Source organism: Adiantum capillus-veneris, chromosome 25 (genome assembly GCF_014529385.1).
Source record: "Adiantum capillus-veneris isolate H3 chromosome 25, ASM1452938v2, whole genome shotgun sequence".
Lineage (NCBI taxonomy): Eukaryota > Viridiplantae > Streptophyta > Polypodiopsida > Polypodiales > Pteridaceae > Adiantum > Adiantum capillus-veneris.
The window spans coordinates 76,268,849-76,389,774 of NC_140955.1; the positions used below are offsets into that span (position 1 = coordinate 76,268,849).

At 44.8% G+C, this 120,926-nt stretch overlaps 1 protein-coding gene across 4 annotated transcripts; it reads right to left on the reverse strand.

Annotated features, from left to right (window-relative positions):
- Nucleotides 1-18,670: 18,670 nt before the first annotated feature.
- Nucleotides 18,671-94,922, reverse strand: LOC147425121 (uncharacterized). Of its 4 annotated transcripts, none has more exons than XR_015186454.1 (7): nt 94,625-94,922; nt 94,135-94,197; nt 42,338-42,597; nt 41,036-41,164; nt 20,236-20,313; nt 20,063-20,162; nt 18,671-18,862 (listed from the first exon to the last, which is right to left on the reverse strand). XR_015186454.1 is itself a non-coding variant. In XM_086500419.1 (6 exons), exons 1-6 carry the CDS (start codon nt 94,905-94,907, stop codon nt 20,139-20,141), a joined length of 837 nt encoding a protein of 278 aa, XP_086356545.1. In that variant the 5' UTR covers nt 94,908-94,922; the 3' UTR covers nt 19,815-20,138. The 4 variants fall into 4 exon arrangements, 1 of the variants encoding a protein (XP_086356545.1); XR_015186456.1 differs by lacking the exon at nt 18,671-18,862 and adding an exon at nt 19,148-19,437; XR_015186455.1 differs by lacking the exon at nt 18,671-18,862 and adding an exon at nt 19,577-19,785.
- Nucleotides 94,923-120,926: the final 26,004 nt, after the last annotated feature.

Consider the following 120,926-nt stretch of genomic DNA (forward strand, 5'->3'; position numbering starts at 1 on the left):
ACACTTATCCATTCACGACACTCACTAGTAGTTCATATTAGACGGTTGTATTAGTTCCCTTTTATTGTTGTTATGTTCCCTTATGTTATGTAGGTCTCTTATCTTGAGTTTGTGAAGAAGACGAAGTACATATTTCTTGCATCCATCTGTGTGTGTGTGTGTGTGCACGTGCGCTTGCAAGAGCTCAAGCTCTCTCTCTCCTTCTATCTTTAACATCACCTACAAAGGGCTGCAGAAAATATATCCGACCAACAGTGTCTCCACGACGTCCCCTAGTCCATTTTTTGGAACTCAAATTCCACACTCACTGCTGAGGGAAATCAATGTACAAAGTATCATTTGTATCAAGATTCTTTAAGCTGCATGTGAACCACTCTGTTAGGGTGCTCTTCTTTGTGCTCTCCCTTTGGAAGACATCATTGAGGTTGTCATTAGCTTGAAATGTCACCATTTGACCAGCCAAAACATGCATGCTCAATCTATGGACAATTGATTTATCACTGTGGAAAGAAAACTAAAAAATCCTCCAACACAGATGCAGATACATAGCGGCTTTCTAAGTACATATCTATCACATCAATGTTCTCCCTTACAGCAACTTGTATTGTCGTACAAAATCTTACAATTGTCCTATCATGCCCCTTGTGGATGTACTTGTAGACATACTTTATGATCAAAATTGTGGAACATACCCCAACGTTGATATGTGTATTAAATAGTGTTGACAATACAAGATTATATGGCACCACCCATCGATTATCAATAGTAGAACCCCTAGCCCTGGTAGTGGAGCCATTGTTACGGCACACAGAACTGGGGTAACCATTAGTATCCATGATTGTTTGCTCACAAAATCTTCATGGATATCTTCTGATACAGCACCCATCAACCATGCAAGGAGATGAAGTGTTAAACTCACAACATAGACCATGAATGTTATAGCTAACATGAATCTTGAACTGATGACATAGACCATGAATGTTACAGCTAACAGGGACATCATGTAGTAGTGAAAACCAATTTTTATCCAACAACTTTGCGCAAACCATCTTGTCATAATCAATATTGATTGAGGCTTACATCAAGGATCTAGAATCAGCAGCATGTGAGAATGTGGCATGCCTCTCTTTTGAAACTCCAAAATAGACATTAAGCCACCACTTTCTAAAAAATATATTCTTTCAATATGTGCTTCATCATGCTCGAATGTTTCTGGAAAAACACCATGATTGTTATGTTTGGTCAATCAACAAAATCCTATCCTGGTAGCAATGCCTCATTTATTTCTTTTTCCAATTAGGGTTACATGTGAATGTGATGAATAGGTCTGGTTTTCCCTTTGCATGCACAATTGAAATTGCATCTTGATACAATTGGTACATGTGCAAACGGCCACCTATGAAAGATGAGGATAAGACAATTCTTTGACTCACACATCGACCAAGGAGAACATCACTCTCAGACGAATGCACCATGCCAACCAAGCTTGCGTACAATTATGCCTTCAATATCTGCTAATTATTATCAACCCATGAAAGACAAAACTCCTCAATGGTAGAATATGCATTGACATAAACCGTTGAAGTAGATGACCTCTATGAAGCAAGCATAGTTTTGTATCAATACGAACCTATAGCCGATATGCATAGTACTCTCTTTGACTAACAAATTATTGATCATCCAAAGGGCCGTGCACATCAACATAAGTGAGCTTGATATGCCATCCATCTTCTCCTTGAGGAAGGAGAAGAGCTTACAATAGTGGCATGTACGACCTGTGTAGATTGGAAACCATATGCAACCTTCCATATCGACAAACTCTCTATTTCTTTCTTTCTCTCTCTCTCTCTCTCTCTCTCTCTCTCTCTCTCAAAAGGTGTGTGCCCCTCAAACGATTCACACACACACACACCAAGCATTTCCGCATCCATAATTCCTGCATGCACGGCTGCTCTCTGCACCCATTACGGGAAGTTCGTTGGATGAGCAAGTTAGCATAAGTTTAAACTGCATGCTAAGCCACAAAGACTTTAACCTTTTTCATGCAAGTTTAGTTCACACTACGAGCATACAATATAGAAAACAAAGTTCGAACCCAACCATATGTTGCAAGTGACTAATGTGAAAGTCATGAACATATAAGAGGAAACCTATATGAGAATGTCTCTCTACTCACATGGCACATACCTATGGAAGCTCATAAAGGATAACAAGCGTAGAGCCTCTCTACCACAAGATGTGGGAGCTCTACACAAGGCAAAGTTTTCTGTAAAAGAGGTGTGTTCTTATCTAGTCCATTGTGAGTAGTATGTTCCCACAATCCTTTTTTCATTTCTTTTCATAAGAATCAGCGAAGATGCTTTTCTAAAAGTTTGGATGAAAGCTAAAGTAAGTGGAAGGGGGGAAAGGGGGGGGGGGGGGGGGGGGGGGGGATTGTCACATGGACATGGCGCGTTGATGCATTTTTCGAGGGCAGTAGTGCTCGAGAAAAATGTGTCAGCTTAATATCATGTTGTTTTCAATTTTCAAAATATCGATCGATCGCAAGGGGGAAAGGAGAAAAATAGTGTGAAAATCCAAAAAGTAAGCTTGATTTTATAAAGGAAAAATTTACAAAATATCCCTCTAATATGCGAAAATTCCCAAAATATCCCTCAAATTTCAAAAATTCTTGTTGTTTTCTCATGAATTTCCAAAATTCCCTGGCTTGTGACATTAAATATTTTCACGAGAAGACTGATTGTCTATCAATAGAAAATGCTAGGGAAAATTACCAAAATACCCCTCAAATTTCAAAAATTCGCAAAATACCCTTCTATCTATTTTGGTTGGATTGTTCAAGATTTTTTACTCTTTATTCCTTTTTGATAACGGACATCCGTTTTTGCATGCTTAACATGTAATTTGCCACAAATTACCTCGCAAAAAAAGGCAATTATGTCTAAAGATAACGAAGCAATTCATCTCCAAAGCCTACATGATTGACTCAAGTTCTGGCTTTAGCATCTTATACTGATAAGCAATGAGTCTTCTTATGAAAAGCTACAAATTTTTTAAACTTTGGAAAAATTTAATTTCACAACAAGAGGTTTTTGGGAATTTTGGAAAATTCGAAGGGCATTTTGGGAATTTATTGAAGGTGTTTAGGAATTTTTGAAATTTGAAAGGTATTTTGGGAATTTCCACAAATTAGAGGGGTATTTTTCCCAAAATGCTAAAAGTAGAATTTCGGTTGGTTGTGTAGGCTTTGGAGATCTTCACAAATTCAAGGTGTGTGTGCAAAAATGAATTTTCCCAAATTGACAGCGACACATGGAGGAGGGAGAGAGCGCGAAGGGAGATATGTTTCGCAGAGTTGGGAAGCGCGCATTGACGCGGAGGCAGGGATTAGCAGGGTGCGGACAGGGCAAGAAGACAAGCAGCTGATGCGAATAGTGCAGGAGGAGGTAGGTCAGGGGGATGCTGTCTCTGTCTTTGTCTCTCTCTCTCTCTCTCTCTCTCTCTCTCAGGCGTGCGCTACTAGAGGTTCGGATCTCTCTCTCTCTCTCTCTCTCTCTCTCTCTCTCTCTCTCTCTCTCTCTCGCGTGCACGGACAGAGTCTCTCACTAGTGATGGTTCGCAAGGGAATCATTAGTGCTTCACTTTGCGCCAAGCTGCTAGTGCAAAGGCCATGAGGGAGAATGTGTATGATATGCAGTATGTGAGCCAGAATGCGCAGAGAGGCAGATATGGCAGGCGAAGAGAGAGGAAGGTAGATACTAGATATGGCGGCGAGGGGACGCTGGGGTGCAGAAGAAGAAATCAAGGTTTTGCTTTTGAATTGACAGACTCGAAGGGAAAGGGAATCTACTCATCTAATTAATTAATGTGGTTGCGAATCGAGCCAGTATGTAATTAATGAGGTGTGTTCTTATCTAGTCCATTGTGACTAGGGAGGTGACACTTGTTTAAATATATTGCAATTGACAATACACAATAAATAAACTGCCCTAGTCATTTTTTAATGCACAACGTGCAAAAACATTTTTGTACGAAAATGTTTTCTCACGTGGAGAAAACTTTTTGGTCACTTTGGGGTGGCCTAAGGGAAAATGGTGGCCCTAACCTTTAGGATGACAAGATAGGCCTAATGGAAAATGGTGGCCCTTACCTTTAGGATGACAAGATAGGCCTAATGGAAAATGGTGAAAAGATAAAACACCACCTCCTTGATTTTGATCATGAGTTAGTCATGGTATGAGAAAAGATCCTAGAATCATCCTTGAAGTACTTCAAATCAATAGAAGTACACATTTCTTGCATCCATCTTTGTGTGTGTGTGTGCACGCGTGCACGCACGTGTAGGTGCGCTTGCAAGAGCTCAAGGTCTCTCTCTTCTTCTATCTTTAACATCACCTACAAAGGGATGCAAAAAATATATTCGACCAATAGTGTCTCCACGACATCTCCTAGTCCATTTTTTGGAACTCAAATTCCACACCCACTTCTGAGGGAAATCAATGTACAAAGTATCGTTTGCATCAAGATTCTCTGAGTTGCACATGAACCACTCTATTAGGGTGCTCTTCTTTGTGCTCTCCCTTTGGAACACATTATTGAGAAAAGATCCTAGAATCATCCTTGAAGTACTTCAAATCATAGAAAAAAGCTTCTTGGAAATTTAGAGTGCCCGATCATCGCATATATGTCCTACCACCTTATCGATTGGCTACACCGATTACAAAATGCAAGGATTTTCTTATCATCAAAGAGCCCTTTAGGGTTAGAAGGAACCGAAAAGTCCAATTTCTAAGCAAGAAAAGGCCTATTTGGTAGAGGTTTAGACAAAGTTTGAGCCACTATTCATTCATGAAAAAACAGGTCTCCACGATGCAATCTACTCTATTGAACCTTTGCCACATACTATCCCTAGCTTTCTCTCCTTGTATCAACTTTCCTTTTTGTTATAATTAGAACCCAATTTACCATTTTTATGCCCTTGATTTTCTTTCTCTTGCTGGCCTTTAGTAAATGCATTTTTTCATTCAAATAGGCTACAAAATAGATCTAACTTTTGTCTACCCTTGCTTTATATGGTCGTATACAATAAAATCACCACCATCTTATGCAAAGAGTAAACAAAGAAGTGGTCCTAAATCATTTTCTAGAATAAATTAATGCCATCTAGCTAGATATAGCTAGGATTATCCATAGAGCCGTTCGCATGTTGTCTATAAACATGGCACATTATGTGCACGCGTGTGTACAAGACCTTGGGAGAGTATCCAATCTAGGTTAGAAAAGTTATGGTGGGCTTGCATAGCAAGTTCAACCTCCTTTGCAAAATAATTCAAAAAGTGAAGCATTTTTGGGGGCAATACGTTGTTATGATGGTACTCAAGCAAATACTAAATGAAAAGCATGATGTTAGTGTAGAGAATTCTATCAAAGTTTGTTGGTCACACGATGGAGACATGTCATCGCTAAGGAAGTGACTAAACCTATGTGTTCAATTGGGTCACGTAAAAGAGATGGGGTATCTGTAGATGGTACCACAATTATTAATTTTTGCCACTTTGCTTATAAACCAAGGCTTTCCCTTTACCTCCTTTTTATTTTCCCAAAACTCACAATTTGTGAGTGAATTGTATTAAGAACAACATAAAAATTACAGAACAGTCTCGAGCCACGGCTAGGTCTTGAGGTGTTGAAGATTACAAATTGGATGTCTACCGCTTCTCACCGAGGCTAATCATAACCAGCTTTACAAAGTAGGTCAAATATGGTTCTAAGCTTATCCTTTAGCCTAACCCTCTTTCACATTCCACCACTTTTTTTGAATGCTCTCCTAGATGCTTCTACATGTTCTCTCAAGCATACAAACAAAGTGGGCACATGGCTCAATGCAAGCCATATTCATCACATCATGGAGGAGCTCTTTCTTTTTATTCTAATATTGGAACCTATTTAAACAAAAGAAAAAAAAAGAGGTTCCAATCTTAGAGTCAAAAGATTGGAACCTCTTTAAATCACAAGGACAACAGTTTTTTGGTGTCAAGTTACCATAGCTTCCAATCTCAAGCCGAGGCCAGGTCTTAAGGTGTTGAAGATTACAAATTGGATGCCTATCGCTTCTCACTGAGGCTAATCATAACCAACTTTACAAAGTAGGTGAAATATAGTTCTAAGCTTATCCTTTAGCCTAATCCTCCTTCACACTCCACCACCTTTTTTGGATGCTCTCCTAGATGCTTCTCTATGTTCTCTCAGGCATACAAACAAAGTGGGCACATGGCTCAACGCAAGCCACATTCAACACATCATGGAGGAGTTCTTTCTTTTGATTCTAAGATTGGAACCTCTTTTTTCTTTTTTTTTAGGTTCCAATCTTTTTTTTTTTTAATAGCAAAACTCACAATTGTGAATGAATTATATTTATCAACCCAAATAATTACAAGGTCTTGTCATGCTCATGTTGAGCCATGACGTCATACAGGGACCATAATTACATCGGCTATCAAGACAGCCATCCCACCCAACTCGCCCAAAGGTTCCAATCTTAGAGTCAAAAGATTGGAACCTCTTTAAATCACAAGGATAACAGTTTTTTGGTGTCAAGTTACCATAGCTTCCAATAATTGGTGCCCTTTATGATAGGAAACAATCATGAGCGGTCCGACCCATCGTACATGAATAGACAAGAAAGTCTTGGAAAACAATATTATGCAGGCATTTTTGTCAAAAGTTGGGGAGATAAAATGCTTGATTTGATAGACAAACATCACTATAAACCCTTCTTAGACATCTTAATCTTAGATTAATAAAACATGTCTTGACAAGGAGAGGTTGTGCAGATCTTTCTTATAAGGATCTATAAAAAGATTGCCTAACTGGGCTTCTCATTGATATAAAGGTAGAGAAATATCGCAAGCTTTCTCAATCATGCAATTAGGTCTCCCCAATCTTGAAAAAATTAAAAGGTTTTCCTAATGGCTTCAAAAAAATTTAAAGGTATTCCTAGCATACTCAATTTAATTTAGAATATACAAATGTAAGTATACCATGAGAGTTCAAAAGGAGGGTTTTTTAATTTGATAAATTTATAAAATCATATAAGATTACATTTACAAAAGGGGTCTCTTATTGAGATTTATTAAAAACCCGTAAGTTTTCAAAAAATGAGTGGTTTTATCACCTCTTATCATATAATAAAGGGTTTTTTAATTAGCCTTTGAACGCATGATGTTGGAAATTCTCTTAGACGTGAACCCCCCAAGCTTGCCACTAATTTATCTTTTCTCTTTCAGCCATGGCTCTTAGAACCTACCATAATCACCAACCTGCCAAATAAACTATGGTTGGTATGACATTAACTTTCTTCTAAATCCATTTAGTTATTACTTGTCATATAGGTAAGAAGAGGGCGGCCTTTAGATACTATAGGTTCTTGTCATGCTTGATTTGAGTAGGTTCAAACACACACCACACCTAAATAGAGCAAAGATGATAAGTACATTAAAAAATAGAAAATATGCGGGTGGTTGATTAGTGAGACAACTGAATGTTAGTTGGGTTAGGGCTCCCTATAAAAGCCCCTGCTGGTTGTATTTGGATGGTTATACCTAAACTCCGTGTGTCATCCAGGTTGGGTTCAAGTAAGGAAGAGATGTTTATTCTATTTTGGTTTTAATATATTTCTCCACTCATTGTTGTGAGTTTGGGAAAAAAAAAAGGGCAAACTTGTTCTTGCAATGCAACAGTTAAACCAACCATGAGTAATGGAGTTGAGCCATTGGTGGGGGTGACTTTGATAATCTTTACATGACAAGCATAAATGTGAAGCAGCCACCTTGCGGGAACAATGCTTGTATTGTGTAGTTTAGTTTGAACTTTTCCCATTGGGTCACCTCTGAGATTGAGATGGAGGTTGTATGGTGGAGTTTCAAGTTGGATCTTTGCCCAAACTATGGCTAGTTTGAGCCGGCAATTAATATTAGTGTGTAAGGATCTTCAAAAGTTTAAAAAATAAATCTCAAGAGGGGAAAATAGATTTTGATTTAGGTTTGATATCTTGGAAGGAGAGATGTTATGGGGGTGTGTGATGTTGACCTGAAAGAGATAGGCGTGTGTCCAATGGACACCCATGGCATCACCACCAACCTCATAAGCTTAAGAATTACCACCCAAGGGTGAATGTTTGTACTTGCCCATTCCAAGGGAGAGAGGGTGAAACAAAGACACACAGACACACACACACACACACACACACACACACACACACACACACACACACACACACAAGGTTTGTTCAAGGAAGAAAAGGGAGAGGGTGTTTCTACCTTTAGTAAAGGGCTCACCATGATCAATTCCATAGGTTAACTTACCATTGGCTACATTATAAAGGCCTAAGAATATGTAGAATGAATAGACATGGTATGATTAGGGCCATCCTAATTCATCTATGGTTACTATAGAAGCTTCAACAAACCCAGAAAAAAAAGGAAATCTACTGCAAACTTATGTTCAAAATAGACTGTTTCTCCCCACTTAATAAACAATGGCAGAAACAATGGCCAAAACTCAGATGGGCATAAGTCACAAGCAACATACCCTTAGTGGCCCCCACTATGAAGATCTTCCTATGGAAGGTGTTATGGGGGCTATCCCTATTGTGGTTAAGATATTAACCAGAGAGATAGGCTCAGTTACATGCTCAAGGTGCAAAGCAACTAGTGAGGATCCCCTCCACTTGTTCCAGTACGAGAGGCCTAGCAAGAAAAACATGCAAGTGGATACAGAAGACTTGGAAGATCTTGTTCTTCAAGAACGGCCTACTTTTGGGAGGAAGGAATTTGAAGAACCAATCCATCCTAATATACACACACGTTGTCCGCTTTTGCTACTTCATGCAAGTTTTGAAGGCAAGGAACCGGTGTATCTTTGAAAATAACCACTCAAAGGCTAGCTTCAAAGAGGTTTCAAGAAAGCAGGGAAGCTATTATCTCCATTGGAAAACTCAAGTACTTGGAAGATTGGAATCAAGCAACCAAAGATACCACAATTTTGGTATCATAATCCAGGGACCAAAATGTAACTATTTAAGTAGCTCTCATTTGTCAGGGGTTGTGTAGCCTCTGTGTGTGCGTTAGGACCCCTCAAGGCACCAAATGTGCCTTAGGATCATTGTACATTTCATACTGGGATCAATATAACTCATTCACGGTGTTGTCAGAATTTCATTCTGAGGTCATCTCGGCCACCGTTCGGCTTCGACAAAGGTCTGCACAGGCCATTTTCGACTACGTGGTCTCAGCGGGTGCAGATCCGACTCTGCAAATTTGGGGTTTTCGGCCTACGACTGCAGGTGCTGAGGATATCGACACTCCCAGAGTGTTGATTTGTGGCTGTCTACACATCGAAGGACGGCTCACAGTTCTTGGAGGCGTGTCACATACGACACGGGTGCATCTACACACAGACTGTAGGCGACATCCACTAGTTCATCAGGTAGCTTGTGTTTGCTGCTTGATATTCCAGATTTCATCCTGACATTGCAGGTACTTCCACATGGGATGTATTGTCAGAGATGATGTATGTCTGTTGAGGGTTTGCTGGCTGTGAGTCACGCAGCAAACAACTGCCGCAGCGGTTACAGCATACAGTGGGAAATTTGTGGATGTATGACTTTGTGGGAAGTCTATGTACTGTCAAATTTACTGCAGCCTTTGTTGAGGGTCGAGTGAGGTTTTATTGAGCTGGGGGATTCTCGAATGTTGAGATCCTTTCGGTGATACAGGTCTTGGAGCGATCCCTCGAGCACCCTTAGATAGGCGGCTAGGATGTATTGACTGTGAGTTAGACAGTTGGGATTGCATCTTTGCTTTACTGCCGTTGAGGCATTGTCGCAGTCTATGCTTACAGGACAGTGACAGGACAGTCAGAGACAGTACAGGTGCAGGACAGGTTTACCCACAGCTTACAGTGTTAGAGAGACAGTGGTTTTTTGAGCTGTTTTTTGGGTCTGTTTTTAGTACACCAGAGCCATTTTACAAAGGAGACTCTGGCAAAATTTCTGCAGAATCTGTAGCTTTCTTGGTTCATTTGACAGGTTGATATTGGTTCAGAGGTCAGTTTACAGGGGAAACTCTGCCGAATTTTTCCCAGGAAAGTAAACTACTGTGAAGCGTAGCTATGGCTGGATCACAGGACACTGCTCTTTACAATATCAAGAAGCTGGATGGAACCAATTTCCCATTGTGGAAGAAGCAGATTTGGCACGTGTTGGTATAAAAGAAGTAGATAAAACCTATAAAGCTCAAGGGGATAAAACCAGAAGATATGGACGAAGATGAATGGAGCGAAATGGATGAATTGGCACTTTCTACCATTATGCTGACTTTGACAGAAAGCGTTTACTTCAATGTAGCAGACGAGATGTCGGCTTATCAAGCATGGTTAAAGCTGAGTGATCTTTATGAGAAGCAGAGTGCAGCTTCACAGGTATACTGGCTTAAGAAGCTTGTTGAGTTGAAGATGAAAGAAGGGACACCTATGTCCAATCATCTGAATGAATTCAACACAATCTATAGTCAGTTGTTAGCTCAAGGTGTCAAGTTTGATGAACCTGTTAGAGCTATGTTCCTGTTGATCACATTGCCGGAAAGTTGGGACACTTTTCGCACAGCTTTGAGTAATTCTGCACCTCCAGATGGTTTGAACATAGCAGGTGTGGAAGGAAGTCTGCTTACTGAAGAAACCAATAGAAAGACAATGGACAAAGGCAAAGGAACAGCCTTAGTTGTCAGGGGAAGGACCAAAGAAAAGTACAAAGGTGGAAAGAGGAATCAGTCTCGTAGCAAGTCCCACAGTGCTAAAGGCAAGAGTGACATAGAATGCTACCATTGTGGCAAGAAGGGTCACATGAAAAGAGACTGCAGAGAATGGAAAGCAGAAAAAGGCAAAGAGAAAGCTGAAGACCATGGTGAGAAGAACAAGTCCTCAGTGAAGATTCAAGAAATAAATGTGAAACACTGTTGCAGAGGATGACAGTCTAGTGTCAGGAGACATCTACTTCTTGAAGAATACAATGGACTCGGCTCTTCTTACAGCATCTGATGGAAATGCACTGAGTGATTGGATTATAGACTCAAGAGCATCACTTCATGTGTCTCCAAACAAGGAGTCGTTTACCTCTTATGTGACCACTAAAGATCATGTTCGGCTAGGCAATGGGCAGACATGTGAGATCTTAGGTGTTGGAGATGTTCAATTGAAGTTTCAGAATGGCTCTTCTTTCACGCTGAAGAATGTGAGACATGTTCCCGCAATTACCAAGAGCTTGATCAGCACAGGTTTACTTGATGATGCTGGCTACGTCACCACTTTTGGACAGAACATGTGGAATATATCCAAGGGTTCTATGACAGTAGCACATGGAGTAAAGTCTGGAGGACTTTACATGATTTATGTATCAAATGTCTCTAAAAATGTAATCAATGTAACCGAGCAGCCGAACGTTTCTTTGTGGCATAGCCGGTTAGGACATATGTCCAAGAAGGGAATGGAAATCTTGTCTCGTTCTGGTTATTTGCTTGGCTTTTCATTTAATGATTTTGAATTCTGTGAACATTGTCTGTATGGTAAGCAAACACAGTAGCCACATAAGCATAGAAGCAGTAGAAGAGATACACAATTGGCACTTGTTCATAGTGATTTGTGTGGACCTATGCCTAACCTATCTCTAGGGGGAGCTTCTTACTTTATGACATTTATAGATGATTACTCGAGGAAAGTATGGATTTACTTTCTCAAGCACAAGGATGAAGCATTTAGTGTTTTCAAAACGTTTGTGACACTTGTGGAGAATCAGAGTGGCAAGAAGCTTAAATGCTTACGCACTGACAATGGTGGAGAGTATGTTTCAAAGGCCTTTCAGGACTTTTGTGAGTCAAAAGGTATAAAACGTGAACTTACTGCTCCTTACAATCCTCCTCAAAATGGTGTTGCTGAGAGGATGAATAGGACCATACAAGAGAAGGTCAGAAGTATGTTGTCTAATGCACAGCTGCCAAATGGGTTTTGGGCTGAAGCTGTATCAACAGCTGTTCATCTTGTAAATAGATCTCCTAGCAAGGTTTTGCAGAAGGATTCAGTGCCAGAGATGGTATGGTCAGGCAAAATGCCCTCATACAAGCATCTCAGAGTCTTTGGCTGTGAGGCATATACTCACGTTCCAAAGGAATTTAGGAACAAACTTGAGCCAAAGAGTAGAAAGTGCATCTTTCTAGGCTATGGTAATTCTGGTGAGATGGGGTACAGACTTTGGGATCCCGAATCCAGAAAGGTTGTCCGCAGCAATGATGTTCACTTTAATGAATCCAAATATCATTCTAAACCAGAGAGGGTTGAGGAGATTAGAAGAGTTGTCTTCCAAGAAGATGGACCTGCACGTGCAAGACAAAATGTCAGGGCTCAAGAGGAGCAAGGACAGGATAGAGTGGAACCACAGGTTGTGGCTGAGCCTGAGCCACCTATTGTGCGTAGATCTGGACGTGTCACGCGACCTCCTAATAGGTTTGTTCCATCTATGAACTATGTCATGTTGACTGATTGCAATGAGCCTTCATGTTACAAGGAAGCAGTGCAAATGAAGGACTCCAGGAATTGGCAATTGGCCATGCAGTCAGAGATGACAGCTCTGCATAAAAACAAGACATGGAAGCTAGTTAAATTACCACAGGGCAAAAAGGCTCTACCTTGTAAATGGGTTTACAGGTATAAGATCACCGCTCATGATAGTCAGCCAAAGTACAAAGCAAGGCTTGTTGCCAAGGGCTTTAAGCAAGAACAAGGCATTGACTTTGATGAAGTCTTCTCTCCAGTGGTCAAGATGACTACATTGAGATGCTTTCTTGCATTGGTTGCCATATTAGATTTGGTGCTGCACCAAATGGATGTCAAGACAGCGTTCTTGCATGGTGATTTAGATGTGGAAATTTACATGCAGCAGCCAGAAGGGTTTGTTGAGAAAGGCAAGGAAGATTGGGTATGCCAGTTGTTAAAGAGTCTTTATGGCTTAAAACAATCACCGAGGGCATGGTACCATAAATTCCACAAGTTTATGCTTTCTCAAGGCTACAAACGTAGTGAGTTCGATCACTGTCTATATACAAAGAAGGCTAAGGATGGTAGTTGGCTGATCCTTATTTTGTATGTGGATGACATGTTGATTGTTGGCAAGCACTTGGAAGAAATTTCAGCTTTGAAGTCAAAGATGGAAAAATCGTTTGACACGAAAGACATGGGTGAGGCAAGTCATATACTTGGTATGCGCATTGAGAGAGACAGATCAAAGAAGTTGATTTGGTTATCTCAAACAGAGTATATTGACAAGGTTTTGCAACGTTTCAATATGGAGAAGGGAAAGGCACTGAGTGTTCCATTGCCACCATATGTGAAACTTAGCAAACAAGATTGTCCTGTGTCTGAGGAAGAACAGGCTAAAATGGATAAGATTCCATATGCGTCTGCAGTGGGTAGTTTGATGTATGCAATGATTTCTACTCGCCCAGACATTGCATTTGCAGTGGGAATAGTAAGTCGATACATGTCAAACCCAGGCAAGAAACATTGGGAGGCAGTGAAAGGAATATTGAGATACCTGAAAGCTACAAAGAGTATGCGTATATGCTATGGGAGTCAGGAGCTAAGTGTAAAGGGTTTTACAGACTCAGATTATGCAGGTGACTTAGACAACCGAAGGTCTACGTCGGGGTATGTCTTTACATTGGCTGGTGGAGCAATATCATGGCGTTCTAGATTACAAGATTGTGTTACTCAGTCTACTACAGAGGCTGAATATGTTGCAGCATTAGAGGCATGCAAAGAATCAATTTGGCTTAATCGACTAGTAACAGATCTGGGAATCAAAGAAGAGATGCCTGTGTTATTTTGTGATAGTCAAAGTGCTATACAATTGGCTCACAATCCAGTTTATCACTCAAAGACAAAGCATGTGGATGTGAAGTATCATTTCATCAGGGAAATGCTCGAGGATAAGCAACTTCAGCTTGTCAAAGTTCACACCACAGAAAATCCTGCTGATCTACTTACAAAAGGACTTCCCTTAGAGAGCTTTGCGCATTTTCGCAAGCAGTTAGGTGTAGGGTAGTACATCACTTCTCTACATCTCTTGTATATTAGCTTGTATAGTAGCTTCTCTCACACTTAAAGTACCACATTGGACTTTAAGTGGGAGGTTGTTGGGGTATAAAGCCCAATGTGGTCGCCCAGGTAAGTGGGCGGGCCGCCAGGTATGTACACATATTCTTTTGTAAAAACCTAATAAGAACTCACTATGCTCTACACATTACAGTAGAGCGAGTTCACCATATCGTCGTGCTCTTCTTCTCGCACTCTCTCTCGCGTCACACTTCCACTCGTACTCCTTCAGTACCAAGCATTGGAAAATAGCGAAAAGGATTGTTTGCTTCAACTTGGTCAAGTACTAGTTTAGAAGTGGTCCACTACTCACCCGAGTCTAGTGCTTAACCAAGCACGCAATTTGATCTAAAAGGTCTAATTGAACACAGGTAGCCCATTTGCTTAGCTAGTCTACTTCACCTCTGTAAGCCCTTGGTGCTCTATCCAAATACTCGTCCCAATTCTTTGGATGATGTTCAACAAGCTTAAACAACATTTTCATGAAGACTCCAATAAAGCTTTCATCAGGTGCATTACACTCAGGGCGATAAGGCGCTGCAAACTTGTGCTTGATTTTCAATGCTTCTGTACAATTCTCCACCACTTTAGCTCTAAACTCTCTTCCTTGATCAGTAACCACCTCTAAAGGGAATCTAAAATCTTGTCATAAATAAATTTAGACACCATCTTTGCCGTGGCATTTTTTGTAGCTCTTGCCTTTGGCCATCTCATCAAGTGGTCAATAGTGGTAACAATAGTATTTTTTGTTTCATGTTCCTTTAAAAAAATCTATATAATTTGGATCAACCTCCTTTTTTGAAAGTCTTGACAGTCATGACAAGGCTTACACCAGTGAGATATCTCTTTCGCAACATAACCTTGGAAATTAAGACCTTTCTTTTTGCAATATCTTTGCTGCATAGTGACCACTATCTTCTTCATGACATGCCTTCAAACATTTCTGAATCTCCTCATGGTTGAGAATGCTTTGCAAAAAAGCATCAGTGCCTTTATGGTAGCGAACATCACCAATAAGAACATACCCCAAAGCTTTCTTCACGGTAGCTTTCTTTGTTAATGAAGTTGAACCTCTTCTTGCAAAACCTATAAAGAGAACATATTCCTCGTCATAAAGAGACTTACTCCTTTGATACAAAGGGTCTTTGCCTTTTAAAGTAGGTGAGTCCATTGCAAAAACCTACTCAGCCAACTCGTGTGCTCGTTAATTTTCATCTCAAGAAACATGCCATATTTGATATGCTTAAAAATTTTGAAAGATAACTTAAAGATTGGCCCTTCATCTCCTCTTTGTTGACCTTCCATGTCCCTTGTACTTGCCTTACTACAAGCACATCATCATCATCTCGAATCCCTAATTTCTACATACTTCTAGACCCAAATATAAGTTACAAAAATTAGCTTATGGTTGCTTTTTGCTTCTATTTTGTACCATCTATTCCATAGCTCTGTTACTTGCTTATCCAAAAAGAGAAATATCAGCACACTTTTATTCATGCTCTTCTTGAATGCTCCATCAAAATGTTAAATACCTTTAACGCTTTGCAACTACTCATGCATGCTTGTATTCAAAACCACTTGCCTATCCACTTCTTTGATATACTTTGTCTTTGTCTTTGTCTCTCTCCCTTTGTATGTGAGCATGTCGGCCATATGAGCATGAACAATGTCCTCTTTGATGAAGTTTATAACAAACTCCAGAAGCTCCAAGATCCATTTTTGGACTATTAAGTTATTTCTTAGGTATCTTAAAACTTAAGGAAGCAAACCAGAGGTAATCCCAAAACAACAAAACAGCAATAAATCAAATAAGATTTGAGCCTTTTTTTTTTGCATAAACAATAGTCCACACAAGTAGCTCCACTTCATGCCATGATCGCTCTATTACTTCCATTGCCTTGCTTATGAAATAAACAGGCCACATGTAAAATTGCTTCGTACCTTTTTGCATCAAAACTACTCCAACTACATGCTTTCCAACAATTAAAATTAAATAGAGTACCTCGTTTCAATCTAAAGGCATCATGATGGAAAGTGTAGAAAGTAATTATTTATTTTCAAAAGTATTCCCTTCTTCTCGAGTCCATGCAAAAGGGTCACATTGAGTAGCTTTTTGCGAAGGGTGAGCATCCTCCACAAGCATAATAAAGATCTCAAAAGATAACAAAGCTTTTAAGGTTAGCTCATCGACTACTTGGTTGATTAGGGGCTCTCCATCAACAATAAACTCTAAACTTTAAAAAAATAAAGAGCAAGCATTTTCACTTATTTCATGTTCGAGAAGCACCACCTGTGGCATGGATATCTTACACTTGGATTTCCATGTCAAGAAATTTTCTTCTTCACTGCATGTAAAGGAAGCACTCCAATACTCCTTATACATGTCCTGCATAGTTGAAGTAGACACCTCTGTATCTTCCTCTTCCTCTTCAATCTTTAATACTTTGATTGTTTTCATTTCGTAGCAGTCTTTGATCTCTTGAGTGATCTACAAATAATCAATGTATCCTTTGTACTAAACTACCTTGATTGGGTAACAATTGGATAAGCTCTCAACCTTCCAAGGACCACATGCATATTTATAATAACTCTCTCCCTAAAACAGTCAAGTCTAAACCATGACTCACACCCAACATTTAACGTGCATGCTACTTGTCATTCTCACATTGAAATTGATTTAGCACATGTAAATTAGGTTGATACATTGTTTCTTCAATCATGACGCATACCTAGGCTCCTCCATTTGTATAAACTTTGCTCGCCTTTCTTCCATGGCAGATATTTTCTACCTTCTAAAGTTGAGCCATACAACCATCAACCCTTACTTTTTGCACACTTGCTTATGTCAAGTCGTTCGAATCCCAGAGTTCAACTATAAGAGCCGACCATGACCGAGTTCAAAATCGTCCAACCAATTGGACCTTCCTCCTTTGTCCCCTCACCTTTCCTTGCTTGCTTGCTGGAAGATATACCTTTATCTTCCCTCTTTGTCCCCTTAGCTCTTCCTACCATCTACCTCCCATCTTTGAGCTCTTGCCCTCCTCTTGTTAGCCATGATGTTCACTTCTATATCTTCTTCACCTTCTTGAGCGACTCCCAAGACTCCTAAAAAAGAATATCCTTGCTACAACCGAGCTTCACCTCCACCTCCATGGTTTTTTTCTAGATTATGACTTTCTCTTAGATTCAATGCATAGATTCCACTCTTGTTGCAAAAAAGAACATTTAGCACATATAAGACTCCTCTCCCCACAATTATAATGTTGAAGATGCTCCATGTAATTCCTATTTCGATATCCTCCTTACACTCATCAAACTTGTTGTTGAAAAGCTTGCATTATAAAATTCAAATTACCAACTTGTTCAGATAACCTTTGCACTTCTTAATAAAAACCATCATATCATATAGCTAGCTGAAGTCCTCTCAAAACCTCTCCATTCTCTCTCTCTCTCTCTCTCTCTCTCTCTCTCTCTCTCTCTCTCTCTCTCTCTTCACGCATGTCATGTAAAAGAGGTTGCACTTCATGACCATGTGTAACATGCTCTTATCAAGCATATGCATGCACTTCCCTTTTGCTCCTTACAAGATCTTACCTTCTTTCGTTGATAAAATACACGCTTCTTTTGCATCCCATTAAAAACAACGTTCTTCAACTCATGCATTACAAAATGAACACGTCCTTCTCGAAGGAGTTTGGAGCTTGATTCTTGCCCAAACGTTGCTTAAACCTTCACCGCCAAGCAAAAAACCTTCTAATATATTGTTCCATACCTTTACTTTCTTTTTACTTGATCTTACATACCTCTTTCCATAAATTTTAAAGAATGTCGACCGATCGAAATTCGTCGAGCATAACTATCTACAAATCTTTGTATCTGTCATCTCCCCTTTTTGCCAATCTCTTGTACGTCTTCCACGAGCAAGCTCACCATCCATTGTAAGCATCTTCATTTTGATTGCTTTGATGTGCAACAAGTTGAACTTTTTGCAGAAACTGATCCGCATCTTTGCCTACTTCTCCTCGAAATGGCTTAAATCTCCAACTTGTCATTGTCTTAAGTTGATTATCGAATGGTTTTCAAACTGATAATCAAAGCAAATTGCTCTAGGGACACTAGAAAATAAGATACTAGTAAATGATGGCCTCTATGACACCGCACAACAAGATCATAATGAAAACACCAAAAGTTAAGAGACAATCCAAAACCAAAGGTTGCTTTCTCTGAACCAAAACTCGCTTTAAAAGAAAATTGCTCATCTCCCCCGGGTTTACACCAGAACATTTTATATTTGTAGATGGTGACCTCTACCACACCGCACAACAGTACCATAATGAAAACATCAAAAGCTAGAGACAATCCAAAACCAAAGGTTGCTTTCTTTTAACAAAAAATCCCTTTCCATGCAACAAGAGGAAACAATTAAATGCAAATAGCCCATTGATTGCAATCCCAAGAAGAAACACCAGTCACACCCAAATATAGAAAACATTACCATACCCATATCCAATGATCACCGGCTATATGACGTACATATAGATAAGAAAGAAATACGAGGAAATAAATAACATGGCATTCAAACTTGTCTTAGAATGCAATGTGGTTGGTTTACAATTTCTAAGAGTTGTTAACAGCATCAAATAACACACCGAACCATAGACACCTGGAACAAGAAGCGGAAAAGAGATCAACATGGCCATCTAATACAAAATTGGATTGCTTTTTGCAATGAAATAGATTTAGAATGGTTTCTTATAGTTATATTATAAAGTTTAGCAGTTTTTAGATCTCCAACAGAGATCTTAGTCACACTGAACAGGAAATAGAAACAAGATTGGCAAGGCCGGCTAAGACGAAAACAGCTTGCTCTTTGCAATGGAACGGATTAAAAACGGCCTCTTGTAGTTAGATTTTGTAAGTGACTTTCAAAAATTCAACGAGAAACAGGTGACGTTGGAAACGGAGTTTCCATTTTGAAAGGCCCCGAAAAGAAAATTCCTTGTGACTATGATAGAGAAATTGAGCAGCCTACAAAACATTTTGTTTGTCTATAAACCCAAATTTGTATTAGCTAAGCACCTAGCCCAAGTCAAACGTATTCTCAAAAATTAACCTTGACCCGATTGCTGCAAATATCTTGAGCTCCCTTGGGACTGCTCAGCATGATCTGTATTCTGCATTTATTTTGCTACTGAGAAAGTCCGTTGCAAATACCGTTCATACATCCCATTCTAGCCCCTGATTAAACACGGTGAAAAGCCACAATGGCCTACATAAGAGGTTGAGAAAGAGTGTGTATGACGCACTACTCAATGCCCCTCGTTATAGAAATGGGAAAGCAAATAACTTTTATCTCTCAGAGTGGCCTACATATACAAAAAGACAATGCTTAGTTAGCGACTCCCTTAGAATTAAGAAGAAAAAAAGCTTGCCATCATTAACTTGCCATGTGGCACTAATCGGCAAGCTTCATCCAACGGTCTGAAATCGATCCCAAGAGTCCAATGCTTTACTAATGCTTTATGTGGGCCAATAATGCAATGAATGTGCAAAACCTTTTCACCTTTGCACCTGATTAATGAAGTCCTAAGCATATTCCTCATATCAGTAGTGAAGACAACAATGTAAGATATGACATAAACATACATCACAGACCGAAATGAAGGCTCCTCAAACATCAATACACAGCCAGAACCTCAAGCTCATGAATCCTTGAAACTTCAAAACAACAAATTGCCTTCCTGCAAAGAATGCGGAAACACCTCTAACAAAATACCTCCACACCCCAGATATTTTGACAACTTTGCACAGCAAGCCAGAAGTCCAGTTCATTTTCGTGAGACTGCTCGCAAATTGGTCATACCTTTTTCCATTCAGATGACTGGTCGTCCAGCAGGCACAAGTACCTTCAAAGCACATCTGTACGCCCCTCTGTCTCGCTAGCCATTTCCACTCTTTTTTGCCTGACACCCACAAGTATCAAACAAGAGAAAAGATACCAAGCATGTGATCAAGAAAGTAGCCTTAGCTTTCAACCTTCTTTTTTGTGCGCCTTCGCTGTCGCTGCCGACCCGAGGGTTTTTTCCTTTTCAGGGTATGCTTTGCAGCCTCTTTCTGTCCAAAGTTAATCAAATAACTCAAATTTGCACTAAATCAAGCAGTTGCTCAAAGGCACGAAAGCTTAGAGGAAACCTATACACACAGCATGCCAACAATTGAAAGGTTACCACCCTGTAGAAAAGCATGATTTTGTGGCCCAAGTACTTTGCAATTTGTATAAAGATTATGTGGATCCACAAGTTTGATCACATATTTATTATCTCAAAGCTTTACAAAAGATATGCAAATGCAAAAGCAACAAGTGAAGTTTGAGGAAACACATTGAGCCTGTACATACAGTTGAAAACCTTCAGCTCTTGACTGAACTTTAAAGGAAAATTAAGTGTCACAACAATGACACTTCTAATGCACTAACAATTGAACTGTATCTAGATTCTAAGGTAGAGGAGCCAGTACATGGACGGGCCCCTCTAGTAAGCCGGACCATACCCAACTATAGAAACACTTTCAGCCCATAAACTCGACGAGAATTCGGACGCCAAACGGCTAGCAAATTTGAAATAGGTTGGTCGCATCGCTCTGTCTGTAACCAATATAGTTTATTCAAAATATAGGAAAAGCGGTGTAGGCAACCCTCGCCCTAGATCTCAAAGAACATGGGGAGTGCAGACTTCGAGCAAGCAAGAACTGCGATGAGGGATCCAAGATAGATTCACAAAAGCTCGCTGCTGCTGCACGCTCCCCCCCCCTTGCGCCTTCGCTGCCCCTCACCCCCCCCCCACGCTGCTCCCCCTCGCCCTCGCGCTGCCTCCCCCTGCCCCCTCTCGCCCTCACGCTGTCTCCCTCACCCAGCCCAGCCCGCCACCTCTGCCCCCTGCTGCCCGCCACCCTCACCCCTAGCTGCCCCCTAGCCCGCCCCCCCCCCCCCCCCCCCCCCCCATTCCCTGGCTGTTTTCTCCCTCCCCCCCCCCCCCCCCCCGCAGCCTTTGTACCCTCGCTCGCCTCTTTATCCTTCCCTCCATCCCCCCCCCCCCCGTTCCTCTTTGTCCCCGAAGGTTTTCTGCACCTGGCTCTGCAACATTTTTTCTTCGGACAAGTGTTCGGCGTACTCGGTTGCAGTTTTTCTTCACCGTCCGCTTCTTCGACTCAGTAGTAGACACAGATGGAGGCTCCAGCTCCGCCACAGAGGGACTCGCCTGAAGCCCCCTCGCCCGACCCCGCTGAGCCCACCATTCGACTTGCTCTTTCGCCGACAGAGCAAGCGAGCCTTGCCGCAGAGGTAGAGCGCTTGCAGGCGACTTCTGTCATGTGCAAGGTTCTCGGCACCCGTCCTAGCAGAGGAGAGCTGCGAGACCTTCTCCAAGCCCGCCTTCTCGCAGAGGTGGGCAAGATTTTGGATGTCCAGATCCTCGGACGGGGGTACTACCAGATCGAGTTCGAGACTTCCGAGATGGCCTCCAAGGTCATAGCTATGAGTCCACTGGCCATCCGAGCATCACGCGCCTACTTTCGACAGTGGCGACATGGTTTCGACCTGACTTCGGATGTGCTAGTAGAGGAGGCAGACATCCCCATCTCAGTCTGCTTTCCGGGTTTACTGAGGGAGTACCTTCCACTTCTCTCCAGGATTGGCTCCGCCATCGGGACTGTCCTGGAGACACCTCGTACGGCAGCATCAGTAGCTGCCAAGGCGGCTGGCATCCCTTCAGTTCGAGTTTTGGTCAGAGATACCCACAAGCTCCCGAAGGTCATCCTTCTGCCTCGGGTGAGTTGGGGTTGGTTTAGACAGAGTGTGGAGTACTCGGGTCTCCAGAACCAGTGCTTCATTTGCAGAAAGATGGGCCACCTAGCGAAGGCCTGTCCACGGAGGAGGCCTCGACCTGCACCTCAGCCTCAACCCCAGCCTACCAAGGCTGGGCCGCAGCCACAGACAGCGGCACAGCGCACAGATTCTGAGCCACCCTCCGAGCCTGGGGCTCCAGCGGAGGAGGGGTGGCAGCAGGCCCGTGGCCGTCGACGCCAGGGGCCACAGCGACAGCCTGGCACTCAGAGTGGCCCTCAGGTGCCTACTCAGCAGCAGTGGGTTCCCACGAGGAACCGCTTTGGTCCACTTGAGCAGGAGGAGTCCCCTATGCCAGCCTCCACTTCCGCTTCACCCTCGCCAGCCACCCCACCTCCAGATTTGCCCTCTTCCTCCTCATCCCCTCCCCCGCCCTCTGCTCCCGCCCACTCCCCACCTTGCCCCCCTGTCTCTATCGCCCCACCCCGCTTCTCTTCTCCTCCGCCCCCCCTGCTCCTTCTCCCCCTCCTCCTGCTTCAGTACCACCGTCGACTCAGGAGACTGGTCCCTCGCAGGCGGCTAGGAGATCTCTTGGCAGCGCCTTTGCCACGAGTCGCCTAGCGAGAGAGGGTCAGCCATTCTTGCAGCCCCCTCTGCAGATTCAGACATCTTCCCTTGCAGCTATCCCTCGTGGTCTGACGAGCATTGACCTCCGACGCCGCTGGGATTTCTTCGATTACGGATTCACTCGCTTTCTCGGCGATTCCGCAGCAGACCACGAGGCAGTCTGCTTCAGGGTCCACGCTCTGTTTCTCGCCGCTAGGGGGATGGAGGCCCTGGACTCAGCAGTTGGTTTCTCCTTTCCCCTCTATGGTAGGATCGAGACAAAGTGGTCCCTCGACTTAGTGGTGGGATGGTTGCATACACAGGTTCTCGAGTTCTCTCACCACATGGGAGAACTTGGAGTTACAGATTTGCTGCAGACTTTGTGGCCACTGGCCAAGTTTGCGGTGACACCTCCAGACTCAGCAGGATGTAGGCACATTGTGGTGTACTTTTTTGCTGATACGCAATGTTTGCCTTGCTATGTATACATTCATGAGGACTCCTGGTCAGAGGAGGCTGCTTTACGCACGGCTCGCTCTGCTTGGGCTTGGGCCAGGCACTCACTACAGGCTCGCCTATCTAGAGGACGCTCGGATGCGGATTACTCCCCATCCAAGCCTGCCTCGAAGATAGCTCGAAGATAGCCCGTCTTGCTGTTGCGGCAGCATCTGTTCTCTCTCGCTCCCCATGAGGATCGTCTCGTGGAACGTGAAGGGATTAGGTGGGCCCCAGTTTCAGCGACAGCGGGGCCGATTGCTTCAGGAGCTTCAGCGTTGCCTTGTGGGAGGAGAGATTGATCTCCTTATGCTTCAGGAGCACCATTTGTCTGAGAGCCGCATTCGGCGATGTGGTCAGACTTTGCGTGGACGTTATGATACCTTTTGGTCAGCTGCTTTTGGACCTAGAGGCATCCAGGGTGGGGTATGTATCACTATTGCGGACTCATTGCAGCAGGCCATTGTGGGCAAAGGGATTATTGTGCCAGGCAGGGCTCAATGGATTACTTTGCAGGTTCAGGGTGGCCTTGTGGGCTTCCTGAACATCTATGCGCCCAATGTGGCCAGTGCTCGTGCAGAGTTTTGGTCACAGATTGTTGAGTCTTTGCCACAGGTTGACCATTGGTGTGTAGGAGGGGACTTCAACATGTTGGAGGACCCTTGTGACAGGATCGGAGGCAGCCATGCTACTGTGCATGGAGTCGAGTTAGCAACTTGGGAGAGGTTGTGTATGACTCTGAGGGTCTCGGATACAGGCAGCATTCTGGCTTTGTGAGGCCTCCAAAGAGTCTTGCCTTCTCTAGATCAGACCGCAGAGTGGGAGGAGTGAATCTATCGCGGATAGATCGCTTCTACACTAGTGACCACTTCAGTGACTTGGGGGGATCAGTGGGCATCCTGGCAGGGACATCCTTCTCGGACCATGCACCAATGATCCTCACAGTGGCAGACAGACAGAGGAGTGGGAGCACGATGCTTCGCATCCCAAAGCGGGTCTTGTTGGACTCAGCACTCAGAGAGAGGGTAGAGGCTCTCTGGACAGAGGGCATGGACAGCCAGGCTCTACCTGCAGACAGAGTGGCCTTAGGCCTAGCTCAACTTAGCCACTTTTTTCTCCAGGAGTCTCTGGCTCGACGGGCTGCAGCGAGAGAGGAGGAGCAGCGTCTCAGACGCGGCATTGCTTCACTACAGAGGATGCAAGAGTAGCATCCAGACAGTCCCTGGTTGGAGGAGCAGTTACAGCAGGCTCGACAGGAGCTTGCTTGCACAGAGGAGAGGTGCCATGAGTTTGCCTTTCACCGACAGGCATCTCAATGGACTCAGGTGGGTGACAGAGTGACAGGTGCCTTTTTTGAGGCAGTGGGACCTCGGCACTCGCATGCATAGGTCAATCAGCTGAGGAGACCCGATGGGTCAGTTGTTTGTGAGCCTGAGGATATGCGTGCAGTTGCTACTGACTTTTACCGTGAGCTATTGTCGGTTGAGCCCCAGTCAGAGAGACAAGATGCATGCAGGGAGCAGGTTTGGGCGCAGATGCCTTGTCTTGTGACTGAGGAGATGCGCCAAAGGCTAGAGATACCTCTTCAGCTTGAGGAGCTGCACACGGCTCTTAGGGCCCTCCCGCGTGGTAGCTGTCCAGGTGAGGATGGGCTGACTCCCAGCTTTTTCTTGGAGTACTGGGACCTGCTTGGCCCAGATCTGTGTAGTGCCTTTCAGTACATTCTACACACAGGAGTGATGCCGGATAGCATGAGTGAGGGTCTGATTTACCTCATCCCAAAGGAGAGTGGCTCCTTGGATGAGATTCGACAGTGGCATCCCATCACCATCCTCAACTCAACCTACAAAATTCTTGCCAAGGCTCTGAGTTTGAGGATTCAGCCACTTTTGGAGAGCCTTATACATGGGACTCAGACAGGTTTTGTCAAGGAACGCAGTATCCTTGACAACATCTTCACTTTCTGGGAGGCTTCTGCCCTGGCACGTCTCCGTGGGGAGGACCTTGTGATTCTTCTTCTCGATTTTGAGAAGGCATACGACAGAGTTGACTGGGACTTTCTAGAGGGCACGCTTCGCAGGATGGGCTTCTCAGATGCTTGGATCAGAGGGGTGTCAGCTTTGTACAGACAGCCTCACAGTCAGGTGCTTTTGGCAGGAGGTAGAGGTGAGCGCTTCATGCTCACACAATCGGTCAGACAGGGTTGTCCTCTTGCCCCCTTTCTCTTTCTGTTCTATGCGGAGGCGATGAGCAGATTTTTGGTGTCACAGCAGGTTGGTTTGACGGGCTTAGCACTCCCTATACAGGGAGATGAGCTTCTGGACGCTGAGTTTGCCGACGACTCAGCCTTGTACTTAGAGGGCCAGGAGGCCAATTTACACAGATATGGGCAGGCTTTGGAGACTTTCTGCTGTGCATCGGGCGCACTGATCAACTGGAGAAAGACAGTGGCTTTCTCGGTTGGCAGTGCTCCTGTGCCAGATTGGATGCCAGGAGAGGGTTTCAGGTGGATTCCTCCAGGGACTGCAGTTCGGTACTTGGGTTGTCAGGTTGGTTTGGATTTGTCCCCAGAGCAGCAGATTACTCCTCTTCTCCTGTCCATCAGGAGAAAGCTGTTACATTGGAGCAGCGAGCTCAGCACGACTTTCGCTGGCTGGTAGAGTAGTAGTTGCCAACCAGGTGTTGTTGGCGACTATGTGGTACATCACTTCTTGCTAGATCTTCTCGAGTTCTTGTATCATCCAGGTAGAGAGGCTGATCAGGAACTTCCTTTGGTCAGGTCGCGACACTCAGATTGACCGAGCCAAGGTGGCTTGGTCAATCATCACACTTCCTTGTTCTCAGGGAGGGCTTGGGATCATTGATCCAGCACAGCAGAGCAGAGCCCTTCTTGGGAAGTTCGTCGTCAGGGGACTTCTTCCAGGCGAGGAGCCCTGGAAGGAGTTCTTGCTGCAGAGGCTTCGTGCCAGGGTGCCTCAATCAGGGGGCCCTTGGCAACCTTCGACCAGATGGATCTTTACAGAGTTGCGCCAAGTTGGTTTGAGCAGGAGACTGGAGGACCGATTCGCTCTGAGTTTGCTTCGTTCTTGGGAGCTCTTACGGCGTGGCCTAGAGCAGAGACAGCCGACGTGCACGGAGGAGCGCCTACGGCAGCCCCTCGTCTGGAACCCCATGGTTAGCACTCAGAGAGGCCACTTGGTTGGGAGTAGGCCTCATGTTTCTTGGGGTCCCATGGCAGCAGGTCCAGCGCGCTCTCTAGGTGACTGACTAGAGTTCACAGGTTTGTCAGAGGAGGTGCAGGCTGTCCAGCTACAGGGCATGAGAGGGGTTCAGAGCATGTGTCACGACATCTCAGAGTAAGTTTCAGCTGAGTGGCTCACGCCTCTCGAGCCAGTAGCACCCCGGTGGATGGGATCCTTCACACGACTGGAGGTTCTCATTTCAGTCAGGGCTTGCTCAAAGACTGTCCCAGCCCTGTTCTTCGAGCCTCAGGGTGGGGGACGATTACAGCGAGTTGCAGTAGAGGCCCCGCAGGTAGCAGAGTGCTGTTTCCAGAGGATCCGAGTTGTGGGCATCTGTGGGAGGACTTGCGTCATAGACCTTGACCCAGCAGCTCTTGAGACAGGACACTGGAGGCTACGGGCTTGGGAGTACTGTCCATTGGCACGAGTACAGTGGGATCCTGGTGAGTGGCTATGGAGGGACCCCTTCTCTTCTGCAGACCACCCAGGAGTCCCTTTCTTTCAATACACTGTTCGGCTTGGACATCATATACTTGCAGCACAGAGAGAGGCCCGCCCCGCTGCAACACGTCATTGGCAGGAGGAGGGCCTCACAGTCGAGTTCTTGGCAGCTTTTTGGCAGAGGCTGTGGGACTCCAGACAGCCGAGGCGCGTCACTCTGTTCCAGTGGTTGGTTGCACACAGAGCCACAGCAGTAGGGAGCTGGCTTGTGCATAGTCTCTCGGCCGCATGTACAGCCTGTGACCGGTTGGTGGAGAGTCAACGTCACTGTCTTTGGGACTATCCCTCGGCCCAGCAGGTGTGGCTACGAGTTCTTCGGCTAATGCCTGCCCTCTCCACGGCTCGACAGTACACTTGGGGGGCAGCGGCTTGGTCCACCCTCACGGGCCCGGCACTTCAGTTTGAGCTATCTTCCACCAGCAGGATGATAGTGATACACGGGGGGCGACCTACACTCCAGCCTGCTACAGATCTTACTCCACAGGAGTGGTGCAGTGAGAGAGAGGAATGTTGGGAGTGTTGGGAGCTCATCAACGGCTTAGCTCTCTGGTTCATCTAGCGGGCCCGCTGTTTCCGCATCTTTGAGGCTCGCCCTGTGCCACCAGCAGAGACTGTTCGTGACTTTTGGCTAGAGCTGATCCATACTCTCAGAGGACAGCTTGAGGGACTACAGGGCAGCTCCGACCGCATGCGGGAGCGCCGCGAGGCTTTCCTTCGACTCTGGCGCCCTGGGCCTTTCTACACCATGGTCCAAGGGGTGCTCAGATGGCACTACTGTCCACCTGTGTGGCTCTTCCCTCCTCCCATCTCTTGATTTAGCCCCATTGTATATATGCTGTTTTTTCATTGGGAGAGTCTCCCCACCATGCTTGTTGTAGCCCTCTCCTGCAGAGGTGGATGTAGCCCTATGGGCAGTTTTCATTAACTAATAGAAGGATCTTTTTCTCGGAAAAAAAAAAAATATAGGAAAAGCCCAAATCGACAAGTAAATGGAAGTACTAGCTATACACACGTGCACTGATCAGAATGACATAAACAATTCCTCTTGGAGAACAAACTGCGATTTTTCAACCACCTACTATTCTTACTGGTGTTAACCAATTCAGCTTTTCAAATTAGTACACTACCAGAGCAAATATTTGTTGAACGTCTAGTGTTGGCATCGGCAACAGAATTGCCTCATCCCTTTGAGGAACAAGACTTTACCTTGGTATTGAAACTGAGTTCATGTTGAAGTTATGCATCTCATGTGAATGTGCCCCAATTTTTAGCCTATTTATTTAGTTATTTGTTTCATGGATTTGAAAAAAATTATTTGGGCTGGGTCGGGCAACTTCAGTATATACGGGCCCTTGGGGCTATCACTTTGTATCTGTCTCATAGTTACATGGGACGGCGAGTTGGGGTCGGGGACGGGGACGGGGACGGGGACGGGACAGCAAAAGTCAAGAAACAGGGACGAGGGTCGGAACGGCAAAAAAAAAGAGAGTTTTTTTGGCATTTTTTGACCTACACACATGCCACACACATAGAGCATCACTTTCACCACAAATTTACACTAAATAGACCAAAGAACACGAGTCATATAGGCGGAAATGTGCTAATAAAACATCGATGGATACAAAATGAAAAGTGCATGCCACAAGGGCTCAAGAGTCAAAAAGACTAAAGAACTTAGGACAAGCCTCAAGGATAACAAAAAGTACAAAGGGCTATGTAGTAGGTAGAGTCGTAGACTCAAGAGTCTAGACTCGAGAGTGATCAATGATCATCAAACTCAAGAAGTGCTCGCCTCTGCTGAATCTCCATATTGTCGTCATAGTCGAGGTCGTCAGTGACGTATGAGGCCTCGGCAAGCTCGCATTGAGCCTCGAAGTCCTCCTCTAGCTCCTCCAAAAGTGTATCGGCCATAGATGGATTCTCTTGTGCCATCTCCCACTCACTGAAGGGATCTGCCTTGTGTGTGACGCTCTTCGCAAGCATGCGCAACTTAGAGCTCACAAACACCAAATCATTGGCCCTCTCAACCCCAAGGCGATTCCTCTTCTTAGAGGCAATGTGGATGTACACACTCCATAGTTGCTCCAAGCAACTAGTGGTACATGCTTGGCTAAGCACACGAACAGCCAAGCACTGCAAATGCTAGTTGCTACATACTTGGCTAAGGACACGAACAACCGAGCACTGCAAATGTGGGCCATCTCCTCCATAGTCCTCCCACCACAAAACCGAGCCAATCTTGTTGCGATCAAGCTGTGCACCTACACATCCATAGGACCCTTTCTTTTGCCTGTAGTTGAGTAGCTAGTCTCTACTCTTGCGCCTAGTGTCACTGCTAGGCTCAAGGCGCTCCAATGCAAGCCGCCATCCTTTCCTCACCTCCTTGTCGATCTCTTGACGCCTTCCCTGAAACTAAGGGTCAAGCACATAAGCTGCCGCATGAAGTGGAGAGTAGTATCCATTCCACCTCGACTCACACAAGCCATGAATCTCCGCATACTGAACAGGGTCAGGCACAAGCTTCTCAAGTGCCTCTATCATCAGATCCATGGCTTCGTAGACTTTGCCAATGCATGGATGCAAGCCATCCACAACTCGAAGTAGGTGTAGAATATGCTTGACCATGGCGTCAAGAGTCTTCGCCTCCTCCCACCAAGCGGCGTCGTCGGCCCATTCTCGGCATTTCAATCCTATTGCTCATGTAGACTCCGGCATGGCCTAGAACTCATCAGTGAGAAAGAGGCCCCTTAAGGCTCCGCCACATGTAGACAAGCGGCCTAGCATAAGCCAATTGAATGCAAATCTTGTCTCTGAATATTTGAGCAAGGACAAGTGGCTCCTCTTTGAGAATTCATGGCGCACTTTTTGATGGTTGAGCACAAAGGAGACAATTCGAGAGGCGTTACCAATGGTGGGTGAAATCCATGACAAGTTCCCTATGTCCTTGAGGAGGTTATTGAAGCAATGCGCCATATAAAATGTGACATGGATGCTGGGATACATGCCCTCAATGATAGCCCCGGCTGCCCTATTTGACGCCTCTCCATCTGCAACCATACAAACGACATTCTCCGGGCCGGTGATCTCTATGGTGCTTGTCCACTCCGCAGCAAGCATCTCCGCGGCCTTGCCACTATCGGATGCATCATGTGACTCCACAAAGTACATCTCTCCCCGAGAGTAGGCCACCACTCCGTGGATGGACCGCTTGCGGGTGTCGCTCCATCCATCTACAAGGAGAGAGACGCCATTGGTCTCCCACATTGTTGCTTGGGCCGCTTGCTCCATGGCAAGCTTCTCTTTGTCAAGGAGGGTGGTGCGAAGCCTCTCCGATGAAGGTGGCACATAAGAGGAGCCATATTCCCCTATTTTCGTAACCATGGTTCGAAAGATGGAGACCTATCCACACAAAATAGAGCATGTTGTGTTAGTATGGAGAGTCGAGAGTCGAGAAGTTAGAACCCATAATGAATACAAAATGGAAGATTGCAATGTGCATATGCCAAGGGTCACCGCGAAGCATGGAAGGCAATGTGGTCGTGGAAGAAGAATCGGGCAACCGACCTATCCACCTCTTCCTTCAATTTAGGATTCCAATTTTCGATCAGGGTGCTTTGGCGATGCGCAACGGAAGAGGACGGTGTAGATGCATTTGTCTTAAAGGTTTAAGAGATGTCGTCAAGGTTGGCTTGCCTTTGCTCTCGCGGTGTCGCCGTGGCGGAGGGATCAACGGCAACAAAACGGACAAGCACCATAGAGATCACCGGCCCAGAGAATGTCCTTTGTATGGTTGCAAATGGAGAGGCGTCAAATAGGGCAGCCGGGGCTATCATTGAGAGCATGTATCCCAGTATCCATGTCACATTTTGCATGGCGCATTGCCTCAATAACCTCCTCAAGGACATAGGGAACTTGTCATGGATTTCACCCACCATTGGTAACGCCTCTCCAATTGTCTCCTTTGTGCTCAACCATCAAAAAGTGCGCCATGAATTCTCAAAGAGGAGCAACTTGTCCCTGCTCAAATATTCAAAGACAAGATTTCCATTCAATTGGCTTATGCTATGCTGCTTGTCTACATGTGGCGCAACCTTAAGGGGCCTCTTTCTCACTGATGAGTTCCAGGCCATGCCGGAGTCTACATCAACAAACAGGATTGAAATGTCGAGAATGGGCCGACGACGCCGCTTGGTGGGAGGAGGTGAGGACTCTTGACGCCATGGTCAAGCCTATTCTACACCTACTTCGAGTTGTGGATGGCTTGCAGCCATGCATTGGCAAAGTCTAGACTCTACGAAGCCATGGATCGGATGATAGAGGCACTTGAGAAGCTTGTGCCTGACCCTGTTCAGTATGCGGAGATTCATGGCTTGTGTGAGTCGAGGTGGAATGGATATTACTCTCCACTTCGTGCGGCAGCTTATGTGCTTGACCCTGAGTTTCAGGAAAGGCGTCAAGAGACCGACAAGGAGGTGAGCAAAGGATGGCGGCTTACAGTGGAGCGCCTTGAGCCTAGCAATGACACTAGGCGCAGATTAGACACGAGCTACTCAACTACAGGCAAAAGAAGGGCTCCTATGGATGTGTGGATGCACAGCTTGATCGCAACAAGATTGGCTCGGTTTTGTGGTGGGAGGACTATGGAGGAGATGGCCCACATTTGCAACCCTTAGCTGTTCGTGTCCTTAGCCAAGCATGTACCACTAGTTGCTTGGAGCAACTATGGAGTGTGTACAACCACATTGCCTCTAAGAAGAGGAATCGCCTTGGGGTCGAGAGGGCCAATGATTTGGTGTTTGTGTGCGCATGCTTGCCAAGAGCGTCACACACAAAGCAGATCCCTTCACTGAGTGGGAGATGGCACAAGAGAATCCATCTATGGTCGATACACTTTTGGAGGAGCTAGAGGAGGACTTCGAGCCTCAATGCGAGCCTCCCGAGACCTCATACGTCGCTGACAACCTCGACTACGACGACAATATGGAGATTTAGCAGAGGCGAGCACTTCTTGAGTTTGATGATCATTGATCACTCTCGAGTCTAGACTCTTGAGTCTACGACTCTACCTACTACATAGCCCTTTGTACTTTTTGTTATCCTTGAGTCTTGTCCTAAGTTCTTTAGGCTTTTTGACTCTTGAGCCCTTGTGGCATGCACTTTTCATTTTGTATCCATCGATGTTTTATTAGCACATTTTCGCCTATATGACTTGTGTTCTTTGGTTTATTTAATGTAAATTTGTGGTCAAAGTGATGCTCTATGTGTGCGGCATGTGTGTAGGTCAAAAAATGCCAAAAAAACTCTCTTTTTTTTTGTTGTTCCGACCCCGTCCCTGTTTCCTGACTTTTGCCGTCCCGGTCCCCTTCCCGTCCGCGTTCCCGACCCCAACCTGCTGTCCCATGTAACTATGATTTAAAGGCCTTCATGAAATGGCACCTGTGACATCATATCTTACTCCAGTCTCTTGAGATCTGTTTATACTCTCCTCCTTACAAGTGAGGGGATGTCCCCCATAAATGGACATAATTAATTAAAAACCAAGTGTCTTGGTTTAATGCCAAGCAACCAGATACACAGGACGCACAGGCTGATACCTCGACAGACCAATGATCAGACAGTTAACGGTTGGCGGCAGGTGCCTGGCCGCCGTCGACAGGGGCGGGCTCGCCCCACTGCTCCCCCTGGTGGCCGACCTTCTGTAGCTCAACACCACTGGGTTCCCACTGGGAACCGTTTTGACCCCCTTCAGCAGGACCCACCTGAGGAGGCCCCATCCACTTTGATGAGTCCGCGGCGGTGTGTGCAAGTGATAGAGCACGCGAGGAAGTGCAGGGTGTGTACCTTGCAGAGGAGGCACTCTTTTGCAGAAGGGGAGCGCTAGCAGAACGAAGAGGGAGAGAGAGGGAGCGCTACTCGTTAGCTGGGGGGAATAAGTAAGTGAGTTAAAAACTCACATTCCCTGTATAGGACCAATTTAAAGTTAGTGGCGAAGCTCAATGTGAACTTGGCCAAAGGTTAGTAACCTTTAAAACATACATTAAAGGGGACCATTTATGCCTTTAACCCAACAACCTCCCACTTAAAAGCATAAATGGCGCCTTTAAGCTACGTGACTCCCACCATCTCTATGCATAGATGATGTTGTGCTTTGGATAAGCACTTAGTGAGAGCATCTGCTGGATTTTGTGATGTATGGACCTTAACCAATGTAATAAGGCCATCCTCGAGCACTTCTCGTAGGAAGTGATACCGCACATCAATATGCTTTGTGCGTGCATGAAACATGGCATTCTTTGCCAGACATATGGCACTCTGGCTATCACAACCAAGCATAGGTGCCTTGGCAGGCAAACCAAACTCACTGCATAGGCGTGCTAACCAAATAGCTTCTTTGGAAGCCTCAGTTGCTGAAATACCTCTGTCGTAGACAATGCAACAATCTTTTGCAATCTAGAACACCATGAAACAGCACCTCCCGCAAGGGTAAACACATAGCCACTTGTGGATTTCCGTGTATCCACATCACCAACCATGTCAGAGTCACAAAATCCCTTCAACTCCATTGGTCCTTTACCATAGCAGAGGCATTTGTTTTTAGTCCCTTTCAAGTACCTCATAATGGACTTCACTGCATCTCAATGCAACCTGCCTGGATTAGCCATAAACCAGCTCACAACTCCCACTGTATGGGCTATGTCAGGCCTAGTAGCAGCCATAGCATACATAAGTGAAGCACAGTTGAAGCGTAAGGCACACTTTGCATGTCATTGGCTTCTTCCTTTGACTTAGGACAATCATCCTTGGAGATTTTGACATATGGTTGTGATGGCACACCAAGAGGCTTTGCTTCAGCCATGTTAAATCTGTCCAGCACCTTTTCAATGTACTTTTCTTGCGACAAATACAATAGGCGCTTGTCTCTTTGCCTTGTAACACGCACTCCAAATATATGTTCAGCTGCCCCATGGTCTTTCATTGAAAATGCAGATTTCAGTTGCCCTTTAAGAGCATCAACAATGCTTCTTTTCTTTGCAGCTATCAACATATCATCAACATAGAGCACAAGAATGATAGGGTTGCCATCCTCATCACGTTTGGTATACAAGGTGGTAAGGTACGGTACGTATTGTACGTAGTACCGAATGGATAGAGTTGTTAGGTACGTAAAATTCGTAGGTTTTTTTTTTTAATTCCAAAAACCTACAATACGGTCTATACTTGATAAAAAATTCATAAGTATCACTCCAAGGATGTTAGTTCACTATTCTATAAACCAAGACAAAGCTTTCATACGAGTTCCTGATCGTGCTTGCCCTCCTATATTCACCACCGCAATGACGCTCGTGTGTACTCTATAAATGCAATTTGTGTCGAAATGTCTACAAAACTAGGTGTTGGGATAAGGCTAAAGAAGGGCAAACCAAAAATTCCTGCCACAATAGGGTTTATTTCCACATATTACCCACAGCACTGTGGCCCAAAAAAACAGTACGAATCCGTACGGTACGGTACGTCCACGTACGTACGTACGGATCCTACCTTGGCGTAGACTATACAAACAATGGTCTGCATGGCTTCTTTTATAACCACGTTTAAGCATGAAGCGATCAAACTTCTTATACCACTGTCTACATGATTGTTTCAACCCATACAAGCTTCTATTGAGCATACATACCATATGTTCCTTGCCAGGAATAACAAAACCCTTGGGTTGCTTCATGTAAAGCTCTTCTTCCACATCACCATGCAAGAAAGCGGTATGTACATACATCCATTTGGTCCATTTCCAAATCAAGAGCAGCCACTATGGCAAACAATACACGCAAAGTGGCCATCTTCACAACAGGAGAGAACACTTCCTAAAAGTCTGTGCCCTTGGTTTGAACATATCCCTTTGCAACTAGCCTTGCCTTATACTTGGGTTTTGCATCAACTGTCTTGATTTTATACACCCATTTGTTAGAAATAGCCTTCCTTCCTTTGGGCAATTCCACCAAATCCCAAGTATGACATGCAAAGCTTTAATCTCTTCCTGCATAGCAAGCTCCCACTTGTCGCTTTGCTCACATGTCTTTGCCTCTTTATACATAAGAGGCTCTCCCTCATCTGTCAACATAATGTAATACAAAGAGGGATCATATCTGCTCACAGGCCGTCTTTGACGAGTAGACCGCCTCACCCAATGATCCACATTATCCAGCAATGGGTTTACATCAGGTGGCATGATAAAATCATCAACAATGGGCTACTGTACATCATTTTCAGCATTGTTTCGTGGCTGCAAATGCCCTTCAAGAGCCTCAATTTGTTGCCCAACATCATCTGGCTCAAACAAAACTGGATCATCTACATTTTCAGCCATATATGGTGCATCTTGAGGGTCAAAAATAGGTCCAACAGGTGGCTGGTCATGCTGAAATTTGACCCTTTTATGGTCATGCTTTGAGGCACAATTGTTTTGAAGCAACCTTGCCTCATTAAAAACAACATTCCGGCTGCGTACAACCCTTTTTAGCTGAGGTAACCAAATCCTGTAACCCATTTCGCCTTCTTCACCATATCCCATGAAAAGGCCTTTAATGGACTTGGCATCTAGTGTACTCCTCAACTCAGGTCTAACATGCACAAAAGCCTCGCAACCAAAAATGCGTAAGCGATCATATGAAGCAGGCTTGGCAGACCAAACCTCTTCAGGAATGTCACCTTTCAAAGACATGTGAGGGGATCGATTGCATATATGCACTGCAGTTTTCAAAGCTTCTCCCCAAAATCCATGAGAGAGATTAGCTGTGGACAGCATGCATCTCACCCTCTCACAAAATGTCCTATTGAATCTTTCAGCCACACCATTAGAAGAGGGGCTGTATGGCACAGTAAGCTCCCTCTTAATGACCAAATTTTCACAAAATTTGTTAAATTCAGCACTTGTGAACTCCCCCCATTGTCCGTACGCAAGCATTTTAGCTTTCTACCTGTTTGGGTGGTCACAAATGCATGAAATCTCTTAAACGCAGCAAAGGCTTCATCCTTAGATTTAAGGAAATAAACCCAAATTTTCCTAGAATGATCATCAACAAAGGAGACAAAATAGCATGCACCTCCCATAGACTTAGTAGACATGCTACATACATCAGAATGTACAAGATCAAGCACACAAGATTTACGAGAGACACCAGAGTAATAAGAACACTTTACTTGCTTGCCATATTGACATTCATTACAAAAGTCAAGCTTTGTGCCTTTAGCATCAAGCTTGTTCAAAGTACAAAGCTTAGAAAAGCCCTTTTGGCTCATATGGCCAAGCCTCTTGTGCCACAACTCCATATGAGAGTTAATTTCAGCCAATGCAAATAAACTTGCCTAACACGGCCTTTCCATACATGCAGTAAAGTGTCCCTTTCTTTGTGCCCTTCACAATCAGCCTTGAGCCTTTAGTCATTTTCCATGATCCTCTCTCAAACAAGATGCTGTAACCATGCATATCCATCTGACCAACAGAAAGCAGACTCTTCTTGATTCCCGGCACATATCTAACATCATGCAAGACAAGCTCATTTGTGCCATCTATGGAGAGATGCATAGTGCCAATACCCTCAATGGGACATGCATGATTGTTTCCAAGGTATAGATGGCCACGCTTGCCTGCATCAAAAGTAGAGAAACACTCCTTGATAGGAGTCACATGAAATGAAGCACCGGAATCAACAATCCAATTCTAGGATAATGCATCATTAACAGTCAACAAAGCATCAATAAGATCACTCTTGGTGATCTGCATGTCCTGTGAATGAACATTAAGAGAGGCATCAAAGTCATAGGCATCATCATTTGACAAAGTGGCACACAAGATGTCCTCTACATCTGATAGCTCCTCAATCACAACACTAGAAGCCACATTGGCCTTCTCTTTGTCCTTTGAGCTATCTTGTGCACCTGTCTTGACTTCCTTCTTGTCTTTCTTTTTGTCTCCGCCATTCTTTTTCCGTTCTAACTCAGCTTTATAGTAACTGCAATCGGGTTTCTTGTGACCTTTCCTGCCACACTGATAGCAAGTCACATCACCCTTGCCTTTGCTGGCATTTCCCCTTTCCTTACTCTTACTCTTACTCCTTTGTGCATAGACATTCTTCTTCTCTGTCCTGCCTCTAACCATGTTGGCAGAGCTGCCTCCCTCTCCACTTGCTTTCCTCCTGATTTCCTCATTCAAGATAGAACCCCTAACACCATCAAAGGTCAAATTGGGGTTATTAGACAATGAAACCACCAATGTTTCCCATGACTCAAGTAAGGTCATAAGCAAGAAGATAGCTTTCAGCTTATCATCAAAAGGGGGTAAGCCTAAATCCTGTAACTGCGACAAAGTACCTTCGAACAACAATAAGTGCTCTGCAACGCTCTTGGACTCATCTAGTTGCATGCCAACAAGTTTTCGCATCAAATGCACTTGATTGACAGACATTGTATTCTCATGCATTCCCTTTTAACTTCTCCCACACATCAAAAGCACTTGAGAGACCTTTCACATCAATGATTGTCTCATCAGTCATGGCCATTTTAATGTATGTAACAGCCTTTCTGTTCAGGCTAACCCATGCTTCATCCGTCATATTCTGTGGCTTTACCTGTTCAAGTGCCCCTTCACAATCCTTAAGAAATAGGATTCCCTGGATCCTGTCTTTCCAAAGGTCGAAACTTGTTTCATCAAACCTCCTAATCTCGAAGAGATTCTTCACATCCGAAGAAGATGAGGCCATAATTGCACGAATAAGAGGGCTAATACGCTGGATTTTTGGGCAAAATACACAAAAAACGGAGTATAGCCTCTCAGACGTGTGCACTACAGCTCCAAATGGTCACAGGAGCAATTTGGGGTAAAATAGGTCGATTTGGGCACAAAAATCAATTTCTGAAATTTATGCCGCGCAGAAAATTTCAGCGAGCGAATTTGTGCTCAAAAACAACAAATTTAGTTGTTTTTAACCTCACAGAACATACATAAGACTAATTGCACAGACTTTAGAAGCATGTAAGAGCAAAAGCCCCAATTTGTAGCATCAAATTGTACAAAATTGAACCACAAATGGTCATACATAGCCAAAATTTATCAAAAGTGCGTAGATTGCATCAATTTACACTTTCCCCAATGTAGTCGCATCATAAAAACACTTGCAAAAACCTGCGTAAATCTGAAATTTGCTGAAAACGCCTGTTTTGGGACCTGTTTTTCGGCAATTTCAATGTTTTCGGGTAGCGGGGACTTAGCAAAAGAGCTCCCACACCTTAATACATCATTTGCAAAACCTGTATTTTGCTGTCATAACCTGTAATTTGCTGATTTTGACCTAATTTTAGCCTGTTATAGGTCAATTTGACTGGCCGGGAGCTCTCTAGTGTCCGTGGATGAGTCCTTTGGCGATGAAATAACAAAATCTCGCGTGAAAGTTGACCTCCTTGGCTGAAAATCAGTGTTTGCAGGTTTGGGAGCAAACCCTAATTGGGCTCTCGTACCGATGAGCGTGCGACGGTGTGTGCAAGTGATAGAGCACGCGAGGAAGTGCAGGGTGTGTACCTTGCACAGGAGGCACTTTTTTGCAGAAGGGGAGCGCTAGCAGAACGAAGAGGGAGAGAGATGGAGTGCTACTCGTTTGCTGGAGGGAATAAGTAAGTGAGTTAAAAACTCACATTCCCTTTATTAATATGTATAGGACCAATTTAAAGTTAGTGGCCAAGTTCAATGTGAACTTGGCCAAAGGTTAGTAACCTTTAGAATATACATTAAAGGGGGCCATTTGGGCCTTTAACCCAACACACTTTAGTTCCTCCACCACCACCTCCTCCTCCCTCAGACGGTGCCGCCCCACCTCCACCTTCGCCTCCCGCCCCTCCTCTCTCCCCGATGGGGCCCACAGCCTCATCTCCCAACCCCTCCTCCTCAGACGCAGGGTACTCGACGCGTTTCTGCCGCGAGGCATTCTCTTGGTAGTGCTTTCACTCAACAAGCCATGTGGCTCGAGAGGGACAGCCCCACCTGAGGCCGCCTTTTTTGGTGCAGACTTCTCCCTTTGCAGCAGTCCCTAGAGGTTTGACTAGCTTCGACATTCGCAGACGCTGGGACTTCTTCGACTACAGCTTCACTCGGTTTCTGGGTGACTCTTCTCCTGACCTAGAGGAGGCTAGCTTTCGAGTCCACGTCCTCTTTCTTGCAGCTAGAGGCACTGTGGCTCTGGACACAGCGGTGGGTTTCTCCTTTCCATTATGTGGTAGGGATCTCACAGAGTGGACCCAGCACACAGTCCTTGACTGGCTCCAGATTCAAGCTACTGAGTTCTCACACCACACAGGGGACTTAGCGGTGACAGATCTGGTGCAAACACTTTGGCCTCTTGCCAAGTTCAGCGTGACACCTCCGGATGCAACGAGTTGCAGGCACATTGTGATGCATTTGTTTGCTAACACTCAGTGCCCTCCTTGTTATGTATTTGTGCATGAGGATTCTTGGACAGAGGATGTAGCCCTTCGCGCTGCACGCTCGGCTTTCGCCTGGGCGGGACAGTCACTTCTTTCATACTTGTCTAGAGGTCGTTCGGATGCTAATTACTTCCCATCCAAACCGGCCTCAAAGATAGCGAGGTTGGCTGTTGCGGCAGCATCTGTTTTCTCTCACTCACTCCATGAGGATCATCTCATGGAATGTGCAAGGATTAGGAGGGCACCAGTTTCAGCGTCAGAGGGGTCGGCCGAGTCAGGAGCTATAGACATGCCTTGTGGGTGGTGAGATTGGCATTCTTATGCTACAGGAGCATCATCTTTGTGAGAGCCGCATTCGACGATGTGGTCAGATTTTGCGTGGTCGTTATGAGACGTTTTAGTCAGCTGCATTTGGACCTGGAGGCATCCAGGGTGGGGTATGTATGACTATTGCGGACTCTTTGCAGCAGGCCATTGTGGGCAGAGGGATTATTGTGCCAGGCAGGGCTCAGTGGATTACTATGCAGGTTCAGGGTTGCCTCATGGGCTTCCTAAACATCTACGCGCCCAATGTGGCGAGTGTACGTGCACAGTTTTGGGCTCACATTGTAAAGTCTTTGCCGCAGGCAGAGCAATGGTGCATTGGGGGAGACTTCAACATGTTGGAGGACCCCACTGAGAGGATTGGAGGTAGCCATACTACTGTGCATGGAGTTGAGTTGGCAGCTTGGGAGAGGTTATGTATGACTGTGGGTTTCAGATGTGTGGCAGCATGCTAGCTTTGTGAGGCCACTTGACAGCCTGGCCTTCTCTCGTTCGGACCGTAGAGTGGGAGGAGTGAATCTATCTCGGATAGATCGCTTCTACACTAGTGACCACTTCTGTGACTTGGGTAGGTCAATTTGCATTCTGCCTAGGACTTCTTTTTCGGACCATGCACCAGTGATCCTCACAGTGACAGATACACAGAGGAGGGGGAGCATGATGCTTCGCATCCCTGAGAGGGTTTTGCTGGACTCTGCGCTCAGAGAGCGAGTGGTGTCTCTTTGGACAGAGGGCTTAGACTTGCAGGACTCTCCTGCTGACAGAGTGGCCTCTGGACTTGCTCAGCTTAGTCGACTATGGGAGAGTCTCCCCCCTTATGATTGTTGTAGCCCTCTCTAGAAGAGGTGGTTGTAGCCCTATGGCCAGTTTCATTGACTAATAGAAGGATCTTTTTCTTGGGAAAAAAAAAAACTCAAAGAAGACATTGGAAACAAACAACAAGCTACCTTGTCAGTTATTCCAGAAGACAAATTGTAGGCTAAAACATTCTCCGAGAACAATCCAAAGAAACCCATGCCATCTTAGGGACTTCTTGCCTTCTACCTCTGCATAATGCTAGCGAGCCTAACGTCCAGGCCCTCCTCACACCAAAGTAATTAGCATCACATAATGGTACCAGCTCACTTATTGCGAAGCCCAAAGTTCTTGTCTATATAGAAGACAATGCCGTCTACATTTGCTTAGTTAGAAATACACAATTGGCTACTTAGAAATTCATCCATTGGATATTTAGAAATACATAAAAACAAAAAGCCAAGATTTAACGAATAATATATTCACGGTACGGTGAATAGCACTCAATATATAACGAGACAAACAACAATCTGCATATGTCAAGATATCCTAATGTATGTTTCACCTCAAAAGATGCAAGAATCCTGGCGTGTCTTTCAGCATGCGTTTCTCCTTGTTCCTCCTCTTCTCCATCACTGTTCAGCATCACTTTTAGCCTTCCCTCACTCATAAGCTTCAAAGACCGAGCATGTTTCTGTTTTATTCAGAGCAGTAGCCTTATATAACCATGTCTTCGCATGTGAATATCAACTGAAATACTTAATAAATCATGTGATGAAACATTCAAAAGAGGAAAAACAAGGCCATCAAACCCGGAATTTTTATCAAGCAAAGAAATACCACAGGCATGCTACTGTACATAACAATCATAAAAGCTGTGTCCCTCCCACAGAGGAGACTATCAGAAAAGAAGCAACCAAGCGCTATCATCAGAGTGGCAAAACTAGACGTAGAATATATACAAAGAAATTATACTGCTATCACTGCTAACAAGGTAAAAACAGGACTACATTGCAGTGCTGCTTACAATAAGAACCACAGCTTATTACTAAAGCAACCACTGTCCTCTCCAAGGAGGGGACCCAGTCCTCATGACTCAAGCAAGACAAGAAACGCTTGACCTAATTAACTGAGGTATTCTAGTAAGTAAGCAAATGGTTACTAGACTCTAACCTCAAGCTTTGAAGAAGTATAAAAAATTGAGATTCCTGGCAGTAAGCCAGCCATTAAAGGAGTGCACTGTTTTTCTGAAAACTAAGTCTTGTAGTGAGAAACTAAACAGGCCATGTTGACAGTTGTTTGCGATTTATAGCCAATATCGCATACACTAAATGCCGATGGCTATGCATAAACGTATGTTAGGTTGGTATCAGGATATGTTGGCCTCTCTATCCTCCTGATTCTGAAACTCTAAATCTGCATAAATTTTCAGCCCTGCCAAGCCCATCGTCATATCCGTAACAATAAGCATAAACAAAATTACGAACTATCCTCATACGCATGTCAAGATTTTGTGAGTAAGCAAAAACATGTGACACATATACATAGGTACATGAAGAGCACTTTATGTTCTAAGAAGCTAGTTGATGCACAGTTATCTTATGAACAATAAATGAGCATTGGAACATTGTGTACTTCAGTAAGTAATATAATTCAAATCAGGGTTCCACGCTTGTCCCTGATTTTCCCTGGAAAAACCTTATCAGAATGCATGATTGTAGTCATCTGAAACTAATCCAGGCTTAAAGAGAGAACTATTACAATCCAACCTCTCTCATCAAACAAAACACAAACTCTGATGTGTTTCACTCCAGGTCAACTTCGCCTTAATTTTAAAATATTATCCTTAAAAACAGAACTATGTTACCTTGGACACTAGATGAGCTTGCATGCTATCCCTTGACAAACAAATTGTTTTTGGACACAACCTGCACTTCAAAACCTTTTTGCAGGACACCACACATTCATCGGCAAAGTCGGAAGCTTCCTCATTCAATGTCTCTGCCACCAAGTCTGCCCACTGATTGGATAGATCAGATTTTGGGCTTTTTTGCTTCTTTTTCTGCTTGGTTTTTGGATATACATCATCGTTGTTCTTATTGTCTAAATTTTGAAACACCGGTTCTCCTGCACACAAACATTGATGAGCCTCCTTAAAACTTTCTTCTGGGTCACACATGGATGCTAGGTAAGAAAAATACAGTAAAAAACAGATGCACCCAAAATGCTGAACTGCTACACATAAAAAAACATAAAGAGAAACCATAGAATCTTTTGTATGAACACTTAGAAAATACTGGAACCAACTCAGTAAATACTGGTGTTAAGTACATATTATGGCCTTTGGAAGACACTTGAAAAGCTAAATGAGACAAAACCGGGCTACTTGGGTTTTGTTTAAATTTGATACATGAGTTGTCAAACGATGGTTTGGAAACACACATCGGTACATATCATACAAAATGGTATGCATCAACCAGTCCAAGCAACCTTGGTCCTCAACAAATGCCAGTAAAATAACATTGCAGCCTTCCAGAATATCTACAGACTAGAAAGAACACTGAAGATTTCATTTTATTTTTGGCCAGTGGCAGATTTTCAGATGCACTCAATGTGTCTATAGCTAGCTTAACCCTTTACGCACACTGCCACCACAGCACATGAATGTAAGACTACTTATTCGCTTCCGGAATTAGATTTGGGGAAACATTGTGTAAAGATAGTGATCTATGTGCATCAATAGCTCTAGAATAGAAGAGATAACTAGTTTCATTGTTTTGTATTTGAGTGTTCAACGTGAACTATGCGAATGTAGATCCGACCTCCAATTCCAATGTGGATTATGATTCGTGTGCATACATGCTTTGTGAACGTATTGTCGTGTGGAGATGGTCATTGGCATCTCTCCATGAAATTTGACAAGGGATGTGAATATGATAGTAACGAGATTTAGTGAATCAAGACATCCGTGAAAGATCAGCACGGTTTAGATGTGCTTGCTCAAAAAGTTACAACGATCATGATTCATATTTGAGATCTCGACGAGGATAATGATGTGAATGTGATGTGATTGTTCAATGATTGGTGTCTTTGTGCAAGTACTAGATGTGTGTAGTCTAGTGCATGGGTAGTCAGTTTCTACTGAGCTAGTTTCTCTCATTTGTCAATTTTGCAAGCATAATCAAGGGCGATTACTCTTCTTTCAAGAGGGGGGAATGTCACAAATGTGATGACGTGGCATTTTCACTTAAAAGGGCCTACGTAAGTGCCCAAAAGTGGCCAAAGTCAATTGGAACTAATTTTCACATGAAAAATTGACGACGTGGCATGTTGTACGGACATCCCGAAAGTTGCAATGGATTTCTAGGGATTTGCCTTGTGGATGCCAACTTTTCATATCTAATGCTTTTTGGCCTTGGGCCTTTAAATATGAGCCTTGGGGGCCCTCTCTGGCAGCCTACAACGCGCAGATTGTAGAGGAGGTGCTCCCGGGTCGTTGTACTTTGCGAACCATCAATAAAGAAAGAAATATCAAAAGTGGCGCCAATTTTTGGGGCCAGTGCATCTAGAAGTAGAACTCCGCTCCTTCGTGTAACAGACTTGGACACTCCAAGCGAGAAATCAATAGCAACACACGAACAAAAACTTCAAAATCACTGAACTTTAATAGAGAGAGAGAGAGAGAGGCAGAGAGTCGACACGGCCCGATGTAGTTCCGTGCCCAGAGGTATTGGCCCAAGAGTCTGGCGCACCTTTCGGTATTTCTTTATCATTAATCATTGCCAAGTACAACTCCCGAGGGACCTCTGCTCTCAAACTCTGCATCCAGATGCTCTGCAGAGTGAGGCCCCAAGGGCTCTTTTATTCTTACAAGGACAACCTACCACCTGGCACAGCCATCGCAAAACGCGAAATTTCTGTACGTTATGCCACAACAGTTGTCAGCGCATTTTGCGGACAGTCCGTACAGCTCTGCCATGTCAGCATTGCTTGTGATTTTCTTTTCTCTTGGCAAATTTTTTAATTGCCTTGTGTCCCTTCGGCCCCGTCGGAAAGGACCCAAAAGTCGGAACAACTTATAAATTCATTTTCAACTACTTGTCCGGGTGGTCATGCCACGTCATCACTTTGTGACATACCCCCTCTCGATAGAATTGTAATCGTCCTCGATTACGCCTGCAAAAACAGACATAAGCCATAACCCAGTTCAGTAGACACTGACTCAAGTACCGACGCACTAGACGATACCAATCCAACACTTGCACAAAGACGAAAGTCACTGAACATTCACGTCACATTCAAATCAAATCACATCACATAGAATCCATGGAGATCTAGGAGACTAGGACCATGATTCCTCGCAATGTATTTAGCAATCGCATCTAGATCTACACAGGACCACACTGATGTTAGATTAACTAATCCTTATTGCGATCATGTCCATAGACTCTCAAGACAAAATGTTGCAATCATTTCGTCTCTCAAACCTGCACTCAAACACACTCACATGTTAAGAGTACTCATCAATCAGAATCATTTCGGGAATTCCCATGTCGAAGTACTTCTTTCATAAAGTCATCTAGCAGGATATTATCAGCCTATCAATATCCCTAAAATCCAAAGGAAAATCAAAGACTTTATTCCATCTGGGTAATCTGTGACAAAGGAGTGGAGTGACTCCCCTCTTGTGCAGCCCCGTCTGCACCAGATTAAACCCTGCTCATCCACGGGATCTCTCGGAATAGTCGAAGCTATACCAAAAACCTCAAGGCAAAGTTCCAATATCTGAGGAGTATCTGCTGTTAGAGTTACACCACCGTTGCTTCGCCGTTTTTGTTGCACCAGTTACACATTTTTGCCCTACCTCAACCTAAGATTCTATAAATAGAATGCTTAGGGTCTTGTAGTCATTAAGATTGTGTATTGAGGGCATCATTTGCAAAGCCCTTGTGTTCTCTCTCTCTCTCTCTCTCTCTCTCTCTCTCTCTCTCTCTCTCTCTCTCTCTCTCTCTCTCTCTCCAACGTTTTCGGCACGCGTGGCTCACACTCTTTCCGTTGCTCACTTCCACATGGTATCAGTCGCCAAGACGCGGAGAATCTGCATCGATCCCTCCTCTGAGGCTAACGCTAGCAGTTTTGCCAGTTTCCATCGCGGCAAACTTCCAAAACGATGATCAGCGTTTTTCAGCCCTAGTGTTTTTTGCAAGAACAGCCGGCGTGTTTGCATCCTCAGCTTGATCTGCAACCTCCCTCTCCAGCGCTCCCCTTCAACAGCAAAAATGCACCCAAATCGGTATCAAATCAAGCCTGCGTTTTTCAGACCAGGTTGCGTTTTCTGGACAGATCTGCGTTTTCAGATCTTGCTGGATTTTTTGTGCACTTGCTGCGTTTTCTGAGGTTGCTGCATTTTCTGCAAACGCTAAGCCTCTTGCACGATCGAGAGCAGCCAAGACTTGCACAGGAGACCCTTCTACCGACGGGCACTTGCAAATCTACACCTTGGACGGGTATCTACACCCGATCGGCACCATTTTGGTACTTATTACTTGCTGTTTTTTCTCTGTTTTCAGCCCCTCGACGGCTGAAAAGTGCAAGAACCCCCTCCTCTAACACTTTGCGACGCTCCCGTACAGATCGGTGGCGTACAGGCACGCTGAAATCTCTATTACAGCGGCGCTTTCATCACCCTCTGCAGCGTTTTTTAAGGCGGACAGCACGCTGAATTTTTACCCTTTGTGCGGCTGATCTGTCACAAACTGCTGACGTGTCAAAGCCCTAAAGAATGGAGCCAACTTACACATGCCGGCCGAGGGGCCTAAACCCTAAGAAGAACAAGCAACAGAAGAAGTCCTACCAACTTATGGGGACCCCATCCGATGAGGCCCCAGTGACATAAAAGAAGGAAAATAAAGCAGGACCCACACACACTCACGCAAAATTGATGACGTGGCAATTGTACGGACTGTCCTGATTTTTCGCTGGCTGATGACGTGGCAGACTGTACGGATTTCCGCGTTTTGCACTAATTGGTGACGTGGCAGTTGTACGAATTTCCGTGATTTACGCTAGCAGATTTTGGGCATTGCTTTTGGACTAGATGCTTTTGAGTTTGAAGGCTTTTCACTGTAAACTGCTTTTAGGGCCTAGGGCCTTAAAATATGAGGTCATGGGCTCATTCTTGGCCATGCTTCCTGGAGAAGGTGCAGAGTCTCGAGAGTACCAGCTTGTACTGTGTTGATGCAATATAAAGAAATACCGAAAGGGGCGCCAAGGTTTGGGGCCAATACTCTCTGGGGTGGAATTCCACCACTCCGTGTCGGGTGTCGTCTCTCTCTTTCAGTTCAGTTGTTATTGAAATGCTAAAAGTCTGTTCAGTCTGTTCTTTTCTATTGGCACGTGGTGCCCGTCTTATGACATGATCACCTCCTTGCTCGTCAGGACACCATACGATGGTTGTCTGAGCGGTTATTTGGACTGCTACAACATTGGAGATGGTACCTTCATCGGCGACTTGCGATCTTCTCGATCTACCTCTGGGACTACTCTTTTGAGCACGCGACATGTCAACTCCGAAGCAGAAGGGACAACAACAACAGTCCCAGAAGGGGACCACTACGTCTTCGGTGACTACGGCCACTTCCACTTCTGCGCGACTACGTCGGCATCTACCAACGCTACATCTAACAATTATGCCCTCACCCGGTTTGCTGCGGAGAAGAAGTTGGATTTACACAACTATTCTGTGTGGAGGACACGAGTCTGCACAGTCATTGCCTACCATCGACTCTGGGAATGGTTCAATGATTTCACCCATTGGCTACTCAGCCTTCCCTTCCCACCGCCACTCAAGCCCAAATCGACGAGTGGGTGGATGGAGACATACGAGTCTTCACCTTTCTTATGATGAACCTCTCGGACCGCATCACGAAGGACATTTTCAAAGAGGAGCATGCACATCCATTGTGGAGACGAATTCTTGACCAGTTTGAGGAGACCTCGTTTGCCAGACAAATCACACTTGTTGTACAACCTCCAGTTCAAGGATTTCAACTCACTCGATGGGTTGACCCGCCGCATGCGGGAACTCTCGGACAACCTTGTCTCAGCCGGAGGCGACATCACCTCGGCAGGCATGGTTGGCCTCTGTGACGCCCTCGTTCGGGGCGTCGCGGAAACGGGGCCGCGCCGGCTCACCTGCGATGCAAACGGGACCTGCAGGCAAGCAAACGCACGTACAAGAACTCAACTTGAAAACTGAACGCAAGAGGGACACGAGAATGAGGGACGCGAACGCATGATCAATTTCATAAGAAAGTGCCGAATACAAGGGAAGTATGTGCCACTTCCCCCAACTTTCCAGCCCCGTTTTCAAGTGATTACTTCTTACTATTCAAGCTTCCCCCACGCTTTGATCCCTACTTTCAGAGTTTGCTCAAATCTGGACGTACCTCTTTTCCCACTTGGGACGAGATTCTCCCTTCCCTGACACAGATTGAGGGGCTCCGCATTCCGAGCCCGAAGTGTTGTTGATGCAGAAGGAGCTTTGATAGCTCAAGTAAAGGTAAGAAGAAGAAGAACAACAAGGACATCGAATGTTACCATTGCCACAAGAAAGGGCAGAGAGAATCAGAATGCAGAAAGAGGAAGCGAGACGAGGCCAACAGGGAGAAGCAGACAGCCTCGACTGCAGTTGTAGCCTCTCACGAGATGGCGGGGACCGCTCTTGTCGCGACGATGGACCACGCTCATGCTACATCGCAGTCAGGTACTTGGGTTGTTGACAGTGGAGCCACCACTCACATACTCCCCAACAGTCTTGGTTTAGCTCTCTCAGGAAGACTCACGGGAAGACCATCACTATGGGTGACAACCATGAGATTCCAATGTCTGGCACAGGCCAAATTACGCTCTTTCGTTCTACCTCGGACCCGAAGTTCAGTTCAGTGGAGGCACTTTACATTCCCGACATGGCCTTCAACCTCCTCTCTGTATCGAGTTTGGACTCTCAAGGAGCTGACATACACTTTGGGAGTGGCACAGCCACCATTTCTGATTCTACGACAGGTATTATCCTTGCACGCGGTGAGCGCGATGGTTCCCTATACCGTCTCACTGCTCTTTTGTCTAGGACCACGGAATCTTCTTCTCTATGGCATGCACGATTTGGACATCTATGTTATCAGCAGCTTCAGTAGGCTGCTAGGACCTCTATGGTGGAGGGCTAATCAACAATACGCTCCTCATCACGCGTATGTCACAAATGGGTGACGTGGCAGTAGACCCCGGGACACGTTGTGACACGTGGCAGTACGGACCCGCAAAAAGCGCTGACAGACTGCCGTATGGAAATCCCTGAAGTTGCGCCGCAAAACCCGCTAATAGGCTGACGTGGCATCCGTACGGATTTTTCGCAAATTACGAAGCTACTTACGTGGCATAGCGTACGGAATCCCTGATTTTACGCAGGCTGAAAATCCCTGGAAGCTTTTGAGATAGTTGCTTTATTTTAAGAAGCTTTTAAACTTTTGATTTTGGGGCTCTGCTTTTGGGTATCCCTTGTAACCATAGTTTTTTTTGAATGCGTCTAATTGGGCAACCATACTTCCGGGCGCGTCCGCGTGAGATTGGAGTGAGATTGAGGATTTCGGACATGGGAAGGGCCGATTTGACAATGTGGCATTTTTTTCTCCCAAAGGTCACATTTGCCTGTAAACGCCTCTGTGCGAGTCTTCTGGAGTGTGCCGCGCTGCACTTTCTGCACAGCCATGACCTGATTGAGGCCATTGTGGGCTTGAGCCCGTGAGCCCTACCCACACACTCTCTCCCGCAGTTCTCCATCTTCACCTACGCTCTCCTTTTATCCGTGGGCTACTCCTGAGGCCTCCACTTTGTCAAGGTTTGAAGTTTGAACTTTGCACTATGCAAATGGGCCGAGTGAAGCGTCCCGAATGGCACTATGTAGAACAATTGAAGCCTCAAAAGAAAGGGCAATTTACATGTAAATGCAAGTATTGTGGGCATACTTGGGACGGAGGTTCCTCTCGTATTCGTGCACATTTATTGTCCATCTCTGGCCACGGTGTAGGCCCATGTGAGAGTGTATCAGAGGACGTCAAAGAGGTGGTCACAAGATTGGATGTAGCTGTAAAGAATGATGGGAAGGACCCAAATGCATATGTAGATGCCTTGGTGGATGATTTGGGAGGTAATGCCTCTCTATCTCAAGGAGGTGCCTCAAGCTCATTGAGTACACATGCATCAGGGAGTGCACATGTAAGTGCCACTGGAACTTCGGCTTCCAAATCAAATGTGGGGTCCTCAAGCAAGAAGAGGAACGTTGCACAAGGGCCTTTGGCAAGTGCATTTAGCTTGCAAGCACGCAAGCAAGCAGATCAAGCCTTGCGCGGGTTTTTTTATGCAAAGGACATTCCTGAATGGAAAGTGCGGAGTCCTTTCTTTTTGGAAATGGTCAAGGCAATTGGACAAGTTGGTCCATCTTATGTGCCTCCCACATACAATGCTTTGCGCACCACAGAGTTAAATGATGAGGTCAAATGCATTGGTGATGAGATCATGGGTGTGCGCGAGAAATGGAAGAAACATGGATGCACAATTGTATGTGATGGATGGTCTCACACTAGACGCAGGTGTAAGGATTCTAGTCGCTAATCTTTAATTAAGTACTTAAACTCATGATTAAGACTTAAGAAACTGAAACTGAACTTAGAACAAGACTTAGAAGACTCTGTGTTTGATTGATTGAAAGTGTGATACAAGGGTTCCTTTTATAGGAATTGAATAGTCATCAGTGAAGAGGCATGTCTCTTTGTGAAGAGGCATGTCTCTTTGTGAAGAGACATGTCTTTAGGCGAAAAGACACATCCTTTTGGCGAATAGCTGCAACCATTGGGTGAAGAGTCGCATCCGTAAGGTGAAGGGGTGTGACCAGTCGTCGAAGGAGTGTGGCTTTTGGCGAAGAGGTATGTCTTTTGGGCGAAGGGGTGTGACCATTCGAGAACAGGAGTCCTCCTGGGTTAGTCACACTTCGCATCTGCATCTGTAATGAATCAAGAAGAGTGTAACTAGTTACAATCGTGACATTCCCTCCCATTTACATTAAAACCCCGTGTTCAGATGAAAGTCTTCCGCTTTTCAAAGAATTCTTGAAGAAGGTTTGGGTACTGCTACATATCTTCATCCGTCTGCCAAGTTGAGTCTGACTCATCAAGATCCATCTACTTGACAAGAAATTCTGTTGTGATCTTTCGTCTTGTTTCTTTTTGTCTTACATCAAGAATCTTTTCTGGAACAAGAATTATGTGTTCATCTTCAATTTCTGGCACATAAGAAGATAAGTCTGGAATTGGCGAATCTCCTTGTATGTATTGTTTGAGCCAAGAAATGTGGAAAGTTGGATGAAGTTTTCCCCATGAGAGTGGAAGTTCCAACTTGTAACTGACAACTTAGTACTTCTTGATTATTTTGAAAGGTCCATAGAAGCAAGGGCGCAACTTTGGAAAGACCGATTTCACAGTTTTGTAGCGATGAGGTGCTACATATAATAAAACCAAATCTCCCTCTTGGAAATCTGCATGTCATCAATGCTTATTGGCTTGTTTCTGGTACTTTTGTTGGACATGAACCAACTTGTCACGTACTTGAATAAGTACATCTTGCATTTCTTGAACCAACTGATCTGCTAGAGCAACTTTGTGTTGAAGAACAAAGTTTGTCGGTATAAGAGGAGTATGCCCATAAGCTGCTTGGAATGGAGTCATGCCAGTTACTGAATGGATAGAGTTATTGTATGCGAACTCTACAAGTGGCAAATACTCTTCCCATGATCCCAATCGAATTTGTATGTAATGTCGAAGCATTTCTTCCAAAATTTGATTCACTCTTTTTGTTTGCCCATCAGTTTGAGGATGGTATGCTGAGCTGAATAACAAATTTGTACCAAGGGATTTGAAAAGGGATGTCCAAAAATGTCCTATGAATTTTGGATCTCTGTCTGAAACAATAGACTTTGGTAATCCATGTAATCTGAAAATGTGTTGCACAAATAATTGCGCAACGTCTGGTGCCGAGGCAGCTTTCTTGCAAGGAATAAAGTGTGCCATCTTTGAAAACCGATCCACCACTACGAGAATCTGTGCATTGCCTTTTTGAGAACGAGGCAATGTAGTGATAAAATCCATGCTGACACTTTCCCATCTTTCTTGAGGTACGGGTAAAGGATGAAGTAACCCTTGAGGAAGTTGTCGAGAGGCCTTCATTGTTTGACGGGAATGACAAGCTTTGACAAACTTGATAACATCTTGCTGCATTTGTGGCCAAAAATATGTTGCAGATAACAATCTGTATGTCTTGTTGATGCCTGGATGAGCAGCAAAAGGGACTTCATGATGTTCTTGGATCAAAATTTTCCGCAATGGTGTATTGCGTGGAACACAAATGCGATCAATGTAATACAGCAAGTCATTGACAATGGTGTAAGCTGCGAACATATTCATCTCTGCAGGAGTCGGAGTAGAGGATTTAAGGGCTTGAAATGCATCCCCAAAATCTCGATCTGTCAAATACTCATGCTTGAAACAAGCAGGTATTTCCATCTACACACCGGAAATGGCAAAGTTGATGGCTCGAGGAAGACGGCTTAAGGCATCTGCAACTGCATTTGCAAGGCCTAGCACGTATTGAATAATCATATGAAAATTTGCCAAGAACTCAACCCATCGTCCTTGACGAGGATTCATCACCGGTTGAGTAAAAATGTATGTCAATGATTGATGATCTGTCTGCACCACGGAATCTGCGCCAAGAAGATAATGTTTCCAAGTGCGGTAAGCATGAACAATGGCTAAAAATTACTTGTCATAAATTGGGTATCTCATTTGTATGGCTGAAAATTTGCAGCTGTCAAAAGAAATGACACGCTCATTCTGAATAAGAACACCTCCAGAAGCACGATCTGACGCATCGGTCATGACCTGAAAAGGTTGAGTAGGATCTGCAATAGCCAAAACTGGAGTTGTCGTCAAGGCATGTTTAAGGGCTTTGAACGACTATTCTGCTCCTTCAGTCCATTGAAGTTTATCCTGCTTGGTAAGCTCAGTCAAAGGAGCTACAATGTCGGAGAATTTGTGGACCTTGGTATGATAAAAGTTTGCAAGTCCCAAAAAGGAGTGCACATCTGAGATGGTGCGCGGTAAAGGCCAATCCACTATGACCTGTATTTTCTTGGGATCGACTGCAACGCCACTGGCAGAAATAATGTGACCAAGGTATTCCACCTGATTCTTGAAGAAATCACTTTTCTTCTTATTAATGTATAGCACATTGGTTCGCAAAACTTGGAAGACAAGCTTCAAATGTTCCTTGTGATCAGCCATCGTTCGACTGAAAACTAAAATGTCATCCAAATATACGATCACGAACTTGTCCAAGTATGGTCCGAATATTTCATTCATCAGCGTCATGAAAGAGGCCGGGGCATTGGTTAACCCGAATGGTAATACCAGAAATTCATAGTGACCATACTTTGTGCGAAAAGCTGTTTTGTACTCATCACCAATGCGAATGCAAATTTGGTGATACCCTGATTTTAGATCAATTTTGGAGTAGATCTTTGCTCCCAATAACTGATCAAATAACTCGTCAATGCGAGGCAAGGGAAACTTGTTTTTGATCGTCAACTTATTCAAAGCACCATAGTCGATGCAAAGACGCATAGATCCATCCTTCTTTTTGACCAACAGAACAGGAGCTCCAAAGGGACTTTTGCTTGGGCGAATATGACCTTTATCCAACAAATCTTCTAGCTGCCGCTGTATCTCTTGAGACTCTGAGTATGAAACTCGATAAGGGGCTCGAATTGGTGGAGGTTGGCCGGGGATCAAATCAATGGGATGATCCACGGGACGCCGAGGAGGCAAAGTTGTTGGTAGCTCGTCAGGAAACAAGTCCAAATGTGGTTGAAAGAAGGGTTGCTGCAAATAGGCAATATTTGAGGAGGATTTAACTTCTGCTTCTTCTGCACCGGGTTTAACATCTCTTAACATGATTAAGGCAGTAGCACGTTTTCGATCCAACCGTTTGACTTGTAAAGCAGAAACCAATATAATGGGTTTGGCACTGAAAAGACCACGAAGCTCTATTTCCTGTTGCTTGTGAAAGAGCCAAATTGAGTGATCTCTGAAACTGATTATTGGATCATACTGAAATAACCAAGATTGGCCAAGGATCAAGTCGTAATGTGACAAGGGCATAACTGAAAAACCAAGCTGATCTTGGTAATCCTGTATCTGAAAATCCAGCTTTTCAATCTTTTGTTGCACTCAAGGAAGGAACCATCAGCAAGTTCTACTTGGTAAGCTACCTAACTAGGTTGAGTTTGAAGGCGCAATTTAGTAATCAAAGATGTGCTGACGAAATTAGTAGAACAGCCACTGTCCACAAGAACGTTGATTGGCTGCTTGCCAACAAAGCCAAGGAGGCTGAGAACCTGATTCGAAAGATCCACTGAAACAGTAACGTGATTCCGAGCATTCATCATTAAGGCACTTACAACCTTGGAAACTCGAACACAACGTGCTGCTTGTTTGCCTTTGTCTGGGACAGGAGGTTGGCTGTGGATAGGTTCTGCAATTGTGGTCTCCATGTGAGAATTGTGGCGAGGATTTGAAGGATTTGGCTTCTTGGGGCATTCATACCATCTGTGATCTCCATGACAAATTGTACATAATCCTGAACGGTTGGAGTTGGAGGTTGAAGGAGCTGATGAAGAGGATTGTTGTCCAAAGGACGTATTCGGCCGAAAATCACGACGACCATTCCTTCTATGATTGGGACCATGGTTTCGTCGATTCTCATTATTTGCCGAAGAGGAGGCTCTGGAAATGGCTGCTTGTCCAGAAGATTGGGGTTGGAAAGAAGTTTGTCCAGCAGAGTATTGTCTCGAAGAGTGAGCTCCTGAGAAAGAACGCTGATTCTGACCACCTTGTCCTTGGTAATTACGTTGTGAAGAGCTTGCAGAATTGGAAACTCGATCACCAGGAAGGAAACTTCTGAGTGGGCGCCGATTGTCACCGAGACGCTCAACATAAGCGATTGCAGCATCCAGTGTGGCAGGGTTAAATTTATGGACATCATCTCGCAGGGAAGGCTCAAGTCCGTCAACAAAACTGTGGAGTTTGTCGGAAGGACCGAGTGTCTCTATCTCAAGAGTTAATTTCTGAAACTCTGAGATGTACGCGGCCAAGGAGTCAGTTTGGCTCAGGCGGCGAAGAGAAGACCGGGCGTGGAAATCGGCATTTGCAGGCTCAAAAGCCTTGCAAACAACGCGCCGGAATTTGTCCCACGTAGCGGTGATTTTTCAATCTTTGATGCGGCGTCACCACCAAAGGAATGCAGTATCCTTTAGTAGAGAGCTAGCCAAAGCAACTTTCTTGCTTTCAATGAGATCAGTATTTGAAAAGTAAACCTCCATTTTGAAAAGCCAATGGTCCAGCACGCGCTTATCGCGGCGACCGTTGTATGGCTCGGGCAACTTTGCATCTATCTTCTTTTTTTGTGCTGTGTTTATTATCTTCAAAAGATATTTCAATTCAGGATTGTCTACCTCTGGTTCCGGAGCGTCGACTTGCTCAGGAACTGACTCTGCTACCGCAGAAACTGAATGGGTAGCTGGTTGCGTCCTCGAAGAAGAAAAGGCCTGCAGGACATCCGAACGTGCGGTCATCGATGCAAGACTGGTGGAGAGGGCCTCCTGGAGGACGGACATCTGTTCTCTGAGAATGGCTATCGGATCGTCTGGTGCAGCACTGCCTGTCTCTGACATTCTGACAGCTCAGAGGGAATATCTCGGAGAAGCTGGAGAGGTGTGGTTGCCGTAAAAGGGTGAAGCTGCTGCTGATGCTGCATCCCACTCCTCTAAGAAATCTGATCCGAGATCCGAATCCTCGATATCTTCCACCTCGTCGATAGGAGGTGTGTCGTCTGGCGTCAAAGGCGTGTAGTCCGGAAGCTGTAACTCGCTGTGAACCCGAACTAAAGGCTGCTGGGAAATAATGTCGTTTACTGAATCCACGCGACACTCCGCCATAGAATAAGCCAAGCGGGGGTACCGGCTCAGTATGTGCTCGTAGTGTGGCAAATGAAGAGGCTCGCATGTAACGATGATATGCCACACCACCCAGCCCTGTGAGCGCGAGGCATGCCGATGAGTGACATAAACCAGGTAATTTTGGGGCAACACTGCTGGCTGTAATGCAGGTACAGGAGCAGGCTCGCGTGCCGGAATGAAGTCGGGAACCTGTCTTTCCTCTGGAACTGGAACTGGAGACGGGGAATCCGAAATGAGAATGACTTCCGGTTCGAATGCGGGTTCCGGTTCGGGTACAGGTTCTGCTTCGGGGGTATCTGGTATAATTATCACTTCGGGAGCCGGAGGAGGATTATCTGGCAATATTTCGTCGGGTACCTCGTCTATGTACGAGAGAAAATTGACGGGAACGTCGAAGGCATCGTCGTCCATGACTCTGAACAAGCCCGCATGCGCGTCTGTTGATGGCCAGAATTGGTGGCGTTGGCAATTAGCAGAAGAGGGTGCGCTGAATTTCTCTCACGCTGACGTTGATTTGTCATTGCGCTGGCTGCAGTTGGCTTCTTGTCTTTTTCTTTTTTTTTGGTTTAATTATGGGGTGCCCACTTAAAAGTGAGGTTGGGCGGCCGGCCAATAAACCTTTTAAAATGAAAAGGTGGCCCCAATTTAAATCAGCGCTAGGAATTAAAATGAAACGCTGCGTAGCTGCCTTTTTATGCAAACGCTGTTGCCTCTTCGAAAAACAGCCAGTGCTGCCACGTTTTGTTGCCTCCAGCGAAAAACAGCCTTTGCCAGCGTTTTGTTGCCTCTGCGAGGTACTTGGTGAAGGGAAGGCCTGGAAGCACTGCCTTGTGAAGGGATGGCCTGGATGCATGGGCTCGCGGCTCATGCGCAAGGGAGGTCTACGCGAAGAGGCACCTACTGCTGGAGAAACTTTCTCCAGGAGTGCAACTGGTATGCCGCAACCCCAAGCTTTCTACCATCTTCTACTTATCTTTGTGTATGTGTTTGAGAAAAAAAATTACCTCATGCTGACATGGGTCCTGGCCATCTTTCTTCTGCTTCCATACAACTCCGGGAAGGGGGAGAGTAGCGGCGAGGGTGAGAGGCTCACAACCTTCGGGTTCCGGGAAAAATTAGCTCTGATACAACTGTAAGGATTCTAGTCGCTAATCCTTAATTAAGTACTTAAACTCATGATTAAGACTTAAGAAAGTGAAACTGAACTTAGAACAAGACTTAGAAGACTCTGTGTTTGATTGATTGAAAGTGTGATACAAGGGTTCCTTTTATAGGAATTGAATAGTCATCAGTGAAGAGGCGTGTCTCTTTGTGAAGAGACATGTCTTAAGGGGAAAAGACACATCCTTTCGGCGAATAGCTGCAACCATTGGGTGAAGAGTCGCATCCGTAAGGTGAAGGGGTGTGACCAGTCATCGAAGGAGTGTGGCTTTTGGTCAAGAGGTATGTCTTTTGGGCGAAGGGGTGTGACCATTCGAGAACAGGAGTCCTCCTGGGTTAGTCACACTTCGCATCTGCATCTGTAATGAATCAAGAAGAGTGTAACTAGTCACAATCGTGACAGCAGGTCTATCATTAACTTTCTCGCATGCTCTATACATGGTTCTGTGTTTTTGAAATCTGTGGACACATTTTCGGAGACAAAGCTATCAGAATTTATTTTCAAGCAGCTTAAGGATGTGATTATTGGGGTAGGACCCTCCAATGTTGTGCAGGTATGCATGGACAATGCAACTATTGTGTTGGGGCCGGGCAAATAGTGGAAGAGAAATGGAAACACATTTTTTTCACGAGGTGTGCATGCCATTGCTTGGACCTCTTGTTTGAGGATATTGGGAAGCTTCCTTGGATTGCAAAAATTATTGAAGATGCAACAAAGTTTGTCACATTTGTCACAAGGAAGTCCACTCTCTTGGCATTGTTTCAAATGCTTAGCAAGAAGGATTTGTTGAAGCCATCGGCCACTCGATTTGCCTACTACTTCATCATGTTGGCTAGTCTTGTGGATGAGAGATGTATGCAAGGTGTGCGTAGGCTTATGATTGATGCAAAATTTGTGAAAATGAAGGCATCCAAGACTGCAAAGGCCATAGTGGTATCGGACATTGTGTTTAATGCATCCTTTTGGCAAGAGGCCAAGTTGATTTTGAAGATTTGTGCTCCCATCTTGAAGATACTTCGTTTGGCTGATAGGGAAGGAGCCACCATTGTCACAAAATAGTGACGTGGCTGCTCGCTATACACACACTCTCTGCAGAAATTCAGTATTGCCAACGTGGCAGGCTGGCGCTGACAATGCAGGCTGTGGCAGTGACGTGGCAGCTTGAGAATCACTACGGAAGATGTGGATAGTTTTGCACATGCTTTTTCGACACAGCCTCTGGATTTTTACGTAGCTTTTGGCCTTGCTTTGTTTACGTAAATTGAGAGAGAGAGAGAGAGAGAGAGAGAGAGAGAGAGAGAGAGAGAGAGAGAGAAGTTCTATTGCTTTATTTGACAAGCAAGAGAGAGAAGGCTTAAAATTTTAAGTGCTTTATTTTGAAAGCCTTTAGAGGCAGTTTTTATGGGCAGCTTTTAAAAAGAAGCTTTTGGGGCTCTGCTTTTGGCATCCCTTGTACTCTTTAAATACGTGAGCAAGCCTCTCACAACTCAGAGCATCTGGACGCAGAGTTTGAGTGTGAGCACGTGCCCGCACTCTTGTACTTTGAACTCAGATTAATACAAAAAGAAATACCGAAAGGGACGCCAGTCTTTGGGGCCAACAACTCTAGGCACGGAACTCCGCCGAGCCACTGTCGAATAAATTGTGAACTGTGAACTGTTTTGAAGTGGTTATTTGGTGCTGTCGCGGTAGATTCTTCACTTGGAGTGTCCAAGTCTCTTACAGTGGTATCAAAGCACGGCCGATTTCTCTTCTACGGGAAATTCGATCCCCTATTTTTTTTCCGTAGCACCTATGGCTTCAAGCAAAGATCGGTCCACTCCCTCTGCATCCGAAGATGCGGGGAGGAATCACAACGAAGATTTCGGCAAGGAGTATGGCCCGCCTCGGCCTACTCAAGCAGAGCGTCGAGAGATGGAGCGTCAATGATTGATCGGGGATGCAACAAAGATGATGCTTAATTTTGCTAAGGACCCGAAATGGCAAAATATATGAGCAAGACCTCTTTGGAGGAAGTGCACGAGTAGTGGCAGAAAACACACAACACCACCCCCAAAACCCACTCTCAAGAAATCTCCTGCTCCCAAGAAGTATACAAAGAAGGAATTAGAAGAGGTGGTTGATGCACAGATTACTCAGCTTTTTGAAGCGCAAAACAAAGCTGAAAAGCACGGCAAAAAGCAGAAGAAAGGTGCTGACTTCCCGGGTTATTTGGGTCGTCGGTCTACTTTGGAAAAGCAAGAAAGCGGACGAAGCGCGTTCGATTTGAAGGAGTACCCAATTCTTCTTCTTCTTCCAGTTCTTCTAGCTCATCTGACTAGAGCGAAGAAGACCGAAAAGGCAAAAAGCGAAGCAAAAAGCAACACTTCGGAAAGGAAAAGAAAAAGGCAAAGAAGTCTAAATCTCGCCCCGTGAGTGACAGTTCTACAGAGGACTCGTCTACAGACAGTTCAAACTCTGACAAAAGCAACTTGTATGCAAAGAAGAAGAATTTTTATAAAGCCAACCAGTATGACTTTCTGGAAGACAAAAGCAAGAAAGTCCGAGAGTTTAAGGAAGGTGGACAGTCAATTAAATTTGACACATTTTCTGGTTATAAAGATGCTTCGAAGGCTTTGTCTTTTGTACAGCAGTTTGACATCGCTTTCACGGGAGGGCGTTACTCAAAGCACTCTAAGATTCGTAGAGCTGTCTCTTATTTTAAGGGGAATGCTCGAACTTGGTGGTCCACGCTTCATTTAAGCAAGACTGCCTCAGTTAAATGGCTGAAATTCAAGAGGCTTTTTATCTCTTCTTGGCTGACTCGAGAGTATGAACGTGATATATGAACTGCTTGAAATCATCTTCGGATGACCAAGAAGGATACAGTGGACGCTTATCGCGAGAGATTCTGGAGCTCTTTTCTACCCGCCTCTTCATTTAAGAAGATCTCGTTCAAGGAACAGATTGAGCGGTTTACCTTGGGTCTACCTACAGAGATCCGAGATCACTGCTTGGAACAAAAGTCAGCTTCTATTTAGGAGTTGGATGAATCATGCGAAACGGGGTTTTGCCATTCACTCTGGCAGTTTGACCTACCTCACCGATGAGATCATGACACAAAGAGCCGAACAGACTTCGACAAATGAAAGTAGAAAGAGGAAGAGCAACCCAGAAAAGAAAGATGCACGACCCAAGCTTACTCCTCAGGAGCGGGCTCGCTACATCAGGGAAGGGAAGTGCTTTGGATGCGGGGAAACTCGACATTATCTCCGCGAAGTTCCCTAAAAAGGCACAGAAAGAACAGAACGACAAGGACAACGAAAGGCCTGAGAGTTCGAGAGCAGCTGAGGAACGTGGAAGAAAAGGCAAGATGAAAACAGGACTGGTTCCAGATTACGTGGGTATCGATCCCAGCACGTCGGACGAGAGTACAGAACTTTGCCGAGCTTGGGGCTTGGGGCAAAGTGAAAGATCAAGAAGCCCTGATTTTCTTTGATGGAGGAGCCAAGGCAAACTTCATTTCACCGGAATTGGCGGCACGGCTCGAGATCACTCCGGATCGGATGGGACTACTTGCGGAGGCAATTCTAGCGGCACCCGGCAGGGACGTAGCCATTACACCTGTCATTGGCAAACTTCGGTTGCATTGTCAGGGGTATTTGGGGCATGAGGACTTTTACATAATGCCTTTGGAAGGTTGTGATGTCCTCTTGGGAACTCCCTGGTACCACAAGAAGAACGTCGTGGTCGATCATCAGGCGAGGAAAGCGATATTGACTACAGAGAAGGGCAGAACCATTGTACTCGATATAAAACTTTATGCGAGTCAGTCCCTATTGTATCGGCTTCGGCCATTTCTAAATCCAGTCTGTTTGTTTACTCGATCTTTTTGAAAGGGTTGAGTAACGAGGATAGGACAAATATGTCTGAACTTGATAAAGAACGCCAACATTTTCTCCACTCTCATACCGATTGCTTCTCAGAGGGCCTGCCAAGCGAGTTACCACCCGCTCGTCCTGAAGATCATACCATTGATCTGATACCTGGAAGCACACCACCGAACCGGCCACCTTGAAAAACCTCTTGGAAAAGGGTCTTGTCCAGCCTAGTACTTCACCGTATTGCTCTTTAGTGTTGTTGGTTTTGAAGAAAGACGGATCTTGGAGAATGTGCATCGATTATAGAGCTCTCCACAAAATCACCATCAAGGACAGATTTCTGATTCCTAGGATCGATGATATACTCGACAGATTACAGGGATCCTCGTGCTTTAGCAGGATTGATTTGAAGAGTGGATATCGTCATATCCGAATCGCGCCGCCGGGAGACGTCTACAAGACAGCCTTTCGAACAACTTTTGGGTTATATAAGTTTTTGGTGATGCCTTTTGGCCTAACCAATGCTCCTGCGACATTTAACCGGATGATGGACAAGATTTTTCGCGAGTACAAGCTATTTGTTGGCACTTTCTTTGACAATATCATTGTTTTCTCAAAGAATGAGGCAGAACATAGAGATCATCTGCTTCAGGTCTTTCAGGCATTACGAGATCACAAGTTAGTGATTAATGTGAAGAAACGTGAAATTTTCCAACCGGAGATACACTTTTTGGGACACATTGTGTCAGCAAAAGGAGTGCAAATGGATCCGGCCAAGATAGAGACTATCAGTGATTGGCCCGATTTGAAGAATGTCCATGAAGTTAGAAGCTTCTTGGGACTGTGTTCGTACTACAGGCGGTTCATTCGAAAGTTTACAGAGGTTGCTTCCCCTTTGCATATCTTGACACAAAAAGGAGTCCCTTTCTCGTGAGGACCCACAAAGTTGACTCCCTTTCAGACTTTGAAAGAGAAATTGACTACGGAACCAATTTTGACTTTGCCGGAATTGCAGAAGTCATTTGAAGTATATTGTGATGCTTGTGGTCGTAGTCTAGGTGCGGTCTTAATGCAAGAAGGCCATGTCATTGCTTACGAGAGCCGATTGTTCTCAAGGCTGGAATTGACAGCACAGATTTATGAGAAAGAGCTTTTGGCGGTTATCCATGCTCTTACTCAGTGGCGGCACTACCTACTCGGAGCGGATTTTATTGTCTTTACAGACCATCAGAGTTTACGCTACTTCTTGTCACAGAAGCAACTATCAGAAAAGCAGATGCGTTGGGCGAACATCTTGTCACAGTTTCACTTCCAGATTGTCCATGTTCAGGGACAAAAGAATTTGGTGGCAGATGCTTTGTCTCAAAAGCTATTGGTTCTGGCTATTTCCGCAATACATCATAGGAGCTTCGAGGATATGGTCGACCAGTATGCCACAGATTCGGATTTTGCAGACGTTTTCACACGGATACAGGATGGGGAGACAATAGCGGGATATTCCATTCGGGATGGCTACTTAATGAGGAAAACCACGTTGTGCGTTACACAGCCATTGAGGGAAAAGGTTATGACTGAATGCCACTGTCCACCTTTTACAGGTCACCGCGACATTGCTACCACCATGAAAGGGATAGAGAGATACTTCTTTTGGCCGAGACTCAAGAAGGATGTGGAAGAGTTTGTGCATAGGTGCTTGGTATGCCAGAAGGTCAAGTTTGACAGGCATAAAGCACAAGGATTGTTACAGCCTTTGCCCATACCCACCCGCCCCTGGGAAAGTATTGCAATGGATTTCATTTTTTATCTCCCGAGAAGACAGAGTGGTCACGACGGTATCTGGACTGTTATTGACAGATTTAGCAAGCAGGCTCATTTCATTCTAGTAAAGAAAACAGTCAAGCCGGATCACTTAGCGACACTGTGTGTGGCCTAGATTTTCAGAATACATGGCATGCCTAAGACGATTGTCTCCGACAGGCACCCCAGATTTACGAGTTTGTTTTGGAAGGCAATTTGGGAGAACATTGGCACGCGGTTGCAGTTCTCGTCATCTTTCCACCCGCAGACTGACGGGCAATCTCGGATTGCCAATTCAGTGGTTTTAGATTTATTGAAGTCTTATATCTCGGATCAGAAGACTCGATGGGAAAAGTATCTACCTTTGGTGGAATTTGCCTACAATAAAACGATACACTCTTCAACGGGGAAGGCCCATTTGAGATTGTTGCAGGTGCTGCGAAGGTTCCACCCTTCCTAAGCACGAAAGATAAAATTTTTGAAGTTGATGAGTATACGCGCGACTTAGACACGGCTTTTGCCAAGGTCCGCGAGGCTTTGAAGAAATCTCAAGAACGACAAAAAAAGGCAACGGATCGCCATCATCACGATTTGAAATTGAAAGAGTGCTCTTACGTTTTGAGAAGGCACGCCTGAAAAAGAAAAAGGGAAACGAGAGGCTTTTTCCAAAGCTTAGTATGCGATACTACGGACCTTTCTAAATCTCTGAAAAGATCAATGATGTCTCCTTCCGACTGAAACTACCTGACACTTGGAGGATTCACAATGCATTTCATGTGAGTCTCTTGAAACCTTTTAAAGGTGATGTGCCCAAAGATGGGGAGCCCGATGAGCAACCCGAAGTGGAAGAAAACGAGGAGATCCTTGTTCCTGAACAGATTTTGGCACATAAGGACACAAAGCATAAGGGTAAAGTAAGAAGGCGGTTCTTGGCTAAATTCAAGAACTATCTTGCATTGGATGCGAAGTGGATGGAGGAGGAGGACCTAGCAAATACTCCTCAAATTGTCAACCTTACCTTGAAGCTTTTGGTTTAGCATAGTCTACTCCAAATGAAACCCAGAATTCAGCTTGGCCGCAGATCTCGTGCAATCGGATGCACAAGATGGGAGTTATTCCGCTCCTTTGTCAACAGATGCCTCGATTTTTAGAATACTAGAGTCACTGATGTCTCTTTGAGCTTCAGGGATACTAAGAGCTGACAGTATTCTGCTGTATGACTTTATGAAATGGAATTCCGGAATATGAAATTGATTTGTTCTTGACTTGTTTTTAAGTGCAGGAAATGATAGACAAAATGACTGCAGCATTTTGGTCTAAATGATCTCGAATAGACATGGTTGCAATATAAGTTAGTCAATCGGGCATCAATGAGGTCCTGAGTGGATCTAGATGCGATTGCTAGCTACATTACCGATAAATCATGGTCTAAGATCCGAATGAATGTTGAATGTCATGTGATGTCTAGTGATGTCCTGTGATGTGACTGTCGATTGGTACATGTGCTAGATGTATGTTCCTAGTGCGTAGGTACTACAACCAGTGTCTGCTAAGGCAGTTTATGGCTTCTGTCTGTTCTGCAGGCGTAATCGAGGGAGATTACAATGCTTTCAAGCACACCACCAAACTGGCCACCTTACCGTGTGAGCCGAGCCCAGAATGAAGAGATTATGAACCAAGTGAAAGACCTCTTGGAAAAGGGTCTTATCCAGCCGAGTACTTCACCATACTGCTCTCCGGTGTTGTTGGTTTTAAAGAAAGACGGACCTTGGAGAATGTGCATTGATTATAGAGCTCTCAACAAAATCAGCATCAAGAACAGATTTCCGATTCCAAGGATCAATGATATTCTTGACTGATTATAGGGATCCTCTTGTTTCAGTAGGATCGATTCGAAGAGCAGATATCATCAGATCCGAATCGCGCCAGGAGATGTCTACAAGACAGCTTTTCGGAGCTTCAGTTTATATGAATTTTTGGTGATGCCTTTTGGCCTTACCAATGCTCCAGCGACTTTTAAGCAAATGATGGACAGGATTTCCAAAGAGTACAGATCTTTTGTTGGCACTTTCTTTAAAGCCATTATAGTCTTCTCCAAGGATGAGGCAGAACATTGCTACAGGTCTTTCAAGCATTGCGAGATCATAGGTTGGCGATCAATGCCAAGAAGAGTGAAGTTTCTTATCAGAGATACACTGTTTGGGACACATCGTCTCAGCAGCAGGAGTGCAGATGCACCCGGCCAAGATTGAGACTTGGATCTCTTCTTCGACAGGTTCATTGCTTGGATCTACAGACTGGAGTGTGACTTCGGTGCTTTGGACTCTCTTGGAGAATTTACCCGCAAGATGCGGGAGATCAGGCATCCCGTGACTACATCCGGAGTCACCCAGAGCTTGGCTTGGATGGTAGTGCAGTTGCTCTTCTACACTCCTGATCATTTGGATTTGCTACCATCACAGTTGCTTACACTCAACCTCGGTAACCTAACAGCAGACTCATCCCCCGACTTGGGCAGTAGGACACTCCCAGCTCATTCACATTCAGAGCCACACCAAGATGCGGTTTGGTGGCGTTGTTGGCGCGAATTCTGATTTGGTTCACACCGGAGGATTGGAGACGAGAGATACAGGCCAGACGATGCAGATAGATTGGTCTCACCTTTCCTCTTCTCAGAGGACCTTCACAGCTCAGACTGCTCAGTCTGGCTTCCCTTCTTCATAGAGGATGATTACGATGCAGACAGTGTAACAGACTTGGACACTCCAAGTCAAGAACCAACCACGACAGCACCAAATAACCACTTCAAAACAATTCACAGATCACAATAGATTTGGACTGGCCCGGTGGAGTTCCGTGCCTAGAGATATTGGCCCCAAAGACTGGCGCCCCTTTCGAAATTTCTTTTTATATTAATCAGATCAAAGTACAAGAGTGTGGCTAGGGTTTCACTCTCAGACTCTGCGTCCAGATGCCCTGAGAAGTGAGGCCCTCACCACTAATTTAAAGGTTACAAGGGATGCTCAAAAGCAGAGCCCCAAAAGCTTGAAAGCAAAAGCAGATTCTCTCTCTCTCTCAATGAAAGTCAGTAATAAGCAAGTTCTCTTTTTCTCTTTCTTTCTCCCAAATCAAAGCGAAAAGCTGAGATTTACGTCGCTCAAAATTTCCCACAAAGAAAAAAAAAAAACAATCAATCAATCAATAATCTGCCTCCGTGATTTTCGGAAATTAGGGTTTCTGGCAGAAATTAGGGTTTGCAGGAATTTTAGGGTTTCTGGCAGAAATTAGGGTTTTTGTTGTCCACCACGTCATCACTTTGTGACATACCCACCTCTTGAAACCATTGTAATCGACCGCGATTACACCTACAAAACCGACAAAAGCCATAAACCGTCTTAGCAAACACTGACAGTTAGTACCTACGTACTAGGAACACACATCTAGCACATGTACAATATCGACAGTCACATCACACGACATCACAGGACATCACATGACATTCAACATTCATTCGGATCTTAGACCATGATTTATCGGCAATGTAACTAGCAATCACATCTAGGTCCAATCGAGACCTCATCGATGTCCGATTGACTAACCCCTATTGCAACCATGTCTATTCGAGATCAATCAGACCAAAATGCTGCAGTCATTTCGTCTGTCAGTTCCTGCACTCAAAAGAAGTCAAGAACAAATCAGTATCATTATCAGGAATTCCATTTCATAAAGTCATCCAGCAGAATACTGTCAGCTCTCAGTATCCCTGAAGCTCAAAGAGACATCAGTGACTTTAGTATCAAAATCGAGGCATCTGTTGACAAGGGAGCGGAGTGACTCCCCTCTTGTGCATCCCACTGCACCAAATCTTCGGCCAAGCTGAATTCTGGGTTCCGTTTGGAGTAGATTATGCTAAACCAAAACATCGAGGTAAAGTTTCACAATCCGAGGAGTATCTGCTAGGTCCTCCTCCTCCATCCACTTCGCATCAAATGCAAGAAAGTCCTTGAACTTAACCAAGAACCCGCCTTCGGACTTTACCTTTCTTCGTATCATTATGTGCCAAAATCTGTTCAGGAACAAGGATCTCCTCCTTTTCTTCCACTTCGGGTTGCTCATCAGGCTCCCCATCATCAGGCACATCACCCTTAACAGGTTTCAAGAGACTCACATGCAATGCATTGTGAATCCTCCAAGTATCTGGCAGTTTCAATCGGAAGGAGACATCATTTATCTTGTCAGTGATCTGGAAAGGTCCGTAGTATCGCATACTAAGCTTTGGAAAAAGCCTCTCCTTTCCCTTTTTCTTTCGTAGGCGTGCCTTCTCAAAACGTAAGAGCACCCAATCATCCTCCTTCAGTTTCAAGTCACGACGATGGCGATCCGCTGCCTTTTTTCTGTCGTTCTTGAGACTCCTGCAAAGTCTCGCGAACCTTGGCAAAAGCCGTATCCAAATCTCGCGAATATTCATCCGCTTCAAATATCTAATCTTTCGTGCTCAGGAAGGATGGAACCTTCGCAGCACTTTCAACAATCTCACATGGCGTCTTCCCCATCGAAGAGTGTATCGGGATACTGTAGGCAAATTCCACCAAAGGTAAGTTCTTCTCCCATTGAGTCTTCTGATCCGAGATACAAGACTCCAATAAATCTAAAACCACTGAATTGGCAATCTCAAATTGCCCGTCACTCTGCAAGTGGAACGATGACGAGAACTGCAACCGCGTGCCAATGTTCTCCCAAATTGCCTTCTAAAACAAACTCATAAATCTGGGGTCTCTGTCGGAGACGATCGTCTCAGACGTGCCATGTAATCGGAAAATCATCGTTATCTTTCTGTGTTCTCAGGAGATCAAAAATGAAATCCATTGCAATACTTTCCCAGTGGTGGGTGGGTATGGGTAAAGGCTGTAACAATCCCTGTGCCGTATGCCTGTCAAACTTGACCTTCTGGCATACCAAGCAACTGCGCACAAACTCTTCCACATCCTTTTTGAGTCTCGGCCCAAAGAAGTATCTCTCTACCTTCTTCATGGTGGTAGCAATGCCGCGGTGAACCGTAATAGGTGGACACTCGCATTCAGTCACAACCTTATCCCTCAACGGCTGTGTAACGCACAACATAGTCTTTTTCATCAAGTAGCCTTCCTGAAGGGAGTATCCAGCTACTGTCTCCCCATCCCGTATCCGTGTGAAAATATCTGCAAAATCTGTATCTGTGGCATACTGATAGACCATATCCTCGAAGCTCCTATGATGTATCGCGGAAATAGACAGAACCAACGGTTTCCGAGACAAAGCATCTGCCACCATATTCTTCTGTCCTTGCACATGGACAATCTGGAAGTGGAACTGTGACAAGATGTTCGCCTACCGCATCTGCTTTTCCGAAAGCTGCTTCTGTGACAAGAAGTAGCGTAAACTCTGATGGTCTGTAAAGACAGTGAAATCCGCTCCGAGTAGGTAATGCCGCCACTGAGTAAGAGCATGGATAACCGCCAAAAGCTCTTTCTCATAGATCTGTGCTGTCATCTCCGGCCTAGAGAACAAACGGCTCTCGTAAGCTATGACATGGCCTTCTTGCATCAAGACCGCACCAGACCACGACCACAAGCATCACAAAATACTTCAAATGACTTGTGCAAGTCCGACAAAGTCAAATCTGGTCCTGTAGTCAATTTCTCTTTCAATGTCCGAAAGGCAATCACCTCTGTGGGTCCCCACGAAAAAGGTACTCCTTTCTGTGTCAAGGTATGCAAAGGGGAAGCAACCTCTGCAAACTTTCGTATGAACCGCCTATAGTACGAACATAGTCCGAAGAAGCTTCTAACTTCATGGACATTCCTCAAATCGGGCCAATCACGGATAGTCTCCATCTTGGCCGGGTCCGTTTGCACTCCTGCTGCTGCTGACACAATGTGTCCCAAAAAGTGTATCTCTGGTAGGAAAAATTCACTTTTCTTTGCATTAATCACTAACGTGTGATCTCGTAATGCCTGAAAGACTTAAAGAAAGATGATCTCTGTGTTCTCCCTCATTCTTGGAGAAAACAATGATGTCCTCAAAGAAAGTGCCAACAAATAGCCTGTACTCTCGGAAAAAAAAAAATCATGTCCATCATCCGGTTAAATGTCGCAGGAGCATTGGTTAAGCCAAAAGGCATCACCAGAAACTCAAATAACCCAAAAGTCGTCCGAAAAGCTGTCTTGTAGACATCTCCTGGCGCTATCCTGATCTGATGATATTCCACTCTTCAAGTCAATCCTGCTAAAGCACGAGGATCCCTGTAACCTGTCGAGTATATCATCGATCCTAGGAATCGGAAATCTGTTCTTGATGGTGATTTCATTGAGAGTGCTATAATCGATGCACATTCTCCAAGATCCATCTTTCTTCAAAACCAACAACACTGGAGAGCAATACGGTGAAGTACTAGGCTGGACAAGACCCTTTTCCAAGAGGTCTTTCACTGGGCTCATAATCTTTTCATTCTGTACTCGGCTCACACGGTAAGGTGGCCGATTCGGTGGCGTGCTTCCAGATATCAGATCAATGGTTTGATCTTCAGGCCCTCTGAAAAGCAATCGGCATGAGTGTGGAGAAAAATCTTGGCGTTCTTTTGATCAGGTCAAAACATATTCAACCTTTATCCAGCGTTCAGTTCTCTTCCAAAAGAATGAGCAAGAAACTGAAGTTCATCAAGTACAATCTCTAAGCCCTTCATTTATCTTGGCGTTCTTTTGATCAGGTCAAAACATAATCAACCTTTATCCAGCGTTCAGTTCTCTTCCAAAAGAATGAGTAAGAAATTGAAGTTCATCAAGTACAATCTCTAAGCCCTTCATTTATCAAAGTCGCTTTCTCGGCCCGGTAGTCAACCACGGCGTAGTTCTTGTGGTACCAAGGGATCCTGAGTAGAACGTCACTCGCGTGCCCTGAACACCCCTGTCATTGCAAACAAAGTTTGCCAATGCTCGGTGTAATGGCAACATCCCATCCGGGTGCCAGTCGAACTACCTCCGCCTGTGGCGTCAGTCTGTCGGGCGTAATTCCAAATCGAGCCGCCAATTCCAAGTGAAAAGAAGTTGGCCTTGGCTCCTTCAAAAGAGCTTCTTGATCCCTCACTTTGCCCCAAAAGCGGCAAAGTTTGTACTTCCATTCATTAGATTCGGTACAGGTCCCACGCCATGTGGTACCAGTTTTGCTTTTCTATCTGCCTTTTCTGCCACATTTCTCAGCTGCTCTCGAACTCTCAGACCTGTCATCGTCTTTATCATTCTGTTCTTTCTGTGCCTTTTTAGGACACTTCGCGGAGATATGTCCATGTTCCCCGCATCCAAAGCACTTCCCCTCTCTGATGAAGCGAGCTCTCTGCTCAGGAGTAAGCTTGGGTCGTGCATTTTTTTTTTTCTCTAGGTTGCTCTTTTTCTTTCTACTTTCATTCCCATAAGTCTGTTCGGCTCATTGTGTCATGGCCTCATCTGTGGGGTAGGTCGGACTGCCATAGTGAATTGCAAAGCCCCGCTTCGCATGACTCATCAACTCCTGAATAGAAGCTGACTTCTATTCCAAGCAGTGGTCTCGGATCTCTGTAGGTAGACCCAAGGTAAACCGCTCAATCTGTTCTCTGAATGAGATCTTCTTGAATGAAGAGGCAGGTAGAAAAGAGCTCCAGAATCTTTCACAACAAGCATTGATTGTATCTTTCTTGGTCATCCGAAGATGGTTCCAAGCAGCTTGTACATCTCGTTCATATTCTTGCATCAACCAAGAAGAAATAAAAAGCTTCTTAAATTTCAACCATTTAACTGGCGCAGTCTTGTTTAAAAGAAGCGTGGACCACCAAGTACGAGCATTCCCCTTAAGGTAAGAGGTAGCTCTCCGAATCTTGGAGTGCTCTGAATAGCGTCCTCCCGCGAAAGCGATGTCAAACTACTGTATAAAAGACAAAGCCTTCGAAGCATCTGAGTATCCTGAAAAGTATCAAACTTGATCGAGTGGCCACCTTCCTTAAACTCTCGGACTTTCTTGCTTTTATCTTCGAGAAAGTCATTCTGGTTGGCTTTGTAAAAATTCTTCTTGTTCGCATAAAACTTTCCGTCATCGGAATCTGAGCTGTCTGTAGACAAGTCCTCAGTAGAACTGTCAGTCTCTGGGCGAGATGTAGCCTTCTTGTTGCCCTTTCCGAAGCTTTGTTTCTTGCTTCGCTTTTTACCTTTTCTGTCTTCTTCGCTCGAATCTGAAGAGCTAGAAGAACTGTCAGAAGAAGAAGAAGAAGAAGAACTGGGTACTCCTTCAAATCAAACACGCTTCTTCTGTTTCTTTGCCTTGTCAAATGTCGACCGACGACCCAAATATCCCGGGAAGTCAGTGCCTTTCTTTTGCTTTTTGCCGTGCTTTTTTGCCTTTCTTTTGCACGTCGAAAAGCTGAGCAATCCATGCATAAACCACATTCTCCAGTTCCTTCTCCGTATATTTCTTGGAGGCAGCAGATTTCTTGAGAGCGGGTTTCGGGAGTGGTGTTGTGGTTCTTTGCCACTCCATCTGTGCCTCTTCCAAAGAGGTCTGGTTCATATATTTTGCCATCTTCAGGTCCTTGGCAAAATTGAGCATCATCTTTGTTGCATCGCCAATCAATTGACGACGCTCCATCTCTCTTTGCTCCGCTTGAGTAGGCCGAGGCGCGCCATACTCTCTGCCAAAATCTTCGTTGTGATCCCAGCCCGCATCTCCAGATGCAGAGGGAGTCGACCGATCATTGCCTGAAGCCATAGGTGCCGCGGAAAAAAAAATTCGGGGATCGGATTTCCCGTAGAAGAGAAATCGGCCGTACTCTGATACCACTGTAACAGACTTGGACACTCCAAGTCAAGAACCAACCGCGACAGCACCAAATAACCACTTCAAAACAATTCACAGATCACAATACATTTGCACTGGCCCGACGGAGTTCCGTGCCTAGAGATATTGGCCCCAAAGACTGGCGCCCCTTTCGGTATTTCTTTTTATATTAATCAGATCAAAGTACAAGAGTGTGGCTAGGGTTTCGCTCTCAGACTCTGCGTCCAGATGCCCTGAGAAGTGAGGCCCTCACCACTAATTTAAAGGTTACAAGGGATGCCCAAAAGCAGAGCCCCAAAAGCTTGAAAGCAAAAGCAGATTCTCTCTCTCTGTCAATGAGAGTCAGTAAAACGCAAGTTCTCTTTTTCTCTTTCTTTCTCCCAAATCAAAGCGAAAAGCTGAGATTTGCGTCCCTCAAAATTTCCCCAAATATATATATATATATATAATAGTAATAATAATAATAATCCGCCTCCGCGATTTCCGGAAATTAGGGTTTCTGTTGTCCGCCGTGCCATCACTTTGTGACAAACAGCTTGGTCTGACCACACCTCTTCTCAGAGGCCCTTCACAGCACACAGTGTTGAGTATGGCTTTCCCCTCATCCTACCTACTGACAAGACACCATCCGGTGGTGGTCCGTGCGGTCTCCTGGTGACTGCTGCAGCTTACGGTAGCTTCTACAATGCAGACTGCTTATATGGCTTTCCTTGATTCGGAGAGAGTTTATGGTGCAGATTACTACATCTGGCCTTCCTAGAGTTTTACACAGCTTAGCCACTTGGCCACACTGAGTTGCAGGTTCATGCATTGACAGGCTTCGTGTCACGTGACACATCCAACCCTACGTGTCCGTGGACAAGCTACAGCATGATCAGGGTTCAGTTCAGTCAAGTCAGTCTAGAATAGGAAGTGATTTGGCACTTTTGTGAGTCTGTTCGCAGACCGTGCATGTCCAAGCACTTAGATTAGATGCATATCCTCCGGTTGCACACAGCATGATCATAAGCATTCCCATCAAAATCCTTCAGGGGAATTTTCCAGTGTATTTGACCTATTTTCCCTATTTTTGACATTTTTCACTTATTATTTTTAAGTGACTTTTGTTGGAAAGTAGGTAGGGCAAATTGAATAAGTTTGTATAAAAGCAAACCCAGACTAGCACTAATTGGCAGAAGAGGCAGTAGGAGCACCTTACTCAACAAGCAACTTCTCAGCGAGACCAACCCCCGCGACTACTCTGGCGTTTTCTCCATAGAAGACCTAGCGTTTTTGCATCAAATCAACCTTGGCGATTTGTGCACAGCAGATCAGCCCCGGCGTCGTCAAGACACAGCAGATCAGCCTAGTGTTTTGCTTTTGAAGAACAACCGGCGACAGCAGCAGATTTTCAGCCCTAGCGTTTTGCAGATTCACCGCGATGGTACATCAAGAAACCTCAGCGTTTTCAGTTTTCAGCCTTTAGACACCGCAGATCAAGTCCCGAACCTCGCAGATCTCACCTTCCCGCAGTAGTTCCTCGCCGCACGGTCAGTTTCCGCAAGGTTTACAGTTTCAGCCCAGCAAACGCAGATTTCAGCATCTGCGTTTTCAGCGCGTCGTCGTCGTACCATCGTCATCGACATAGAGTCAGAATTCAGCAGATACCAGATTTGCAGATTTCAGCCCTTAGAGTTTTCAGATTTCAGCTGGTCTCGTCGTCCTCATCGTCGTCAACATCGTCGGCAAGTCCAAGCATTGTAGAGATTTGTGCAATCATAAGTAGACCGCTCTCGCCATAGAGAGTGGGGCCTTTAAAGGAGGGTTTTACAACGTCTCTGGTGTCGTATTCTCTTCTCTATCTCTCAGTCTCATGCACTTCCATTCACTGTGTCCATTCACTTTGTTTGTGTTCATTGCACTCTCTCATTAAGAACGGAAGGCTCTCCCTTCCATAAGAACAAAAGGAACCTTGAGCACAGTTCGGAGCACTCATCTTGAGAAAAGTTCAAACACTCATTCCGCTGCACCTTACATTGGTATCAGAGCTTTGGCAGCGTTCCGTATCACTCAAGCAAAGAGCCACAAGAACCACACAAATTTTTTTTTTTGCTTGTTGAGGTCGCACGAACCCAAGTTCGCTTGGGCATGTCGATTCTTAATCGTGTTTTTGAAGAGTGACAAGAATCCCAGGAAAGAAGGGCTTGTCTAGCCTCCCCTTGTGCCTCTTTTCACTCACTGAGAGCGGACCGTGCACTTAGCTTCTGGCCAATCGATGTGAGGTGGGAAAAAGCAACCTTGGTGTGAGCGCAAGGCCGCCAAGGGGTGCGCCTGCGGAAAACAGCAGAACTCGGGTGAAGAGAAGATCCTTCTCGAACACAGATTGCAAGCAAAAGAAAACCCTCAAGAATCTCAAGACCCGCAAGAACCTCAAGAATTCAAGAACCCCAAGAACCAAGACCCCCAAGAACTCAAGTTCCTCGTGAACTTAAGAACCCAAGAACACAAGAACCCACGACTTCAGTGGATGGTCATCACTCAAAGCGGAATGGATACTTCGCTTGGAGGTGATGAGCATGAGAGAGGCGAAGAAGAATTTTCCCCACCAGGAGGTTTTTCCGACCCTCCCCCTTCCCCATCTACGTCAAGGATTGCACTAACTCCTATGGAGGCTTTCGACAAGATGGTGATGGACATGAAGTTGAACCGCAAAGCACGAAAAACAGAAAGAGAAGCAGGCAGAAAGGCCTACGAAGACGAGATGGCAGCCATACATCGTGACTACGAAGAAGAAGTGGCAGCCATAGAGCGTAAGTACGACTTGGAAGCCAAAGAAAGTCAAGCCAAATTTGATCGCGAGAACAACGAAAGAGAAGCAGAATTTGATCGCGAGAACAACGAAAGACAAGCAACATTTGATCACGAGAACAAAGCAAGACAATTTGGGATGGTCTCAAGGGCCCAATCACAAGGTTGGCCAATCAAGCCATTGTCGAAGGGTCGATGGAGATAAGTGTAAAGAGAGGGCTTATCAAACCCATCCCAAAGCAGATTTGTTGTTCTCAACTGAAACATTGGCGCCCTATAACGATGATGTCAGTGGCCTACAAAATTATTGCTAAAGCAGTAGCCCTCAGACTTGCCCCCTTACTAAACAAGATCATCTCTCCCCATCAACATGGATTCATCAAAGGAAGGTCCATTTACAATAACATGTTGGTAGCAATGGTGGGCATTGAATACGCAACTGTCACAAAGCAAGAGTGCATTCTGCTGCAATTGGACCTGGATAAGGCTTATGATAGAATAACATGGACATAAATAGAAGTTGTCATGGAAGCTCTGGGCTTTGGGCCTCGCCTATGTCGTCTGGTACGTGTACTGGGGGCTGGAAGCCAGTCCAGCTCCGGCTCTCGACGAAGTTGACGCATTGAAGGAGCCTCAAAGACTTTGTGTCGCTTTCGACGCGGCCCAAAGAAGCAAGCATTGCAGTCCTTTATGAAGTTCAAGTACCGCACAACCCACACCTCAAAGTGGGCCGGCGAAGAGTCCCTTCCAGGATTCCGGATGCTATTGGCGATCTCCCTCAACGCCATACAGTTCGGTACCAGTACCTCACTTTGAAAAGGAGGGGATGTCACGTGACACATCCAACCCTATGTGTCCGTGGACAAGCTATAGCATGATCAGGGTTCAGTTCAATCAAGTCAATCTAGAATAGGAAGTGATCTGGCACTTTTGTGAGTCTGTTCGCAGACCGTGCATGTCCAGGCACTTAGATTAGATGCATATCCTCCGATTGCACACAGCATGACTTTGAAAAGGAGGGGATGTCACGTGACACATCCAACCCTATGTGTCCGTGGACAAGCTACAACATGATCAGGGTTCAGTTCAGTCAAGTCAGTCTAGAATAAGAAGTGATCTGGCACTTTTGTGAGTCTGTTCGCAGACCGTGCATGTCCAGGCACTTAGATTAGATGCATATCCTCCGGTTGCACACAGCATGATCATAAGCATTCCCATCAGAATCCTTCAGGGGAATTTTCCAGTGTAGTTGACCTATTTTCCCTATTTTTGACATTTTTCACTTATTATTTTTATGTGACTTTTGTTGGAAATAGGTAGGGCAAATTGAACAAGTTTGTATATAAGCAAGCCTAGACTAGCACTAATTGGCAGAAGAGGCAATAGGAGCACCTTGCTCAACAGGCAACCTCTCAGCAAGACCAACCCCCGCGACTACTAAGGCATTTTCTCCACAGAAGACCTAGCGTTTTTGCATCAGATCAGCCTTGGCGATTTGTGCACAGCAGATCAGCCCCGACGTCGTCAAGACACAGCAGATCAGCCTAGTGTTTTGCTTTTGCAGAACAACCGGCGCGACAGCAACAGATTTTCAGCCCTAGCGTTTTTGCATCTACACCATAACCCAGTGTTTTGCAGATTCACCACGATGGAACATCAAGAAACCTCAGCGTTTTCAGTTTTCAGCCTTTAGACGCCGCAGATCAAGTCCCAAACCTCGCAGATCTCACCTTGCCGCAGCAGTTCCTCGCCACACGGTCAGTTTCCGCAAGACTTACAGTTTCAGCCCAGCAAACACAGATTTCAGCATCTGCGTTTTCAGCGCGTCGTTGTCGTGCCATCGTCATCGACATAGAGTCAGAATTCAGCAGATACCAGATTTGCAGATTTCAGCCCTTAGAGTTTTCAGATTTCAGCCCGTCTCGTCGTCGTCCTCATCGTCGGCAAGTCCAAGCATTGTAGAGATTTGTGCAATCATAAGTAGACCGCTCTAGCCATAGTGAGTGGGGCCTTCGGAGGAGGGTTTTACGTCTCTGGTTTCGTATTTTCTTCTCTATCTCTCAGTCTCATGCACTTCCATTCACTGTGTCCATTCACTTTGTTTGTGTTCATTGCACTCTCTCATTAAGAACGGAAGGCTCTCCCTTCCATAAGAACGGAAGGAACCTTGAGCACAGTTCGGAGCACTCATCTTGAGCAAAGTTCAAACACTCATTCCGCTGCACCTTACACTTCCATCCATTCTCATGACGGTTCTTGGGCTTCTCCATTTTCTCCAGACGGTTTGACTACAGAAACAACAGATCCTATTGGGCAGGACACTTGCAGGTCTATTGCCACTTATTTCACGACAGGAAGTTGTTTTCACACTCAATTCGAGACCTTCACGCAGTATCTTCACCCTGTATCGGCGGAGTACAGCAGTTTGCTACACTGCTCATGACAACACTTTACCAAAGAGATTTCTTGGCGGTTGGGACACCCCAGACTGTTGCTACACTCGCGGAGTTCACCGGAGTAATGTCCTTCAGTGAACATCGCAGCAGACATCTTCATCATTTGCCTCACATCTTCAGCTTCATGCAATTTGTTCAGCATCACGTGCTAAGAGGGGTTGTTAGATTTACATCACTCTGCTGCTTCACAAGCCTAGGGCATACTTGTACGGCTAGTATGTCTCCGGGCTGGCCACCCATAGTCTAGGTTGCTCCTGGTCCGGCAGCCCGAGTTTGGGGCCGACCGCCCACTTAGTCCGAGCGCCCACATAGATTTCCATATATCATTTTTTTGTTGGGTCGTGGGGATTTTTTATTAGGCCTTGCCCTACCTCCCCTTGGGCACCTATTTATAGAGCCATGGGGGTACCCACTTCCATCATCTATTGTATTGACGTTCTCTTGTTCTGGTAGTTAGTGGGGGACTGATCGCCCCCTTTCCTACACATAGCGTTTGTGGTCTCTCTCTCTCTCTCTCTCTCTCTCTCTCTCTCTCTCTCTCTCTCTCCTTCCTACAACGTTAAAACTCTCTTCATCTCAGGTGTATGTGTGTGTGCGCGTGCGCGTGCGCACGAATAAAAAGAGGAAAATGGTATAACCTTTCTATCACCTAAGTGTGGTAGATTGGTTATGCCATTTCCCCCTTGAATAATAGGTCTTGAGTTCAACTCCTCGTCAGCTAGATCTTTAAGGTCTCTTGGGATAGTTTCCTACGACGTTAAAACTCTCTTCTTCTTCTTCTTTTCTCTCTCTCTCTCTCTCTCTCTCTCTCTCTCTCTCTCTCTCTCTCTCTCTCTCTCTCTCTCTCTCTCTCTCTCTCTCTCTCTTCCACGCACACGCTCTCACAATGGGGCAGCATTAACAACCAGTGGGCACTTACAAATTTGATCCAAGCAGTACGGAAAACTTCATCTCTACGCAACTTGCTAAAGACCTCAATTTACAACCCAACCGCCTTGGTGTCTCTATTCAAGCATCATCTACTTTTTAAGGACAAAACTCCAATTCTACTCCTATTAAAGGAATTTCAAGATAGACAACTACAAAGATTAAGAATCTTTCTTGCTAGCTTCACTTGAGGGATGTGATGTAATCTTGGGAATGCCTTGGTACTACAAGATGCATCCCATCCCTGATTATATTCTAAAAACCCTATCCTTTGATCATTAAGGAAAGCATTATGTTGTAACTGTGGATGTAGGTGATTGGCGTATTCCCATTGCCAACCACATTACAATTAAGAAGGAAATGAAAAAGTGTGTTTCAACATACTTAATTTTTGCAAGAGAGAGAGATGTGTCTTCTTCACAACTTTCTTCCTCTTTAGAGCAAAAGAGAATTAAGTTGTTGAAGGTTTTGAAGATTGTTTTGCGGATGAACTTCCATCCTCTTGACCTGAGGATCATACAATTGATTTGATCCCAAGGAGTTCTCCTCCAAATCAGCCCCCTAAAAGAGTCAGTTTAATGCAGCAGGAGGAGATCCTCAAGCAGGTTAATGAACTTTTGAAGAAGGGTTTAATAAGGCCTAGCACTTCTGTCACAAAGTGATGACGTGGCGGACAGCAGAAACCCTAATTTCCAGAAATCGTGGTGGCTTTTTATTAAAAAAATAATTTATTTTTTTTTAGAAAGATGAGCAACGCAAATTTTGCTTTTTCTCTACCTAATGAGAAAGAGAGAGAGAGAATGCTTTTGCTTTCAAGTTTTGACTCTCTGTGAGAGAGAGAGAGAGAGCAGTTGCTTTTGATTTGAAGCTTTTGGGGCTCTGCTTTTGGGCATCCATTGTAACCTTTAAATTAGTGGTGAGGGCCTCACTTCTCAGAGCATCTGGACGCAAAGTCTGAGAGTGAAACCCTAGCCACTCTCTTGTACTTTGATCTGATTAATATAAAAAGAAATACCGAAAGGGACGCCAATCTTTGGCGCCAATATCTCTAGGCACGGAACTCCGTCGTGCCAGTGCAAATCTATTGTGATCTGTGAATCGTTTTGAAGTGGTTATTTCGTGCTGTCGCGGTTGATTCTTGACTTGGAGTGTCCAAGTCTGTTACAGTGGTATCAGAGCACGGCCGATTTCTCTTCTACAAGTCTGTTACAGTGGTATCAGAGCACGGCCGAAAAAAAAAAATCCGCGGCACCTATGGCTTTAGGCAATGATCAATCGACTCCCTCTGCATCTGGAGATGCGGGCTGGGATCACAACGAAGATTCAGACAGAGAGTATGGCCCGCCTCGCCCTACTCAGGCGGAGCAAAGAGAGATGGAGCGTCGTCAATTGATTGGCGATGCAACAAAGATGATGCTCAATTTTGCCAAGGACCCGAAGATGGCAAAATATATGAACCGGACCTCTTTGGAAGAGGTACAGACGGAGTGGCAGAGAACCACAACACCACTCCCGAAACCCGCTCTCAAGAAACCTTCTGCCTCCAAGAAATATACGGAGAAGGAACTAGAGAACGTGGTTGATGGACGGATTGCTCAGCTTTTTGACGTGCAAAAGAAAGGCCCAAAGCACGGAAAAACACAGAAGAAAGGCACTGACTTCCCGGGATATTTGGGTCGTCGGTCGACATTTGACAAGGCAAAGAAATTGAAGAAACGCGTCAAGTTTGAAGACCTACCCAGTTCTTCTTCTTCTTCTTCTTACAGTTCTTCTAGCTCTTCAAACTCGAGCGAAGGAAGACAGGCAAAGCAAAAAGCGAAGCAAGAAACAACGCTTCGGAAAGGGCAAGAAAAAGGCAAGGAAGTCTAAGTCCCGCCCAATGAGTGACACTTCTACGGAGGACTCGTCTACGGACAGTTCAGACTCTGACAACGGAAACTTTTATGCGAACAAGAAGAATTTTTACAAAGCCAACCAGTATGACTTTCTCGAAGATAAAAGCAAGAAAGTCCGAGAGTTTAAGGAAGGTGGCCACTCGATCAAATTTGATACTTTTTCACGATACTCGGATACTTCGAAGGCTTTGTCTTTTATACAGCAGTTTGACATCGCTTTCGCGGGAGGACGCTATTCAAAGCACTCCAAGATTCGAAGAGCTGCCTCTTACTTTAAGAGGAATGCTCGTACTTGGTGGTCCACGCTTATTTTAAACAAGACTGCGCCGATTAAATGGCTGAAATTTAAGAAGCTTTTTATTTCTTCTTGGTTGACTCAAGAGTTTGAACGAGATATACGAGCTGCTTGGAACCATCTGCGGATGACCAAGAGCGATACAGTGAATTCTCACTGTGAAAGATTCTGGAGCTCTTTTCTACCCACCTCTTCATTCAAGAAGATCTCATTCAGAGAACAGATTGAGCGGTTTTACCTTGGGTCTACCTACACAGATCCGAGATCACTGCTTGGAACAGAAGTCAGCTTCTATTCAGGAGTTGATGAGTCATGAGGGGCTTTGCCATTCACTCTGGCAGTCTGACCTACCCCACAGATGAGGCCATGACACAACGAGCCGAACAGACTTCTGAGAATGAAAGTAGAAAGAAAAAGAGCAACCCAGAGAAAAAGGATGCACGACCCAAGCTTACTCCTGAGGAGAGAGCTCGCTTCATCAGAGAGGGGAAGTGCTTTGGATGCGGGGAACATGGACATATCTCCGCGAAGTGCCCTAAAAATGCACAGAAAGAATAGAATGATAAAGACGACGACAGGCCTGAGAGTTCGAGAGCAGCTGAGGAATGTGGCAGAAAAGGCAGATAAAAAAGCAAAACTGGTACCACATGGCGTGGGACCTGCACCGAATCTAATGAATGAAAGTACAAACTTTGCCGCTTTTGGGGCAAAGTGAAGGATCAGAAAGCTCTTTTAAAGGAGCCAACGCCGACTTCTTTTCACTTGGAATTGGCGGCTCGATTTGGAATTACGCCCGACAGACTGATGCCACAGGCGGAGGTAGATCGACTGGCACCCGGATGGGATGTTGCCATTACACTTAGCATTGGCAAACTTCGTTTGCAATGACAGGGATGTTCAGGGCACGCGAGTGACGTTCTACTCAGGATCCCTTGGTACCACAAGAACTCCGCCGTGGTTGACTACCGGGCCAAGAAAGCGACTTTGATAAATGAAGGGCTTAGAGATTGTACTTGATGAACTTCAGTTTCTTACTCATTCTTTTGGGAGAGAACTGAACGATGGATAAAGGTTGAATATGTTTTGACCTGATCTAAAGAACGCCAAGATTTTTCTCCACACTCATGCCGATTGCTTTTCAGAGGGCCTGAAGGTCATACCATTGATCTGATACCTGGAAGCACATCACCGAACCGGCCACCCTACCGTGTGAGCCGAGCACAGAATGAAGAGATTATGAACCAAGTGAAAGACCACTTGGAAAAGGGTCTTGTCCAGCCTCGTACTTCACCGTATTGCTCTCCAGTGTTGTTGGTTTTGAAGAAAGACGGATCTTGGAGAATGTGCATCGACTATAGCACTCTCAACGAAATCACCATCAAGGTCAGATTTCCGATTCCTAGGATCGATGATATACTCGACAGGTAACAGGGATCCTCGTGCTTTGGCAGGATTGACTTGAAGAGTGGATATCATCAGATCAGGATAGCGCCGAGAGATGTCTACAAGACAGCTTTTCGAACGACTTTTGGGTTATTTGAGTTTTTGGTGATGCCTTTTGGCTCAACCAATGCTCCTGCGACATTTAACCGGATGATGGACAGGATTTTTCGAGAGTACAGGCTATTTGACGACATCATTGTTTTCTCCAAGAATGAGACAGAACACAGAGATCATCTGCTTCAAGTCTTTCAGGCATTACGAGATCACACAAGTGATTAATGCAAAGAAAAGTGAATTTTTCCTACCAGAGATACAATTTTTGGGACACATTGTGTCAGTAGCAGGAGTGCAAATGGACCCGGCCAAGATAGAAACTATCCGTGATTGGCCCGATTTGAGGAATGTCCATAAAGTTAGAAGCTTCTTGGGACTGTGTTCGTACTACGGGCGGTTCATACGAAAGTTTGCAGAGGTTGCTTCCCCTTTGCATACCGTGACACAGAAAGGAGTACCTTTTTCGTGGGGACCCACAGAGGTGACTGCCTTTCGGACATTGAAAGAGAAATTGACTACGAGAACTATTTGACTTTGCCGGACTTGCAGAAGTCATTTGAAGTATATTGTGATGCTTGTGGTCGTAGCCTGGGTGCGGTCTTGATGCAAGAAGGCCATGTCATAGCTTATGAGAGTCGATTGTTCTCTAGGCGGGAGATGACAGCACAGATTTATGAGAAAGAGCTTTTGGCGGTTATCCATGCTCTTACTCAGTGGCAGCATTACCTACTCGGAGCTGATTTTACTGTCTTTACAAACCATCAGAGTTTGCGCTACTTCTTGTCACAGAAGCAGCTTTTGGAAAAGCAGATGCGGTGGGCGAACATCTTGTCACAGTTCCACTTCTAGATTGTCCATGTGCAGGGACAGAAGAATGTGGTGGCAGATGCTTTGTCTCGGAAACCGTTGGTTCTGGCTATTTCCGCGATACATCATAGGAGCTTCGAGGATATGGTCGATCAGTATGCCACAGATACAGATTTTGCAGATATTTTTCACACGGATACGGGATGGGGAGACAATAGCTCAATACTCCCTTCGGGAAGGCTACTTGATGAGAAAGACTATGTTGTGCGTTACACAGCCGTTGAGGGAAAAGGTTATAATTAAATGCCACTGTCCACCTTTTATGGGTCACCGCGGCATTGCTACCACCATGAAGGGGGTAGAGAGATACTTCTTTTGGCCGAGACTGAAAAAGGATGTGGAAGAGTTGTCGCAATATGCCAAAAGGTCACGTTTGACGGGCATAGGGCACAGGGATTGTTACAGCCTTTACCCATACCCACCCGCCCCTGGAAAAGTATTGAAATGGATTTCATTTTTGATCTCTCGAGAACACAGAATGATCACGATGATTTTCCGATTACATGGCACATCTGAGACGATTGTCTCCGACACAGACCTCAGATTTATGAGTTTGTTTTGGAAGGCAATTTGGGAGAACATTGGCACGCGGTTGCAGTTCTCGTCATCGTTCCACTTGCAGATTGACGGGCAATCTGAGATTGACAATTCAGTGGTTTTAGATTTATTGAAGTCTTGTATCTCGGATCAGAAGACTCAATGGGAAAAGAACTTACCTTTGGTGGAATTTGCCTACAATAACACGCTACACTCTTCGACGGGGAAGACGCCATGTGAGATTGTTGAAAGTGCTGCGAAGGTTCCATCCTTCCTGAGCACGAAAGATTAGATATTTGAAGCGGATGAATATTCGCGAGATTTGGATACGGCTTTTGCCAAGGTTCGCGAGACTTTGCAGGAGTCTCAAGAACGACAGAAAAAAGGCAGCGGATCGCCATCGTCGTGACTTGAAACTGAAGGAGGATGATTGGGTGCTCTTACGTTTTGAGAAGGCACGCCTACGAAAGAAAAAGGGAAAGGAGAGGCTTTTTCCAAAGTTTAGTATGCGATACTACGGACCTTTCCAGATCACTGACAAGATAAATGATGTCTCCTTCCGATTGAAACTGCCAGATACTTGGAGGATTCACAATGCATTGCATGTGAGTCTCTTGAAACCTGTTAAGGGTGATGTGCCTGATGATGGGGAGCCTAATGAGCAACCCGAAGTGGAAGAAAAGGAGGAGATCCTTGTTCCTGAACAGATTTTGGCACATAATGATACGAAGAAAGGTAAAGTCCGAAGGCGGGTTCTTGGTTAAGTTCAAGGACTTTCTTGCATTTGATGCGAAGTGGATGGAGGAGGAGGACCTAGCAGATACTCCTCGGATTGTGAAACTTTACCTCGATGTTTTGGTTTAGCATAATCTACTCCAAACGGAACCCAGAATTCAGCTTGGCCGAAGATCTGGTGCAGTGGGATGCACAAGAGGGGAGTCACTCCGCTCCCTTGTCAACAGATGCCTCGATTTTGATACTAAAGTCACCGATGTCTCTTTGAGCTTCAGGGATACTGAGAGCTGACAGTATTCTGCTGGATGACTTTATGAAATGGAATTCCTAATAATGATACTGATTTGTTCTTGACTTCTTGTGAGTGCAGAAACTGATACCCAAAATGACTGCAGTATTTTGGTCTGATTGATCTCGAATAGACATGGTTGCAATAGGGGTTAGTCAATCGGACATCGAAGTCCCGATTGGACCTAGATGTGATTGCTAGCTACATTGCTGATAAATCATGGTCTAAGATCTGAATGAATGTTGAATGTCATGTGATGTCCTGTGATGTCTGGTGATGTCCTGTGATGTCGTGTGATGTGACTGTCGATTTTGTACATGTGCCAGATGTGTCTTCCTAGTACGTAGGTACTAACAGTCAGTGTCTGCTAAGACGGTTTATGGCTTTTGTCGGTTTTGCAGGCGTAATCGCGGTCGATTACAATGCTTTCAAGAGGGGGGTATGTCACAAAGTGATGACGTGGCGGACAATAGAAACCCTAATTTCTGCCAGAAACCCTAAAATTCCTGCAAACCCTAATTTCTGCCAGAAACCCTAATTTCCGAAAATCGCAGAGGCTTTTTAATTAATTAAAAAAAAAAAAAAGATGAGCGACGCAAATTTTGCTTTTCTCTACCTAATGAGAAAGAGAGAGAGAATGCTTTTGCTTTCAAGTTTTGACTTTCTGTGAGAGAGAGAGAGTAGTTGCTTTTGATTCGAAGCTTTTGGGGCTCTGTTTTTGGGCATCCCTTGTAACCTTTAAATTAGTGGTGAGGGCCTCACTTCTCAGAGCATGCGGACGCAGAGCTTGAGAGTGAAACCCTAGCCACTCTCTTGTACTTTGATCTGATTAATATAAAAAGAAATACAGAAAGGGGCGCCAGTCTTTGGGGCCAATATCTCTAGGCACGGAACTCCGCCGGGCCAATGCAAATCTATTGTGATCTGTGAATTGTTTTGAAGTGGTTATTTGGTGCTGTCGCGGTTGATTCTTGACTTGGAGTGTCCAAGTCTGTTACAACTTCTCCATAGTGTTCACATGTCTTGCTAGTACAGAAAAAGGATGGCACATTTCATATGTGAATAGATTATAGATCTTTAAACAAGATCACAGTCAAGAATCGATTCCCAATCCCTCGGATTGATGACTTTATTGACAAGTTACAAGGAGCAACTATTTTTAGTCGTATAGACTTGAAGAGCGGATATCATCAAATCCGCATTGCTCCTCAATGTGCATAAGACTTCATTTAGAACAACCTTTGAGTTGTATGAATTCTTAGTGATGCCTTTTGGACTCATCAATGCACCAGTAACTTTCAACAAAATAATGGATAGAACTTTCTATTCATATAGAAGATTTCTAGCAGTCTTCTTCAATGATGTCTTAAGAAGAACATCACAAACATCTCGCGACAGTGTTTGAAGAATTACGCAAACACGAGTTATTTGTGAATACTAAGAAAAGTCGGCCCTTTTTAAGATAAATTCACTATTTGGGCCATATGGTATCTCACAATCAGGTGAGAATGGATCCTGATAAGATTCAAGCAATCGTAGAATTGCCTGCGCCAAGTTCGAATTTTTCTTGGCCTTTGTTCCTATTACCGACAATTCATTCAAGCCTTTGTCATCATAGCTGGTCCTCTCCATGATTTGACTAAGAAGCACATTCCATTCCATTGGGGATCTGGACAAAAACAAGCTTTTGGAAAGTTTAAGTATTTACTCAGTCACGGACCTGTCCTCACCGTCCCTAATCTTCGCAAACCTTTTGAGGTGTATTGCGATGCATCTGGAGATTGTGTAGGAGCAGTCTTGAACTAAGAGGGTCACGCCATAGCTTATGAAAGCCAGCATCTTAGAGATGCAGAATTGCATGCTTCCATTTATGAGAAAGAGCTAATGGCAGTAATTCATGCTCTTTCTATATGGAAACATTATCTTTTAGGAGCTGATTTGTAATTACAACAGATCATTAGAGTCTTCCCTACTTTCTCACACAAAGAAAGTTATCAAAAAAGCATATGAGATGGGCCAACTTTCTTTCTATGTTTCATTTTCAGATTTTACATACTTCTGGAAACAAGAATGTCATTGCAGATGCCCTCTCCAAACGTCCTAAGGTTACTACCTTGACAACTATTTATCATGAGGAACTAGAATCTCTTAGTGAGATGTATCCTCAAGATCAAGATTTTGCTAGGATCTCGGCCGATCTTCAAGTAGGACACTCAAGGTCACCTTATTCCATCAAAGATAATACATTATATCATCAACAAGCTATACATATAGCTCAGCCCTTACGACAGAAAGTTATAGAAGAAGCACATGATTCGCCCTATGCAGGACATTGAGGGATTTTTGCAACTACTAATGCTATAGAAAGGTTTTTCTTTTGGCCAACACTCCGGGCGGACATTGGAAAATATGTCCGTGAGTGTTTAGTATGTCAAAAAGTGAGACATAAAGTTTATGGCAAGCTTCAGCAGCTCCCTGTGCCTAACACACCACGGGAAAGTCTTGCCGTGGATTTTATCACAAACCTTCCTAAATCGACGAATGGAAATGATGCAATCTAGACTATTATAGACAGATTCAGTGTCACGTGCACATGGCTCTGTGTGCCACGTGGACATGCTTCATCAACTTCCAAAGCCAATTTTCCCCTTCTTCCTAGATAGGAGGATTAGCACCAGCAATTTTGTGATGGACTCTTCACAGGACCTGCATGTCCAAACAAGTCCATTAGATTAGGTTTTCCAGTTTTGGAACCCTCTTGCATAAATGGTTTGTACACACGTTTTGACAGATGTTATCACACTAAGGTGGGCATCAGGCATGACGAGCATGTAGTTTCAGGTTAGAGGAACCCAACGTGCCAGTCCGTGCTTCAATCGGATTCCCGAGAGGGCAGATGTGCGACAGTTTCACTCGAGACTAGACCCCCTCGCTCAAGTCTAATAAATCAATTTATTGATTATTGTTGGGTAAGTTGGTGGTGTGGACACTTGCCCTACCTAAGCCTTAATAAGTTTATCCCTGAAGATATAGCCTATATGGGGACCTCATGTGCTAGCCTTGTTTTCAGCAGAGAAAAACTCAGCGTTTCAGCCTGTTTTCAGTTTGGCGCTTTTTGGAAACAGCTGATCAGGCAACGTTTTTGTCCTCAGCCCTAGCGCCAATACAGCAGATTAGGCCAGCGCTTCCAGTTTTCAGCCAGTCCTTTCTGGAGGGAACTTCTCGAAAGCGGCCTACACGCGTTCCCTGTTGCGGTCCGATACTTCGGCAGCCCATCGAGCCTCCCCTCGGCCATTCCCTCGCCAGCATCGAGTGCTCCATTGCTGTTTATCACGTCGGCATCGTCGAGATCTGCATTTTCAGCCCTTCATTCCTCTCACATCGGGAGTGCAAATCAGCCCCTTGGTGACCATCCGCAATCCCACATCGAGAAGGATCCAAGGTGCATCAAATCAGCCCCGGAGGTGCCTCTTTCTGAGAAGTTACCGTAGTGATTTGTCGTCATCGAGTCTGTATAGTCTGCATTGAGGTATCGCATTCTGTATACATTCCATTTACGCAATCTAAAGCAAAGACCACATCGGTAACAGTGTGGGGGGCCCTTGAGAGGGTTGGTTGGGACCCCATCGCGTGTCGCTCGCTTCTTCTCTCTCTTTCTCCCTCCCTTTACACCTCTCTACTGCATTATCTCAACCCCTCTCTTCAGGGGAAAGTAAAAGGAACCATCACTGAAGCTAAAAGGAATCACTAACACAAGGAAAGAAAGAAAGGATCTGACATTCAGTAAGCAAGCACATTTCCTTCCAATTAAGAAAACAATCAAAGTCGATCACATGGCTAGAGTATTTCTAGCTCAGATTTTTACACATCATGGATTGCCAAAAACTGTTGTCAACGATAGAGATCCTCGCATGACTGGTTTATTTTGGCAATCACTATTTGAGAATTTGGAAACTAAGCTTGATTTTTTTTCATCAGCTTATCATCCACAAACAGATAGTCAAAGCGAAAGCTCTAATGCCACTGGTTTAGACCTTCTCAAGTGCTATGCTTCGGAAAGACAATCCAAATGGAAATAGTACTTACCATTAGTTGAGTTTGCGTATAATAATACCATACATTCCTCAACTGGTAAAGCTCCCTTCGAGATTATCTATGGGAAGTGACTTTTACTTCCTATTTTAGTTACCAAAGAAAACATCTTTGCCGCAGACAAATTTGTGCATGATATTGATACCGCCTATCAACAAGTAAAACGAGCAATTCTTCGCTCTCAAGAGAAGCAAAAGAGAAAAGCAAACAAGCACAAAAGGAATCTCAATCTTTAAAAAGGACAATATGTCCTACTTAAGTTTGAGAAAGCTAGATTGAAAAAGTAGGTCGGAAAAGGAAAAGTTGTTAAACTTTCCCATAGATTTTACGGCCCTTTCAAAATCACAGATAAAGTCGATAATGTAACTTTCAGCTTGGATTTGCCTTCTCATTGGCGCATCCATAATGCTTTTCATGTAAGTCTCCTTCGACTATATGTTGGTCCTCCTCCCGTGGTTCAAATACAAGAAGATCCTCCAGAAGTCGATGAGACTGAGGAAATTCTTCAGCCAGAACAAATGATATACCACTCAGAGAGACATCAAAAGTATTTAGTCACGTTTAAAAATTACACCCCTTAATGTGCAAAGCGGATGACTGAGTCAAATCTCAAGGATCACCCAGACATCTTGCATAGTTATGTTGACGCTCTACAGTTGAGGTCAATTGTTTAGAACCAAGAGGGATGTAGCAATATCAATCTTGTAAATAATTGATTTATTTACCAGAAATCTGATTAGTTGTGTGCACGTCAGAATAGAACTAGTAGATTGTAGTCCTGGGGCCTCAAGCGTGCCTAAATGCGGGCTAGAACACCTCAGGGAGACCCTAGCAAAAAATACCCTAAAGCCTTAGTGATTGGAAAATCGAGCCTTCATAAGGGGTAGACAGTAGCCTCACATTTTAGGCTCAAAAAAATGTGAGCACAGGAATGAGATGGGGTCCTTAGTATAAAAATCATTCTCAAGCAGTAGCTAAGCAGATGGGTAGAGAGACAAGGTATACGAGCAATAGGATAGGCAGGCTTCACGAGGGGTTTCTCTACTCTTGATCACATCCTGACTCTACGAGCCATTATTGAGGAGGGCGGGTCACATGGGAAGCGGATATATTGTGGCTTTGTGGACTTCCGCAAAGCTTTTGATACAGTACCTAGAGCTAGACTTATGTAGCGACTGCAGGTCATGGGGGTACCCATAGAGCTCATTTGGGAGATTATGCCTTTATACAAATCAGTTGCAGGGCAGATACGCACTCCCGAGGGGATTTCTACCCTGGTTCACTCCACCATTGGAGCGAAGCAAGAATACCCGCTATCTCCTACTTTGTTTGGTATGTATGTAAATGAGGCCTCTGATTATATTACGAGACTAGGGAACAAAGCAGCACAGCTAGCAGGGATATGGATCCCACTTTTGTTATATGCTGATGATACTCTGCTGATTTCTGACTCCCCAGAGGGAATGCAACGCCATTTGGATGCCTCACATGTCTCTCTTCGCTCCACACTAGAAGCGATAGAAAAGGAGAGCCAATGCTCTTTCCCACTCCCTCTCTATCTTATGCTTCGCACAAAGAGGATACAGAGAGATTTTAAGAGGTATTGTATGCGGAATTTAGTCTAAAATCAGTAAATTAACAAGTAAATTTCTGATTTTCATTGAAAATCAGTAAAATCGATCAAAAGGCTTTTGATCCCACCTGTAAAATTGCTGTTTTTTACCAAAAATCAGCAAAAGAACGTTAATTTTAGCCTGCACACATGCTTACGAGAAGAAAATCAAACAATTTCAACAATCAGTCATAAAATTAGACAAAATCAAAGATAACCGACTCATACCAATCCATAGGTGTGCACACGGTCCTTCCTGCAGCCAAGCCGGCTCTGATACCATGAAACGAATTGAGGGAGAGGATCTCCCAGCTACACAGACCGCTTATAGACACACATCGGACGAACCGCCCGGCCATAGCCACCATCCGGTAGGACGTAGGATTGCACCTGTAAGACCGAGCGTCCCATACCACCCAGCCTCACCTCCTCGAGGTGACCTCGCGCACTCCTAGCCTCACAAGCTAACCACTGGCACTCTGCCAATGGGAGTGGATAACTACAAATGAGGCCTTTGCCTCCCTTTTATAATAGTGGTTGGCCACATTGGCCGGGTTCACAGTACGTCCACCCGGACCCCGGACCTTAGCCCCCCATCCCGACGGTGTCTAAGACCGGATCACCTCTCCTGTGAGTGGGACATAACAAAAGGACAGTGGGTTTCAAGGCAACATGAAAGGAGGTCAACAAAAGAAAAAATAGGCAAAGAAGCCCGTTGCGAAAGTGACTATTGAAGCGTCTCAGGGGTCAGAAAAGACAGGAAAAGCCAAGGACTCATCTGTTGGGGACAAGCAAAGAAACAAAAAAGGAAGCCTTTTGTGTGCAAGTCGTTTGAGGAAAAGAAGGCTTTAATGGCTGAGAACAAATGCTTTATATGCGAGCAGCCTGGTCATTTTGTTGTCCCCAGAGGAGGAGGCTAGCTGACTCAAAGGACAAAGAGGACAAGAAAGGGAAGAAGCATAGTTACAGGGGACGGGGGAAACGGGCCCTAGGGTTGGGGGACGGCCGTAACCGGGCCAGGGACGGCCAGGGACGCCTTGGGACGATCGGAATTCTGGCCGGACGGACGGGTCGCAGGCTGCCGGACCAAGGACGGTCGGGGACGGACCGAACGGACCGGGGATGGACCGAACGACCGAGAACGGGCAGCTTCCAACGGGTAAAAAATGGCAATTTTTGACCATTTTAAACGGCTAGTTGCAGCTCAACGTTCATATTTTGGGGGGGTTTGGCCCTTGCGAGGATATAAAAGCCCCCTTGGGCCTCTTATTCCCTCAAGCTCTCCTCTCTACTCATAGCCTCATTGCTCAAGGCTCAAGCATGACTACGCACCGTGGCCCGTACGCTCTACACTTTACCCTTGAGTCTCCACTCTCTCCCTCTTCTATCCACTTTGAAGCTCTCCTCTACTCTCTCCACACAAGCTCTCCTAACTCCTCTAACTTCTAAGCTCTACTCTCTCGAGTCTCTCCACCATCATGTCATCTCAAGCCAACTCCATTTCTCAAGCCGGTTCTTCTCGAAGGAGGCCCGCCGTGCAAACGTGGTCGTGGTGGGATGAAGTCGACTTTAGCACGCATGGCAAAGGTGGCGGTGCAAGACCATGGACATGCAAGCTATGCCCATACAAGAGAACGGGTGGTTCAAACAAAGTGCGAGCCCATCTTCTTCATGAACCCGGTCACGAGGTGAAGTTTTACCCTCGAGTAACTCCCGAGAAGAGGTTGGATCTTCTTGAGAAGCTCACGGCGTATGAGGTCGCGGAAGCGGCCAAGAGGGGCCGTTTTGTTGCCGTTGATCCCTCCGCCACGGCGACACTGCGAGAGCAAAGGGAAGCCAACCTTGACGACATCTCTCGAGGCTTCAAGAGCCATGCATCTACACCGTCCTCTTCCGTTCCGCATCACCAAAGCACTCTCAACGAAAATTGGAATCCTAAATTGAAGGAAGAGGTGGATAGGTCGGTTGCCCGATTCTTCTTCCACGACCACATTGCCTTCCATGCTTCGCGGTGAGTTTCCCTTGGCATATGTATTATGCACATTGCAATCTTCCATTTTGTATTCATAATGGGTTCTAACTTCTCGACTCTCGACTCTCCATTTTAACACAACATGCTATATTTTGTGTGGATAGATCTCCATACTTTCGAACCATGGTTACGAAAATAGGGGAATATGGCTCCTCTTATGTGCCACCTTCATCGGAGAGGCTTCGCACCACCCTCCTTGACAAAGAGAAGCTTGCCATGGAGCAAGTGGCCCAAGCAACAAAGGATTTCTGGGAGACCAATGGCGTCTCTCTCCTTGTAGATGGATGGAGCGACACCCGCAAGCGGTCCATCCACGGGGTGGTGGCCTACTCTCGGGGGGAGATGTACTTTGTGGAGTCACATGATGCATCCGATAGTGGCAAGGCCGCCGAGATGCTTGCTGCAGAGTGGACAAGCACCATAGAGATCACCGACCCGGAGAATGTCCTTTGTATGGTTGCAGATGGAGAGGCGTCAAATAGGGCAGCCGAGGCTATCATTGAGGGCATGTATCCCAGCATCCATGTCACATTTTGCATGGCGCATTGCCTCAATAACCTCCTCAAGGACATAGGGAACTTGTCATGGATTTCACCCACCATTGGTGACGCCTCTCGAATTGTCTCCTTTGTGCTCAACCATCAAAAAGTGCGCCATGAATTCTCATAGAGGAGCCACTTGTCCTTGCTCAAATTTTCAGAGACAAGATTTGCATTCAATTGGCTTATGCTAGGCCGCTTGTCTACATGTGGCGGAGCCTTAAGGGGCCTCTTTCTCAGTGATGAGTTTCAAGCCATGCCGGAGTCTACATCAGCAACAGGATTGAAATGCCGAGAATGGGCCGACGACGCCGCTTGGTGGGAGGAGGTGAAGACCTTTGACGCCATGGTCAAGCCTATTCTACACCTACTTCGAGTGGTGGATGGCTTGCAGCCATGCATTGGCAAAGTCTACGAAGCCATGGATCGGATGATAGAGGCACTTGAGAAGCTTGTGCCTGACCCTATTCAGTATGCGGAGATTCATGGCTTGTGTGAGTCGAGGTGGAATGGATACTACTCTCCACTTCATGCGGCAGCTTATGTGCTTGACCCTGAGTTTCAAGGAAGGCGTCAAGAGACCGACAAGGAGGTGAGCAAAGGATGGCGGCTTGCATTGGAGCGCCTTGAGCCTAGCAGTGACATTAGGCGCAAGATTAGAGACGAGCTACTCAACTACAGGCAAAAGAAGGGCTCCTATGGATGTGTAGATGCACAGCTTGATCACAACAAGATTGGCTCGGTTTTGTGGTGGAAGGACTATGGAGGAGATGGCCCACATTTGCAGCGCTTGGCTGTTCGTGTCCTTAGCCAAGCATGTACCACTAGTTGCTTGGAGCAACTATGCAGTGTGTCCAGCCACATTGCCTCAAGAAGAGGAATCGCCTTGGGGTCCAGAGGGCCAATGATTTGGTGTTTGTGAGCGCTAACTTGCGCATGCTTGCCAAGAGCGTCACACACAAGGCAGATCCCTTCACTGAGTGGGAGATGGCACAAGAGAATCCATCTATGGCCGATACTCTTTTGGAGGAGCTAGAGGAGGACTTTGAGCCTCAATGCGAGCCTCCCGAGCCCTCATACGTCACTAACGACCTCGACTACGACGACGATATGGAGATTCAGCAGGCGAGCACTTCTTGAGGTTGATGATCATTGATCACTCGACTCTCGAGTCTAGACTCTTGAGTCTACGACTCTATCTACTACATAGCCCTTTGTACTTTTTGTTATCCTTGAGGCCTCACGCTTGTCCTAAGTCCTTTAGGCTTTTTGACTCTTGAGCCCTTGTGGCATGCACTTCTCATTTTGTATCCATCGATTATCGATGTTTTATTAGCACATTTCCGCCTATATGACTCGTGTTCTTTGGTCTATTTAGTGTAAAGTTGTGGTCAAAGTGATGCTCTATGTGTGTGGCATGTGTGTAGGTCAAAAAATGCCAAAAAAACTCTCTTTTTTTTTTGCCGTTCCAACCCCGTCCTCGTTTCCTGACTTTTGTCGTCCTGTCCCCGTTCCCGACCCCGACCCGCCGTCCCATGTAACTATGGGAAGAAGCCCAAACCCACGAGCGGGTTAGTGCCAGATCTTGTGCTCTGCACAATTCTTATTAGTCATGGACAGATACACCATAAAATTCGGGTACAAGTCCTAAACAAGGTTGAGGTTTCCTAGTAAGGGGTTTCTCAGATGCCGAGTCTTCTGAGCGTAAAGGACATCGGGGTAAGTTATGCCCAATCTGGAAGCATCCAAGCGTCTGCTTTATCACTGTAAGGTTTCTCTTTGTTATGGAGTGAGTCGGCTCCTGAAAGGTATTTTGAGTTCACTTGGAGTATATATGGGTCAAGCCAATAATTCCACTGTCAGAAGCTTCAGCCTTTTCTGGTTCAAAGGTGAGCTTTCCTTTCATCATTAGATGTCCAACTGCTACATATATCAGGATAAATAAGCAAAAATCCCACATTCACATGTTTAGGAAAGGACGACCTATTTGAGCCAAGGAATTTTAATTTTTTTTGTATAACCAAAGTTTTTACATCTAACAGTATCATTCACATACCAGTGACCACACACACACACCAACCATCCTCTCTATTCAACCGCCATGTAGATACTACAGATCTTCCATCCTCTTTAACCATAGATGGGTGCCAACTACATGTATGGGACCCATATATACAAAACGTTGAAACATTACAATGTGCTCAATGAAAATGGCACTCCATGCCCTCCGGTGCAAATTATACTCAAAACTTGGGCATTCAAGCACAAAGATGCAAAGAAATAGCTAAAAGACCCTCCAATATATATATGAAAATATGCACACCTGTGGCCAGATCATGATTGCTAGTTTTGTTCCGGTCCCTATCTTCATCAGCAGCTGAGATTACTACAGATCACGACATCAATTTTCATCAATATGCCTTCCATCCATCATAACTATACCTGAACAGGACATAGTCATGATAACCAAGAATAACTTTGCCAAAACTTCCAAACGCACGGAGAAAACAACTTGAAGACTCATCAAAAAACATTCTTGCAGCTCATATTTGTGTGCATGCCAAATATTGTCTATTGGGATAGTTTCCTACGATGTTAAAATACTCTCCTCCTCCTCCTCCTCTCTCTCTCTCTCTCTCTCTCTCTCTCTCTCTCTCTCTCTCTCTCTCTCTCTCTCTCTCTGTGTGTGTGTGTGTGTGTGTGTGTGTGTGTGTGTGTGTGTCCAAAATTAGAAGCTTTGGAAGTGTGCAAAATTAGAAGCTTTGGACGAAGTCGTCCTCACTCTAATGCAGAAGTGAAAAGAAAACTCTTACCCGGAGAGGAAACCTCGTCTTCTTGCTGCTCAAGGGCAGGTGAGGTTGGCTCATCTTCGGCAGAAGAGGAAGCAGCACCGTCATGAGCAGAGGAGGAAGATGTTGAAGACCCAGACGAAGCTCCATTGTCGCGGGAGCGATGCTCCAACGAGTAGAATTGTCTCTTGATCATAGTTCGACCTTCTTCAGTTGTTTTCAAAGACCTGGTTTGGGCAGTTAAGTTCTTCCCTAGTAGAAGAGCACATAAGTGCTTCAAAGCTGGAATACAAGGGTGAGGAAACATGTTTTAGAACCAAAGGAGGAGTGGAAGAGTCAATGAAGAGAAAGCTTAACAAGAAGTGGAAGGCTTTAGTGGTGTTCTAAGCAATGGACTTACAGGTTTAAGTGTCTGTAGCCTTTATAGTGGTTAATTATTCACCAAGGTCTATGGAGTGGTGACAAGGCACTCAAAATTGGAATTAGTGATGGCAAATGCTCAATATGTCAAGTTTGTGTAGACGATGTCTCCCACCATTTCTTCAATGGCAAGGACAACCCAGAGTCATTTCCCACATCCAAAAAGGATGTAATCAGGTCTGGCTCAAGAAAGTGGAAGCACAAGATCTATTACTAGGTACTATAAGGGATTGGACACCCCACTATAGAACATATGGAGAGGCTTGATATTATGGTTTTTGTGGGTGCACAAGAACTCTATTTTGCTCTCACATAGCTCACAAAGCTCCGATATGATGATTTATTAGGATCTATTCAAAGCAGCTAATAATCATGTAAAGAAATGGTGATTACCCCTGATCCTAACTCCTCCCAAATTGATTTACAAAAGATGGAGAAGTGGCAACATTGGAGAGTGAAGATTCCCAAAATTTATTATTCTTTGATGTTAGGATGCGAGCCTCAATTTGATTTGTTTCTGTTTTGAGGCTATCCCACCCCCTTCCTATGGGATTCATGTATCTTCTTCTCTTCCTGTGGGATCTCGAGATGCATGGCAAAAAACTGCAGAATGACCCCCAAATCAGACAAAGGAGGAAAAATATGTTGCAAGGGGCACCTATGTTTTCTTTTTCCCCACCATCAAACCCCATGAGTAATCTCATACAATGTGAACTTGAAGATGATGAACAAAGGAGGAATTTTTTGTTGTAGGGGCTCTCCTGGATAAAGTCTCTAAACCTGAGGAAGCTTACACTGACCCTTTCATCCCACACCGATGGCTAGAACCCATGTTGTAAGACACCCATCAAAAGGTTTGGGGCTTTGCTTTACCATCTCCCATTAATGAGAAGTTTCTTCTAGCCGAGATCCTAGGTACACCACACAGATGTGGAATATCCACAGACCTTTTATCAAATGTGGCTGCAAGTTATTGGCGAAGGTGACCAATGTCGTGATGGCAATGTACTATGCTTTGATCATGCTTGATGGCTAATGATTTTTAAAGTCAAATCAGCTAAGAAGAAGAGCACCCTCAAATTTTTGAAGTGGGTTTCAACTGAAGGGCAAGAAGGAATAAAAGCGCTTCTCATTCACTTTATATACCAAGAGAGGCTAAAGAAATTTATCAAACAAGCTATCCTATTCCAGCAATTTCCCTTGGATGTTCAAAATATTCTATTACCCACCAAAGAGTCTAGCTCGGAGTCTTGGCATGGAAAAAGAGGTCGAGTAGACCAGGGTAGAGGAAAGCAAAAGAAAAGTCAAAACCCACAGTATTTGACTCAACCTCCTACTACACCTACGTGGAACCCTGTATTTCCCCCTTCTGAGTCTTCATCTAGTCATTCCACTATCAACCGGTCTGTTGCACAAGCTACAAGACAATCACCCTCTACCCCTTGCTTCAATCATAATCATACATCTACTTCTAGAACCCGCTTGTAGCAGGGCTATAGTGTCACTGGCATGGGACAAGCAGTTAGTTGCAGTTGAGCTTGAGTTCACACTGGGCAGACTCTCACCTTGGCACTGACACGTGGCAAGTGTTACGGATAGTGGTCCAGTGGACGCCGTGGTAGATCACCACCACCTCAGTCAGGAGATAGGCTTAGCTGGATTGGGATATCTGCCAGCAGTTGGTGGCTCTTTAGGAGATACATATGAGTGGATGGTTCCAGTGGTGGGTACGCATCATCATCTACTTTTGTGTGTTCAATCATCTAGAGTCTCTCATCTGGAGTTGTACACAGGATGTCTGCACCATCCCTGCACAGTTGAGCCTCGACACGCCCACTGTACCTATGAGATCTGGGCTGGAGCTGAGTGTGCTGCCATGCCAGAGTCTGTATCGGTTTCTTTGAGTTTGTCCATGTTCATGTTGTTCATGTTCAGGTTCTGCTGAGTCGTACTGTTGTTGCTCTGTTGTTCTTTGTCTTCAGTGTTTGCATGATGTGGAGTGAGATATCACGCACATTGCACTGAGGAGCACCCACTATAGAGGGCACGGCACATTATCTCTGCTCTACAGGTGCTCTCATTTTTGGCACTCCCGATGGGACCTCAATTGAAGTTTCACTCCATTGTGTCTACAGGTCGAGAAGCTAGCTCATTTAAGCTCTCACCTGTGTGGGTCTAGACTAGAGTATTCCAGCTTGGTCTAGTCACTCGTCTTGATCTCAGTCTCTCGTCCTGATCTAGTAGTCTCTAGGTTGGGTCTAGTCCTCTCTCATCCAGGTCTAGCCAGGAGGTCTAGTCAATCGTCCTGGTCTAGTGGAGTGTGGACCAGTGTCAGGAAGTAAAGGTCTTTGTGCTCAAAGCTTGGGGGGCTTTTGGTTGCTGCATGACACATATAAGGCAATCAAAAGAGCGACAAAACCCACTATTAAGTCCTTTGAAGTACTAGCACAGGAATTGTCAACCCTTCGTGCCAAGCAGAAGTCCATCAGCCCCATTACCCCTACCTTCCCCCTCAAACAGTTCTACACCTCCCCCGTCACCCCCATCAATAAACTTCTCATCCCATGTGTTACAACAAGCTCCATTGCAAATAGCTCCTGCACATACAGCCATATAGGCGCTCTCAAGTGTTCTAGCTAAGGTGAATATTAAGTTTCCTACTTTCAATCCACAGAGGATGCTAACGACCATGCCCGAAGGTTTGTTTCTCTCTGCAGAGGTCGTGGTCTCAACAGAGAAGATGCCTACTTAGTACTCTTTCCATCCACCTTGGATGGCTTAGCCAACAAATGGTACAATCAATTTGCAGAGAACCAATTTACAACTTGAGCCACGTTACGACGACAGTTTTGTGAAGCTTTGAGGCCAGGGGACTTCCAAGAGAAGGTTCTGGATGTGGAGGAGTTTGTTGCGGCTGCTACTAGGATAGAAGGAGCTAGGAAGCTTTTCACCGACTCCCCTCAAGTAGAGACCCCCTCAGTGTTTTTGGAAAGTCCTTCTGATCCATTAACTTCTTTACACAGGGAACTGGAATCCCTAAGTTACAGCGAGCTCTTCAAGAGGAGAGGTCCTTCTCTCTTAGACAGGAGAAGCCTCCAAATCACGAGGCATTGGAATAGATCAAGCGCGAGCTAGAAGAGCTCAAGTCTCAGCAGGAGACTAAGGCTATGGTTTGGTGTAGCTCATGCTGCTCTCCAGGGCACCCTCCACATGAACGCCCCCTTCGGGTTTACTGCCACTTCTGTGGAAAGTCTGGACATGAGGACAAGGATTGCTACTACCTCAAGGGATTGCAAAACAAATACAACTAAGTCTTGGTCCTTCTCTCCAACAAGGGCTCACACCAACATCCAACATGGTTTCCCCCTATGGCCATCCAAATGCAAGGTATGCAGAGCACTTTTCCCTCTCCGAGCTTTTATCATACCCATGCTTCCTCATCACCTCAAAGCTTCTATGCCTCCACCTCCAACTCCATGCACCAGGAGCAAGGGGACCACCTCGTCCTTCAACTTGCCCATTGAATCGGCCCATTTTGTGCTACAGATGCAGGTTATATGGTCATTACCAAAGTAAATGTCCCCTTGCCCGAAGGGTCCCCTGCCTGTTGTCATTGCCTTGAAACAAAGGATCGCTCTAGTAAGGATTGCCCTAAACTTTTGCATCCACGGCTTCAAACCCAAGTCAAAGCCAGAATGAGTTTACCTTTCCCAAGCTCAATCTGATAGCAATTAGCACCATTCCTCAGCCACCCATTTCTACCCATGTGGTTACCCCTCAAAATAAGCTGCAGTTGGTAGAGGAGCCAACGAGCGTCCTCACTCGGGCCCAGAGAGTCGCTTTGGGTCTTAGCATTCCAGCAAGTTCAACTCCTCCACACATTCTCACCACAGTGGATACCCTGCCTTCAGTTGTTGACAAGCCATCACGTAGTGACAAGCAAGAATCCAAACCTTTGCTCTTTGATATTGATGAATCCTTCTTGGAAGCGGTTTTCAATCTACAAAAGATCAAAGGTACCAGAGAAACCACTGGTAGAAAAAGATAAGCTTACAGCAGAGACAATCTTGAAGAACACCTTCCAACAAGTGTCCGTCTATGACATGATGAGGCTAGATGCGAGTTTTAGGAGTGACACCCTTGCAGTTATTCAATCACTTTATCCCGGAGCAGGACCTAGTGGCGAGCACCTCCTAGTAAAACCATCAAAGTTCTATATGATGTCCCATCCCGCTGCCCCCTCACTGATTATAGAAGCCCTCATCTCACCGTGTCCGTCTTGGGGTGGCACTTCTCAGGAGTGATAGTGGATGGTGGATCTGGCATCAATCTAATGCCTGCGCTCACTATGTTAGCTCTAGGTCTACAGCCTACTCACCCTACTCCCTGAACATTTACATTGGCCGACCAACAGACAGTCTACCCAATGGGCATAGTGGACAAAGTGCCTGTGCAGGTACAGGACTTTACGTTTAACTTGGATTTTATTGTGGTTTGTTTTCCCCAGGTTGAGGGCGGATTTCCCTTGCTCATTGGTAGACCATGGCTACGACACACTAAAGCACTTCATGATTGGGGAAACGACGCCATGTGGATACATACTCCTAGCTCTCTAATGCAACCCATTCGCCTAGAAGGAGGCATGGATCCCTTTGTGCAACAAGTTTCTTTGGCAATGGAAACCAACCCTAAACAAGAATAGCCTACTACATCTGAAGGGTCAAACAAAGATCTGTTAGAGTGGTTGGAAGCTACCAAGTCTAAGCCTTGTTATGGACTATCTATTGACCCTTCGCCTGAGGTCCCACCCTTTTCCTGTGTTCCTACCGTAACTAAGCCCAACTAACCACTTGAGCCATCAACTAGTGTAGAAGTCACAGGGGTTGATTGCTTAGTTAGCCCTTTACTAAAAGCATTTACATTTGGTAACCTCGCAAAGGAGCGCAATAGGAGGAAGCTCGTTGTCGCTATCAGTGTTGCCACTATAACAACTCAAGTCATGGTATCTGCTATGTTCTCATTGTGTATGTCTCTCTTGCTCTTGTTTGTTGTTTCTTATGTTGTTTCCTATCCAGCCCCTCTCCACATCCCTTCGCCCCGCTCCACACCCCCTCGCCCCTATCCACCTCTCCCTTGCCCTGGCCCCTATATAGACACACTCGCCCCTCCAAACACCCCCTCGCCCTTATCCACCACCTCTAAATTGCCCTCGCCCCTACCCACCCCCTCCCTCCCACCTCGCCCCCTACCTACCTGGTCTCACCCCTACCTACTACCCTCACCCCTTTCTACTCCTACTCGTCCCTACCTACTCCTACTCGCCCCTCTCTACTCCTACTCGCCCCTACCTACTTGGCCTTGCCCCTCTCTACTCCTACTCCCCCTACCTACTACCCCTCTCCCTTTCTACTCTACTCGCCCCTACCTACTGCCTCTTGGCCCTACCCCCTCCCCTCGCCCCTATCTAGACCCCTCTCGCCCCCCTATCCCCTCTCCTCTCACCCCTATCTACCCCAACCCCTCACCCCTACCCACCCTTCCCCTCTTCCCTAGCCCTCACCCACCTCCGCATTCAAGTTAGATTTTGACCATTGCCTTAAAAAAATCAAGAGATTTTCATAGGTTGAATGGCTACTGCAGCCCCTCAAACCAATGGATTTCAAGATTGGCTGCATTTACACTAGCTATGTGGGATTTGTTCATCTTGGCAATTTTTAGTTTCTACTTTCTGGTCAGCTTACCTCATTGAGCCAGGGTCATTACTTCTTCAACATATCTTGCAAATATCGGCATTGCTTCATTGGTACTTCCTCATAGGAACTCAAAATCTTCTCCAAACATCACCTTCTTCAGTCAGAGTGTACTGCGTTTTCTTGGTGTTCCACTATTCTCTCTAGTTTCATTGTTCTATCTCACCGGGATGGTGAGTGGTCTTTAGCAAGGCTACGGTGTCACTGGCATGGGACAAGCAGTTAGTTGCAACTGAGCTTGAATTCACACTGGGCAGACTCTTGCCTGGGCACTAACACGTGGCAAGTGTTACGGATAGTGGTTCAATGGACGCCGTAGCAGATCGCCACCACCTCAGTTAGGAGATATGCTTAGCTAGATTGGGATATCTGTCAGCTATTCGTGGCTCTTTAGGAGATACATATGAGTCGTTGGTTCCAATGGTGGGTACGCATCATCATCTACTTTTGTGTGGTCAGTCATCTAGAGTCTCTCATCTGGAGTTGTACACAGCACATCTGCACCATCCTTGCATAGTTGTGCCTCGACACCCCCATTGTACCTATGAAATCTGAGCTAGAGCTGAGTGTGATGCCATGCTAAAGTCTGTATCGATTTCTTTTGAGTTTGTCGATGTTTGTGCTGTTCATGTTTGGGTTCTACTAAATCGTACTGTTGTTGCTTTGTTGTTCTTGCTCTGTTTTTCTTTGGCTTCAGTGTTTACATTCTACGGAGTGAGATACCACGCACATTGCATTGAGGAGCACCCACTTTAGAGGGCACGACACATTATCTCTGCTACACCGCTCTGCAATTACACCTAGTTGTACCCCTAGTGCTAAAAATATATTGTACTTTTGAATGGTTGATGGATATCGTCAAGGATGAAATTGGTCAAAGATTACTCTCCCAAACTCAACCACCTAGGAGCCGCATTATCTTTCATCTAACTTATCAAAATGCTTTCATGGACTTGAGGTCTATTCAAACCTTTTATGCGTTATTTTTGTATGGACTTAACATCAAAACTAATGAAATATGGGACAACCTATGTTTTGCTTGGTCTTTTTTGGACCCCTTCAAGCTTATGGTATGCAATGCTAAGGATGTTTTAACTTGCCCTATTGTACCTATATGTCATTGTATTGAATCAATACCCAGTTATCACCCATACTTTAAACATGTTTAGTTTTTTTATCTCATGCTTCTTGACAATAATCTTATAAGAGCCACACTTATGAAGGGACTCAATCATATTCCCACTCAAACCTTATGTAGACATATTGCCACCAATGAACTATGGTTTTGTCTTTTAAAAATCATAAGGGAAGGCTGCCTGATCTTGCCACCTCATTTGCATGAGAATCAAGTAAGAAGTCACTTTTGGGAGTATTGTGATACTTTTCTCCCAACAAAAGTCTCCACCAATATGATAACCCCCATTGAGCCTCACATTGATAAACTAAAAAGCAAACATTTTATTACTTTCTTAGACAAAGCAACTAACAACCTTGTATTCATTTGCCCTTCCTTTATGATTCAAGAGGCCTGGAAGAGGTTAGAACAAAATGATTTCCTCTCTAGTGATAAATCTACCCCCGCCACTCTATAGGAGATTCAATCCTTCTTGATTAAGTTTCAAGCTAAAAACCATTTTCCTCTCCCTTATTTCATGGCTATTTACAAGGCTCACAAAAAAACTTTAGATGGATCACATGTGGGTCTTATTGCTATTTTAGTGAAGCTTCACTCCTATAAGGATGCATACTAAAAACTTGTATCTCATATCGAAAACATAGAGCTCATCTACTAAATCAAAAAGCTCTTTTGTGTTTCAATATAAAGCTACAGTCCTGGTGAGTAGTAGGTTCCCTATATGAGGTTATCCTCAACCTACTTGATCAAGTTACCTCAGTCTTCTTGGCTGATATAAAGAAATGGTAGGAAAATAGTCCACATCATGGATGCATAGGCCTAAGCACCATTATCAACAATTTACTTAGATATGCCTTTGACCAACAAGGACCTTCCATATATTTTAAAAGATTCCCCAATAGATGTATGTGTAGAACCTGGTCACATGAGTCATACAAGAACAACCTCTCTTTAAGTAAATTTTAAGCTATGGAGCTTAATTCTTGGTCGATAGATTATATGTACATTCAATGCAATGCAAGACTATATCGGTAAGTCAATGGCATCCCTATGGGACTTGCATGTTCCCCGATTTGGTGTAATCTTTACCTTCATGCATTAGAATACAACTACATCGACTCTTGCCTAAAAGATCCCCAGCTCCAACTTCACCTACAACAACTCAGGTTCCCCTTTCGGTACTTTGATGACATCCTCTCGTTAAACAATGAAACCCCCAAGCATTTTACCACCACTCACCCAATTTAGCCCTCATGTTTCCATAGATGAAAGTGCTACCACTTTTGAAGGCACACTTGGTGTAAGCACACCATTCTTGAGCATAAAGTTGGTAGTTCACATCAACCAGCTACAAAGAACTAGGATAAGTAAGGAGTTAATGGGTATGATAAAAGTGCTCAAATTTATTCACACAAGCAACAACAAACCTTCAGGTTGGACTCATAAAGTCATCCTCTCCCAAATCAAACCCATCATTTCCAAAAATCATTAGAGTGATTGTCGGAAATGACGTGCCAGGTGGAGTGGCCTCTACGCCACACATAGCCTGAAATCCCCAAGCATCATCTCGGGGGGAGGGGGGTAGCACCTAAGGTGTGCTATCCTATAACAAGCATAAGTGCGACTAGGACGCGTATCATAGCCTCGAATTTGTCACTCTAGCACACCACACCCAAACCACATTCTTCTAAATCCTGACTATGGGAGAGAGAGTGTGTGTGTGGAGAGAGAGAGAGAGAGAGAGATTGCCCTTTTCTTATCATTCCCTACTATGAGAAACCCCAAATGGATGCACAACCATACCACCCACACCTAGGAGTCGCCTTGAATCGTGACCGTTGGATTTTTGGACCATCGTCATGGAAGGTTAGATATGAAAACCAGACCCAAGAGCTTCCCTAGAGAAGAAGTTGTCACCCAGGGGGGCGAATGCTTACACCCGACTTCTACCACACGACGAAACATCAATACACAGGTCTTGATGGCGAAGAGGTCCTTTCTATTGATGTAGTTCCGCAGCAAGATTACAAGCTACTTGAGCTTCAAGATGCGGCTTGGGCTAATTAAGAGATTTCTCATGAGCTAGATGTGTGCCTAAACCCATATTCCATGGTGCTAGCATCAAGTTCTCCTAACTCCATATGCTTAGAGTGCCAACCTTCCCAAATATACCACTTTCTATCATGCTTGTGTAGTGTGTGCATAATGGCTATGGTGATGTTGTGCTTCTCTGTATTGGTATTCTCCCCTCTCCCTTGAGTGGAGAGCTCACCCTCCTTATATAGGATTTTGGGGTGGTGACCTCTCTTACAAGTGGGATGAGAGAGAGTGTGAGTGTGCCATGTGATTGCGGGATGTGCTCTAGTGGAGCCTCTTCTTATTTTATTGAGTAGGAGAGAGAAGGTGAAGAGAGTAGAGAGAGGGAATGAGACATAGGGAGTGGGGTAGGGGTAGGTGAATTTACAAGTGTTAGCCATAGCTAGACTTAGGGTAACTTAGTTAGGGCTTTTATACAAGGGTGTTGCTGATGGGGGAAAGTAGTAGAAGAGGGATGGAGTATGCTTCTGCCGTCTCACCGGTGTTTTGCCAATGCCCAAGATGCACACATCCGTCACTTTCAAGGCCGGCCTGGGCATGCCTTCGACGTCAATCTTTGATTTGTTGTTGCTTTCACGTGCTTTTGGTTGTCTTTCTCCTTTTGTCGATGGTGTGGCGTTAGTTTTTTTCATTGCTTTACATTTGTGCGTATGTGCTTATGTGTGCATGTATGTACGTGTTGTGTGTGCACAAAGCATGTGGGTGTGTGTGTTTATAGTATATGGGTGAGAGAGACCCAGGGAGTGTGTGTGGGTATGTATATGGGGTTGTATGTGTGTCTCTGTGTGTGTGTCGGGAAGTATGTGTGTGGGAACGAGAGTGAATGAGAGATTTTATTTTTTTTATTTGCTGGCTCGGCTACACAGAGAACGAGAGAGAGAGAGAGAGAGAGAGAGAGAGAGAGAGAGAGAGAGAGAGAGAGGGGGGGGGGGGGGGGGGGAGGGAGAGGGGGAGAGAGAGAGAGTGTGTGTGTGTGTGTGAGTAAATAATGAACGAGAGAGAGACTTGTTCTTTGTATCCTGGGTGGGCTGAACGAGAGAGAGAGAGAGAGAGAGAGAGAGAGAGAGAGAGAGAGAGAGAGAGAGAGAGAGAGAGATGGAGAGAGAGCGGGTGATGGGGAGAAAGGGAGGGAGACAATGAGCGAGATATTGTGGGTGTGTGTGGGTGTGGATGAGTGTGTGAAAACGAGAGAGAGATATTTGCGCCCTACTGCCAATACAGAGATAGGGAGACGGAGAGCGGGCATGAGTGAGAGGGAGTGTGTATGGGTGTGGAGAGAGAGAGAGAGAGAGAGAGAGAGAGAGAGAGAGAGAGAGAGAGAGAGAGAGAGAGAGAGAGAGAGAGAGAGAGAGAGAGAGAGAGAGAGAGAGAGAGAGAGAGAGATTCCGGCTACTCATGACGGCCCCTCTATTGATGGGTGACGAATAAGAGAGAGAAGGAAATCTGCCACTTGTGGTAATGGATGAGAGAGAGAGACTGAGCGCCATGTTGGGGAAGAGAGAGCGACAGGGAGAAGGAGATAATGGAGGAGAGGGGGGGAAGGGTGGTGCCAGGGGAGAGGGGAGGGGGGGGGGGGGGGGGACGGTCCACTGCACGTGCCTGAGGAGGGGAGATGGGTTGGCGGCAATTTTAATTGAAAAAACATTTTTTATAAAAAAAATTATTGATTTGAAGCTTCCCGAATGGGGTTCGTTCCCACGGCCACGGCGGCTTGTCAAAGTCAGCCATCATTAGTCTCCGGGTGAGCTAGAGGGCAGTGCGGCTAACCCCGTGTCATTAGCCCTCCCCCTAAAGGTTAGGGGCATTTATGACTCTAACTCATTCGTTAGGTGGAGCTTGATCAAATCGTAGAAAATAGGGTTTAAGCCTCCATCCATTGACTCTCGCTTCCATGAGTTGGTAACTCCCATTGGCATCTTTCTTCCTGATGATGAAAGGACCTTCCCATTGGAGTAGGAACTTCTTATCTTTGCATGTGTTGAAGCGATTGTCATAGCGGAGCACCAACATGCCCTTCTTTAAATCTTTGTGCGCCGAAGATGTTGATTGAAACTAAGGCGCCTGTGTTCTGCCTGTGTCGTATAATGGTTGATTGCTTCTTCTCTATCCAGCTATAGTCGTTCCAAGTCGAGGGTTTGATCTTTCAAATGCATGTTGGGTCGTTGAAATTGGCTTGCCATTATTCTGAGACTTGCTAGTTGCACCTCAATAGGTAAGACTGCCTCCTTATCAGATACCAAATGATATGGGGTGAACCACAAAGATGTTCGGTATGAGGTACGATAGGCCCACAAAGCTGGGAGTAGATACTTATCCTAATCCCCAGGATGATTGTTAACCTGCTTGGTGATGATTTTACAAATCATTTCATTCACTTTTTCAATTAGGCCATTACATTGAGGGTCATATGGTGTGGAGTGCCTCCTTGTAATGCCTAGTTTTTGCATTAATTCTCCTACAAAGTCTGTTCTGAAACCTGACCCTCTATCAGAGATGATTTCTAATGGTGTGCCAAACATGCAATAGATGCGTTTATAGAAAAACTTGGCTACCTCCATATCTGCGATCCTAGTTGTGGTTGTAGCTTTTGCCTATCTAGTCATATAGTCGACTCCCATGATGATATAGAACTTTCCGGAGTTGGCCCTAGGAAATGGTCCTATGGCATCTATACCCCATTTTTCAAATGGCCCATATGAAAGGATAGGTGTCTGTGATTCAGGCATGAGTGACCTGGTGCCGGCTCGTTGACACAACTTACATGTCTTACACGTAGATCACGATTGAGGCTAGGCCATACAAAACTAGCCTGCAAGATTTTCTTGCTTGTTATGTCTAGGGAAAAATGACCGCCACAAACACCATCATGACAACTGGAAATTATTTTAGTAATTTCATGAGAGAGAGGGACCTTTCCTGAGTACTTGGTCCTTACCCTTACAATACAGACTGTCATTGATAAGTCGATACCTTGTGGCCTTCCTGGTGAGCCATTGCTTTTGCCCTTTTATCAGATCTGGTGGACATTCCCCAGTTTTCAAGAAATGCATTATGTCGGGTAAGGCGTCACTACCTTGAAATAGAGGGAGCTTTAGCTTTATAGCCCCAACTACCATTTCCTACAGTCTTTTGCTTGCTAAGGCGTCGGCTTCATGGTTTTGAGCCCTTGGGATGTGGTGTAGTTGAACTGCTTCAAACTTTCCCAACAAAGTTTTTACACAGCTTAAGTGAGTCCTCAAGCTAGGATTCTTACACGTCCAGGCTCCATTTCCTTGCCTTACCAAAAGTAGAGCATCCCCAAATACATTAAGGTGCTTTACCCCTTGTGAGACGCACCATTGTAACCCCTTGGCTAGTGCTGCATACTCAGCTTCATTATTAGAATGTGATTCTAACAAATGGCCAAGCGAAAATACCTCAATATCTTTGTAATCAAAGACCACTATGTCTGTAGCTACTTTGTCAGATGCTCACTTGTAGGCTCCATCAAAGTAGATAGAGTGTGCTCTTTCTATCACCGTTGGCTCTGGAAGTGGTTGAGTTCCCTCCCGTTTAGATTGCTTTACCTTTTTCTCAAAGTGTTGGTAGGTCATGAGTCCCCCCAAGCTTGCCCTTGTCGTGCTTTCCACCTGTACTGTGTAGTCAAATTCTTGCAAACGAATTAGCCATTTAGTAATCCTATCAGAAACATCCTTGTGTTGTACCATATAGGGGAACATTTCATCCATGGTTAAGATTACAAATTTCCTAGGCAACAAATATGATCGAAACTTTGTAGTTGCAAATCTAAGAGCAAGGACTAGGTGTTCCACATGGGTGAAATCTTTCTCTGCCGCTGTCATCATGCGACTGGAGAAGCAGATTGGCCTCATGAAAGATGTCGTTGCATCCTTCTGGAGTATCACTGCCCCCAAGGAGTCATCCCCCACACTTGAGGTGACATAGAACTTTTCGCCCCACTTATGCGGTGAGATAGTTGGTAGGGTGGCTAAGACCTCCTTTACCTTGTTGTAGTGATGCTCTCTCTCCTCGTCCCATGTAAAAGTCGATCCTTGTGTGAGCTATTACAGTGGTGGAACAAGTTGTGATAGTAGATATATGAATCTACTCAAGTACCTCATCTTTTGTAGAAAAGAGACTAGTTGACGTGTGGTTGTTGGTGAAGGTAGTGCAATGAGTGCGGATACATTACTTGGATTGGCATTGATACCTTCAGTTGAAATTTCATGGCCTAAGAGAATGACTCTACTTCAATGTGGCACTTGTCTACATTTAACTGCCCTCCTAGGCTTTGCAGCCTTGCTAAACCCTCAACCACTTTTTCTAAGTGTGAGATGCGAGGGCTATATATACAAAAATCACCAATGAACTCTTATGGATGTTCCAAAGAACACTTGAAAGACATATGTGACATATCTCTGGAATGTGGCAGGTGCATTTGTGACATCAAATGGCATAACTCTATAAGCAAAACAAACTCATGGTGTAATGAAAGTGGTTTTTAGTTGATCTTTAAAGGCTATGTGTATTTGAAAATAGCCAAAACACCCGTCACACACTGTGTAGCATTCAAAACCAGTTACTTTATTTAGAATTTCATCCAAGAAAGTGAGAGGGAAATGGTACTTCTTTGTCGTTGCATTTAGTGGTTTGTAGGCGACTCAGACCCTCCACTTACCATTCTTCTTAGGCGTTACCACTACGGGTGACACCCACTTTGAGTTATCCACAGGATAAATGAACCCTGCTTCCAATAGCTTCCTTACCTCGGTAAGGAGTGCCTTTTCTTGTATGACCCCCAGCAGTCGTAGTTTCTGCACGACTGGCCAGCTTTACCCCTTCCTTCAACTTAATGTGATGCTTCACTGCTGTAATACCTGTGATTCTTTCATAGTTGTCAATGAAAAGGCCAAGGAATCCCATCAACATTTGCAAAAAATTATCCTTCTCTTCACTTGTTAATTCCATAGACAACATACTTTTCAACCTACCCTCTCCTAGGCCAGGTGATTTATTTTCCTCTCTATTGCTTCGACCTTCTAGTGACGGGTCGCCAGTCGTGCTTGATCCCTCATGATAATGCCCATCATATCGATGAAACTGCTGCTATCATTGGTGGAAGTGGTCTCCTCCTCAGAAGTGGAAGACTCACTAGTGGTTCCATCTGCTAATGTCTCTAGGTCCATTTGTCTCTGCTTGCCGGTCCTCATGTCGTAGTAGATTGTTTCCCCCTTCTTGCCAGTCATGCGTAGAAGACCAGTGCCCCAGTCGTGCTTTGCCTTCATGGCCATCAACCATGGTCTTCCCAAGATCAATGGATAGCCCTCCCCCTTAGATGGCATCACAAAAATATCTATGTCTACCTCAGTGTTGAAGGCTTTTACCTTCACGGCACTTACAACACCCGCACATTTTACTTTTGTGTTGTTTGCCATCTTTGCCTTGCATGGAGAAGGCCGGCCAACCTCAAGCGCTAGCCGAAGCATCATAGATTCACTCATCACACAGATTTGTGCGCCACCATCAATGTAGGTGTTTCCAACCCTCTTACCCTTTATGTTGACGTCAATGACTAGAAGGATGTCAACCATGTTGCAACCTGAAATTGCTCCTGTCACCTTTGCTTTGGAGCACCTTGTACTTACCATTTCAGACCATTTTCGCCTTAACTTTGGTGCGAGATGTAGCAGTTGTGGCCATGTAATATTTGGTCCTTGCTCTGCCACATCCAATGTTAGATCATAGGGCCTCGAACTCTCCCCTAATTGAAAGTCGGTGATGCCTATTTTTTATCGTGGCCTTGACGGCCTTTTGCTAGTCTCTCCCTTCATGCTTCTCTCATTATCAGCTTGTGCAGTTTTCTCTTTCCTAGCTCTCTTTATAGTCATGGTTTCAAATGGTTCTACAAAGGTCGCTTTTCACCTTACCCTTGTCTTTCTCCTTTGCTCTGGGTGGATCCACTACTACAGCCTTTCCTTTCTCCTCTAAGCTTATGATGCTTACAATGCGATCAGGTGGTGGTGCCACAGGAAGAGGTGACGATCAGGTGGTGGTGCTAGTGGAAGAGGTGGAATGGGTGCTTGTGGTGGTACATGGGGTGGACGTATAATTTGTGTTGGTGGGGTTGGTGCTCGGGGTGGAGGTGCTCTCTCTCTAGTGGGTGACAGTTGGTTCCTCCGACCTTCTCTATTATAGGGTTATCGCGGTTGGGGGCAGTAATACATACCATGACCATCTTCTCCACTATTGTAGTGATACTCCCAATTTTGTCATCATGCTCTTCCCCGGTCTTGTTCTCTCTCCTGATTCCTTCCTTGCTGTATCAAGTGGACATACAAATTCTGTAGTTGATTAGTAATGTGGGCCAACATATCTTGTTGGTCAATTCTTATCCTAGGAGCCAGTGGTGGTGGAGGTGGAGTGGTTGTTGTCATGGTTGGCGATTGACGTGATGTTCCTGCTTCTGTTGACTCGTTTTCTTTGGCTTTCATCCACAGCTTCTTGTCCTTAAGATGAGCAATCTCCACGACTAGCTCATACGTAGCCGGGAATCTACCTTTCACCTTCTCCTTGAGCGATGGCCATAAGCCATGCGTGAACCGATCTTTTTTGAAGAAATCGGGTGCAGCTTCTCGTCTTGCCAGTGACTCAACTCACCGTTCCCACAAATCCACAAACTTGGACTCATAGGTGGCATACTCTAAAAGACCCTCGTGCTTCAAGTCTCTCAGCTTGTCCCACAGCTTCTCTAGCTTCATGAGATGCTTAAAGATTGTAACCCAGGACTCATATGTGTCTTTGTTGCTTACTACACATGATACTTCAAAGTCATCTAAGAAATCTGCTACCAAATCCTCCCCCTTCTTTCCTTTAAATGTTGGAAATGCTACACTTGCCATGATTACTAAGAGAGAGAGCTAGAAAGATACACTGCTAAGCTTACAACCAAAATATTTTTAATTTCTTTTTTCTTACAAGAAGGCGTGTATACCCTTTCTATACTAGAGCATAGATTAAAATCTCAAAAGGTACATTGCCTTGTACCAAAGGTAGGACAAATGGATGATCTGATGCTAGAACCTCAAAGAAGCACTCCCCTCCCAGCATAGTGTCGATGATGTACTGGTAGTGAGCCTTCCAATCCAGTATTACCTTGATTGATCGTACTCATATTGGAATGTGTGATCTACCTTGAGGTTGTTGTACTGACTCATGTGAAGCTTAGAGGTACTTAGTCGTTGTCAAAACTTGGGGGAGAGAGTGGTGTCCTTTCCTGAAACATACTTAGTATATCCCTATTCTCTCTAGTGAGAGTGTGAGCATGTGCTTCCGTTATCTGTGCTAGAAAATCAAGTGCGACTTGGAAACTGACTGTGATAATTACCTCGGTGTCTTGAGTTACCCAATTCTTGAAGTAGAATAGTGTTGACTCTCTACTGTGCTGAGCTCCCTCCATCTTGTTGTTGTGGGTTGGTCATAGGTTGCGGACATGGCCTCGACTTCCTCCTTCTTCTCCTTGGCACACTGGCTATGTATATCCACGGAGTCTGACATGCTGCTTGTCTTTCCCATTGCAAATCTATCACCGTTACGCCTGGCACTCGAGCCTCGATGGAGATGCCAAGTTCGTCCAACTGTGCTTAGAGCTCTTCATCTTCTTTTGTCCAATTAGCAAACCTTGCTAACCATTCATCCATCCACAAAAGGTTAGGGTTTTCAGTCTTGTAAATTGAAGGGTTTCATGAAAGGATCCTCCGTGGGGGGCACCAAGAAAATGATTGTCGAAAATGACGTGCCAATTGGGGTGGCCTCTACACCACACATAGCTTGAAATCCCCAAGCATCATCTCGGGGGGGGGGTAGCACCTAAGGTGTGCTATCCTATAGCTCTAAGGGGCACCACTTAGCATAAGCGTGGCTAGGACGCATATCATAGCCTCGGATTTGTCACTCTAGCACAACACACCCAAACCACATTCTTCTGAATCCTGACTATGAGAGAGAGAGAGAGAGAGAGAGAGAGAGAGAGAGAGAGAGAGAGAGAGAGAGAGAGAGAGCCCCTTTTCTTATCATTCCCTACAATGAGAAATCCCAAATGGATGTTCAACCATACCACCCACACCTAGGAGTCGCCTTAAATCATGACCGTTGGATTTTTGGACCATTGTCATGGAAGGTTAGATATGAAAACCAGACCCAAGAGCTTCCCTAGAGAAGAAATTGTCACCCAGGGGGGTGAATGGTTACACCCGACTTCTACCACACGATGCAACACCAATACACAGGTCTTGATGGCGAAGAGGTCCTTTCTATTGATGTAGTTCCGTAGCAAGATTACAAGCTACTTGACCTTCAAGATGCGGCTTGGGCTAATCAATAGATTTCTCATGAGCTAGATGTGTGCCTAAACCCATATTCCATGGTGCTAGCATCAAGTGCTGCTAATTCCATATGCTTAGAGTGCCAACCTTCCCAAAACTACCACTTGTTTATCATGCTTGTGTAGTGTGAGCATAATGGCTATGGTGATGTTTGTGCTTCTCTGTATTGGTGTTCTCCCCGCTCCCTTGAGTGGAGAGCTCACCCTCCTTATATAGGATTTTGGGGTGGTGACCTCTCTTACAAGTGGGGTGAGAGAGAGTGTGAGTGTGCCATGTGATTGCGGGATGTGATCTAGTGGAGCCTCTTCTTATTTTATTGAGTAGGAGAGAGAAGGTGAAGAGAGTAGAGAGAGGTAATGAGACATAGGGAGTGGGGTAGGGGTAGGTGAATTTACAAGTGTTAGCCATAGCTAGACTTAGGGTAACTTAGTTTAGGGATTTTTTACAAGGGTGTTGCTGATGGGGGAAAGTCGTAGAACAGGGATGGAGTATACTTCTGCCGTCACCGGTGTTTTGTCGATGCCGAGATGCCACACGTTCATCACTTTCAAGGCCGGCCGAGGCATGCCTTCGGTGTCAATCTTTGATTTGTTTTTGCTTTCGCGTGCTTTTGGTCGTCTTTCTCCTTTTTTTGATGGTGTGGCGTTCGTTTTCTTCTTCGCTTTACGTGTTTGTGCATATGTGCTTATGCGTGCGTATATGTACGTGTTGTGTGTACACAAAACGTGTGGCTGTGGGTGTAATAGTATATGGGTGAGAGAGACCATGGGAGTGTGTGTGGGTATGTATATCGGGTTGTGTGTGTGTGTGTGTCGACAAGTATGTGTGTGGGAACGAGAGTGAATGAGAGACTTTATTTATTTTTTATTTGCTGGCTCGGCTACACAGAGATGAGAGAGGGAGAGAGAGCGTGAGTGAGCGAAGGTGAGAGAGAGAGAGAGAGAGAGAGAGAGAGAGAGAGAGAGAGAGAGAGAAGAGAGAGAGAGAGAGAGAGAGAGAGAGAGAGGTAGTGTGTGTGTGTGTGTGAGAGTAAATAATGAAGAGAGAGAGAGAGAGAGAGAGAGAGAGAGAGAGAGAGAGAGAGAGAGAGAGCGTGAGTGGGAGATGGAGAGAGAGCGGGTGATGGGGAGAGAGGGAGGGAGACAGTGAGCGAGATAGGGTGGGTGTGGATGAGTGTGTGGAAACGAGGGAGAGAGATATGTGCATCCTGCTGGCCGATACAGAGACGAGGAGAGGGAGAGTGGGCATGAGTGAGAGGGAGTGTGTATGTGTGGCAAGAGAGAGAGAGAGATTCCCGCTGCTCATGGCGGTCCCTCTATGGATGGGTGACGAACAAGAGAGAGAGAAGGAAATCTAGCCACTTGTAGTTATGGATGTGTGTTAGAGAGAGAGACTGAGAGCCGTGCTAGGGAAGAGAGAGAGAGAGAGAGAGAGAGAGAGAGAGAGAGAGAGAGAGAGAGAGAGACAGAGGAGATAATGGAGGAGAGGGAGGGAAGGATGGTGCCGGGGGGGGGGGGGGGTTCCACTGCGCGTGCGTGAGGTGGGGAAATGGGATGGCGGCAGCCACAAAAAAAAATGTTTTTTTTTTAAATTCTTGATTCGAAGCTCCCAAAATGGGGTTTGTTCCCGCGGCCGTGGCGGCTTGTCAAAGCCGGCCATCATCAGTCTCCGGGTGAGCTAGAGGGCAGTGCGGCTAACCCCGAGCAAGAAAGCAAAGATATCAAGGACCTTGTAAAAGCTTTCTGCATCAATGATTTTGAACAAATAAAACTTTGATGAGTCATCTAAGTACTTAGATTCTTTAGAAGAACTACAATCTTGAAGGAGTTCAAAAATGTCAACTCAAGGCTTAAAAGGTTGGGCACTAGGTCCACTAATGGGGGGCCTAGTGCCCCCATTGGTGGACTCTCCAAATCAAAATCTTACTCTGACCTACTGCAGGTGTGGAAGGAGGGTTATACACACCAACTTGTGCTTCATTTGAGAATATCGTAGGAACCTCCCCTTATGTTCTATTTTTCAAAGTTACCTATCATTAAGGATTTTTGGCAAACCTAAAAGGGTATACTATGACATGGACTATTATCATACAATTACATAAGGGGATATAATCAAGGTACCGCCTTACACAAATCCACTACCCCACTATCTGGGTTGAACCCCTCCATGACGGGAGATACCAAAAAAAACCCCTTGCAGGTCCACCACATTCCTTACTTCCTCCACCACTTCCACACCCTCACCACCCCACTTTGAGAACTAAATTCCATAATCCCGCATATATACTCTTTTATGGAGCACCTTCAAATCTATATGAAGGTAGTGGTTTTTCATCCTGAGTCATTCAACTTACAAGACTTCCTCATTGGGCCATACTACGATAACTAATTCTACACGGACCTTCCTACTCAGGTTATGGACAATACGCGTGCTTTTTTCTTTAATTATTTATAGCATATAGTGGACATCGATGAATGGTCCCCCACTTATAAGACACCTACATTCTATGAGTTTAAGTGCTAACTTGTTCTTGTCTCATAATGGATGCAAGTATCATTTGTGGAGCTTGTTATATTCTACACACATGTTCTCCTAAAAGTACTCTGTTGTATTTACCAACCTTATTGGAAGTTCCTATATTCTTAAGAATTTGTCTTATTATGCTTATTATAATTTGATGTCACCTACTCACTATATTGAAAGCTACCTACACCGACACACACACACACACACACACACACACACACAAACACACACACACACACACACACTTGACAATACTATTCTTATTTTTGGGCAAGCCATCTTATATTCTTTAACACTTTTTATGCTTTTTTTTGTTTAAATTCAAGATAGGATTCTTTTGATATAATTTTGGTTCTTTTCTTTCGTTTCTTTATGAAAAATCATGACATCATGATATGATGTTTTTTGAAATTCTACACTTCGCTCAAATTAATGATCAGGTTTAGAAGTTGTATAAGAGTTCTTATCTTCGGGAAAGAAAGTGACATTTTTTCTTAGGTCTTGTGAGATTAAGTTTTCTATGTTACCATATACGTGTGGTAGTGACGTGTGTGAACACACTTAGGATTGCCGAGGCATTTTTCCCCTCACTTGGAGGTTTTTTCCCCCGTGCATTGTATATACGCCCATCATTCTAGGGCTATCTATCTTTCCATTGCACACTAAGTAATACACTCTCTGTTGTGTACCTTGAGCTTCCTTCGTCTTCTCCAAGCTGTTTGTGTTTTCTTGCAACCCTAATTCAAACAATTGGTATCAAAGCAGGTTGAGTCCTCCCAGGCTTAGTCGTCAGCCGCTCCAGCACACGCTTGCTCACTTTCTCCAATTTCTGTGAGTTTTGGTGAGGGTTTGCAGGTCGACAAATATTCGAGGTTAGCTCAAAGAGCTTAGTCTGCTTAGATTTCTGATTCGGGCTCATTTCGGCATCCGTTTTCACCACAAGCAGTACTGTGCAAGCTATTTTGTTATTTTGTACAAACATTATGTTACTATGTTTTTTGCAAAACAGGTCCTTAACAATCTTCTACGGTTTGTTCTATATAGCACGTGTTGTTCCTGCTTTCTTTCTCCTCTTTTCAGGCAGTTTTCACATGAGGTGCAACATCTATGATGGCTGACAACAACACAGATGTGTTCAAGATGTTTGCTGCTGAGGATAGATTGGATGGGGAAAATTACCCTATGTGGGCTTATATGATGCAACATGTTTTTTGGAACATTGTGCAGGGCAATGATGTACGTCCTGATTCTGAGGATACATGTGATGTTGAGGATGTTGCAGGTCTTGCTGCAAGGATTGCTGCTGTTAGAGTTGTTTTGCAATGTCCTAAGTTGAAGGCCAAAGAGGCTAAGAAGAAAGAGGATGGTTCCACTGCAAATGGTGGTTCCACTACAAATGCAGTTATTGTTGAGTCTTCTGTGACAGGAGACTGTGATGCTGATGTTGATGCAGAATGGGCTTTTAGTGCATATTGTACCTATAATCCTTTTGTCCATGATGCATACATGTCAATTGCTGCAGATTCACATGTGTGGTATTTTGATAGTGGTGCTACAAAGCACATTACTTCACATCGTGATTTGTTCACCTGTCTTGCGTTTGTCCCTCATGGGAATTCAGTTACTTGTGCCAACAATGCCTCTTATCCGGTTCAGGGAGTTGGAAAGATTGTGCTTACTGCTCCAAATGGCAGTACTTTCACACTTGTTGATGCACTGTATGTACCTGGGACCAAGAAGAATCTTTTGTCTATATATGCACTTGCTAGACTTGAACTTGTAGTCAAATTTGTGGATGACAAATGTACAATACATGATCTCAGTTTCGTTGATGAAATTGTTGCATCTGGCATTCTATGTCGTGGGATGTATAAGCTCACTTTGTATGACAAGTGTGGGCATAATTTTGCAAATGTAGTTGTGGACTCAAAGGCTATTTCAGATGCAAAACTTTGGCATGTACATTTTGAACATCTGAGTTTTGCCACTTTGCTGCATTTATAGAAATTTGATATGGTTGCTTCTTTGCCGCCTCTTGAAGCACCTGCCAAACAATTTTGTGAAGGTTGTATTTTGGGTAAGACGCAGCATTCTAAGTTTCCAAAGGATGGTTCACTTATTAGGGCCACATGCAGGTTGCAGCGTGTGCATACTGATGTTTGTGGCCTCATGCAAACTCCGCCCTTGGGCAATTACCTTTACTTCGTGACTTTTATTCATGATTACTCCATGCATACATGGGTGTATCGGCTTAAGGCAAAGTCCGAAGTATTTACGTGCTTCAAACAATATCTAGCTATGGCTGAAAATGTCTCGAAATGTACTATGGACACCCTCCATTCCGATCAAGGGGGGGAGTATATGTCTCATGAATTTAATGCATTTCTGGCTAGTCATTGGATAAAATACCAATGTACAATGCCTTATATGCCTCAGTAAAACGGTGTTAATGAGAGAAAAAATAGGTCACTTACGAAAATGGCACGATGTATGGTCAAGAGTCAAGCTTTTGCCGTTCGCTTGAGGCCATCATGTGTGCCACTTATGTGCTTAACATGTGTCCTACGAAAGCTTTCTAGTCTATTACTCCATATGAAGCATGGAGCCTTCTATTAAGCACATGCATGTTTTTGGATGTTTGGCATATGCTTTGGTGCCACAAACACATCGCAAGAAATTGGATGATAAGGCTTTCAAATGTAAATTTTTGTTGGTTAAAGTGTTGAAAGCAAAGGTTACAGGTTATATCATCCGCAAACGAAGCGTATCTTGGTCTCAAATGTTGTGTTTGTGGAAGATTCCGTTCAGCCCTTGTTGTCATGTACTAGAGACAATAACATAAGCTCCCATGACATTTATGACACTTTGTTGCCTCTTTTCAATGGTGGAAGTTCGAATGTGAATTCCAATGAGGCAAATGTACAACCTATGGGGGTTTCTCAAAATGTTATAGATTAGTATATTACTGATGCAGATGTACATGATGTACTTGATGAGGAAAGGGTTGAGAATGAGCAGGCCAGAGGTATGCCTAAATGGCAGGTGCATACTTTGTGTGATAGTAAATTGGATGCACCTTTGTCTAGTCATACTCGTTTAGGTTCTTGCCATGCATCTTATGCATCAGATTGTTATGCTTTGGCTGTGTTTAGCTTACATGATGTTGAGGAACCTCTGTCTTTTGATGAAGCACAAAATTTAGAAAATTGGATGGCTGCCATGCAATCAGAATATGATGCACTTCTAGAAAATGACACGTGGTCTTTTTATGGTTTGCCTCCTTGCAAAAAGGCCATTAGTATGAGTGGGGTTACAAGTTGAAACGCAAGCCAGATGGTGAGATAAATCATTGTAAGGCTCGGCTTGTTGCAAAGGGTTATGCACAACAAAAAGACATAGATTATGAAAGAGACTTTTTCTCCCACTTATCGTATGACTACTATGCATTTTCTTTGTGCATTGGCAGCTCATTTTGGTTGGGATGTACATTAATCAGACATTGTTACTGCTTTCTTGAATGGTGACATATTTGAGGAAGTTTATGTAACGCAGCCTCATGGTTTTGTCAAGAAAGGATGAGAGGATAAAGTGTGCAAATATAAGAAAGCAATCTCCTCGTGCTTGGTATGAGAAGGCTGACACTCATTTGATCAAACAAGGCTTTCGAAACAGTCCAACAGAAAGCACATTGTATGTAAAGCATGAGGGTGATGTACTTCTCATTGTGGTTCTTTATATGGATGATTTGCTGATCACTGGACCAAATGAGAGACATATTGCTGAGTTTAAGGCTGATTTGAATGCTACTTTCAAGATGAAATATTTGGGGTTGTTGCATGATAACTTGGGTATACAGTTTAAGCAGTGTGATGGTGGTATTGCCTTGAGACATTGCTATGTAAGTTTGGATTTGAGGATTGCAAACCTATTACCACTCCCATAGAAACAGGTTTGAAGTTGAGCCTTCATGATGTTGGTGATTCACTCTTTATCAAACTGTTGTTGGCTACCTCATTTATGTATGCAACACGAGGCCGTATATTCAGTTTGCAGTCTCACAGGTGTGCAGACTTATGCATAGCCTTGGGTCTAAGCATTGGCAGGCTCTCAAGATGATTTTCTGCTACTTGATTGGCGCTTTACATCTTGGCTTGTTTTATCCCAAGGGGGTATCATTGCCGCTAAACTTATATGCTGTTTTGGACTTAGACTGGGCTGGTTGATTTGACACGCGAGTGTCCACTAGTGGTTTTCGCTTCATGCTTGGCAGTTCATGTATATCATGGTTGAGCAAGGAGCAACCTACTGTGGCCACTTCTAGTTGTGAGGCTGAGTACATGGCAGTCTTCACAGCTACACTTGAGTGTCTATGGCTCAAACACCTTATGGCTAATTTGGGTGTTTTACAAGACACTACCAACACTATCTACACTGAGAGTCAAAGCACATTGGCAGCTGCGAGGAACCCAATTTTTCATGCTCGCACAAAGAACATTGAGGTGCAGTACCACTATGTCAGGAAGAGGCAGCTTTGCTTATGTACCAACACAAGACAACTTTGCAGATCTTTTCACAAAGGCATTGTCTCGTGAGAAGTTCAAAGCTTTGGGCTTACTCCCCTTTGTGGACAGATCGTGTCATCAGGGCATGGCGCTTCCCTTTACTCTATGTGTTAGCTCTCGTTCACCGCATCACTCCAGGAGACATTTGTTACCATATACATGTGATAGTGATGTGTGTGAACACACTTAGGATTGCCGAGCATTTTTCCCTCACCAAAAGGTTTTTCCCCCCGTGCATTGTACATACACCCATCATTCTAGGGCTATCTATCTTTCCATTGCACACCAAGTAATACACTCTGTTGTATGCCTTGAGCTTCCTTTGTCTTCTCCAAGATGTGTGTGTTTTCTTGCAACCCTTATTCCAACATTCTGAAAGATTAATTCTCTTTTGTTTGTTCACGGGTAACCTTTGTTTTGTTGTGTGTGTATATATGTGGGTGTGTGTGTGTTTTTGAGTGAGAGAGAGAGAGAGAGAGAGAGAGAGAGAAGCTATTTCTTTGATTTTTTGTCTATGATTTTTTGTAATTTATATTTTCATTTTTTTTTGCGAGGAACCCAATTTTTCATGCTCGCACAAAGAACATTGAGGTGCATTACCATTATGTCAACGAGAGGCAGCTTGGCTTATGTACCAACACAGGACAACTTTGTAAATCTTTTCACAAAGGCATTGTCTCATGAGAAGTTCAAAGCTTTGGGCTTACTCCCCCTTGTGGACTGATCGTGTCCTCAAGGCATGGCCCTTCCCTTTACTCTATGTGTCAACTCTCGTTCACCGCATCACTCTAGGGGGGATTTGTTACCATATACATGTGGTAGTGATATATGTGAACACACTTAGGACATGCGAGACATTTTTTCCTTCACTAGGAGCCCCGTGCATTGTATATACACCCATCATTTTAGGACTATCTATCTTTCCATTGCACACTAAGTAATACACTCTCTATTGTGTGCCTTGAGCTTCCTTTGTCTTCTCCAAGCTGTGTGTGTTTTCTTGCAACCCTAATTCCAACATTCTGAAAGATTACATCTCTTTTGTTTGTTCGCGCGTAACCTGTGTTTTGTTGTGTGTGTATGTGTGTGTGTGTGCGTGAGAGAGAGAGAGAGAGAGAGAGAGAGAGAGAGAGAGAGAGAGAAGAAGAAGAAGAAGAAGAAGAAGAAGAGAGTTTTAACGTCGTAGGAAACTATCCCAAGAGACCTTAAAGATCTAGCCAACGAGGAGAGTTGAACTAAAGACCTGTTATTCAAGAGGGAAATGGAGAGAGAGAGAGAGAGAGAGAGAGAGAGAGAGAGAGAGAGAAGTTATTTTCTTTTATTTTTTTTCTCTTTCTTAATATAAAATACAGGCCATTTCAATTTTTGACTTGTTAACTTATTTAACTTTGCTGGGCTAGAGCCGACAAGCTAGTAGAGGAAAAACAAGTTATTTAAAAATTAAAATGATCTATT

Bases quoted from the DNA above. Each gene is read 5' to 3' on its own strand.
- LOC147425121 (XM_086500419.1), bottom strand. From the start codon at position 94,907: ATGTTTCCTCACCCTTGTATTCCAGCTTTGAAGCACTTATGTGCTCTT. The intron at 94,198-94,624 runs GTAAGAGTTTTC...CGTGATCTGTAG, and splicing joins AGACGAGGTTTCCTCTCCGG to TAATCTCAGCTGCTGATGAA. The intron at 20,314-41,035 runs GTGAAACATACA...AACTTTGGACAG, and splicing joins GGATTCTTGCATCTTTTGAG to AAAGAGGCTGCAAAGCATAC.